The 144,179-nt window shown below is 45.5% G+C and overlaps 1 protein-coding gene across 1 annotated transcript; it reads right to left on the reverse strand.

Annotated features, from left to right (window-relative positions):
• Positions 1-1,590: 1,590 nt before the first annotated feature.
• On the reverse strand, positions 1,591-117,103 carry LOC147639792 (uncharacterized). The gene is made up of 10 exons (XM_086774061.1): positions 117,074-117,103; positions 105,396-106,403; positions 104,835-105,038; positions 104,350-104,600; positions 71,240-71,605; positions 55,196-55,297; positions 29,026-29,187; positions 20,093-20,155; positions 19,786-19,959; positions 1,591-1,929 (listed from the first exon to the last, which is right to left on the reverse strand). Exons 2-10 carry the CDS (start codon positions 106,384-106,386, stop codon positions 1,876-1,878), a joined length of 2,367 nt encoding a protein of 788 aa, XP_086630187.1. The 5' UTR covers positions 106,387-106,403; positions 117,074-117,103; the 3' UTR covers positions 1,591-1,875.
• Positions 117,104-144,179: the final 27,076 nt, after the last annotated feature.

Raw genomic sequence — 144,179 nt, forward strand, 5'->3', positions numbered from 1 at the left:
CTCCAAAGTATTGGTGGCTAATAAGGTATTGCTTGCCTCGGCTTGGTTTATTTCCTCCTGTTGGTGCTTCTATCGTGCATACATTGGTCGGTTTGTGGAGGTTGATCCACACTTTTCTTTGGTCAGGTTTGGATGGCACCACAGACACACATGCCAAGGTAACTTGGCTTACAGTTATTCAGTCCAAACGAGAGGGGGGGCCGAATATGATCAAGAATACATATCCCCTTCCCAGAGCGGATGATTTGATTGATAGGTTGCAAGGAGCTTCCTATTTTTTGAAGATTGACCTTTGTACTAGTTATCTCCAGATACAGATACAGATAGCTGACAAAGATGTCTCCAATGAACACACTTGGGCTTGAGGAGATTTCTTCACTCTACTACTTCTCATGCAAGTATTCTACATGTGAAGAAGTATCTACAATGGTATGAGAGATTATAATGCAATAACACTCATTTTTCTTGATGCATGTTGCTCTTTAAGAAAGTGATAAGTCTCCACTGTGGATATCACAAGATATAGTGGATGATTTGAAGCTTCCTGAGCACTAGATAATTTTCACCATGGACCACTTGATAGCACAAGATACACTAGATGAGTTGAAGCTTCTTGAGAACTACATAAATTTCATCATGGACCACTTGGTGCCTTTGGCCATCAACTTTTCCCATACCATCAAAAGTTTTTATTATCAAGAATACAAGAAACACTCTGTGACTTTATTTTCCCTTTGACAACCTACGAGCTACTAAGTGCTATAGATTATGGAGTCCTACAAGGCTACCTTATCAAATGATATGGCTAGTGTTATAAAATATGGCCAATACATCTTTTTTTTGCAAATGCTTTGGTCATAAGGTGTGAAGATTTACCAGTTACTGGGCAATCTATATAATCAGTTATGGAGTTCATATAAATGAGACTTAGCACCCAGGAGATCTATAACCAATCGTGCAGTTTACTTGTCGCCTTGATACAATATTTGACATCCCACTAGTTGAAGCTGCTGTTCTTCTCTTGTAAGATCTTAGGATATTGGGACTAAAAACACACACCAAACATGCACATCCTTGCACCCAAACATGGATTGCATTTCAAAATGGAACTATTTCAGAAGCATCAATACTAAAGCATTAGTACGACAATTATGCTTTTGATACTCTAAAGAAATGTTTATTTTTTGTACTGGTATACTCATCTACACCAGAATTCACTTAAAAAAGTTATTTATGAGATTTTGCAGTTATTACAATAAAATGCATCAGCAACAACCAGATTTCAAGAGGTCGGTGCATTCTATAAAGAGTGACTCGTTTAAAGAGAGAGGATCTTATGTTCAATATCATCCTTTCTTGGTAATCTTTAGGCGTAAGTTTGAATCGGTGATGAACATAGTTGCTTCTTTTTCAATTGCCTTACATTAGAGACCTCCATTCACACTCAAGAGGCCTTAATAGTCTGGATGTGCTCATGATGCATGAGAAGGCCGTCATAAGTGTGGATAGATATGGAGTCGCTTGCCTTTTGTAATGCCACAACATTTTTAAGCATCGTGCTCAAAACTCACTTGCATTTAAAGGACATGGTTACCATGAAACTAGATCTTAGCCACATCAAAACATCACATCACTGTTGTTTGGGAGACAGTTTTCCAATTCTTAGTGTCATTGAACCATGTGCCTTGCTTTCATGATGTAAACAAGTAGGTCAGCATTTGATAGTTTCCTTTGTCGATGTCACCCTCTCTTCTTATGTTCTTGATGGTTTGTGACCTGGTGATAAGATGACAAGCCTGTTTGATAGCTACATATAATCCATCTTGCAAGAGGAAAATAAATTACCGCATGAAAGGCCATAAATTGGGGTCCATGCTATGCTCTTGTCCAATGCATCGTCGTAGAGACTCGGCTCCAGCTGCTTCCATTCTGATAGAAAACACCCCCCAAAAAAAGTGTTTAGTATTACTTAACAAGCTTTTATGAATGCACAAGAAGTATAATTACTCATGTTTGCAGTACAAACTGACGTGCCCAAACTGGGGAATTGAGAATCTAGCAGCCAAAGACTTCATAATAAAATGTGATTCCCTTGCATTGTGGAGAGTAAAGTTGTGGAAACTTGATGCAGAAGTGATTGGAGTCATTAGGCTGTTGTTTTGACACGCTCCTTTTTTTCTAAAGTTTCCTCTAGCTTATCTTGGTGTTTTCCTCTAGCTTACCTATGTGGTTTATTCATGCTGTGCATGGTGTGTTCATTCCTTGTGCCTTGGCTCAAGCAGTGTAATTGGTCGTCACCATTGGCTTCTGTAGGTCTAATCCCCTCTTTTTGGAATAAGATGAATAAGACCCTCCGTGAAGAAAGAATGCAATTTCCTGTGTTCCACATATCCTGGAAATCCACGGTGGTTTCTTCCCCAAAGTCATCCCGAAAAGCCAAGAAAAAGAAGGGCAATAAAACATCTTCTCTCCTGGATACTTACCACAGGGTAGTGAAAGGAGTTCCTGTCTCACCTCATCAGCCAAAAACAAAGCATCAAGGGATATCCTCATCTCTTACGTGATTAGTTGTGGTATGGTGGCCCACACCTTCTGCTGTGCTCTATCTTTCGAAAGAGAATAAGGCTCAGCTGAGAGTAGCTCGCATTAAAAGGATGCAATCTCTCACAGGAGAATGAGGCTCAGTAGACAGCAGCTGACGTTAAAAGGATGCAATCTATCCTAACATAGTAGGATCTGCGTGAATAGTACCATGAGAACTTTCTTTGCTAAGAGATGGACCATGAGTAGCAAAGAAGTCTTTAATTACATTTTCCACCCCTCTGGATGCAAAATGATTACTGAGCATGGTATCGAAACTCTACATTCTGCTCCATGGCGTGCTGCAACTCAGTCCTAACAGTGCAAAGAGTATCTGCAATCCAAAGGGCATCAGGATGCTTTTCATCCAAGGCTAACAACTTGTGCCTCATAGCCCTCTCATGATCAATAATCTCATGTCTTCTTTGTAAGGCCAGCTTGTGGTAAAAACCATTGTTCATCTGCAATGCATGTGTAACACCTTGTGGGCCATCAGAGAAGTCCCGTGAGCTCCAGCTGGCAGGGAATTTTATCATCCGATTACACACACGGGGTGAGAGCCATGTTGCTCGAGATTTCTAATACTCAAAACCACTGGGCAGTGGTCAGACGTCGTAGTCTTGCTGCAATGCATATACATCCTTCACTATCGAGAACCCAATCCTCAACATAGAAGCGGTCTAGGTGGACATAGGTACATCCTACATCACTTTGTCTGTTAGACCAATTGCAGAGGAGGGAGAAGAGCTTCCTGTGAATGTCGTCCTCAATCCAACAGTCCCTGCCGTGTATAGAGAGCATGAATCTCTCCCACACAGCTCTCCTGGGGTGCACCACCCCTTCATGCCCTCTTTTATCTATTGGCTGCTTCACCATATTAAAATCTCCCCCAATGATCTCTCCCATGCGGCTCTCTCCCAGGGTGCACCACCCCTTCATGTCCTCTTTTAACTATTGTTTGCTCGACCATATTAAAATCTCCCCCGATGATCCAATTATCTGCATGCGGAAGCCATTCTGTGAGAAGCTTCGAGAAGAAAGTCCTCTCCCCTCTACGATTGGGGGCAAAAATATTGAGGATACCAGCATGTATAGTCAGGCATCACAACACCATGACCAGTAATGCAAGGCAAGATGGACTGGGAAACTAAAATACATACACCACCTTCAACCTACAGCCCCAAACCAGAAAGTGTGACCAGATAGAAGCTTGCCACATTGATCGCATTGGCTGTCATCTAATTTGAGCTCCTGCATGAGTAGAATGTCAATGGGTCCTTCTTTAACTGTAGGGTGGAGTTGGTCCCTCACAACCTGTCTCCAGCAGCGAGGAAAGATACTATATATTCCATGTGACAATCTTCATGGGTGAAGAGTGTGAAAGGTGTAACCACCAGACCTTGTGGTCACCATTGATGCATCACCTCTCAAGGAGGTGGAATACCTCGCATAAGTAGCCTGCTGTAGGGGGATGGCAAGAATAGTAAAGTCCTCCGGATAAAAATCCTGTGTGTCAGACCATGGGTGTCCTCTCCCTCCCATTTGTGGGAGAAATCCTCTGCTAGGGAAGGAGGCAATATGCTTTGACCTGCAGGAGTATGTATCAGGATCAACGAGAGGCATAACAGTTGGGATGCTCCATGTATAGGGCATGGCCCACCTGTGAGGAGTCTACATCAGGGTCGGCAAGAGAAGCATAAGGGTTGGGATGCTCCTTGTCTCAGACAGGGGGATGCCTGCCATCCCTAACCATCACCCAATGTTGGGCTGGGTGCTGGAGCAGCCGGGGGCGGGGCAGAAGATGACAGCATCTTCTCAGCACCTCCTTCCTGTCTCCTAGCGCCCCTCCTGTTTCTAGGGCAGTCCCTAGCAATATGGCCAGCACTGGTCTGGTTTCTTGGCAATTCTCCATCCACTGTTTGCCAACAATCCAGTCTTTGGAACATGATGTTGTCATCTTAAATGGATGGATCAGAAACAAGGACTATAACTCCGTCCGCATTGGCAATGACCGTTGCTGAGGTAGATGAGGATAGTCCTAGGAAGGCAGGGACCTCCAGAACCTGCCAAAAGCAGCACATATGGACCTCAACAAATTGCAATAGGTCTACAGGATGCCTGGAAACCTCAGTGAGATGGGGGTGAGTCGTTGGTCCTCTACCACACATGATCAAAATCTATACAATATTTGAAGGGGACGATTTTCCTTTGACCAAGGTGAAGAGGGCTGCAAGCTAGTGCCTAGGATGTGGCTTTTGAATAATCAAAGTCTACTTGGAAGAAGCCTCTACCAGTAAATGAGTATCCTAGAAATGCTCAGTGGGGGAGAGCTTCCAATAGCTGAATAATCCTACACCTGCAAGTGGGCAGGATGAGAGCCATAAATCTGGTCGATAAGGGTTTTGTTGCGTTTCTTGTTCAATATCACATTCGCGGACTGTCACAAACTTCCTCACAGCTTTTGTTTTCTACTGTTCATGTGTGGCATATGGAGCCTAATATGACATACATGTATGGCTGGTGGAGCCTGACATGGTGTGTCTATATGGCATATGGAGCCTGACATGACAGTACATGTGTGGCTCATGGAGCCTGACATGCTAGTACGTGTGTGGCTTGTGGGGCTTGACATGGTGTACATGTATGGCTCATGGAGCCTGACATGATGTGATTCTCTGGGACTAGCTCTCGTGGAGATCTTATGTATTTATGTTCTGGGAAGGTTCCGGAAGGATCATGAGCCTTGGACATTTTAATTGATACAACTGAGCAGATGGGTGTTTCTTCCAGTCTAGCTGCACTCATGTGTGTGCATGACTTTGATTTTATATTTGGATGACTTGTTTTGTTTGCCTGGACAATGCCTGAGATTACTGCCTGTGTTGTCCTAGGCTGGTGACGCCTAGGCACCCTGTGGACATGTATGTGCACACTTGTTTGGGACTGGAAGGTGGTCTACATGTATTTTGCAGGTGGTAAGTGTTCCCAAAAACCCAATTTACAGCTTTATGATTTCACATACTAATAACTTTGGGTGCAGGTCCACACTCACTTATAAGTGAGCGGACAAATTATAAGTAATTCACACTGGGCAGCAAGACCAATGCATGAGAGGAGCTGGTCGACTGGTTCTATAGCTTCCTACAGCCATCTACCACTACCGACCACGATTGAATTCAACCAGGGGTGTGGCCAAGGCTGGTCGACTTCATCTGGTGACTATTTTTTATGCTGGCCAATTGTTTACAGCGCTAAGAAGCTACTGGTCAGGGCATCCGAAGGCAGGGAAGTGCTGGCCGATTTGTGGGAGAGACATCCTCTACTGATCAGAGACCATCTGGCTTGTGAACTACTGCTGGTCAACTTCCCTTGTGGCTTCTGAGAGCTGGTTGATTTGCTCTATGAGCTAGATAGGAGGAAGATGAAGATGCAAGGCTGTCCCGGGCTGATGTGGGAGTGCTATGGGCTGTCCATGGTTTTCCTACATGTGCTTAATGCTAGGAATGCTCTCTAATACTGAAGATTGACATCAAAATTCAGCGTATGTTTTGTTTTGTTTTCATATTGTACTGGAAGAAATAGGCGCTAGCCATCCCTGGGCACCCGCAAAGTTGTATTTGGAAGCAGACTCCCTTTTGGTAATCTAACCATAAACGGGGGGGCTTAGCCCATCTTTTGGCCCCCTAGTGTGGTGTACTGTGCAGAGCTGACATCTTTCTTTTATCCGGCATGCTTATGTGTTTATTTAGTTTTCATGATTGATAAGATTTTTGTGTTACAGCTGCCCTTCCGTTACATTGGTATCAGAGCTTGGCTTTCTACAAAGCTTGTGCCTTATATGATGCTAGATATGGCTATAAGGAGTCATTATCTGTTAGAGAAGGTTGGGATTCTGAGGTAGCCCTCATCTTATTGTCGCACCTCAAAAGAGGTTACTTTTGGTTTAAGTGGCAGTGAGTGTGTGGAAAGACTTCGTGGCCCTCCTGTCTGTGTAGGGGCACTGTTGCACCCTTGCAATCTATTCAGTATCATACTTGGGAAGCAAGTAGAGAGCGATTCCGGGGCACATAAATTCTTTTCTTTCTGAAAATCTGGCAGATACATTATGGCCAGCCAGTCAAATCATTCTGTGGAGGACTCTATCACCCATATTCACCGCATGTGGGAAGAGGATAGAGACAAGGAACATGTTGCGGCTTTGGTAGATAACGATCCACTGTTGTCTGCTAGGGCTGAGGATCAATAGGATCTTGATGCTTTGATGAATGAGCTTGAAGAGCTCTATGCTTTCCAAAGGGACCCGAATGTACAGAGGGTTACTGAATCAAAGTCTCACGTTAAGGCTTATGTGGTCACTTTTGAGGCAATTGTCCAACAGATGCGAATTGACAAACCTTGAGAGTTGGTTGTTGCTTATCTGAGAAGCTGTGGCGATGTTGTTTCCAATGATGAGGACAAGTGGGTATTCACACGGCAACCTCGCAAGTTATCCCATGAAGGGAATTCTAATGACGTTGTGAGAGGGCATGTAGCCCGAACCAATGATGTGAGAGGGCATGCAGCCCGAGCAAGTGATGTAAGTGGGCATGCAGCCCGGACAGATGTTATGAGAGAGCATGTAGCCCATGCAGCTGACGTGAGAGGGCATGCAGCCCGAGGAGATGATGTACATCGACATACAGCTCGAGCAGATGATGAGGGGTTTTCAGCCCACATGAGAGATGTAGAAGATCTTCATACACTTTCGGTGATATCTCCACCTAGTTATATTCTTGCTCCCAGAGTTCCATCCAGAGTGGAGGGTGTTGCACATGAAATCAGCCCTAAACCTAGGCACCGTCGCCATCGTAGACATGACGGAGAGGATGATGTTCTAGAGCGTTGGGATGCTCGTCACAGTAAGACCAAAGAGTTGAAGTCAGGGGACAAGGACATCAAATTCAAGAGCTATAATGGAAAGCTAGATACCACCAAGGCACTTGCTTTTATAAGGCAATTCGAAATAGCCTTTTGCACTGAGGACTTCACCGAGAAATCTATACTCAGGCATGTGGATATGCATCTTAAAGAGATTGCAAGTGATTGGTGGATGGCAAAGCTCTTGGATAAGACAGCTGCTCGTACATGGAGTGCGTTCAAAAAGTAATTCTATGATCAATTCCTTCCTCCTCACTTCGAAAAGGATGTACGAAAGGAATGATATTGGCTAACATAGGATGAAGGTGTGTCCGTTTCCTGTTATGTCTCAAAGTTTTGGCGGATTCTTCTCAAGGTCACACCTTTCATGATGATTAGTGAGGACGAGAAGAAAAGAAAGTTTGGGTCGGGGCTGCAAAGAATCATTCAGAAGAGCCTTGCAGTGTATTCCCACAACACTTTACAGGAGCTCATATATTCAACTCCTATTTTTATATCAAAAAGGGATAAAGCTGTTTGATCCTTTAGCTTGCCCCAGGCTTTGCATAAAATTCTACTCTTTGGCTAATGTGCAGTATTACCCTGTACATCGGGTATAACATTCACACTCGGTTTTGCATCCTGCACATTATTCTTTTTGGGATTCTGGGAGCATTGAGATTTCATGTGATCCTTGCTCCCACATAAGAAACACTTTCCCTCTCTCATGCAATAAAAAATGCGCTGTCGTCTGGACAGCTTAGGATCATCCTTTTTACCCCTCGGCTTCTTTTCCAAGCCCCCTTTTGCATCCTTGGACTCATTGGGCATAAACTTAGGTGGTTGTCCACCCTTTTTTTGCTCATTTCCACCTCTGAATTTTCCCTTATATGAGCTGAATTCTTGTCTTTTTGATGCTCCCTTGCCATGTAGTGCCTCTACAAATAACTTTATATCCATTCAGATGGCTGCTGCTCTTGGGCTAAAGCCCGAGGAATTGAGCATGGACTTTCATGCAGATGCTACCTTTGAGGGCAAGGAAGTCAAGGTCACTCCCATTATCGGAAAGCTTCGCATACAGATTCAGGGATATTTGGATCAGGAAGACTTCCTCGTAGCACCACTTATGGGATGTGATGTGGTACTTGGGATGCCATGGCATTATCGTTTGGATCCCAAGATTTTACACAAAGAGAAGGAAGTTATGTTTACTCATAGGGGTAGGGAAGTTTGTATTGATGCGGGTACTACAAGGAGTACCATACCCGTTGTAAGCCACATTTCTATTTCCAAGGCAATAAAGAAATCAACTTGTTCTTACTTGGTCTTTGTACGTGATAATGTTTACCATGATGCTGTAAATCCCGTAGATCAAGATAAGATTAATTTCTTAAGTGATCATGCTGATTGGTTTACTGACTCCCTACCTGGACAATTACCCCCAGAGAGGCCAGAGGATCATTGTATTGACATAATCCCTGGCAGCTCTCCTCCTAACCGACCTCCTTATAGGGTGAGTGCTACCCAATAAGAAGAAATTATGACTCAAGTGAATGATTTGCTTGAAAAGGGAATGACAAGACCAAGTTCTTCGCCTTATTCCTCTCCCTCTTTTCTCCCACCTCCTCCTCCTTTGCCTTGCCTTGCCCTCCCTCTTTCTCTTCCGCCTAGCCTCCATTGGGTGCTCACTGTGATAGTGGTAGAAGCTCAAGGGCGGATGATGAGGTCATTTCCCCGCCTTGTGATACATCCACCCCCGCTGCCTCTATCGGTGCCACCTCCGTCGGTGCCGCCTCCGCCTCCTCAAAGAGACAAAGGCTTGAGTCTCCCATGAGGCAAGCCACTCTAGCCCAAGCCACCGGGGGGTTCTCTTCTTCTTTATCACATCTCCGAGAACGGCAACGGCTAGCGGATATAGAGATTGCACGCACCATTATTGAGTGCAATCTCTCATTCCATGTGCTCAAGGTAGATCAATGGAAGTAAATGGTGAAAGCCACTGCAAATGTGGGCCCATGCGAAGGATGGGCCGGCATCTCCTATCATGACATGCGCACGAAGAGGCTTGTGGGTGAGAGGGAGAGAATCGATAGATCTCTCAATCCAGTGCAGACGGCATGGTCCAAGTATGGGTGTAGCAACTTTCAAATTGCACTCAAGTCTTTAAAGTTTAGGCTTTAGTATATGTGATATGATCATATGTGGCTATATCATGACTCAAGTCTCATACCGCATACACTCATTGCATCCATTCATGTGCATTGTGACATGTAGGTCGGATCAGAGAACATGGTGCAAGTCATCACCGACAACACTTCACATTGCCGTCGGATGGGGAAGTTGCTCGAGGAGGACTATCCCTCCATAGTATGGACGCCTTGTGCCTCCCATTGCATTGACTTGCTCATGGAGGATATGGGCAAGTTAGTGTGGATGAAGAAAGTAATGACCGAAGCTATCTCTATTGTCACCTTCACCACAAAGGTGAAGGTGCTTGCCATGTGTGTGAGAGAGAGAGAGCCTGCGACTCTGCTCGCCTGCTCGCCTGCGACTCTACTCGCCTGCGACTTACTTGTCTGTGAGCCTGCAATTTCGTCACTCCCTCCTCCCACTGTGTGTGTGTGTGTGTGTGTGTGTGTGTGTGTGTCACCGAGACTGTCCTGCCTCATGCCCCCTGTTGCGCAATTCAGCCTTTCTCTGCCCTGATTTTTCCTCAACTCTGTAGTGACCTTTCGCAGTCTTTTCTGCCGCCTTCCTGCACCTTTTCTGCTGTACTGTTCTATTCCACTTTCCTTCTTGCCTTCGTAACCTCACAGCCTCCTTCTGTCAATATCGGCCCTTTCCTTTTTACAGCCCTTCTGACCTTTCCCTTTCCGTGGTTCCATCAATGGCTTCAGCTTTAGATGTTTGTACATATGCCCGAAAAGAAAGATCTGCAGATGCTAAGCGCCGCCTATCAGAGCCGGCTTTACAAGATGATGCATTTACGTTGGAAGCTCAGTATGTGTTTGATACCCTTAAGGATGACTTTCAGCAGTCACGACAGGAATGGGGCAAACCGATTCCAGAGGTCACCTACAAATTGAAGTTGCCGTCCCTGGTGAACCCCCTCAGAAAGTTCAAACTGCGGTAATAATATTCTTTCCAGGAAGAATCCCCGCGGCCAGCGATGTCGCGCAGTGGATTAAGTCCATCCTTGGAGGATGCTTTGTAGAGGGAGTGTATTTTGCTTCCAGAGGCTTTTATGAGGTGCATTTATCAGATGCTTCATGCAAGCAGAGGCTTCTTGAGTTCTCTCCCCTGTTTTATGGGAGGCAAATGGTACATGCTATGCCCTGGTCCCCAAACAAGGACTATCAAAGTCTTATACGGCATCACTGCCCTGTATGGGTTGAGGTTGCTAACTTCCCGGACTATATGCGTGAAGAGTTGCCTGGCCTGGCTGCTTCCTTGGGACAGGTCATTTGTCCTCCACGCCCCATGGGAAACCGTAACAGGTTCTGCATTCTCTGGGACACTGACATACCTACCCCTCCTATTGCAGTGGAAGTTGAGGGAGTGCAATTGGGCAAAAAGTATTTTGAATTGAAGTGGGGTGTTTTTGCAGGTGCTTGTTTTGCCTGTCACAAGTTTGGGCATCTAGCCTCTGAATGCCCAATGGTTCTGCATCAGCCCCCCCCCAAATGCCTTGCCACCCCAGACACAGGAAAAGAATGAGAATTTGCAAGTCAAGACAGCAAATACAAATGGAGCAAAGAATGCAAAATCAGTCAATCAGGTGCACGCACTTGCAGGAAAAGGAAAAGATAAAGGGAAAGAGAAGATGAAGGAAACTGTGGGGAATGATCAGGACGGTTTTAAACAACCCAAGAAGGTGGTTGTATTGAAGCAACACCCCCTTCAATCTCGTCAATGGGATGCTTCTTCTCCCTCACCAGGACAAACTTCTACTTCAGCCTCTGCTCCTGTCCTTCAAAATTGGGTGGGCGTACTGAAGAAGGGCATCCCCATATGTGATTCAGAAGAAGAGGAAAATGCTGTCTTTCATGGGTAATGAAGGCATGCAGCCTATGCAGGCAGAGGCCTAGCCTCTCTGATGTCTGGTTCTTATCCTCAAACTCTACTGTACATACCTTTTCATGCTTCAAACACTTAAGTGCTTTACATACAATGTACAGAGCCTCTGCAATGTCTCAAAGTGGAGGCTTTTCTGGATTTATGTACATAAAATGCAGCCAGATATCGTTTGTTTGCAAGAGCATAATCAACACTCCATGGCTGGACATCATGGTTTTTTGCGCAGTTATGATATATATTATCTGGTACTGCTACCTATTCAGGTGTATGCATACTGGTTAGACATGAGTTAGAGCCTCAGTTGGCCTTCAATGACAGTAGTGGCAGATGGATAGTCATACAATGCAATGTCAATGGTGATATTTTTGAGTTTGCATCAGAGACCTCTGCCATGAGGGCTTCTTTGAGGGATTCTTTATGCAGATATCCATGGAGATCCAATGCATTCATCTGTGGGGATTTTAATAATTCCCCTCTGCCTAGAGATAATACCACTTCACGATCTCATATGCTATCATTGGAAAGGCAGAAATGGGATGACATGCTTCTTTCTGTGCAGGCTGAAGATTTATGGGTACTTCTCCAAGGGTCAGTCCCTGGATATACTTTTCATCATAATGCACTTACTACGTATTGGGCAAGACTTGACAGATGGTATTTGTTTTATCCACAACAATTTGCAGATTTTAGCCCTCATCTCCTTATAGATTTCTCATTGGGCTTGTCAGATCATGCTCCATTGTGGATGAATTTGCAGCTTGGCATGCCTCTGGATGATTTGCCATTTCTCTCCAGTAGATTATTGGATGTTAATCAGGCTTATTTCCAACATCACAACTTTCAGCAAATGATTAGATTTGCCATTCATCCTTTTTTGCCAGTTCATGCCCAGGAGGACATGAATTATGCTTGGGACAGCTTCGTCTCTCGTATGCAGAATGTCATTAGGGAGTATGGCAAATGGTATATGACAGAATGGAGGAATGAGGTTAAATGGGCAAAAAGGACAGCACAACACTTGACTGAATTTTCTCAGTCAAGGCCACTCTCTGATTCAGAAAAGGATTCCCTTTCACATGCACAATTTAAACTTACTGTTAATAATCAGAGGAAATTGCACAAATGGTAGATTAGGGCAAGAATGAAGCCCCTCATGGATAAGGGTTGCTCTTCAAAATCCTTTTTCCAGGGCTTGCATGCTACTCGAAATAAAAATTCATGTCTAAGGGTTAGGAAACTGGATGGCTCTTGGACTCACTCTTTCTCTGATCTCCAAGACGAATGCCACAATAATTTCCAAAAATTGTTTTCTGCTCCTGATTCTCCATCAAATCAAGTGACTGATGCCAGGACTGAATTTCTTCAATATGTTTCTGGAATAGTTGAAATGGATGATGCTCTTACCTTGGAGAGGCCTTACTGACATGGAACTTGATAATGCATTGTTCCACCTCAGCAAATACAAGTCCCCTGGTTGGGATGGCCTTACGGTGGAATTTTATATTTCTTTTTGGGATGATTTGAAAGAGGTCCTTTTGCGAATGATCAATGTGGCCTGGCAAGAAAATCAGTTGCCGCACTCTTGGAAGCATGGCATAGTCAAGCTTGTCCCCAAAAAACATCTGTGTGATCATATATCAGATTGGAGGCCTATTACTTTGATGCCTGTACTTTACAAACTTATTGCCAAAATGATTGTACATAGGCTTCATAGGATACTGCATGCAGGACTTCATCCTCATCAGTATGGGTTTATGCCGCGAAGACAAATCCATGACAATATATCCAATGCCTTGACTGCAATTGAATATGCTAAGTATTCGCATCAAGATGTGCTTATATTGCAGGTGGATATTGCTAAGGCATTTGACAATGTTCAATGGGATTTCATCTCTCAGATCATGACAAAGTTGGGCTTTGGTCCCAAGATGGCAAATGCTGTTTACTGGCTTTATTCTGGCTCTACTGCTCAGTGCATTCTTGGGGGCCATCTGTCTCGGTCATGGATATTGGGTCGATCAGTTAGACAGGGCTGCCCTCTTAGTGCTCTCTTCTATGCCATTGCGACCCATCCTCTTTTGATGTATCTTGATCATCTTACAAACACAGGACACATGACTGGTCTTAAAATCCCAGGGGCTACATCTTTTTTGGCACAAGCATATGCTGATGATTCCTTCTTCATGCCACAGAATTCTCCTCAGGAACTTCGCATGCTTATGGCCATTCTTTCTTTATATGGGTTCGTAGCGGGATTGCATGTCAATTTTGACAAATCTAAATTACTCCCCCTGAAACAATGTGACTGGCATTCTATTCTTTGGCCGGGTCAGGTGGTGCATTCCAGAGATATTGTCAGGCATTTGGGATATCCCATAGGATGGCATATCACCAGAAAGCAGCAGTTAAAATGGATTTTCCAAAGACTTCAACATAAACTGGAATACTGGAAGATTTCTACTTGGCCTCTTCATGTCAGGCTCAGAATAGTACAATCCATTGTGATGTCCTATGTCCAGTTCTATTTGCCCTTGCTGCAATGGTCCTCCAGAGATATTTCAGCTTTTATGTCTCAAGCTATGGAGATATTATGGAAGACAAAAACTGCTGTAAAAACATTGAGACTGATGAAGATGGAAATGGTGTGCTCCCCAAGGATGCATGGTGGACTTAATGTCCTCAATATAAGATATCATGTACTTGCAAGGAAGGCTACAATGTTGCATACTTTCTTCCGTCAACAGCAGCCATGGACTTGTATGTTAGCATCCATGTGTGTCAACATGAGGACTTATGCTTATGGTCATTGGATTACGGATCATTGGGAGGTTGTTATTGGGAGATTTGTAGGGAGGATACCTGGTTGTCCTTTCTCTACTGCCCTCATACTTGACTCGAAACAAGTTCTCTCTAAGGTCAAATGGGCTCCTGATAATTGCTTGGGGACAAACTCGATGAGGAAAGAAAGTATTCATTGGAGTGCCATCTTTGACACTCCACTTGCTTTACAGGAACCCGTTCGGGCATACAATCTTATGAAATTGGGAATTAGGTACATACATGATGTGGTAGATGATCGGGGATATGTCTTATCCTTTCCTCGGGCCACTGCTTCCTATGCATTGGAAATGCATCATAGGTCGATATGGAAGAAAATTGCTGATTTATTGCATCCCTTTTTACCTATTCCACCTGTGGCTGACACAGACAGGCTTATGGATTGGCAATTGCAGCCATCTACTACATGCATTCATCCTATTCCCCTTCTTGCCTTAACCTCCATCAAAGCCTACAGGCTTCTTCAGCCTCCCCCATGGATTCACCAACATGCTAATTCTTTGTGGCATATAAGGAAGCCCCTCTCATGGTGGCGGAAGAATCTCCGGATGTTGTGGAAGTGTAAAATGCCATTGAAACAAAGACTTTTTCTTTGGAGATGTTTGACAGGCACATTGTCAGTGGGGGTCACACTTGCTAAACGTCACATTGCACCTTCCACATGTCTAAGATGTCAGGCTCCCTCAGAGACTGTTCTTCATCTGCTTTGGCACTGCCCTTGTTCCAGGATCCTCCTCAGGAGAATTTCAGATTTTCTTCGGCTCCGTTTCCCGAGTCACAGATTTGGGAAACATTTCTGGCTTTTTGGCAGATTTATGCGGTCTTGTCCCAATACTCACTATTTCTCTCTTGGGTGAGATATTGGGCTCTTTGGACAATTTGGAGTGAGCATAATTTGGCATACTTGGATCGGCAGAATCACCAGTCATATGAATCCTTCCGAGCCTCATTACGGCAATCCTTATATGATGCCTGCCATGAGGGTGATATGGATGCTTCTTGCTTAGAGCTTTTCTCTTTATGTTTCTGACGTTTGGGATACTCTCCATTTCGGAGACTTCCCATCTTGTAAATTTATGAGCATATAAATATACTGCACTGGATATTACCAAAAAAAAAAAAAAAGAAGGTGCTTGCCATGTTCCGCGAACATAGCAAGTTGGAATTGAAGAAGCCTTCATCTACATGCTTCGTCTACATGTGGCTCCTCTTGGAGCACCTCCACGATGTGAAATCCTCCCTTCGCCAAACAGTGGTCTCCACAATGTGGAATGAGTGGGATGAGCGAGAATCGGCGGAGGCCAAAGCCATGCAACGGCTTTACCTAAAGGAGGAGTTTTGGCAGTCGGTCCGCACTATTGTCATTACGCTCATGCCCTTCTATAGGGTATTGCGGGTGACCGACATGGAGGGAGCCACCATGGGCCTTCTTGTTCACTTCATGAGAGAGGCCATAGTAGAGTTGCGCGCTGCTCCTTCCATCAACGAGGAGAAGCGCGATGGTATGTTGGCCATTGTGGAGAAGAGATGGAAGTGGATGCGAAGACCTATCCATGGTCTTACCACTTTATTGCATCCGGCTTACAAATCGCCCGCCCTCTTCACCAACGTTTAGCTACTTGAGGCCCGAGATGCTTACTTGCCCAAAGCATTTCCGGAGGATCGCCATGGGAAGTTCCTTGAGGAGCTCAGAAGCTACAATGACCAAAGGGGAGGAGCCGCGTTTGCATCTACTACATGTTGGAAGAGGGAATCCCTTGTGAAGCCCCTCTTTTGGTGGGAGACATTTGGGTATGCGCTCTCAAGCCTCCAAAAGGTGGCTTTGAGAATCCTAGCTCAGGATTGCTCTTTGGGTGAATGTGTGAGAGAAACTGGACTTCCTACTCACTTGTACACACGAAGTTATGCAATCGCTTGAGCACGCAACAGTTAGAGCAGCTAGTGTATTGCCGCGCTAACTTGCGCATGGTGCGGGCAATGCAAAAGATGGAATCGGCGAGACAAGTATAAGTTACAACTTATAAATTATAAGTTATAAGCATTCAAATTTCAAACTTCAATGTTTATTGAAATTTGAAACTAAATTCTAATACATTTCTTGTCACTTGATCATTGTACAATGTAGGTGAATGTGGATGCATTCAAGCTCATAGGGGGCACTCTTAAGAGTGTAAACAAAGTGCAAGATGAGAAGGAGGAGAGGATCTATACAGAGATCTATCGAGATCTCGAGTCGTTTGATCGACGACCTACTTGCACTCGTCGTGGGCGTGGAGGTAGTGGCAAAGGAGTGTAAGTAGGAAGCCGTGGATGCACGGTTCGTGGTGCTTCCAAGGGACATAGTGCATACCTATGTGCGGCGTGGTTCGGGTAGCTCCACAATCGCTCTTGCAGGTGAGGATGCTCCCTTTGGCTTCTCACATGAGCTTAGAGAGCCCGAGTTCGATGATGAGGGCAACCTTCTTAGCAATGGCGACTTCGGCGAGGCCACTGATGTGTCCTCTTCTCATCATGAGGATGATTTCAGCGAGAGCTCTGATAGTGATGCCTTTGTCTAGTCTCTCCTTGGGCCTTGGCTCTAGCCTCTCTTTTTGTACTCGCGCCTAGCACGCATGATCACATCGCACCTCTATGCTTTATGTACTTTTGTTTGTCACTTCAAACTTGTTTTTTATGATATTTTGGTTTGAAACAACTTCTCTTGACTCTACCCTTCCAAATTGAAAATGTCTATGTTTGTAGGTGTTCTTTAATAAAAAACCGTATTTTATCGTACGGTATCCCAAAATTTCATATCGTACCAAAAATTACCGTACGGTATCGTATTTTCGTACCGTGATAACTATGGATTATGCTTTGAAGATCAAGGGCATTGTGGAATCCCTTGCATGTATTGGTGTTTCTGTTGATGATGATGATAAGGTGGAAGTATGTCTACATGGTCTCGATCCACAATTCAAGGCATTCAAGACGTCTATTTAGACTCGGAAAAACATCCCCAACTTTACAGATTCAGTGTCAATGCTAATCATTGAAGAGAAGAATTTGGGTGAAGATCAACAGTCTTCACAAAACAAAAACAGTTCAGAGCAACAGGCCTTCTACGCAAGTTCAAGACAATCTCTAGCAATGTGGTCCTATCAACAACAAATCCAACATTGGTGAGGTTTGCCTGCAATCTCCATCCTCTGACGGAAATGAGAGTCGTCAAGCCTCTAAAGCATGATACCGAGATGGCCAAGTTTTGCCCGAAGATTGATTGAGTTTTTTCCATTACTTTAGGTAAGTAAACAAGAGTGGAAAAGAGATTAGTACCCGATTTAGACAGGGTTGCATCGTTAGTGCTTGATTGTGGTGCTAATGGTCCTTTGTCCGACTCTGCCGAGCCTTGCGTGTCTCTCCTCTTATCATTAGATTCTTTAGTGGGTTCTGACGAGACTGAAGGCGTATCATGAAGACCTGGCCCTCTATCAGTTGGGGGTGTTTTGTTTGAAGCAGAAGGCATATCATTAGATTCTTTAGTGGGTTCTGACGAGACTGAAGGCATATCATGAAGACCTGGCCCTCTATCAGTTGGGGGTGTTTTGTTTGAAGCAAAAGGCATATCGAACAGGTCCTTCTGGCCAAGTTTAAGGTTCTAACGCTTCTAAAAACGAACCCAAGGGTGGCTTATCTTTAGGAACCGTTTCTGATGGGGTTGCACCTTTTGAGCTCCTAGTGTTTGACGGTTCTGACGAATCAGGGGATCTTTGTTCATTAGGATTCAGGATCCAGCCGGAGAATACAATTAGTTTTTTCGCCGGTCCAATTTTCAGAGATAAACCCTTAAACACACAGTTTTATCGTCAGTAATCGATGCATCAGGACAAGCACAAAAACCCGTGGTACATCATTAGAAGTGGTGGTGACAGCCACAGAAGCCGAGGCGGGAGAGCCTGAAAGGGCCGGTACCTGGTGTACCGATAGGGCAATGACACCAATCAAAAAAGACTTTAGTCTCCTGCCCAAAGGCGGTACAATTGTGGCCGCAAACAGCCTGAATGCCACTGGTAGCCTGCGGGGATTTGAATTCGGGACCTCCCCCTTCCCCAGTCACAAACCCACACCACACCCATTGGCTGATCCACTTTTTTCTATGGCTTTGTAAGGATGAAAATAGATGTTTAGAAGCCAAAATGATGTTAAGCCTGCCTTTTTGTCAACCCCTTGGTGGCCTCAGTTTTGTAAAGCCCAATGCAATATTCATAGTCAAGCCCAAGTTTCTTCTGTGTGTGGTCTCCAACCCCAAGTTTCTGAGCCCCAAAAGTGCACTCTGAGAAGGGGTGGCCATAGGTTTCACAGATTCATGTGCATCTTCATAGACATGAAGCCAAGGTAACCAGCTTAGAGGTTAGTTCTTTGTGACTTGTCTCCTTCATGATAGGAAGAAAAACAAGCTTGAGGACTTGCAAATTCTGCCTCATTCAAAGGAATGGCTCCAACAGCCCATTTTTTGGAATCAGCCAGTTTGGCATCCCTCAGGCTGGCGGCTGGCCCCATGGCACACCACTATCTCATCTCCCTTGTGGTGACTAAGGCTCTTCACCAGCCTCTTCCTTTCGAGCTTTGTTGTTCTAATCTCAGTTGTAGGCATAGCAGCAGCAGCAGCACATAGCCAGGCTTCCAGGGGCCATTGGGGCATATCCTTCCCATTAGTAAATCATATCTAGAGAGTGGCATGAGAGATTTTCTCCCTCCCTCTAACTCTATGAGTTGCTGTCTTCTTCCCTCGTGAGATCCCCTCTTTGATAAGTTGCCTAAGGAAGGTGGTGGCGGGTGAGGAGGTGAAGAGGCAAGTAGCAGTGAGTTCGAAGGCACTCAAGCCCATTTACAAAAAGCCCACTAGGGTAAGCTCAAAGTACTTCTAGAAATAAAACTAAGTACACTAACTCTATTACTTAAACGAGTCCTTTCTCAAAGTCCCGGCCTTCTTCTCCTTCTCCTCACTCTCATTTTGGCACAGCTGTAGTTGTGTATGCCCGACACCTTCAATTTGTTGAAGAGCATATGAAATGCCCTGCAGCACCAATTCCTTCTTTGAAAAATCCTCATCTGCAAAACATCAATCTACCATGGGAATCACAAAATGAAGTGCAAGCCAGTTCTACCAATCCTCTTTGCCATTCAATATATCAGCTAATTGGCTAGCTAAGGAGCAGGAAAATATGTGAGAAGGCAGCTCAGGGGCCAGGATTTTTGTAACCTTTAATGCTGAAGAATATATGTTATTTGATGTGCCCAAATTATAGCATAAACTGAATGTGAATGCTAGTTTATGATGCAAACATCATATGCTATGCCATTTGAAGGTCATCAGGCTCACGCCTTACATGAATGTGCTCTGAGAGAATGCACCTGGAATTTCGTATCTTTTGATAAAGGATTGTTAGAGCTTTGGGCATCTTGTTCATATTCTGAAGAAATACTTTGCAATTTGTCGTCTGCGGTAATTCTGGGTAAGTTGATTTTTTTCCTGATATCTCCATTGGCATCCCACTCTGCCTGCAAGAACCTCTCATACCTTTTCACCTGGTGAGTCCATAAGCCAGGTTAAGTTTTCTTTCCAGCACTCTGCCTTTTTCAACAAATGCAGTAAAAGTATCTAAAGAACATCATTTTACATCTTGTACTGCACTAAGAATTCACGTAAAAACTAGCCTACCTCTTCTTGCAATGAATAGATCTGCTCCATAAGATCGGCAATTGTTCTCCGAAGCCTGTTAATCTATAATAAAACAATTTGCACAATGAACAAACAGTGCTGGAGCTGCAGATTCACAGAATCGTACCACCCTCTGGAAGACTATAAGCATGAAGCAAAAACCTTAAACCTTGTTCAAATGAGCTAAGTACACCTCCAAAAGGTAGCCAATGAGTCACATCTCTTTAGAATGGAGACTAGACATGATTGCGCCTCAATGATGAGGCATTGCTCACATATAAGCTGATTAAATGGTACTATTTCTGTGTGCCAGACTGCAGAGAACTCTCTGTAGGGACTGATAATCCAGAGTTTAGAGAGCCTCATTTTGGGAGCTCTTGGGCTCATGAGCAGCGCCCATGTGGTGGTTATCATAGGGAAACATCAGCACAAGAATCTCCAGATTTGATCTCAAATCAGAGAAGAATTTGGCTATCAGCAGCACGTCACCTTCTCAGTTTTTGGTGAGTAAAGAGGGAGCCATTTTTGGCATTCGTCCTCTAGTGCAAAGTCAACTTTTATGGTTGGAGATGACATTGGTCTCATAAATCCGAGATTCTTGGTGTTTTTCTTTGTGAAAATTGAATTACTCATTGTAATTTTTGTGCCTTCATTGATAAAAGAAAAAACACTTGGTGTGTGGGGGAGTGCTTGTGAGAAATCATCACTTTGTGTGAACCTCCAATGTAAAGGTTCTAAAACTACGAAGGACCTTCCCTACATCTTGAGTAGATTCTATGTGGTCATGTACTCCTTTGTGAGCATCATGCTTCCATGTATGAGATGGAGGCAACAAGAATCTTTGGTGGAATCCTCTTCAATCCTTGGTGGATCTTCTTTGGAAATTTTTGGTTTATGTGATCATGTACTTTGTATAGCCAGTGTGGCAACAATATTCCTTGGTCGTTTCCTTGATATGTGGATAACTCATGTGATATCTTTGTGGCCATATACACTATGTTTCAATCTCCCTTTGTGATCCATGGTATGCAAACCATGCGTGAGATGGGTGTGTATACTTTGTCTTGGTAACTTCTACATGACATGAGTGGCAGTATGTCATGTGGCTGTGTCCTTCATCAACTTGGTGAAGGATGATCTCCCTACCGAAGGCATTCTTGGAGAGTGCTGACTTCAACTACAATATAGATCTTGTACTTTGTGTCATTTATAGCCTTTGTGGCATTACACCTTTGTGAAGGTACTCCATGATGTAACCTTCTTTGTGATATAGCCAATGGGCAACCTTTTTTACATTGTGTGTCTTGTGTTCTTGATCTACACACCCTACGTGGTATGTATGTACATCAAGAGAAGGTGTCAGAATCTACATATATTAGCTGTAGTGTATGGTCACATAAATCCTTGGTGGTGGATTACACTTAGATATAGGCTAAGGTAAAAGGTCCAGTTAACCTTGGTTCATAGGTGGTGACCATGGTTGGTCAACCCTAGCATTTATGGCACCTCCCTTAGGTGGAAGAGGTAGAGGGAACATGGGAAAGTGGCCCTTGGCATGTGATCTAGATTCTAGGTGCCTACTTAATATGGGCCTATATAAAGAGGGTCTCAATCCCTTTGTAAATTGTGAGAGCTCTATCTTGATGTAATCTCTCTTTGTGAGTAATATACTTAGTGGTCTTTTGTGGAAACTTTAGCTCTTACATTTGTGCTCTTGGTTATGCTAATCATGTTGCTAATTACTTCATGTGTGTTGTTCTAGCTTGGTTAGTAGTCTAATGATTTGGTAAAGAACTCTTTGTGATAGTCACTCTGTGTGAGCTTGTGATTCATGACTAACCTTGATTGAATCATCATTTGTTGATTAGCTTAGTCATAGTCATTTCATTCTTGTATTTCATTTGACAATTGGCATTGTGAGAGCAGCTCAGCTCTTGACCCTTGGTGTACTCATTGTCTCCCTGGAGAACCTCGCTCTCCATGCCATGATCCCCCAACTAGAATGGCTTAGTGCGTAGCCCCGCAGTCCTTTGTTTGTTGCCCAGATGCCTGGTGCTTAGCTCACCGGCCATGGCACCTCGCAACGGACTTATCCTCACCAACATCAACAACCCTCTCTCCTCCCCCCCCCCCCCCCCCCCCAAAAAAAAAAAAAAAAAAAAAAGCATTTCACCCTCATGAAACAGATGAAATACAAAACATTTCAATAAACCTATGAAACCTCGAAAAAAAACGTGTTTCACCCAAATTTTTGTTTTCCTTGCTTGTTTTGATCGCTTTTTGCTCATGCGTATTTTCCACTTCTTCGTGACCTCCATTTGCAGCCTGTGAGCACCCCTTGCTTCCCCTTGGACCTTGGACCTTGGACTTCCTTCTCCTCCTTGCCTATTCTTCTCCTTCCGATCTCTTCTCTTCTCCTTCTCCTTCTCCTCCTTCTTCCTTTCTCCTTCCCATCTCTCCAAAATCTTCAACATCTTCGGGTTTTCCTATTTAATTTTTTCCCTAATTTCCAAAATGCCTTGTCCAGAAGTTTAAAGTTTGGACTTTGCATAGAGAATCTGGGGTTAAGTTTATGGTTTAAAGATTCAATTTTTGTTTTTTCAAGAAATAAACTTCTATTAAGTATGAAAGAATCATTACAAAATCGCGACTAGATGCTGGAAATCCTCATCACAGTGTAAGGGATCACAGTGTAAGGTAATCGCAGCGAGTCAGGGTCATGGTTATGCCAAGAAAGTCTAGTGGGAGTTGAGAGAACAAGATCCCATGATCCCACTCCCTCATGAAGAGTGTGCTTTGCTTGACTGATCTGCAGGGTGGTCCAAGTGGCCATAAGGGTATGAATAATATCTCCCCAAATGGTACAAATGCACTGAGTGTCATAAATCTCAGCGCTTGCAATCGCCTCATGCATCTCGCCCTCCATATCTGCTAGGCAGTGATGCTGGCAATAATCCCCTAAGTAGACTGCTTGGAGCCAGTCCAGCAATTCGGCATCTTCTGTGTATGATGCCTCCACGCACTCCTTGATTCATTCCTCCTTCCAGCTTCAGTTCACGTGGACCATTAGCCTCAGGGATCCACAATCTGTCCGATAACCAGTCATGCAGCACACCCACATGGCGCAGCCATGGGTGGCCAATTAATAGGGAGTATGCTCCTTGAACCTCTCAAAGGCCGATGACCACAAAGTCAAGAACAAATTGAGCACCATCCATCTTCACTGGTACTTCCTCTACGAGGCATAGGGGAGTGACCTCACGTCGATCAGCCATCTGTACACACAAGTTGGCAGGCTAGGTAAGCTGAAGGCCAATGGCATGCAGGGTGAACTGAGGCATCCAGTTGGTGCCAAACCCGCCATCTATGATTGCACCACAAAGTAATGTGCCATTGATGTGGATGGCCAGGTGGGGGTTCCAGTAGTCGGTGAGAGTGGCAGTGGATGGACCTATCCCCATGCAGGTGGCAATGTCTCATGGCTCCAATTGCCCACCACTAAGAGGAGATGGTGAATTCTGTCCTTCCCATTGAGTGAGGAGTGCTGCAAGTTGGTGGCAGACTTCAGTGCTCAAGTGAAGTAGATCACTAAGAGGAGCTGGTGGACTCTGTCCTTCCCATTGAGTGAGGAGTGCTGCGAGTTGGTGGCGGACCTTGGAACTCAAGTGAAGTAGATCACGAAGGGGCACATCCAGCCAGCAGCCTTGAACAAGGGAGTGGATTGAGGGTGTTGATGGCTCTGGTGCCAACAGTGAGCTGGATGCAGATGGTGAGCTAGGATGTATACCAGTCCCCTGTGGTGGTATAGTCAGAAGATTCTTGTATGCTTATAGGAATGCATGGTCCAAAATATTGTGGGAAGGAGGAGATGCATGTGGCTATCCTTCAGTGGACGTTCATCCTAGAGCATTCTTTTGGGCACGGGTGATCACTGTGCATGTAGGGGGGTTGATCACCAGCAGGCGATGAGAGGGAGACTCCTTAGGAAGGAGGGGAGGGGAGGTGATTGGATGTGGTGACAAGGGGTGCGCTCCTTCTCCCACTGAGACAAGACGTGCCGTTGGAAAAGTGAAGGCACTGGATGGAGAAGCAGAGGTGCTGGCCCTCTGTGTGGGGCAGTCATGGGAATAGTGATCCTTGGAGCCTGGGTAGTAGCAACAAGGTGGGGATCCTGCAGGCAGGGCGCATTTGCTTTGTAGTGACCATACTCACTACAGTGGACGTTGCTCCTAGAGCATTCTTTTGGGCACGGGTGATCACTGTGCATGTAGGGGGGTCGATCACCAGCGGGCGATGAGAGGGAGACTCCTTAGGAAGGAGGGGAGGGGAGGTGATTGGGACTGGATGTGGTGACAAGGGGTGCGCTCCTTCTCCCACTGAGACAAGACGTGCCGTTGCAAAAGTGAAGGCACTGGATGGAGAAGCAGAGGTGCTGGCCCTCTGTGTGGGGCAGTCATGGGAATAGTGATCCTTGGAGCCTGGGTAGTAGCAACAAGGTGGGGATCCTTCAGGCAGGGCGCATTTGCTTTGTAGTGACCATACTCACGAGTCACCACATCTATAACAGAGAAGTGGCTGTGTGCGGGGTGGAGGCAGACGAGGTGGGCGAGCCATGGGAGTTGCCCGCTAGGATGGCAACTGGAGGATTGGGGATGAGAGGTGGAAGAGTTCATGGTGAGCGAGGGCCTTGTTGGGTGTAAGTGGGTGCCACGATTGATAGCAGGAGTGTAAGGGCATTCCAAGTGACTGGCAGCTGTGGTGGTTGGTGGGAACAACTGCTGTTGGTGTAACTGGCGGAACCCTTCAGGTAATAGCAGTCTTTATCCTCATGACCACCCTTCTCACAGAAGAAGAAATATCTCCTTCTAGGACTGTAGCCACCAAGGGTGCCACACTGGACAGACCACCGTAACAGCATCACACCGCCACACTGGGTGAGCCTGGAGGTACCATCCCGGAGCCCACAACGGACACAAAGAGAAGTGCACGCACCAGCATTGAAGGCACCGACTGAAACTGCCACTTCGAGGGCATCTACCAAAGATAGGAAATGCCACCTACTCCAACTCCACCACGTCTTGCGGCTTGCCAGACTGCTTATATGGTCCCTTGACTCATCGTGAAGGACATCCTGCACGCTTCATCCTTCATACTACATTCTGGCCTTAGCCTTGGGTGCTGTAGTCACTTGTCATCACCTTCAGCTGTGTGCCGTCCTCTTCTGTGACCTCTGTTGAGTGTGCACAATACAGTGACGGACATGTAACAGTGTTTTGGGATAGTGCAAGTGTTGTCCAGCTTCTTGTTCCACTTTCAATCTTGTCACTTGTGTTGTGTTACTGTCTACTGGTACGTGTACGTGTGCTGTGTGCTACGCTGTAATCACCGTACTGGCTCCTACCCCCTTCACTCCCTAGCCCCCGTACAATACATCTCTATGTCTTCTTCCATTACTATCTCCTAATCCGAGAGATCCCCACTACTCCACTGCCCTTCATTTCCACCCACTACACAGAGACATTCCACTGTTTGTGCACAGGCCACCCATTTACCTTCCATCATCTCCTATATGAATCCGTCCGCCTCTGTTGTCGCCGATTTCGGACCCAACTTAATAAGACTAAAATCGCCTCCTTTACTTGGCCCTTTATACGCTTCCTCACAGGCTCACCTATCTTCTACAGCAACCTCCTATCCCAGTTACCTCTCCACCACCTCGCTAACCTCACCAGTCCACTCCATTGACATTCCGCATCTGACCTCGGGTGCAACAGGATCTCCCCGCCTCCTCACGTCAACGCACTGCTTCTGCAGTTTCCGTGGCCATTCCGCCTACCCCCAATGTCAGTGGCGCCGCGTCATCCCGCCGCGCACAAAGAAAAAGCACGCTTATTATCCCACAATACTACAGATTGACTATTACTGGAGCTAGGTAAGGAGTTTCGGTTTTGGGTCGAAAGCGTCATTTTCCAAAATATCTCGAGTAATGGGTGCATAAACAATCTAACTACTAGGCTGCCCGGCCGGCATCTGTCTTCCCAGCATTTCGTCCGCTGAGTGCAAAGCGTCGGCAAAGCTACCTTTTCATTTCGACAGTATCTTCCCTCTCCACCTCACCATCTTCCTCGACATGAGCAGCATTTGCTCTCTCCACCTCGCCACCTTCCTTGACAGCAGCGGTATTTCTCCTTTTCACCTCACCATCATCCACAGCAACCTCTCCAGTTCTTTCCCTCTATCGGTAGCTCGCGGGACATCCTCACTATCCTCCTCTGACACTCCTGCCATGGTGACCACTGCTATCCCTACAGCAGTCACCCCTACCATCGCCTCTCAAGGACCATCCTTGCCTGCACCTATTCTCGGTTCGCCACACGAGGTGTTTTGCTGCGTTGATCGAGAGGACGACACCGATCGCATATCGAGCTTCCAGCCTCCCCATTTTCCTACAGTGTTTCAGACATCTCGGTGGGTGATCTTCCTTGCCTACGGTTCCCCCGACCCTCCAAAGCAGTTATCTTCGCCTCATCCCCGCCAAACTCATTGCATAGTTCAGGGTATGGACAACCTCGCAGCTGATCTCCGTATCTACTCCACCTACCTCACTGACTACATCTTTGTGCTCTCCAGTGATTGCACTTGCCAAGATGAGGACATCATCCGAGGTCTTCAAACTCAGGTGTCCACATTGGAGCAGCGCCTGCAGCAAGGAGCAAAGTTAGAGCTCACCAACCTCCATTCCTTGGACCTTGACTTCTCACAGCACCGAGGAGGTGGTGGCATTACGTGATCTCGTGGAGCAGTAGACTTGAGAGCTTGTCTCTCTCTACATCGGACTACATCGGGCAACACTTAGAACCTCCCACTATCCTGAGGAACAATTTTTATTTTATGCTATCATTGTATATACCATCTTTCTATGATGTCATTACTTTAATTTTGCACCATTTTTTATAATGTAAACAACACATAATGCATCTTTTTATGTGTCTCCCTATATGTAATACTCTTCACTGCAAAAAATTTCCTATCTTCCTCATCGAGGACGGTGAGCACTCTAGTGGTGGGCGACCTGTAGCCACCAAGGGTGCCCACACTAGACGGACCATCGTAACAGTATCACACCGTTACCACCAGTGGGTCAACCTAGAGGTACCATCTTGGAGCAGAGGCGCACCACAACGGACACACAGAGTGGTGCACACACTGGCATTGAAGGCATCGGCTGACACTCCAACGGGCATCTCCCAGAGAGAGGATATTCCACCAAAGGCTGCCACTTCGAGGGCATCTACCAAAGACTCCACCAACTCCACCACATCTTGTCGGACTGCTTATATGGTTGCTCGACTCATCGTGAAGGACATCCTGCATGCTTCATCCTTCATTCTATATTCTAGCCTTAGCCTTGGGTGTTGTAGTCACTTGTCATCACCTTGAGCTGTGTGTTGCCCTCTTCACTCTGACCACTCCTTAGGGTGCACGGTACAGTGAAGGACATGTAACAGTGTTTTGGGATAGTAAGTGTTGTTCAGCTTCTTGTTCCTCTTGCAATCTTGTCACTTGTGTTGTGTTACTGCCTCTGGCACGCATGCGTGTGCGTGTGCTGTGTGCTGCGCTGTGAGAATTGAGAACTCCCGACATACTGTCGAGAGAAGAGCCACCACTTAATGTGCTGAGCAACCAACCCTACTACACAGACAATCCTGTGTGGAGTGTGACCGAAAGCTTGACAAATGGCACATCAAATTGTTCTTTTGGCTTCCTGTTGAGCCTTGAGCTCACTATTTCCTTCCAGAACAGGGCAAGAGTACCCTCTTCTTGCTGAGCCTTTTGGAGCTTAAGAGCTTCTAGCTCACACTTTTCTTCATTGTGGGCCTTCTGGAGCTTGACAGCTTCCTGCATTGTCCGTTTCATTTGGGCAGATATCATTAACAACCTCTGGGTGTGATGGAGTGCCTTAGTCCAGATGCAGCAATGCCATACAGCCTCCTTGCACCCTTGGAGCCCAGACCCCTTCACCCACCCAGGTGGGTTGGCTTTGGTAATGGAAGCCCCCAATGTGGCTTTTCCCTCCCCCTTCCCCAATGTACCTCCCTCTGAGAGCAGCCAGCCAAAGGGGGACCCTTCCCCCCTCTTTGTTTCTTCGGGTATTTTTTTCACCTCACATGATGGTGCTTTGTAGCTTGTTTCCTCCCTGATGACTGTGGTTATAGTAGAAGAGGCTGGCTCTCTATCCCATCTACACCACTCTATCCCATCTAGACCATAGCATACAACTGCTAGCCCCAAGGGTCACCCCATCTCATAGAAAGATCAACCCCAAGTCCTCAAAGCAAGTCCTGACAGGGTTTTCAAGCCTCCATGAAGAGTAATGCCCATCTCACCTATCAAGCTATTCCACATAGCAGGATGCCTACCTATCCAGAGTGCTTGGAGAGACTGCCACACACTATTCAAGCCCACATTATGCACTAATGATAGAAGCAAGGAAGGAATCCTAACATATATCACAAGTGGGTTCCTGCTCCCCACATTTGCACATTGTGCAGGTGAATCCTAACATATATCACAAGTGGGTTCACGCTCCCCACATTTGGACGTTGTGCACGTTGTGCGGATGGGTTTCCTTTGGAAGAAAGCCAGGCACAACAAATTTGAAAAACATGCTGTGCAATTGCATTTACCAACAAACTTTCGAAAAGCATCAAATCTGTGAAATACAGGAGATGATTCTCTGCAGTCACTAACAAAGGCTCCTACAAGCCAATATGGCTAAGCCAATCATGCTTCTTTTTCAATGCTACATCATATATATTTAGAATTCTTGTTTCATAAAAGTTAATATACTACACAAAAGGGCACGCCTATGTACGCAAATTAAAAAGAACATTTTTTCCTTTTAAATAAAAGATCTTAAGAATTGTTCTCACAGTTAAATTCTGTAGCGAGTCCTTCTTAAGATGATCTGTAGTAAGACTTGCAATTTTTATTCTCAGCTCCTCCATCTCATTGCGTTCCTTTTTACTTGGAAGCTGTGCTAATAGCTTTGCTTGCTTCTCTAGTTTTGCCCTCTCCCTCCTTAAGCGTTGAGTCTAATATCATAAAAAACAAATACATCATAATTTGGCAGTGTCAAGATGTACCACATAAATATTTACTTCATCTAACAGTGAGGTGTTGCATGTGGTCGGTTTGAGACTTGAGTACCTACCTGGATCATCAAGTATTTACCCAACATTAAAAATAAGGACTATATTAAGTATGATAATAATACGATATCTATAATTGTCCCAAAAAGCAAAGTCATCTGAAATTAACAAGTATCCGTCGTCCTGTAGTACAATCATAGTTCGAATAGTGATCATGTAGCCACCAACACTGCCCGTTGTGTGCAGTGTCCCAGTCTAGTCCAGTTGGATCATCCTGGATGCAAGCTGGAAAATCCAGTGGCTGCAACAACAGATCTCCAAAGAATCTCCAAGAGCCGCACCAACGATACGTGGGAGGTGCATGCACCAGTAGGCACCACACTGTCACACCGATTGACATCTTCCAACATAGGAGATACTCACCGACAGAATCCTTGAGTACAGTGTGACGCTCTAGAATGTTAAAAGACACATCAATGGAGCCGGTCATTCCGTTGTGTGTTGTCCATCTCATTGTGACCACTGCTGACGTGTGCATGGTGCACTAAGGGGCACGTGACAGCTTCTTAGATTTAATACAAGTGATGTTTACAGTATTCTTGTGCATTGCTCTATGCTTACATTCAAGTCTATTTTAAGTGTTACATTTTGTCACAAGTGTCAAAACTGTTAGAAATATGTGATCTAGCATCCATTCTTACTATGTTTTCTTAGTGATACCTCAGAGTGGTTTGTTCTAAGGTTAGAAGGTTCAAATTACTAGAGTAATTGGGTGTAGGTCTAGTAGTTATCTTCCTTTGATTAGGGCATCACCTTTTAGGTGAGCCAGGTGAAAAATCATAGGGAGGTGGAGAGAATCAAGGGCTCTAGGTGCCTCCCTCTCATGAGCCTATAAATTCAGAGGCTACTACTCACATTAGAGAGCTAGAGATAGCTAAGTGGAGAGTATAGTGCCCATACTTTGTGTACTTGCTTAGTGATCAATATACTAAGTGATCCTTTGTGGAAATACTATCTTTGATCTCTTCATTGGTATTTGTCTATGTGATGCATTTGTGGTGACCTTGAGTATACTCCATTGCTTATTGGTTACACTTGATTAACATCTAAGTGGTGGCATGTGTTGCTTTAACGGTGTGAGATTGTTTATGTGATGGTCTTGTGCATTACTTGATTCATTCAATAGCTAAGCTCACACCATGTCTTTTAACATGGTATCAGAGCTCCTTTCCATGGGAGTGTAATCTTTCATAAGTTGATAGATACATCTTTGTGATTGTGGGTAGCATTCTCTATTACCATTGAGTGGTATTCCTTGTGAGTGACTCTTTGTTGCATTTGTTGCTGATTCATCACTTCATTGAGTGGCACATTGGAGTGAAAAAGATGGCAACCATGGTGGGGAAAATGTTTGACAAAACCGACAAATTCGATGGCTCCAAGTACCACACTTGGTGCATCAAAATGCTTTAAGAAAGACATGTGGGGAGTGGTAAATGGAACTGAGAAAAGACCAACTCGAGATCCAGATCTTATCTCTAAGTGGACCACTTTAGACTCAAAGGCATTGTCTCTCATCATTTGTGGGCTTGGTGATAGCAAGATTCATCAAGTCAGTTCTGCAAAGACTCAAATGAAGCATGGCTTGAGCTCAGTTGCAAGATTCTTCTTAAGGAAGAAGCTTTATAGGATGGAAAAAGATGATAAAACCAATATTGTTGCTCATGTAAATGACATCCGTTGTATAGTTGATCAACTTAGTGGTACAAGAGTGACTATTGATGAGGAGGCCATCTATGTGTTGCTTTCCAGCATGCCTCCTTGCTATGAGTAGTGTGTCTCCGTTATAGCCAATCATACATTAACCTTAGTGACTTCTGCTCTCATTCTAGAAGAAACTCGCAGACTTCCAAAGCTTCAGCTCCAGTGGAGCATGCCTACTCAGCTACAGTCAAGGAAAACAAGACCAAGGCTCCTTGAACATGCTACTATTGCAAAAAGAAGGGCCACATCATCAAGGATTGCTACAAGAGGAAGAAGAGTCAAGAAGAGAAATAGAAGGGCAAAGCCAAGCAACCAGACAAGGAAGAGGAAAACTTCTCCAACTCATTGTTCTAGCAGTTAGTATGACATCTTATAGCCCATGGGACAAATTTGTTCTCTTAGTGAATTTTTTTTATTTTTATTTTTTATATCTTTTGTGCTCGTGTGCGTGTGTGCTTTCGTTCCGCAAAGGTAACCATCATACACATCACTATCCAAAGATGTCTCTCATCGGTTGATGGCGGATATCCTCAATGTCCTCCATGGTGAGTACTCTAACTGGACGTCTCCCATGCCGTGCTAGTATGGTCCTGATCCTCTGTTGTAGTCTCCGCCGGTGTTGAGATGGGCCTCTCATCTTGTGGCGCCTCGACCGCCCGAGCTCTATAGCCCGATCAATCAGTGTACCTCTGGTGCGGCTGTACTCTGGGGCTCGCTGCAATGCCTGCTGGCCTGACTGCTCAATCTCTGGTCGAAAGAAGTCTGTAATCTGCCTCTGTAGGTGTCTCTCCCTCTCTGATCCCCTCCCTCTTAGGAGACCCTCTCTATGTCTACGCAGCTCCAGCAAGTACAATCCGAGGCATCTCTGATCCTGGTATCTCATGACTCTAGAAAGTGATCCAAAGCCCTCTCTGAACAAGCAGTGAAAACGGCCTCGTATCTCATAATATACTGGACAGTGACATATGTAATGTAACTCTGTCTCTGGCTCCATCTGGCACAGCTGACAAATCCTGGCCTCAGCTGGTACTCCTCTGAATCTGCCAGTCTCAATCTCTAGCTGGTGTGAGGATGTGCGCATCTGACCAATAGCACACCGTACCCCATGAGAAAGATGAGTATCCATGTAGCTGGGTCTAATCACAAACCCATCCTCCGTGAGCTGGAGTAGATGATCTCTATAGAAAGCCATCTTCGTACCAAGCTCGTGTGTCGGCTGTATCCATGTCCTCCTAGTGTCCAGCTCAGTCAAGTCCTGCCTGATAAGTCTGGTAATCTCTGCCCGTGTGAGAGAGAGGGAGGTGTTGGAAATAAGTGCACACTAGGTGTACTATTTCTCTAGTCTAGTTTCACTTAAGTCTTTGTGTCTTGAGTCTAGTGCCATGTGGCACCTCTACATTTATCCCATAAGTCAGTCTACTCAATCTTGTACTTCTCACCTATATATTGTAGGTGTCACATCAATGAAAGTATCAATCTTGTGTCTTGTCTACACTCATCTCAAGGTAACTCTTTGTATTTCATTTGTTCTTGTTTTATTTCTAGTTTTGCTCTTGCTTTCATATTTCCTACTTGGTATCAGAGCTGTATTGCCTGCCATAGCTTCTCCCTAGCTGCGCTCAGCCTGTAGGACCAGCCTACTCACACTCTGCACAGGCTGCGCCGACCTGAATCTGCTGTCCACCCTGCGCCGGCTCCACTCATCTCAAGGCTGCGCCGACCTGATTTCAGTAGCTGCTGCATACTTCTCTTGTTTTCGTGAAGCTGCTACTGCTCTCTCACTTGGAGCTGCTGCTGCCTGCCATACTGTTGCAGCCCTTCTTTGGCTGCCTTCTTCATCAACTCAAGGGTGCGTATCATCTCAAGGAAGCTGCAGATCGACTGTCCTCCTAAACGAGCTATTTTTGCTGCATTCAGTTCTGCCATTGCTTCCTCTTGAAGAGTCTACAAGGTAACTGTGCATTGTCTCCATCAGTTTGCTGGTTAGTCCTTTTTTATCTGCAAACTGCTAGTTCCTCATGCTTCGATGGGCTGTCAAATGCTATGGCCTTGACAAGTGGTGAGAGAGCCGGCAATTTCTGCAATCTTGTAAGGGAATAGACACTGCCCTTGCATTTTAGCAAGGGGTAAGACCTTCCCACATGGCCTCTTCTACTCATTCTCTCATGTCTATCGACAAATTCAATGTGTCCAACTTTCATACTTGGCAAATCAAAATCAAGTGCCATCTTATGAAAGAAAGTCTTTGGGACGTTGTTCATCCTGCTGCTCCCGAAGATTCCGACATTGAGCAAGTTATCACTTATGCTCCCACTGCCAAGAATGACAAAGCCTATGCTATCATCTTGCTCGGTCTTGGAGATGATTACATTCATCACATCTCCGACATACAGTCTGCTTCTCGAGCATGGATCACTTTGGATACCCTTTTTGGACCCCGCTCTAAAAATTCTAAGATTGCACTTATGATCTCATTCTTTGATCTATATATGCAGGAGGGAGCTACTATAGCCTCTCATGTCAATTATTTCCGCAGTCTTATGGTTCAGCTTGCATCGGTGAAGTCCCCCATCTCCGAAGATATTGCTATTGCTGTGCTTCTCAAAAGCTTACCTGACACCTATGCTACTCTTGTCACTACCTTCAAGTATCACAATAATCCTACTCTTGAAGGTATCATCAATGCTCTCCAAGAAGAGGAAAGAACAAAACAACAAAAGGTAACTGACACTGCATTTTTAGCAAAGAAAGGAGGATCTAAGGTAAGAAAGCCTTGCACCCATTGTGGAAAAACTAATCATTTGGAGAAGGACTGCTTCAAGGCTCATCCATGCACCATTTGTGGCCGTGATAATCACCGGGAGAAGGACTGCTACTCTAAAACCTCTACATCAGCCCCTGTATCTACCTCAGCCCATGTTGCTACAGCATCTACATCAGCAGATCTTGCTGTTCATTCCTCACATGATGAGGAATGGGCTTTCTGATTACTTCACCTTTCTTGTCTACCACTTTGACCACCGATGATGTAGGTCAAGGGGTTCTAGTGTCTTACTCATTATGTTTTTCCCTACCCAAGAGGCAGAGATTGCCCTTGAGGAGGGGATGTCTTCAAGGTCCATCTGTTTGTCTACAGTCAGTCTTCTGTCTATCTAGTCTTGTCTGTCTGTCTATCTGCTGTCTGTCTATCTGTCTGACTGTGTCTTGTTTTAAGATCCATCTTGTCCCTATCCTTGTGGACCCATATGAGGATATCACTTGAGGAGGGGTGTCTCAGGATCTTTTGTCTCTCATGTCTTGTCTCTCAATCTATCAGTCTTTATATCTGTCTTCTAGTATTGTCTATCTTGTCTTCTAGCTTGTCTCTCAATCCTTGTCTAGTCTCTCTGTCTTGGTCTTATCTTTTGTCATGTCATAGTCTTGTCTTTGTGTCTTCCTCCTAGTGTCCACTTAAGGAGGGTGTTGGAAATAAGTGCACACTAGGTGTACTATTTCTCTAGTCTAGTTTCACTTAAGTCTTTGTGTCTTGAGTCTAGTGCCATGTGGCACCTCTACATTTATCCCATAAGTCAGTCTACTCAATCTTGTACTTCTCACCTATATATTGTAGGTGTCACATCAATGAAAGTATCAATCTTGTGTCTTGTCTACACTCATCTCAAGGTAACTCTTTGTATTTCATTTGTTCTTGTTTTATTTCTAGTTTTGCTCTTGCTTTCATATTTCCTACAGGAGGGTGCATCCAGAGAGTACTGAAATGGAGGTAGCCTGTCCATACTAAAGCCATGCAGTTGGAACCAAGCTGTCATCTGTGCATACCAACATGATCCGTCTCCCTGTGATGCCAACTATCGTGAAGACTCCAGGGCTAAGCGAGCATATCTGTCTCTAGGGAGAGCCCAAGTGCTATGTATAAAGGAGACTGATCGAGTGAGTGCCTATACTACCAATGGGGGGGCAGCCATCTCCGCACGGATAATATCATGTGGTACGGAGGCCTTGGCCCTAATCATCCGGGAAATCATAGTAACCAAGGACCTCTCCATACGTCTCCATCCATCAGTGCTACCAGCTCGGCTGTGGTGATCCACTGAGGGTCCCCATATCTCCACTCTATACAACAGAGAGAGAAACTGTACACCGTATGGGGTCCCGAATTACCCACTGAAGGCCCCCCTATCCCATTATCGGAATAGTATTTCCTTTATTATTTTGAAGAGACTTACTTTGGACTAACGATAAGGCAAACACAAGATCTCAAGGACCAAGAGTCGGGTTGAACTATACACAGCTGTAGAAGCACGAATGATGACCAATCTCGAGCCTACGTACTCTTCCCAATGGAATGAGGGAAGGCTGCAAATCTGAGGCTGAGGTAGGGGCTGATTGGGACTGTTTCTAGGCTGTGAATGAATGCTGAGTTTTACCTTCACTAAAGTGCTGTAGCAAAACGATGAAGATATGTATGCCGAAAATTGCTCCTATGCAGAAAACGCAAGGTAATCTGAAGGCTGAATGGTGTATGCTGATACATTTAGGTTGATGAAGGCTGAATGCTCATGCGTTGATGCTCCTAGGGGCTGATGGATGAATCGCTGATGGCTGAGGTGCTGAATGCTTCAATCACTTATGCTCCTTGTGCTGAAGGCTCCAATCGTTGAAGGCTTCATTGCTGAAATATGATATGAATGATGGAATGATGCAATGCTGAACTATTTATATGCACTTTTGATGCTGGTCGGCTGGCTACAGAGCTGGCCGACTGCATCATGTCATGTCTAAATGAATAAATATGGTAAAAATGCCAATTAAATGCTATAAAATATCGCAAAAATACTGGAATAATACTGAATAATATTTTGATGTTTTTTGCCATGGTCTATGTGGTCTTATGTGCCTATGGGATGGATGCTATGCAAAATGCAACCATGAGCTGATGCAAACCCTAAGGCTTCTAGTGACTCTACATGCATGAATGAATCTCTTCAAGCGGGTTAAGGGCCTTGACTGACTGACTGACTCGCTATGGGTGAGGAATGACCTACGTAACTCGTGCCTGTTATCCTAGACTGAGGATTGCAATGGAGTCCCGGCCATAGTCACAGGGAATGGGCATTTTTAGACTCGGGAATATTGGGGATGGCAACATCTTCCCGTTCCCATTGCCGTTCCATGTCACTCTATAGTCACAGGGAATGGCCATTTTCAATCTTTTCCGTCCCCGTTCCCCGTCCCCATTTCGCGTCCCATGTGACTATGGTTACGGCATACGACAAATATCATCCTAAAGGATACTAATACTGTACAATGTTGCACTGATGATGATAAGCCATCTTGTCACCATGCACTATAGTGCAGAGTGTATGGGACATTCCCTCCTGCTTAGCTTGGCAACAGGTTCATGGCTTCCAAGTAGTCCGCCAAGAACTGGGGGTACTCTTGAAAGAACTCCTCGTCTAGCCAAACTTCGTAGGTACCTCAATCTCGGAACTTCGTATAGAACTGACGTATTCGTCGACCGGAACCATGCTTCCAATGATGAAGAAGGATCTACTCAGGCTCAATGACTTCTACTTCGTCTACCACGTCTGGCTGCTATTCATCTGAAACATCAAACACTTCTGGTCCAACATATGGTTTTAACCAAGAAACATGGAAAAACATCATGCATTGTCCAACTGTTAGGCAACTTTAACTTCATGGAGACCTCACTAATCTTTTTAACTATTGGAAAACTACGGAAAGAAAGCTTGGAACAACGTTTGCCCACTTGTTTCAATCTCTGTTTCATGATGTGCAGATAGACTCTATCTTCTTCCTTGAAGTGGATATCTCGTCTAGACTTATTTGCCTATCTGTGAACTGTATAATGGTCAGGCACAGAAGTGAGGGCCAAACTACCAAACTTTGCGGAATCAACATACTGATCTTCTATGCTATCCAAGTCCTTCCCCGTGATTTCGAGAATGGTAGACTCCTCCACTACTTGGATGCTGGCCTTTCAACTAAGAGCATCTGCAACTGGGTTATGCTTACCAGGGATGTACTCCATCATTCCTCCAAATTGTTGGAAGAGTTGACTCCATCTGGCTTGCCGATCACTCCACTGGGCACTTGGCATAGTTTGAAGCCACTTAAGTGCTTGGTGGTCTGTTTTGACTGTGAAAACCTGTCCATAAAGGAAAGGCTTCCAATGTTTGAGCGCTGTGATCACAACGAAAAGCTCTTTGTCATCATAAACCGAATAATTCTTTTCAGCGACATCTAACTTTCGACTGTAGTAGGCTACCATGGGTCTATTGTCCTGTTAGAGAACTCCACCTATAGCTACATTCGTGGCATCGGTAATGCCTCACAAGGTTTATCCCAAGATGCTAACGTCAAAATCTGGCGCTTCTGAGGCAGCTTTCTAGAGTGCACGAAATGTATCAAGCGCCTTGTCTATGACTGAGACTTTTTGTCTACGAGTCTTCACCCCCTTGAGCAAGTCGTTGAGATGTACTGCAGGGTTAGAAAACTGGTGAACATGGGTGTTGTAGGCTTGACAAAGACCTATGAAAGAACGGATCTCTTGGGCGGTCGGAGGGATGCCCCAATCCAGGATCTTTTTAACTTTAACTTCATGGAGGCATCACTAATCTTTTTAACTATTGGAAAAGGTCCAAAACTACGGAAAGAAAGCTTGGAACAACGTTTGCCCACTTGTTTCAATCTCTGTTTCATGATGTGCAGATGGACTCTATCCCCTTGAAGTGGATATCTCGTCTAGACTTATTTGCCTGTCTGTGAACTGAATAATGGCCAGGCTCAGAAGTCAGGTCCAAACTGGGTTGAGTACCAAACTCTGCGGAATCAACATACTGATCTTCTATGCTATCCAAGATCTTCCTCGTGATTTCGAGAATGGTAGATTCCTACCCTTCCTGGATACTGGCCTTTCGACTAAGAGCATCTGCAACTAGGTTATGCTTACTAGGGATGTACTCGATCATTCCTCCAAATTTAACTTAATGGAGATATCACTAATCTTTTTAACTATTGGAAAAGGTCCAAAACTACGGAAAGAAAGCTTGGAACAACGTTTGCCCACTTGTTTCAATCTCTGTTTCATGATGTGCAGATAGACTCTATCCCCTTCCTTGAAGTGGATATCTCGTCTAGACTTATTTGCCTATGTGTGAAATGAATAATGGCCAGGCTCAGAAGTGAGGTCCAAACTGGGTTGTGTACCAAACTCTGCGAATCAACATATTGATCTTCTATGCTATCCAAGATCTTCCCCATGATTTCGAGAATGGTAGACTCCTGCACTGCCTGGATACTGGCCTTTCGAGCATCTGCAACTGGGTTATGCTTACCAGGGATGTACTCGATCATTCCTCCAAATTGTTGGAAGAGCTAACTCCATCTGGCTTGCCGATCACTCCACTAGGCACTTGGCATGGTTTGAAGCCACTTAAGTGCTTGGTGGTCTGTCTTGACTGTGAAAACCTGTCCATAAAGGAAAGGCTTCCAATGTTTAAGCGCTGTGATCACACCCAAAAGCTCTTTGTCATAAATTGAATAATTCTTTTCAGCGACATCCAACTTTCGACTGTAGTAGGCCACGGGTCTATTGTCCTACTGGAGAACAGCACCTATGGCTACATTGCTAGGATCGGTAATGACCTCATAAGGTTCATCCCAAGATGCTAACTTCAAAATACGCACTTCTGAGGCAGCTTTCTGGAGTACACGGAATGCATCAAGCGCCTTGCTTGTGACTGAGACTTTTTGTCTACGAGTCTTCACCTCCTTCAGCAAGTTGGTCAGAGGTGCTGCAAGGTTGTGAACATGGGTGTTGTAGGCTTGACAAAGATCTACGAAAGAACAGATCTCTTGGGCGGTCTGAGGGATGTCGCAATACAGGATCTCTTGAACCTTTGAGGGGTCCAATCGAATCCCAATGAAACCGATGATATTGCCCAAGTATTGAACCTCTTTAACGCCGAAGATAGACTTTTTGGCGTTTATATAGAGCCCATTATCTCGCAAAAGTTGCAAGACTTTCTCCACATCTTTCTCATGCTGCTCCACAATGGCTGAGAATACAAGTATGTCATCAAGAAAGATGAAGACACACTTACCAATGAGAAATGCAAAAATCCTAGACATCATTTTATTGAAGGTTGCGGGTGCATTGGTAAGCCCAAAAGGCATGACTACCAACTCGTAGTGACCACGCTCTGTCCGGAAAGCTGTTTTTGGAATGTCAGCTTCGAAAATGCGAACCTGATGGTAACCACTCTTGAGGTCGATCTTAGTGAAAAAGTTTGCACCGTCTAAACGCTCCAAAATGTACTCAATCCTTGGCATAGGAAAATTATTCTTAATGGTGAGTTTATTCAATGCCCTGTAGTCTACACAAAGGCGTGCAGACTTGTCCTTCTTTTGGACAAATAGGATGGGTGCAACAAATGGTGAGGAAGAAGGCCGAACAAATCCAGCTCGGAGGAGCTCAGTAACTGTCTTTCTAGCTGGCCCTCTAAAGTCTTGGAAAGACGATAGGGGAACCTGCTAGGAGGTTCTGATCCAGGGACCAAATCGATATGATGGTCCTCAGGACGTGATGGAGGGAGACTGGGCGGAAGATCGTCCCTAAGCACAATGTCCTAATGTCTAGACAGGAGGTCTACTAACTGTGGGATTGAAGATGAGATAGGTGCTATTGATGAGGTATAGGCTGTCTGAGCACGAACATAAAGTAGTGCCCCTTCCGCTCCCTTGCGGATAGCTTATCGGGCCTGGAGGTGCGAAATCAATGGGATGCCAAGAATGCTTCTATCCCCACAAGAATCATGCGGGCTCTGGAAAACCTTTACAGATAGTAAAAGTGTCTTACCCCCAATCGGCAATAGGCTCATATTGACGAAACCACTAGATTCCTATGATCATGTCACATCCCAGAAGAAGTGAGACAATGAAATCTCGTCGGAATGAGGCCTTTTGAACTTCAAAGGTAAACTGCTGTGCCTTTTGAGATATGTGGGTGCAGAGACCATGTGTGAACCCATCCACATCCAAATGATATGGCACTAATGTGCAGCTCATCTTGTTAGCCAACTAGAGAGAGATGGCGTCCTCAGAACTACCCATGTCAAATAGGACTACAAACTGTCGGCCATGTGTGAACCCATCCACATCCAAATGATATGGCACTAATGTGCAGCTCATCTTGTTAGCCAACTAGAGAGAGATAAACTGTCGGCCCTTGGCAAGGCCATAAGCTCGGATGAGGCTTTTCTGTGCAGCATCGCTCTCACCCTCCTGCTTAGCATCAAAAACCACGGATGGCAAAGGATGCATAGAAGGTAAAAGCTGAATTACATTTGTGGTAGTAGGTGGGGCTTGAGGAGTAGGAGATGTTGTGGTGGCAACTATGGCAAAAGGTGCTTTGGAGGCTTGCTCCGCTTGCCATTTGTGGTAATCCTTCTTACCATGCCCGATGGTATGACAGAAAAAACATCTTTTCTGTGACTAGTATTTCTGTTGCTCCTTTGGAGGAAGATAATCTCCAGTAATGCCTGCTTTAGCCTTTTCCTCAGGGGTTTTCTTACTCTTCGATTCCTTATCCTTCTTACCCCCTGAACTAGAGCTATTACTGCCATGTCTAGAAAACTGAAGCACTGTTGACCCGTTCTGTTTGAGTCCATAGAACTCATCTTCCAGGTTGGTCATATACTAGGGAGGGAGAAATCTGGTCTTTAGGTCATGAACAAATGTATCCTAGCTAAAAGCTGTGACACCTATGGTCTGGTCTGTACGAAGACTAGACCACTGCTTCCACCAAGTGACTGCCTCTCCCGTAAGGTGAGGAGCCACTATGTGGACTCTATCTTGAGGATTTGTAATCCTAGCTAATGGAAAATGAGTAGTAAATTGATGAATGAACTGATTAACTGCTAAATGATCACACTTACCATCATACTTACTGAAATTTGGTTGAGTTCGAATGACGGTAGTTGATATCGCGGGCTATTGGCTGGTGGGACCTAAGGCTGGGGAAACTGAAGAGGTGTGCTAATATCTAAGATGCATGGCCTCCTTTTCGCTTTGGTGATCGAGTAACATACGTTCTCGATTGAGCTCTCGTTGGTGCTCCCGAGCGGCGAGTTCAGCCTAACGCCAGTCTTCTTCGATCCTGCGTTGGTCTTCCTCATAGTCCCATCTATATGCTTTTTCTTGTTGCTTTCTTGCTTCAACTTCAGCTTTTTCTTCTCTCCGTCGGGGATTTCGAGGAGGAGAGGGTCGTACTAATGTTGCCTCCAAGTGTTGGAGACGCTGCATAAGAAGCTAGTTCACAGCTCTGAGGAGAGCTATGGTGTCTGCGGTAGTCGGAAGAGCAAGGTCTCCTTCGGGGGAGACATCTTCCGGCTGATGTGTACTCTCCTCTATAGACATGATGCTGAAGACAGTGGTCGTGCCGGAACGCAATCTGACCATCCAAGGATGCCCTCACGCTAGGATGCGGTGTGTGTGGACAAGCTAAATCTGATACCAATGTAACATGCAGCGGAAGTATTCATAATTAAGGATCTTGTCACAAAAGTCTCACACCGCCTTCTGTATCTTGAGTTTCGCGAGTTTAGCAATCCACTTATATGACTTCAAACTTTAAGAGATTTGAGAGAGATAGAGATAGAAACTGTACACCATATGAGGTCCCGAATTACCCACTAAAGGGCCTCCTATCCCGTTACCGGAATAGTATTTGCTTTATTACTTTGAAGAGACTAACTTTGGACTGACGATAAGCCAAACACAAGATCTCGGAGGACCAAGAGTCGGCGGGCTGAACTGTACATGGCTGTAGAAGCACCAATGACGACCAATCTCAAGCCTATGCACTCTTCCCAATGGAATGAGGGAAGGCTGCAAAACTGAGGCTAAGGTAGGGGCTGATTGGGACTGTTTCTAGACTCTGAATTAATGCTGAAATGAATATGAATGCTGAGTTTTACCTTCACCAAAGTGAAGTAGCAAAACGATGAAGATATGTATGCTGAAAACTACTCCTATGCAAAAAACACAAGGTAATCTGAAGGTTGAATGCTGTATGCTGATGCATTTAGGTTAATGAAGGCTGAATGCTCATGCGTTGATGCTCCTAGGTGCTGATGGATGAAACGTTGATGGCTGAAGTGCTGAATGCTTCAATCGTTTATGCTCCTTGTGCTGAGGGCTCCAATCGTCTAAGGCTTGATTGTTGAATTAGGATATGAATGATGGAATGATGCAATGTTGAACTATGCTGGTCGGCTGGCTACAGAGCTGGCCAACTACATCATGTCTTGTCTAAATGAATAAATATGGTAGAAATGCCAATTAAATGCTATAAAATATGGCAAAAATACTAGAATAACATTGAATAATATTCCAGGAGGACGGGGGCCGAGTTTTGAGCTGACCAGATCAGTCCGTCGGGGGTGTCCTCTCGCCCCTTTCCTTTTTCTCTTCTTTGCGGAGGCTATGAGTATGTATTTGACGGCAGAGGAGGTTGGTTTGAGAGGACTTCAGCTCCCAGTCCGGGGGGAGGACCTGCTTGATGCTGAGTTTGCAGACGACACGGGCTTATTTTTGCATGGCCAAGAGGCCAATCTTATTCGGGCTGAGCAGTCGCTCCAGGTTTTTAGTGCAGCTTCGGGAGCATTGATCAATTGGCGCAAGACAGGGGCCTTTTGGATCAGTAGTGCTCCCACTCCGGCATGGAGCCCGGACCCCGGTTTTAGATGGATTCCTCCAGGCACAGCAGTGCGGTATTTGGGATGCCAGATTGGCCTAGATTTGCCACCTGAGCAGCAGATTGCCCCGCTTCTTCTGAGCATTCGGAAGAAGCTATTGTATTGGAGTACAGCTCGACTATCCTTGGCTGGGAGGGTGGTGGTGGCAAATCAGGTGCTGTTAGCGACCATGTGGTACATTACGTCTTGCTGGATTTTCTCGAGCTCTTGCATCAGCCAGGTACAGAGGCTGATCAGGAACTTTCTGTGGTCTGGGCGGGACGGTCAGCCAGCTCGGGCAAAGGTTGCATGGGCAGTTATTACACTTCCGCTGGCTCAGGGAGGTTTGGGCATTATAGATCCAGCCAATCAGAGTAGAGCCTTATTGGGGAAGCTTATTGTTCGGGGGCTGCTTCCAGGCGCTGAGCCTTGGAAAGAGCTCCTCTTGCAGCGGCTGCAGGCTCGGGCGCCCCCAGCAGGGGGTACTTGGGCACCAGAGATTCGCTGGATCTTCATAGAGATGAGGAGGACAGGCCTCAGTAGAGGATGGGAGGACAGATTTGCTTTGAGTATCCTGAGAGCTTGGGAGCTGCTGAGACCGGGGCTCTCTCAGCGACCTCCTTCTTGTGTTGAGGAGCGGGCCAGACAGCCGCTCATCTGGAGCCCAGCGGTTCGCACGAAGCAGGGTCATATGCTGGGTTCTCGGCCTCGTCTAGCCTGGGGACCCTTAGCAGCAGGCCCAGCTCGTAGTTTTGGAGACTGGCAGGCTTTCTGCAGTCTACCAGAGGAGATCCAGGTGGAGAGGCTGAGTCACTTCAGAGGGGGGTTGATTATGAGGGATGATATTCAGGAGGCACTCACAGAGGAGTGGTTCACGCCTCTCAAGCCAGTGGCCCCACGGTGGATGGGAGCCTTTACACAGTTGGAGATCCTGATTGCTGTCAGAGCTTGCACTGAGGATGGCAGATGCCTCTACTATGAGATTCAGGATGAGGGCAGACTCCAGAGAGTGGAGGTGGAGTCGCCTTTGGTTGCAGAGTGCACCTTTCAGAGGATTCGGGTAGTGGCCGCCGCTTCTCGGAAGTGGCATATTGATCCCGACACTGCTGATGTGCTCCCGGATTGGCGCATATGGGCATATGCAGCGCGCCCCTTGGCCCGGCTACAGTGGGACCCCGGGGAGTACGAGTGGCATGATCCTTATGCATCCCTTGAGGCCACAGAGATCACCTTTTTCCAGTATACTGTTCAGCTGGGGCGGCATATTTTGACGGCGAGGAGGATGGTTTCTCCAGCGGGCGGCAGCGGGGCATTGGCGACTACAGGGACTCTCACAGGAGTTCCTGGAGGATTTCTGGGCTCGGCTCTGGGCTGGTCGACAGGCCCGCAGGATCTCGACTTTTCAGTGGCTGGTCGCCCCACAGGGGCTCAGCAGTTGGCACTTGGCTTGTTTACAGCGGTCTTCCGGCGGCCTGCGTCCGATGCGGCCACCCTATGGAGACACAGAGACATTGCCTTTGGGATTGCCCTCAGGCACAGCAGATTTGGCTGCGGATGCTGCGTATTCTGGCCCCCCTCTCTCCAGAGGGTATGTTTACGTGGGGTGCCGCTGCTTGGTCGACTTCGTCAGGGCCTGCTATGGGCTATGAGATGGAGCAGGGCAGTCAGGCCATCAGATTTATTAGGGGCCAGCCTCGCCTGGTTCCGGCACCGGATTTCTCGTCCGCCAGCTGGACACAGGAGAGGGATTTACGATGGGAGCTCCTCAGCAGCCTCACCATCTGGTTCACCTGGAGGGCCCGGTGCTTTACGGCCTTTGAGGGGAGATTGGAGCCACCAGCAGAGACTGTACAGGGGATTTGGCAGGAGTTGATCCACACCCTGCGAGGACAGTACGACCGCATCCGGGGAGACTCGGATGAGGCGATCTTACGGCGCCAGGCCTTTCACACCACTTGGCGCTGTGGCCCTTTCTACACCTTACACACGGGATCCCCCCGTTGGCACTACAGGCCACCTGTTTGGCTCTTCCTCCCCCCTATTGTATGATTTAGCCGCTCAGTTCTTTGTACTGATGCTTGTATTTTGCAGCACCTAGGGAGAGTCTCCCGGGCTGCCATGCTGTATTCGCTGCTCTGTCTCTCTTAGGAGCAGGAGAGATCTTTTGTAGCCCTACGGGCGTTTTTATATAACTAATGAAAGGATCTTTTCTCGGGAAAAAAAAAACATTGAATAATATTCTGATGCTTCTGCCATGGTCTATGTGATCTTATGTGCCTATAGGATGGATGCTATACAAAATGCAACCATGAGCTGATGCAAACCCTAAGGCTTCTACTGACTCTACATGCATGAATGAATCTCTTCAAGTGGGTTAAGGGACTTGACTAACTGACTGACTCGCTATGGCTGAGGAATGACCTACATAGCTCGTGCTAGACTTATCATTGATTGAGGATTACAATGGGATCATGGCGTACGACAAATATCATCCTAAAATGTACTAATACTGTACAATGTTGCACTGATGATGATGAGCCATCTTGTCACTATGCACTACAGTGCAGTGCATGTGACATCTTAGTGATACCTTAGAGTGGTTTGTTCTATGATTAGACGGCTCAAATTACTAGAGTAATTGGGTGTAGGTCAAGTAGTTATCTTCCTTTGACGCATACTGAGGTATGTGAGGTCTACTTTGCATTATGGACTATTTTATGAAACTGGGACAGAGATATGTGTACATGGGTACACAGATGCTGATTGGGCTGGTAGTATCTCAGATAGAAGATCTACTAGTGGCTTCATGTTTTCTTTGGGGAGTACTGCATGACTTGGAGTAGCAAGAAGCAGCCTACGGTTGCTCTATCCAGTACAGAGGCCGAGTACAGAGGTGCTGCTATGGCAGCATGTGAGGAACTTGGTTGAGAAAGCTACTTGGCAGATTTGGGTCTATCAATGGACGCTCCATTGCTTATTGGTTACACTTGATTAACATCTAAGTGGTGGCATGTGTTACTTTAATGGTGTGAGATTGTTTATGTGATGATCTTGTGCATTACTTGATTCATTCAATAGCTAAGCTCACACCATGTCTTTTAACATCAACTCCTCCCAAGCATACTGTCCAAAGAAGAACCACCATTTTAATGCGCCGGGCTACTATAGATACACTCAAATTTGGCAACAAGTGGAACTCTCGAAACTTGGAAGTCCTAATAGCTTACCTTATGTTCTATTATCCTCGTGTCCTCTTGTTTTTGTGTCCTCTGTATGCCCCAATACATGCTCAGTGCTAGCCTGATCAGCCCAATCAAGAGTCCCCTCTCAATAGCTGAAAGAGGACGACCTAGGGATCCCCTTCCACCCTTTCCCATGGCTTCCAATCTTGGTAATACCAACTTTTTTAACAATGTTGAAGGCCCAGCCAACCCTCCTAGCCGAGATTCCCTTTCTACAGTGTTGGACTGGGTAAATGTCAAGCTTCCCACTTGCAAAGGATCCACAGTGGAGCTGGGCAGTTTAGTGGCACGTCTTTCTAGTCGAGTAGCAACTCTTGAAGGCATACTGCCATCGAGTGAACCCATGACACGGACTAGTGTCACAAACCCTACTGTGCCGCACGCTAAGGTCTGAAGACATACTGCCATAGAATGAACCTGCGACACAGACTAGTGTCACAAACCCTAGTGTGCGGGGGAGGGGAGACGCCAAGGTCTCCTACAAGAGAGGGATTATTGGAGTCTTCACAACTTAAATCAATCCATACTCTCTCATACTTGCTCCTTGGTGGTTCTTTTTCATGGCAGAGCCCATACATGGTCTACTTTCTGCTTTCTAGCCCTGGATTGACCCACAAGTCTTCCATGGCACCATGATGCTCCTCAGCGGTTGAGATCACCTTACATATTGGGGTGATTCAATTCTATTCCGGCTTATAGCCATGATTGTTATATGCTTTTTTCATACTTAATAGAAGTCTCTTTCCTAGGGAAAAAAAATTTGCTACTCTCTCATGGATTTCTACATGATGGCAAGGGTTTTGTGCAATTCTGTCACCCACAAATCTTCCAAAAGCTGAAACCCTAATTCTACTAATCTAGAAACCATAATTTTGTAAAAACCTAATTAATTTGAACCCCTATTTTTTCAAAAACCCGAATTTTTTTATTTTTTATTTTTCAGAAAGAGACTTCTATTAAGTGTGAGAAAAACATACAACAATCACAGCTATAATCCGGAAGAGAATAGAATCACCCCAATATGTAAGGTGATTTCAACCACTAAGGAGCATCATGATGCCATGTAAGACCTGTGGTACTAGAGGAAAAGAAGATGCCATGGTCCCATTCCCACATAAACACACGCTTCGCCTGCGCAGAATGCGAGCCCAAGTAGCCATAAGAGTGTGGATGATATCACCCCATATAGTACTAATGCACTGAGACCCAAAAATCTGGACACCCTCAATAGCCTCTGTGCATCTAGCTCTCTAGATATGCCATGCTATAATACTGGCAATAATCTCCCAACTGGTGTCAATCCTCTGTCTAGGGGGTGTATAATCAGAGTGAGGAACATCCTGCAATAGACCATGCTGGGCAATAACTCTACGAATGAAAAAAACAGAATCTGTACCATTGCCCTCATAAAAAAGTTGCGGACCGGACTGGGAGAGCCAAGCAACTGCCCCCCAAGTCACATGCATGGCTCGGCCACTCAATTTTCCCATAAGTTGGGCTACAGGACCCCAAATCTGCTGTGCAATGCTGCACCCCCATAGACAATGTTGTACGGACTCAGAATCTGCCGCACATCTAGGACAGGAAGGTGCTACACCGAAAACTGATCTCCACTGATTGGTGGGGAGACCACCATGTAAGAATAACCAAAAGAAATGAGAGATCTAGCTCCTTCTCTATGAGTGCCAAAGTCTATGCGAATATCTGTGCTAGGGATCCTATGCATCTGTTGAGTGAGGAGAAGCCTGGCATTCCGAACAGTGAAACTGAAAAAAGGAAGGCTTTTCAAAGGATCGAAGACATCAATCCTCTCCTGGATCCCATTATTGAAGATATCTGATAGGACTGCCACCATATAGCCACAAACACCAAGAGCCATGAGTCACTATCTGAGGAGAAGGGTCAATGAACCTGTGCTTCCCCGAGCGACCAACAATCCTCACTGGACTAAGCCTAGTGTTTGGTATGATCTCCTCCATACTACATCTCCTCAATCTCCCACCAAGCATGATAGAATACATGAGGAAATCTGAATCCTCCTGGCCTGGCAGAGCAATGACCTGCAGAGGTATGCCTATCCTCGAAAAAACTCCCAGCCAACTCGGATGATAGTCTCCATGAAAGGTCCCAAAAAGCCACTCATGCGGAATAGTTGCATCAATCTGATCAATACGAATGCGAGAGCCCCTAAGATGCTGAGTGGATGCAACTCTCCGATCCTCCGGAAGACTCTTACAGGTCTTCCAAGCAAGAACTGTGTATGCGCATCTCTCCCAACCTGACCATTGCATATAACAAGATGCACCAAGTGGCCGACCAGCCTCATCCCTAATGAGCTCGTTCCACATAATAGGTTGTCGGTCAGCCTCGTCCAAAGACCTAGGAAGCCTTTGTCGCAAAAAATATCTCATGCTTCTCCATGCTCAGACAATGGCTGCAATAAGAGGGGAAGATGGTGCCCTAATATCAGCCTCTGTGAACAAAAAATGTGTGTTGGGCATCCAGTCTCTCCCGACCCTGGCCCAGTGTCTCCCGACCCTGGGTGTACATCTGGAAATCTGAGACAAGAAAAAATCCTTCCAAGGCTCAGTGCCTGGTAGGAAACCTCTGACCACAAGTTTACAAAACAACACCCTGCATTGAACATCCGGATCGATAATATTCAAGCCCCCCTCTTTTTTTGGGCTGAATAATTGTGAGCCAAGCTACCCTAGCACGAGTGTCTGAGGTACCATCCAAACCCGACCAAAGAAAATTTCGGATCAATCTCCGCAATCGGCCAATGCACGCACGAGAGAAGCACCAACAAGAGGCAATAAACCAAGCTGAGGCAAGCAAAACCTGATTAGCCACCAAAGCTCTGGAGGCTAAATCTAATCTCCTGGAGCTCCAATGGAGGAGCTTCTTCCGGATACTCATAAGTACCGGAGCAAACTGCTGTGTAGGAGAAATATCAATCCCAACCTCCGCAAAGCTTGCTACTTCCACCCCCCACAGGAGTGAATCACAGCCCGCTGCTGAGGCACTATGATATATAATAAAGGGGCTAATGGGCAGCCCTGTTGTACTGAGCGAGAAATTTGAAACCGCTCTCCTTTATCACCGCAAGCAAGAACTCTACTGTGGGCACATCACGATACATGCATGAAACTCCCTTGATCCATCTCTGAGAGAAGCCCATATGACTAAGAGTACCCTCAAGAAAGTCCCAATCCACTCTATCATAGGCCTTCTCTCAAAATCCAAGAGTAGAATGGCTAAGGGCTGATTGCTCGCTTTAGCCCATTCGACAGCCTCCCAAAATGAGAAAATGTTATCAAAGATGCTCCTGCCGTGTAAGAATCCATTCTGGGTATCATGAATAACATCCTCCAAAATTGGCTGCAATCTGATGCTCACTGCCTTAGCAAGAATCTTACAGGCAATCCCAAGTAAGGTGATAGGTCTCCACTGGCCAATCAATGTCTTATCCACGCTCTTAGGAATAAGATAAATAAGCCCCTCAGTGAGAGAAGAAGGCATAGAACCTGTGTCCCACATCTCCTGCAAAGCCGATGTTATCTCAGCCCCAATCTCATCCCAAAAAGTAGTGAAAAAAACAGAGGAGAGGCCATCCTCCCCTGGACACTTACCATGAGGTAAGGCATGAAGAGCATGACTGAACTCCTGCATAGAAAAAGGGGCATCCAGAGCGGCACACATCTCCTCGGTGATCAAATGTGGCAATGCATTCCAAACCTTCCTCTGAGCCCTATGTCTCAGATCAGAATGCGGCTCAGCACTAAGAAGCTGGCAATAGAAATCGGTGGCAATCTGTCTAACCATGAGAGGATCTGAGTGAAGAGTGCCATGTGAATCCTGCAACTGCCTAACACTATCTCTGGCATGAGATGGGCCGTGAGAAGCAAAGAAATGTTTGTTACATCTGCCACCCATGTGTGTCCAAAAGGATTCGTGGGCATGGAAACGAAACTCCGCACCCTGCTCAAGAGAGTGATGAAGTTCTGCTCTAATAGTATATAAAGAATCTGCAACCCATTGAGCATGAGGATGTTTCTCGTGCTCTTTCTGCAAGGCAGCCAATCTACGTCTAATAGCCCTTTCTAAGTCCAAGGCCTCTTGCCTCTTAGACAGGGCACATGTGTGATAAAAGTCACTAATATCACAGAGAGCAGAGGCCAGGCTTTGAGAGGCCTGTACGAAGTCATGAGATCTCCAAATATCAAGCATACAACGCGATAGTTCTGCATCTAAAAACAAATGATCAGGGATGCGTACATGGGGTGCTGATCCATGGCAATTCGGATCTCTAATACATAAAACCACTGGGCAATGATCCGATTTGGAGGTGCCTGTAGCAATCAAAGTATGTCCACCTTTGTCAAGCACCCAATCATCCACATAAAATCTGTCTAACCGTGCATAGATACATCCTACATCTCTTCTCCTGTTAGACCATGAATAAAGAAAAGTGGATGGACTCCTCAAAATGTCATCTTCATGCCAACAATCTCTACCATGAATGGAGAGTATAAACCTCTCCCAAGACGCTCTTTCAAGAGGATGCACCAGGCCCTCATGTCCACCTCTTTTAACCGTTGGCATCTCAACCATGTTAAAATCCCCACCAATAATCCAATGGTCAGCAAGAGGCATCAATGTAGTGAGAGATTTCCAAAAGGCAATCCTCTCACCTCTATGGTTAGGAGCATAGAGATTGAGAATACCAATGCGTGTAGTACCCTGCATAAGAAGGATCCACTGCGCTCTCACAGGCAAAATGACACCATGTCCAATGATGCAAGGCAAGATCAAAGCTGAAACAGAGATACAAACACCACCCTTGGTACCAACAGCCGGTGACCAAAAGGTGTGTCCCGAGAGAAGCTTGCTTGATCTCCCACACTTACTAGCATCCAGTTTATGCTCTTGCAAGAGCAATATATCCATAGGTCCACCTGTGACTGCACAATGAAGCTGGGTTTTTACAATTTGTTTCCGTCGATGTGGAAAAAAACCCCCAAGACCCTGAATGTTCCAAGAGACAATCCTCATAAAGACTCGGAGTAGGAACGACCAGATCTCGTGGTCCACAAAGGACCCCCTTTAGAGGCGGAAGTACGTCTCGCATAGGCAAGGGAGGGAAAATCTGACGATGTAAACCTTACCTCTCTCTCCCACTCCGGGGAAAAGCCAGGGCTAGTCCTCAGAACTAGAGAGGTACCATGACAATGCGAATGTGCAACATCATCCTCAAGGGTGCAATCATCCTGTAACTGTAATGCAGCATCCTCCTGTGAGGGATCCAGATCATGTGCCTGCAAGGCCTCATCCTCCAAAAAAGGATCAACATCAGCTGCATAGGGATTAGGGTGCTCCACAGGGAGTGTGGGTGAAGGGGCAGGTACGGGGGTCCGAGGGTTCCTGCCATCCCTAACCACAACCCAACGCTGTGTGGTCTGCTGTGTCAAAGGAGCAGCTGGAGTCTCGGCATCTGCAAAAGGCCTCTGATGGGCAGGACCACGCCGCCTCCTAGCATGGCCCCTCGATCTAGGACAATCTCTAGCAATGTGACCCTGTCTCGACGACAAATCCGACACTGGTCAGGTCTGCCTGCAATCTCCATCCTCTGGCAGAAATGAGATCCGTCAAGTCTCCGAAGCATAACATGATCATCAGTAATCGATGGAACAGGAACAAGCACAAGGACCCGAGGTACACCATCAAGAGTGGTGGTAACGGCCGCAGAAGCTGAGGCGGGAGAGCTCGGGAGGATTGGTACCTCTAGAACCTGGCCAAAGGATGCCCCTATGGAAGCTAAAAGCTTCCAATAGGACCGAGGAAGAGCAGGGAACCGTAGTTAGACCGGGGTAAGGCGCTGATCCTCCACCACTGGATCAAAGCCCACCTGGTACTGAAAGAAGAAAATCTTCCTAGGACCAAGAGGAAAGGGACTGCTAGCCAAAGCCTGAGAAGTAGCTTCTGAAGAATGAAAGTCTACCTGGAAGAAGCCTCGACCAAGTAAACGAGTATCCTGAAAGTGCACAATCAGCTCCGAAGGGAGAGCTGCTAGAAGCCATTCATGGGCCTGTGAGAACGAGAAGGGTGGGAACCATAAACTCTCGCAACAATTGTAGTCTGGACCTCAAGGTCAATGTCGTGCTGAAGAGAGGTGAGCTCGTCTTGTGAAAAATTGATGATTCTCCCGGCCAGTGGGGGTGATGAGTGATTGGCTGCGGCAGAAAAAGCCATAAAACCAATCAAGAAAAGTGGGCGGCCAACTTGAATCCAGGTAAAATAGCTGCTGGGAAAACAGGAGCAGAGGAAGGGGGGCAAAGGCGGGGAGCAGCTGGGGAAGCAAGGGCAAAGGGGCAGGCAGGGGCAGCAGAGAGGTAGGCGGGGACTGAAGAAGGCAGGGGGCGGGCAGCAAAGGGGGAGGCAGGGTAGCAAAAGGGGGGCTGGCGGGGGCAGCAAAAGGGGGCAGGCGAGGGCAGGCGAAGGCACGTGGTGGGCAGTAGAGGGGCTAGCGGGGGTAGCTGAAGGGCAAGCGGGGACTGAAAAGCTAGCGAAGGGCAGAAGTTGGGCAGGAGAAGGGGGGTGCGAAGGCAGCAGATGGGCAGGCGAAGGCAGCAGAGGCAGGCGGGAGCAGCAAAGAAACACGCGGAGGCAACAGAGGGCAGGCGGGGCAGCAGCGCAGGTTCACGTCACTTCAGCACGTCGTTGGAGTTTTTTCGATCACCTTGTTTTTCGAGCCAAAAAAACCCTAATTTTTTGAAACCGTAATTTCAACTAAGAGTGCATGGACTCTTATCATCATTACTTCGACAGGTGTTTGCAAATGGCAACCGATTCTCGGGTACGAATTTCTTACATCCTCTAAACCTACTCAACATCTGCGTTCTTGGCCGATTAAGTCTCCTTTGGACAGCCAAGACTTGTGGGCTTGCCCACGGCTGTCAAGGTTGGGAGGTGAGTCAGGCCTGCACCCCCTTCACGTTTGTTTGGTTTGTTTGCAGGTTTGAAGTCTTGTATCAGGAGCGATCTACGAGGAGATCCTATGGGGATTTGACACCAGCACCTTAGAAGAAGCCACAAAAGTATTGAGCAGATTGAGCAGCGAATTACTTGCACCTTTCATGACAGATCTTGCCCTTGCTCAGGTGGTTGCTACTCTGAAAAGTCCAAATAGGGACATCTTTAGGCCAAGATGAAGATAACTGTGTTGAGAGGATGAGTACCCTATTCATACATCTACTATGGATCCTGTCAGGATTGTAGGCCAATTGAGGAGGCTGCATTATTGATCCAAAGCATGAGTCTGTGATCTGTGACTCCTGAAGTCTATGGATTTATTCCGTTGTTTGATCAGGCATCTTCATTGGGATGGGGGAGAGTGGGAGTGGATTGATGCTGAAAATCTTATGAAGAGTTTACTCTCTTTGAGTACACAGTCAAGAATGCTAGGATCTCCTTGCTTTTGTCTAATCAGAAGATTCCTACACTCAGGATTCATCGGGAAAGCTATGGCATCACAGCACTATCCAAAAAAAAATTTGACGTAGACTTCGGTACTCTATAGGAGGAAACAGATCTCCGCTTTCTTCTCGTTATTTTTGCATGTTGAGATTCTGGTTGATTAGAGGAGAGCAATTCTTAGTGCAGAACCATCTTTCCTTAGATGCCCCATGCTACTGAGTCAGTTCAGCATTAACTTTTGAGGTGCAGAGACTCTCAGTTGATCTGGCAATCAGTGGCTGTATTATTAGCCTCTATAGCTTGGTTAGCCTACTCTAGTCTGAGCAAGGGATTTTGACCTTGCTTTCATGGCTTATAAAGGATCAGTACCTAGATGCCCTTCTAACTGGAAATCTGTATTATCTAGAGGTAAAGTGAACTCTTAATGCTGCCAGATTATTGCCAGTGTTATAGCTTGGCAGATTTGGAGGGCTAGATGCATAGAGGCTATGGATAGCACTGACACCTTTTACACTCAGTTGAATTGCATCATTTGGGCTGATATTATACACACTCTCATGGCCTCTTGGGCTCCTAACCAAGAAACCTCCAAGTCTGTGCAAGTAAAGCATAATGCCTTTGTGAGAGAGTGGGATCACGGAATCTTCTTTTCCAATTTTTAATGGAGGTTTCTTCTTTGGCCAAAAAAAGTATGAAAAGATTTTGGCAGGTATGAAATGTAAGAAACATTTCTGAAACACGTTTCATACGAGCAGTTTCAGAAACACCTTGGGACTTTGAGTTCACCAGTGCATCATGGGCTATCAGCAAAAAAAAAAAGTGTAACCCTTTAGCTGCTGCAAGAAATCCAGAACCTACTCCAAAAAAACGCCGCTTGTTGCAAGGCTCTAGTAACATGGTGATTCTTCATTTGGGTCTTCCTTTGAAAACACAAGTATATCTCTTTGCAGCAGGGCTGGTTGCCTGGCACACTACGTGGTGGCTCTTCTTTGGACAGTATGCCCGGAGTCCTCGATGCTCACAGCACAACACAGAAGACACTATGGAGCGTAACACGACACAAGAAGAGACAAGACTGCAGAAGAAACGAGAACACTTGCACTACTCAGAGAACACTGATACATGTCCTTCACTGTACAGCACACACTCAGCAAAGGTCACAGTGAAGAGGACAACACAGCTCAAGCTGATGCCAAAACACAAGTTACAAGTGGTAGGAAGGATGAGCATGAAGGATGTCCTTCAGGATGATGGTGAGGGATGCAGGATAAGGATGTCCTCCAAGATGGGATAGAAAAGGATGTCCTCCAGGATGGTCAAGGGGCCATATATGCCTAAGGCCCAGTCGGTGGCATCTCCTATCTTTGGTGGATGCCTTGAGGTGACAGCGTAGCCTTTGGTAGAATCTCCTATCTCTAGGAGATGCCGTCGGAGTGTCAATCGGTGCCTTTGGAGCCTTCACTGCTATGTCCACCTCTTTGTGTCAGTTGTGGCGGTGTGTCTCCGCTTCAGATGATCCCAATGCTTGGTGCCTCCGTTGACTCACTGTGATGGTGTGACACTGTGCGGTGGACAGTCCGTGTGGGCACCCTTGGTGGCTACACTCTCGACCACTAAATGGAACATGCATGGCTTAAGATACACTGCCTTTCAAAAAAAACACCTTCATTTGAAAATTTTGAAAAAAATACCATTGAGATTATTGTTTACCTCATCTTCCTTGAATGCGTTAAATATACTCATTTCAGACACTTTTTTCTGCTCCCATAATGCTCTTTCTTTTGAGAAGTTGTCAGTCTTTTGTTCATTCTCCTGAAATACAATCTGCAGGTTAGTTTACATGCAAAGGAAACAAATAATCATGTCACAACCTCAGCTTGCAAAAGAGCTTATCACAATAAATGCAACCCCTAAACTACTTCAAAGATTGTACGAAGAAAATAAACCATGAAATACTGTTCAAAAATTTCAAGCAGCAAGATATACTAGCTTGTTGTTCTCCATACATGCCTGTGCCAGCTTCTTTTTGCACCCATCACTGCATAAACTCTAGACCCTTCCATTAAGTATGAGTACTGGAAGCCAGAGCAAAACAAAACCTCATCCAAAATGTAGGTTGGTCTCAACCAATATGGGACACAAAGGTGCCAAGAGAGTCCTGTGGGGGTGAATTTCAAACCAAACAGGTGGAAATCTCAAACCAGTCCAGTACCTTGTGCTGCCAACAAGGTCCCATATGAGTGGGAGTTAAAAAGATGCCATAATCCCACTCTCATAAATTGGCCGTGCTTTCTCTCTGCAGCCCTCGTACAATCCCTGGATTCTGGCCCAAGTGGCCATGAGGGTGTGGATACTATCACTCCAAATCTTGCAAATGCACAGTGACTCATATACCAAATTGCCTCAATGCATCTAGCCTTCAAAATGTGCCAGGCAGAATTCACTCTCGATGTAGTAGGTCTCAAGGTGATGCGACTAGCCAGCTTCTATGTTTGGATGGCCGACCAATGGGAGGTGACCCCCATCGGCCTAGTAAAAGGTGTCACTGTAGGGATTTCATTCCACCTAGACTTTGTGGTGATCCGGCTTCCTTAAGTCAGAGGGGCCTACTCGGTCGACCATTCAAAGTACAGGTGTAATGCACGACTGGGGCTCTAACCGATTGTGGATTCCTCGAGAGCATGGCCCCCAGGAGCTAAAACTGAAGGAAGGCTTGGATCAAGGAATCCGTGGTGCCACAATAGCTCCCACATCTTCTGCAACCCCTTCTCCTCCGACATCCTGGCTCAACCCTGACAAAGGTATTATCTGCCACAGTGATGAGTCTGAACTCCTGGACTGGCTTGAGGCAACGAAAAGCCTCACATCCTACATGGTGGAAGTCAGTGCGGAGAGCCCCCAAGAAGGAGGGTCAAACAAGCCCACCCAAGTCCCAAACTTGGGAGGACCCATCTCAAATCAAGCCAAGCATCGCTGCAAGAAGAAGCAATTTCCTCTGGCCTCCACACCTCTACCCAACTCCCCATTGTCGAAGGTTCCACCACCCTCCCAACCCTCACTTCCTCGCCGCCATCAGTGCTCCTCCTGGCACCCTTCCCTTGTCCAGTCTCCTTCCCTGATAAGCAAGCCTAGTTACCCTTATGCTCCGCACCATCTATTCCACCATCATCCTATTTCATCTCGTTCATTCTCAATGTTACCTCCTCTTCTCCCCACACCACAAGGGCTACACATGAATCTCCTTCCCCTTCTGCACACGCCATCACAGACACCCTTGATCCTTGCCACACACACTTATCCATCTCTTGGCTATCTTCCCCACCATCTTACACCCTCTAGCACCATTGGCCACTTTGGTAGGCAAGTGTCACCTCCTATCTCTAACGACCATGCCTATAACCCTTGTCCCACTCTAGTCCCACAAGGCCACCACAAGCCGACAACTCCTGTAAACCCACCATGTGGGAGTCTTTTCTTTTACTCCAAGCCACCATTCAGCACCCGATCACCAGCTCTACAAGTCGGGCATGTCAATGTGTCTGGAACCGGCAACAATATCAACTCCCACAGAAACCCACCGCAAGCCCCACCCACCTTGGCAGGCAAGTTTCCCTCTTAGCCTCTTTTTTTAAAAACGAGAAACAGAAAAAAAAAAGGGGGGAAAAAAAAATCCCCAACTATTCCCCCAACCATGCTTTGGTTCATCCACCAAATCCTCCCCTCTAGTTCATCTGCCTTTGTTCATCTGCTATACCCGGTTCATCCATCAACCCCCCTCTTGGTTCATCCGCCGACTCAACCCTTGGTTCGTCTACCTACACCTCCCCCTTGGAACGTCCGTCTGCACCCTCCCCCCCCTAGTTCATCCGCTATCCCCCAGTTCATCATCCAACCCCCCTCCTGGTTCATCCGCCACTCAACCCTGGGTTCGTCCGTCTACACCCTTCTCTTGGATCGTCCACCTGCACCCTCACCATTGGTTTGTCTGCCTACATCCCCCTTTGTCTGCTACACCAAACCCCTCTTGGACTCTGGTTCGTCCGCTGCACCTGACCCCCTCTTTGACCGTCCGTCAGATCCCCCCCTTTCTCCACTCGTCCGCCCTACCCCCCTCTCACTCACTTGACGACTCGCATTAGGCTATGGTTGCATTGTCTTGCTCTACCAACAAAGAGGAAGTGTCAGACTCAACAAGCCGCTGCATCTTGTGGCGGGGATTGCAGCACCCACTATCCTCCATGGGCTACCCTTTAATATTGGGACCACGGCTGCTATCTTTGCCAGACTCGGGCTGCCCTTGCCTACTACGTGTGCCATCCAGGCAGGGCCACTCATCACCCTTCCTCACCACACTCTTTGCAGGTACACAAGAACTCTACTCGAATTTTGGTTGCAGTCGGCGCTCATCTAACCCTATCTTGACAGCTTGGTCTCCATGGATATCCAGGAGATTCCCACTCATGAGCCCTCACCGCCGGCACTACTCTATGCAATGATTCGAGCCATGAATTGCAATGGCTTGGGTGTGCCCTGCTCTTTTCAACACACCATCTCCTGCCTCCCCGTCGGCACCTACCAATCCTCAATATAATCCTGCTTATCCAATTGGCCCATGGTGCACAACATGTTGTACAGCCACTACTTGAAGCCCATGTTGGCTAGCCGACATCCCCTTCCCTCTCTTTCTCTTGGTCTTAGGCTGAAGAGAAACCTTCGCTTGCTCGATTTTAGCAAATCGTGGTAGCTCCGCAGCTAGTGTGTCAGGAGCCCGGCACAGTAACTGGTGTGCCTCCTGCCTCTTCACCTGGACTTTCAGGGCAGACACCGTTTAGGTGGTGGGGCCAACTATGTAGCGGAGAAGATCACCCGTATCATGGTGATGTTTTTGGTGCTTTTCTGGCTCAATGGCAGGTAGATCAAGAGCGCCTATGGATGGGTTACTTTGCACAATCACAAGGTTAGCAATGCACTGCTATGCATGGATGGCCTCTATGATCCAAGCCCGATTAAAGAGAAGCTCGAGAAAACAGAGGAAGAGTCTTCTTCTACTAGAGTGCCCAACGCAACAAGGGTGTTGGCTGAGGAGAAGACAAGGGAGAAGTCCCTGGGCAACCTTTGTCCTAACGAGTCCAGTCGGAATGGCCCTAATTTTCTGAATAGACTGTTTGTTGGTAATGGCTCACGCAGAGGATATGGGCAGGTGCAGCCTGTCATCTATGGTCAAGGGCATGTGCCTGTTGGAATGGCCATGGTGCTAATGATGCTTCTAGATGGAAGAATTGGCTATGTCTTGCAACAACTAGGTGGAGATAGATTGCCAGCTCCTTATAGAGGTGGTAGAAGTGGTAGTCATGGGCAAAAATCCCAATGGCAGAGTGATGGCAGTGGTGGTGGCCGCTCTCACTGTTATCACCCTTACTAGGAAACAAGCTTTTGGTGTTTTAAGTGCCAACTACTTGGATTTGAAGCGCAGCGCCTGTGAGAAAGCTTTCTAGAAGCAAGAGCCAATTATCTTGAAATTTTTGTTCGTTTTATAATGGCTAAAAAAGCAATTGGTGAAGGACAGCCATTGATTTGATACAATGCTTCTGTAGACAAGTACCATGGGTTGGTAAAGGACGGCCATTGATTTGATACAATGCTTCTGTAGACAAGCACATGGTGCCCTGCTACAAGATGCACATATATGCAAAGTATGCACCACTGGTGACATGGAGGACGAGGAGCACTATTTGTTCAAGTGCAAAGTATGCACCACTGATGGCACGGAGGACAAGGAGCACTATTTGTTCAGGTGCCTACCCTACTATGAGATCTGCGGGAGATTTCATTCTCTTCCTTGATGGATTTGGTTCCCCTCTCATGGGTCATGCATGCAGTATGAGGACCAAAGATTGTTTAGGCATAAATTTATTGGAGCTTCGTTGCCACACAGAGGTATTGCTGAGGTGTCACTCAGAGAGGCAAAGCTAGCAAGGCACCTTCCAAACCTTCATCACAAATTTTATTGGGTCACAACCATTGACTATAGTGGCCTGAGACACGATCAGCAACATGACCAGCCTAGTCCATGATGGCCTACACACACGCGCAATCATCTCGCTCCACGTACACAAAATGTCAATAGTGAGTGTGCATGATCCCTTCTGAGAAACAGACACCCAGACCTCATAGGCGTTGCCCCTCCAACTGGTAGCTACAGATCCAGGATATCCTGCAACAATATGGCGAGCTCTCATCACATAGGGGAGATGCTATGGCTGCATTGTGCTTTATTCTGGAGGATAGTAGTATTGTATGACCACATATCATCGCCATGTAGCATTTCTTTTTTTTTCCCTGACTAGCCTTAACTCGTAGTTACCATTTTTTACCACCCGTAGACGCATTTCATCCGCCCATAGGCGATGCCGCCGAGGAAGCACCTACTGGGGTTTTGAACCCAGGACCTCCTGCTCCTAGGTAAACGCCTTCACCACTTGGGCTATCACCTCATTGGCCATCATGTAGCATTTCATGGATACTTTAGCTTTTCTTTTACATGGTTGAATATTCATCATCAATACATTGTACTACCCTTTTGGTCTCATAGACCCTCTCGGTTTTTTGAAGACATTAACATGTCTTTCTTTCGTTCTTTCTATCTATTTATCTATCTATCTTACACGCATGGTTAAGATGTGATTGACTTAAGTGAGAGGGGAGATGAAAAGAAAGAGAGAGATTGCATCCAAGTGGGTCCCAATCCACGCACTTGAGGGCCCCCACCAAGCGGTGTATTCTCGCGTTATTACTAGATTATAACTGAGTACAAAGAAATATTGCCACAATGACAACTTGGAGAGTCTAGATCTATGTCGAATTGTGTTGGTTGACTCCTACGCTGACTATCGGTAATTGTGCACACAGGCTGCTTGTCTATGCTGGGGGGATGCCTGCTTAAGCTTAAAAGACCTTAACTCTAATTTCTCTCAGATCTGGGCAGCTTTTGGCTCTTGATCCTTGTTGTTGAAGCGTGAATGTTAAAGCTCTCTTCTACACCCCCCAACTCCCCCCCCCCCCCCCCCCCCCCAACCAACCAAGAAAAAATACTTCATTAGTTTAAAGAAAATGTCCATGTAATGCACATTACAACCCTCCGTAGATGAAACAAAGTACATTTGATCCTCCATAACCAAAAAACACTGCCGGGGGGAGGGGAGCTCTCTATTTGGCTGGCCGCTCTTGGAAGGAGGCTACAATGAGGAACAGGGAGGAAAAAAGCCACACTGGGGTCTCCCCGAGTGCAGAAGGGGTGTGCACAAGAAGGTTACATGGCGCCATTGCATCCTGATCTAAGATGTTTGTGAGGTGTTCCTGTCGCCCACAAAGGTTGTGGATAGTTTTCTAGGACTAGCCCTTCTCATTGGCCGCCTATGAGCTGTCCCAATCAATGAGCACATTCAAGGTACCACCTCTTCACCCTTTCAATTTTTTATCCTTTGACATTCATCTGCTCATAGTCCCTCAACCAGTATCACCCCTAGAGGTGAAAATCAAAATATATGAGCAAGCCATAACAAACTTTGACGCCCTTCTACTAGCTGCTGTGAGAAATCAGTTCACAACGTATAAAGCATAGAGCATGCGCATGATGGGATCACTCCAAAGACCTGTCTCCACTGGTTCACTAGAAACTCTCCATGAATAGAAAGCCAAAAGAAGAGTAAAAAATTTATGTTTGTTAGGATTTCCAAAATCTCCTTTTAAAACACCTATATTCTGCGTCACCTAGAATCTCTCCCAATGAGGCATTCTAGAGGGTCCAAATCTAAAACCTCCTGGCATTTCGGACTGTATATTGAAAGAAAGGCATGCAGGTGAAAAAATTACCTGTTGACATAGCATTCTTCTTATAACCAAAGTCTTCGAATTTAGATCATTTATTCTCTGGAAGTGGGTCAATCAGCCAACACTTCCAACTAGGCAAGAATCTTGGCCTCCTCAATTTGTGCATCATGGATAAAATCGTCGACCTAGCACCTAAACATCCTGCCTCCAAACTGAACTAAAGAAAACCAAAGTGTCTCTTCTTTCCTCCCCAACGATACTGATCACCTGAAGAGGAACCCCTGTACAAAAAAAGACCCCTAACCATCCAACTGATTCAATGGGTCTAATATATCCTAGGTATCACTCCCATGGAATAGTTGTGTCAATATGTACAGTCCTGCCCTAGACCACCGGAAAATTTTTGAAATACTTCCATGATCCACCTCAAGATGTACCACTCTGTCACATGCACTCTGCAATGTAGTGCATGGTGACAAGATGGCTCATCATCATCAATGCAACATTGTACAGTATTAGTACCCTATAGGATGATATTTGTCGTACGTCGTGACCCCATTGTAATCCTCAGTCCCAGGATAAGTCAAGCACGAGCTACGTAGGTCATTCCTCAGCCATAGCGAGTGAGTCAGTCAATCAAGTCCCCTACCCCACTTGAAGAGATTCATTCATGCATGTAGAGTCAGTACAAGCCTTAGGGTTTGCATCAGCTCATGGTTGCATTTTGCATATCATCCATCCCATAGTCACATAAGACCACATAGACCATGGAAGAAGCATCAGAATATTATTCAGTATTATTCCAGTATTTTTCCCATATTTTATAGCATTTAACTGGCAGTTTTACCATATTTATTCAATTAGACAAGACATGATGCAGTCGGCCAGCTCTGTAGCTAGCCAACCAGCATCAAAAGTGCATATAAATAGTTCAGCATTGCATCATTCCATTATTCATATCATAATTCAGCAATCAAGCCTTTGACGATTGGAGCCTTTAGCACAAGGAGCATAAGCAATTGAAGCATTCAGCACCTCAGCCATCAGCGTTTCATCCATCAGCACCTAGGAGCATCAACGCATGAGCATTCAGCCTTCATCAACCTAAACGCATCAGCATACAGCATTCAGCCTTCAGATTACCTTGCGTTTTCTGCATAGGAGCAGTTTTCAGCATACATATGGCTTATCGTCAGTCCAAAGTCAGTCTCTTCAAAGTAATAAAGCAAATACTATTCCGGTAACCGGATAGAGTGCCCTTCAGTGGGTAATTCGGGACCCCACACGGTGTACAGTTTCACTCTATCTCTCTCTCAAATCTCTTAAAGTTTGCAGTCATAAAAGTAGATTGCTAAACTCGCAAAACTCAGGATACAGAAGGCGGTGTGAGACTTATGTGACAGGATCCTTAATTACAAATACTTCCGGTGCATGTTACATTGGTATCAGATTCAACTTGTCCACACACACCGCATCCTAGCGTGAGAGCATCCTTGGATGGTCAGATTGTGTTTTGGCACGACCACCGACTTCAGCATCATGTCTATAGAGGAGAGTACACATCAGCCGGAAGACATCTCCCCCGAAGGGGACCTTGCTCTTCCGAACACCACAGACACCATAGCTCTCCTCAAAGCTCAGAACCATTTATGGAGCGTCTCCAACTCTTGGAGGCAACAGCAGCACGACCTCCTCCTCCTCCAGCAACCCCCGACTACATCTCCCTCCTCTTCCAGATGGAACAACAAAGAAGAGAAGACGAGGTTCGACGGAGACAAGCAAAAGCTGAAGCTGAAGCAAGAAAGCAACAAGAAAAAGCAGATAGACGGGACTATGAGGAAGCCCAACGCAGGATCGAAGAAGACCGGGTCAGGCTGAACTCGCCACTCGGGAGCACCAACGAGAGCTCGATCGAGAACGTATGTTACTAGAGAACCAAAGGAAAAAGGAGGCCATGCATCTTCGATATCAACACCTCTCTTCAATTTCCCCAGCCTTAGGTGCCCCCCAGCCAGCAGCCCGCCACATCGACTACCGTCATTCAAACTCAACCAAATTTCAGTAAGTATGATGGTAAGTGTGATTATTTAGCAGTTAATCAGTTCATTCATCAATTTACTGCTCATTTTCCATTAGCTAGGATTACAGATCCTCAGGATAGAGTCCACGTAGCGACTTCCCACCTTACAAGTGAGGCAGTCACTTGGTGGCAGCATTGGTCTGGTTTTCATACAGACCAGACCACATGTGTCACAACTTTTAGCTGGGATACATTTGTTCATGACCTAAAGACCAGATTTCTCCCTCCTCAGTATATGACCAGCCTGGCAGATGAGGTCTATGGACTCAAACAGAACGGGTCACCAGTACTTCAGTTTTCCGGAAAGGTTATAACTTTAGCACAACAGTTAGGGTTATCTGAGCAGGCCAAGATGAATTAATTCATTCGTGGATTAGATCTAGTAACTTTGAACCCAATACCTATGACCGGGCTTTGACTCTGGATCAAAATGAAGAAATGAAGATGAACAGAGGCAAGCCTAAGCAATCGTCACAGTCTAGTACCAAACCCCAGCAGCAGCAGCAATCTGTTGCGCAGCCAGGGAAAGGTAATGCATCTTCTAAACATGCTAAGAAGGATGACAGTAATAGCTCTAGTTCAGGGGGTAAGACGGATAAGGAATCCAAGCCTAAGGAAACCCCTGAGGAAAACGCTAAAGCAGGCATTACTACAGGTTATCTTCTTCCATAGGAGCAACGGAAATACCAATCAGAAAACATATGTTTTTTCTATCATACCATCGGCCCTGGTAAGAAGGAGTGCCACAAATGGCAAGCGGAGCAAGCCTCCAAAGCACCTAATGCCACAGTTGCCATAGCATCTCCTGCAAATCCAACCCCGCCTACTACCACAAATGCAATTCAGCTTTTACCTTCTATGCACCCTATGCCATCCGTGGTATTTGATTCTAATAAGCAGGAGGGTGAGAGTGATAGTGCACAGAGAAGCCTCATCCGAAGTTATGGCTCTGCCAAGGGCCAAGAGTTTGTAGTCCTATTTGACATGGGCAGTTCTTTTTTTTTTTTTCAGAAAGAGACTTCTATTAAGTATGAGAAAAACATATAACAATCTCAGCTATAAGCCGGAAGAGAATAGAATCACCCCAATATGTAAGGTGATTTCAACCCCACTGAGGAACATCATGATGCCATGTAAGACCCGTGGTACTAGAGGAAAAGAAGATGCCATGGTCCCATTCTCGCATAAATTCACACGCTTCGCCTGCGTAGAACGAGAGGGCCCCTGAATGCGAGCCCAAGTAGCCATAAGAGTGTGGATGATATCACCCCATATAGTACTAATGCACTGAGACCCAAAAATCTGGACACCCTCAATAGCCTCCGTGCATCTAGCTCTCCAGATCTGCCATGCTGTAATACTGGCAATAATCTCCCAATTGGTGTCAATCCTCTGTCTAGGGGGTGTATAATCAGAGTGAGGAACATCCTGCAATAAACCATGCTGGGCAATACCTCTACGAATGAAAAAAACAGAATCTGCCCTCATAAAAAAGTTGCGGACCGGACTGGGAGAGCCAAGCAACTGCCCCCCAAGTCACATGCATGGCTCAGCCACTCAATTTGCCCATAAGTTGGGCTACAGGACCCCAAATCTGCTGTGCAATGCTGCACCCCATAGACAATGTTGTACGAACTCAGAATCTGCCGCACATCTAGGACAGGAAGGTGCTACACCGAAAACTGATCTCCACTGATTGGTGGGGAGACCACCATGTAAGGATAACCAAAAGAAATGAGAGATCTGGCTCCTTCTGTATGAGTGGCAAAGTCTATGCCAATATCTGCGTTGTATCACTGGAGAAATATCATAGCTCTCCCAATGAGGCTTGAGAGTAGGGATCCTATGCATTTGTCGAGTGAGGAGAAGCTTGGCATTCCGAACAGTGAAACTGAAAAAAGGAAGGCTTTTCAAAGGATCGAAGGCATCAATCCACTCCCACTCTCCTGGATCCCACTGAACGTATCTGATAGGACTGCCACCATATAGCCACAAACACCAATAGCCATGAGTCACTATCTGAGGAGAAGGGTCAATGAACCAGTGCTTCCCCGAGCGACCAACAATCCTCACTGGACTAAGCCTAGTATTTGGTATAATCTCCTCCATACTACATCTCCTCAATCTCCCACCAGGCATGATAGAATAAATGAGGAAATCTATATCCTCCTGGCCTGGCAGAGCATTGACGTGCAGAGGTATGCCTATCCTCGAAAAAACTCCCAGCCAACTCGGATGATAGTCTCCGTGAAAGGTCTCATGCGGAATAGCTGCATCAATCTGATCAATACGAATGCGAGAGCCCCTAAGATGCTGAGTGGATGTAACTCTCCGATCCTCCGGAAGACTCTTAAAGGTCTTCCAAGCAAGAACTGTGTATGCGCATCTCTCCCATCCTGACCATTGCATATAACGAGATGCACCAAGTGGCCGACCAGCCTCATCTCTAATGAACTCGTTCCACATAATAGGTTGTCAGTCAACCTCGTCCAAATACCTAGGAAGCCTTTGTCGCAAAAAATATCTCATGCTTCTCCATGCTCTACAATGGCTGCAATAAGAGGGGAGGATGGTGCCCTAATATCAACCTCTGTGAACAAAAAACGTGTGTTGGGCATCCAGTCTCTCCCGACCCTGGGTGTACATCTGGAAATCTGAGACAAGAAAAAATCCTTCCAAGGCTCAGTGCCTGGTAGGAAACCTCTGACCACAAGTTTGCAAAGCAACGCCCTGCACTGAACATCCAGATCGATAATATTCAAGCCCCCCTCTCTTTTGGGCTGAATAACTGTGAGCCAAGCTACCCTGGCACGAGTGCCTGAGGTGCCATCCAAGCCCGACATGGGCAGTTCTGAGGATGCCATCTCTCCCCAGTTGGCTAACAAGATGAGCTGCACATTAGCGCCATAACATTTGGATGTGGACGGGTTCACACCTGGTCTCGGCACCCACATATCTCAAAAGGCACAGCAGTTTGCCTTTGAAGTTCAAAAAGCCTCGTTCCAATGAGATTTCATTGTCTCGCCTCTTCTGGGGTGTGACATGATCTTAGGAATCCAGTGGTTTTGTCAATATGAGCCTATTCCAGATTGGAGAAAGGACCCTTTTACTATCTGTAAAAGTTTTCTTGAGCCCATCATGATTCGTGGGGATAGAAGCATTCTTGGCATTCCATTGATTTCGCACCTCCAGGCCCGACGAGCTATCTGCAAAAGGGAGCGAAAGGGGCACTACTTTATGTTCGTGCTCAGACAGCCTATACCTCATCGGTAGCACCTATCTCATCTAAAGTCCCACAGTTAGCAGACCTCCTGTCTAGACATCAGGACATTATGCTTAGGGACGATCTTCCGCCCAGTCCCCTCCATCACGTCTTGAGGATCATCATATCGATCTAGTCCCTGGATCAGAACCTCCTAGCAGGTTCCCCTATCGTCTTTCCAAGACTTTAGAGGGCGAGCTAGAAAGACAGTTATCTGAGCTCCTCCGAGCCGGATTCGTTCGGCCTTCTTCATCACCATTTGCTGCACCCATCCTATTTGTCCAAAAAAAGGACAAGTCTGCATACCTTGTGTAGACTACAGGGCATTGAATAAACTCACCATTAAGAATAAGTTTCCTATGCCAAGGATTGAGTACATTTTGGAGCGTTTAGACAGTGCAAAATTTTTCACTAAGATCGACCTCAAGAGTGGTTACCATCAGGTCCGCATTTGTGAAGCTGACATTCCAAAAACAGCTTTCTGGACAGAGCGTGGTCAGTACGAGTTCGTAGTCATGCCTTTTGGGCTTACCAATGCACCCGCAACCTTCAATAAAATGATGTCCATGATTTTCGCAGTCCTCGTTTGGTAAGTGTGTCTTCATCTTTCTTGATGACATACTTGTATTCTCAGCTACTGCAGAGAAGCAAGAGAAAGATGTGGAGAAAGTCTTGCGACTTTTGCGAGATAATGGGCTCTACATAAACGCCAAAAATTCTATCTTCGGCGTTAAAGAGGTTCAATACTTGGGCTATATCATCGGTTCTGATGGATTCCATTGGACCCCTCAAAGGTTCAAGAAATCTTGGATCGGGACATCCCTGAGACTGCCGGCCCAAGAGATCCGTTCTTTCATAGGTCTTTGTCAAGCCTACAACACCCATGTTCACCAGTTTTCCAACCTTGCAACACCTCTCACAGACTTGCTCAAGGGGGTGAAGACTCGTAGACAAAAAGTCTCAGTCATAGGCAAGGCGCTTGATACATACCGTGCACTCCAAAAAGTTGCCTCAGAAGCGTCTGTTTTGACATTAGCATCTTGGAATGAACCTTTTGAGGTCATTACCAATGCCAACAATGTAGCCATAGGTGCAGTTCTCCAACAGGACAATAGATCCGTGGCCTACTACAGTCGAAAGTTGGATGTCGCCGAAAATAATTATTTGGTTTATGACAAAGAGCTTTTGGTTGTGATCACAACACTCAAACATTGGAAGCCTTTCCTTTATGGACAGGTTTTCACACTCAAAACAGACCACCAAGCACTAACGTAGCTTCAAACCATGCCAAGTGCCCAATGGAGTGATCGGCAAGCCAGATGGAGTGAACTCTTCCAACAATTTGGAGAAATGATCGAGTACATCCCTGGTAAGCATAACCCAGTTTACAGATGCTGTTAGTCAAAAGGCCAGCATCCAGGCAGTGCAGGAGTCTACCATTCTTGAAATCACGGGGAAGAACCTGGATAGCGTAGAAGATCAGTATGTCGATTCCGCAAAGTTTGGTACTCAACCCAGTTTGGCCCTCACTTCTGAAACTGGCCATTACTCAGTTCACAAATAGGCAAATAAGTCTAGACGAGATATCCACTTCAAGGAAGGGGATAGGGTCTCTCTGCACATCATGAAACAAAGATTGAAACAAGTGGGTAAACGTTGTTCTAAGCTGTCTTTCCGTAGTTTTGGACCTTTTCCAATAGTTAAAAACATTAGTGATGTCTCCATGAAGTTAAAGTTGCCTATTAATTGGACAATGCATAATGTTTTCCATGTTTCTTGGCTAAAACCATATGTTGGACCAGAAGTCTTTGATGTTTCAGATGAACAGCAGCCGGACGTAGTAGACGAAGCAGAAGTCATTGAGCCTGAGTAGATCCTTCTTCATCGTTCGAAGCATGGTTCCAATTGACAAATACGTCAGTTCTATACGGAGTTCCGAGATCGAGATAGCCACACAGCTGTTTGGCTAGAAGAGGAGTTCTTTCAAGAGTACCTCCAGTTGTTGGCGGACTACTTGGAAGCCATGAACATGTCACCAAGCTAAGCAGGAAGGAATGTCACATGCACTCTGTACTGTAGTGCATGGTGACAAGATGGCTCATCATCATCACTGCAACATTGTACAGTATTAGTACACTTTAGGATGATATTTGTCAGACGCCGTAACCCCATTGTAATCCTCAGTCTAGGATAAGTCATGCACGAGCTACGTAGGTCATTCCTTAGCCATACGGAGTCACTCAATCAGTCAAGTCCCTTAACCCACTTGAAGAGATTCATTCATGCATGTAGAGTCAGTAGAAACCTTAGGGTTTGCATCAGCTCATGGTTGCATTTTGCATATCATCCATCCCATAGGCACATAAGACCACATAGACCATGGCAGAAGCATCAGAATATTAATCAATATTATTCCAGTATTTTCTCATATTTTATAGCATTTAACTAGCATTTTTACCATATTTATTCATTTAGACAAGACATGATGTAGTCGGCCAGCTTTGTCGCCAGCCGAACAGCATCAAAAGTGCATATAAATAGTTCAGCATTACATCATTCCATCATTCATATCATAATTCAGCAATCAAGCCTTCAACGATCAGCACAAGGAGCATAAGCGATTGAAGCATTCAGCACCTCAGCCATCAGCGTTTCATCCATCAGCACCTAGGAGCATCAACGCATGAGCATTTTGCCTTCATCAACCTAAATGTATCAGCATACAGCATTCAGCCTTCAGATTACCTTGCGTTTTCTGCATGGGAGCAGTTTTCAGCATACATATCTTCATCGTTTTGCTACAGCACTTTGGTGAAGGTAAGACACAGCATTCATTCACAGCCTAGAAACAGTCCCAATCAGCCCCTACCTTAGCCTCAGATTTGCAGCCTTCCCTCATTCCATTGGGAAGAGTGCATAGGCTCAAGATTGGTCATCATTGGTGCTTCTACAGCCATGTACAATTTAACCCGACTCTTGGTCCCCCGAGATCTTGTGTTTTGCATATCGTCAGTCCAAAGTCAGTCTCTTCAAAGTAATAAAGCAAATACTATTCCGGTAAGGGGATAGGGGGCCCTTCAGTGGGTAATTCGGGACCCCATACGGTGTACAGTTTCTATCTCTCTCTCTCTTTCAAATCTCTTAAAGTTTGAGGTTATAAAAGTGGATTGCTAAACTCACGAAACTCAAGATACAAAAGGCGGTGTGAGACTTATGTGACAGGATCCTTAATTACGAATACTTCCGCTGTATGTTACATGCTCTCTCACCTAGACCAATGCATATATTCTAAAGCTCTAAGACATGTGCCAGCATCTTCTCTTGTTGCCTCGTTCCACATAATGGGCTATCTATCAATCTTAGCTCTTGTGCTTTTGCCTCAAGGAGCCTCTCAAACTATGCCACACTATAATGATGGCAGACATAAGACATGAAGAAGGAAAACTAATATCAGGTGAAATGAAAATTATCTACTACCATGCCTCCTTTCTCCGCTACAACGCGAAACTTGAAAGAAAAAATTCCTTCCATCACTCAATCCTCCTAAAAAGCCTCGGAATACAATGTCTGGATAAATAATGTTTAGGCCCCCCTCATCAGTCGAAAGAATCCACATCTCCCAAGCAACTCTAGCTCTAGTATCTGCAGTGCATCAAGACCAGACGAAAGGAAAGTCCTGACCAATCTCCTAATCTGTACTCGGCATCATTGGAATAACACCAACAAGACAACAAACCAGACAGCGGCCAGTAACATCTGGTTCACTACTACCACCCTGGATGCTAAATCCAACCTCAAAGAGCTGAGAAAAATATGCTTCTTATAGATGCTTTCTAGAACTGGTGAAAACTGCTGAGAGAAGGAAATATCAGTACCCACCTAACAACCCAAGTTCTAACCCCTCTGGACCCTATCTGAACCCCAACCTGGGAAAGGTTTGTTACTGACCAAAATATCAAAAGAATTATACCAAGCAATAAGGGCCCTCGCTCCATGGCAAAAGCATCCAAGGCCAACCAGAAGGAAGTGAGAGTTTGTATGGAGGCATCCAAGAAAACTGTTGTATGATCCACAATCTCACTGTCCTTATCGATCAAGAGGCTCAAACCTGAAATTCCTGCCTATTAGCTCAAAAATATACTCGTAGTCTCAACAACAACCAGATACAGTAAATGTGCAAGGGGGCATCCCTAGCAGACTGATCCAGAAATCTAACATCTGAGCTAAGCGATATAGGGAAGAGACAACCTTGATCCATGAATCTGAGAAGCCAAAATGAGATGATCGCAAACTCCATTGAGGCTGTGAAACTTTATGAATGAAGCAAACTTTGCCTTCTTTTCTCAAAAAACTTAAAATTTTCAAGAATAAGCACACTTCCATGCACACCATTTAGCAATTCTTTTATCAACGACAATAAGCACACAGGCGTTCAGACAATATAAGGCAAATAGTGGTCACAGCAAATGGTTTTTCAATCCAAAAAAGGAGACCTACAAACATGCATTTTGAATGTCATTTTAAACGTAACTTTTCTAGTCTTCTATTTTCCTTAATTAGCTTGAATTGTACAAGCATGCACCTTGACGAGCTTTTCTAGCCTTCCATTTTCCTTCTTTAGCTTAAGAACCTCTTGCTCTAAGGCTTTGACATCCATTTCCACCACCATGATTACATTAGGTTCTTTTGCTCCTTTTTCCATCATGTCAAATTCTTGCCTGTTTTTCAATTCATTGCCATCAACTCTATTTAATGTAAGGGCTAGATTTGATCTGGCACTTTCTTCGGATTCAGATGAAGCTGAAGATGTTGTGGCTTTCCTAGCAATTGGAACGTCATCTTTTCCTTTTCCATAAGGATGATCACTTGACAAGTTTGAGCCATCTTTGATATCAAGAGAAGCAAGACTCGTCAATGCTTCATCACATTGTCGTTGAGGAGCCAATCCCTAGAAATGACAGTTGCATGCAACAAATTTAAGAAGTCTCAACATTTTAATGATCCTAATGTACAAAAATACTTTTTAAAAAGTTGGACATCCTAATATGCAATAACCCCCACAATATGTCTACATGCTCCACCTCCATTATATAATTGATTGAAATGCAAAAGGAAGGAAAGTTGAAGCTAAAAATGTTTGTACACCCCCCATACACAAAACCACCACCACAACATGAGCACCCCCCATTGTTTCCTCTTGTACTGGGATTTGGTGGTCCATCCTCAATAGTAATTGTGCCCTTACCACCAAAAACTCGTGCGCCTTTCCATAAGGCAAGGTCGAGCGCGTTCTTTATAATGACCTCACTAGAGAATGTTGATTCTTCCTTCACAGCACCCCACTTGGCAGAAGAGTCGGCTTACTAGGGATCTTGAAAGATCTTGGGGGCCAGATGTACACATGCTATTGAGGGCCACACATATCATGTAGAGACTTTTCCTCCATCTAGTCTGTCTAACCCTAGTTAGTTGGCTAACACATTGGTGAGGATCAAGTGGATCGAGACCAATAAACTAATGTTTTGGGCAAGGATCAGAGGATCGAAGCTTAGAAATGAAGCAAAGTACTTGAAAACAAGGGGTCTGAAGGATAGCAATATACATGGCAGCATGAGGATACACACATCACTTGCAAGCTTCAAGTGTGAACTCTTGTCTAAGGCAAGCTGTTGCAGGAAGGCCGGGTTTGTGGGTTAAGGCAAGCTGGCACGGAGAACCAAACAGTGTGTATGCACGGGGCAACTAATGACTAATGACCGGGACTAAAGATCATGTGGATGAGCAGGTTCTCACATGAGTGCCCAAGTTATTAGTATATATAGGAGGGGTAAATCATTCTCCTTAAACCATGCTAGTATTTTCTTATTTTGGTTTTTCTTTGCTGTCTTGAGGTCATCTTCTTCGCAATGTACATGAAGAGAGGCAAGGGTAAAGGTTCAGCTGAGGGTGCATGGCATTTGGTATCAGAGCAAAGGGGTTTAAGGTGACCACAAGCTTCTCTTCAAAAGGACACATTATCTTGGTAATTATGAGAGCTTCTGCCTGCCATTCGTTCTAAATGTGGAGAGGAAGAGCTCTTCCCAAGAGTTTTTCAAAAGCCAGTTTCTGAGAGTGTTTCGGTATACGTTTTGGCATGAGCTTTTGCATGCATCCTTACATAGCAACACAGCCCCTACACAAAACAATCAGATTCATTCACTGCATGTGGCTTACATTTATTGTCATGTGCATCACAGATGCCATGGACATTCTCTGGGCTAGATCCAGAAGAGGTAAACAGATAAAGACCATGAACCAGTAGAAGATAGGTAGAACCAGAATGTAGGAGCTTCAGGTGTAGCATCTGAGGTGGACATGGAGCAGGACTTGGAGCAAAGCATGGATCAGAGGGCTGTCGGCTGCAGGATAGTGGATACTGGCTGCCAGAAGAGCTGTCGGCTGACGTCAGCAGAGGGTGGGCAGCAGGCGCATCAAGGACAAGGACCAGCAGTAGTCGGGCAGGGCTGAAAGGCTTATATGGACATGGAACTGGCCGACCAGCAGTCGGCCAGCATAAAGTGTCCAAAGACCCATATAAATAGGGCCACATGCTCAAGGTTTGATTCATTCAATCCCACTAGGGGTTTGGATCCTTAGAGGTCCCATAGGGGACAGATTTTAGGGTTAACCACCTTTTTATGAAGGCAACCCATGGCTGCAGATATGTACCCTTTTTGTACCATAGATTATACTGAATTTCCAGCACTTCTCACTCTCTCTCTCTACTCTCTCTCTACTTGCGTTTTTGCATCAGATGGTGCGTTTTTGCATCAGAAGGTTTCCAAGAGTGTTTAGGGCTGAAAGAAGACTACCCAGAGCTTCCACATGTTACATTGGTATCAGAGCATCAGGCTCAACAAAGCTAAACACTGTTTTGTGCATGAAAGAAATGCAGAGTAAAGTGAATAGAAATTTTACTTGTAAGATGTAGAGATTGATGTTGTTGTAGCTCATAGAAAAGATATGGTGTGGTGAGTGTATGATGATGCTTTCACGTGTATCTGCACGCCCATCTGTAATAGATCTAACAATACTACTCCCGAATTTGATGAAGGCAAGAGCATAAACTGGATGCTAGTTAGTGTGGGAGATCAGGCAAGCTTCTCTCGGGACACACCTTCTTGGTCACCGGCTGTTGGTACCAAGGGTGGTGTTTGTATCTCTGTTTCAGCTTTGATCTTGCCTTGCATCATTGGACATGGTGTCATTTTGCCTGCAAGAGCGCAGTGGATCCTTCTTATCCAGGGTACTACACGCATTGGTATTCTCAATCTCTATGCTCCTAACCATAGAGGTGAGAGGATTGCCTTTTGGAAATCTCTCACTACATTGATGCCTCTTGCCGACCATTGGATTATTGGTGGGGATTTTAACATGGTTGAGATGCCAACGGATAAAAGAGGTGGACATGAGGGCTTGGGAGAGGTTTATACTCTCCATTCATGGTAGAGATTGTTGGCATGAGGATGACATTTTGAGGAGTCCATCCACTCTTCTTTATTCATGGTCTAACAGGAGAAGAGATGCAGGATGTATATATGCATCGTTAGACAGATTTTATGTGGATGATTGTGTGCTTGACAGAGGTGGGCATACTTTCATTGCTACAAGCACCTCTAAATCTAATCATTGCCCAATGGTTTTATGTATTAGAGATCCGAATTGCCATGGATCACCACCCCATGTACGCATCCCTGATCATTTGTTTTCAGATGCAGAACTATCGCTTCGTATGCTTGATATTTGGAGATCTCATGACTTCGTACAGGCCTCTGAAAGCCTGGCCTCTACTCTCTATGATATTAGTGACTTTTATCACACATGTGCCCTATCTAAGAGGCAAGAGGCCTTGGACTTAGAAAGGGCTATTAGACGTTGATTGGTTGCCTTGCAGAAAGAGCACGAGAAACATCCTCATGCTCAATGGGTTGCAGATTCTTTATGTACTATTAGAGCAGAACTTCGTCACTCTCTTGAGCAGCGCGCGGAGTATCGTTTCCATGCCCACGAATCCTTTTGGACACACATGGGTGGCAGATGTAACAAACATTTCTTTGCTTCTCACGGCCCATCCCATGCCAGAGATAAGTGTCAAGCAGTTGCAGGATTCACATGGCACTCTTCACTCAGATCCTCTCATGGTTAGACAAATTGCCACCGATTTCTATTGCCAGCTTCTTAGTGCTAAGCCGCATTCTGATCTGAGACACAGGGCACAGAGGAAGGTTTGGAATGCATTGCCACATTTGATCACCGAGGAGATGTGTGCCGCTCTGGATGCCCCTTTTTCTATGCAGGAGTTCAGTCATGCTCTTCATGCCTTACCTCATGGTAAGTGTCCAGGGGAGGATGGCCTCTCCCCTATTTTTTTCACTACTTTTTGGGATGAGATTGGGGCTGAGATAACATCGGCTTTGCAGGAGATGTGGGACACAGGTTCTATGCCTTCTTCTCTCACTGAGGGGCTTATTTATCTTATTCCTAAGAGCGGGGATAAGACATTGATTGGCCAGTGGAGACCTATCACCTTACTTGGGACTGCCTATAAGATTCTTGCTAAGGCAGTGAGCTTCAGACTGCAGCCAATTTTGTAGGATGTTATTCATGATACCTAGAATGGATTCTTACACGGCAGGAGCATCTTTGATAACATTTTCTCGTTTTGGGAGGCCGTCGAATGGGCTAAAGCGAGCAATCAGCCCTTAGCCATTCTGCTCTTGGATTTTGAGAAGGCCTATGATAGAGTGGATTGGGACTTTCTTGAGGGTACTCTTAGTCATATGGGCTTCTCTCAAAGATGGATCAAGGGAGTTTCATGCATGTATCGTGATGCCCACAGTAGAGTTCTTGCTTGCGGTGATAGAGGACAGCGGTTTCAGATTTCTCGCTCAGTACGATAGGGCTGCCCATTAGCCCCTTTATTATATATCATAGTTGAAGAGGCCATGAGCATCTTTCTCCACTCCACTGCTGGTATTTCAGGAATGAGGTTGCCTCTTCGCAGTCATGAGGAGTTGGTTGACTCTGAGTTAACTGATGACACAGCCCTGTTTTTGTAGGCTTCACATATATGCTTATGTTCCTTCCGGGTAGCACTAGAGGAGTTCTGTTTGGCAGCAGGGGCACTCATTAATTGGCACAAATCTGTTGGTTTTTGGGTTAGTGATTCACCGAGAGTTGATTGGGTCGCAAAGCTTGGTTTTACTTGGATCAGCAGAGGATGTCTTGCTAGATATTGGGATGCCAAGTTGGGATTGATATTTCTCCTGCACAGCAATTTTCTCCGGTACTTATGAGTATCCGGAAGAAGCTCCTCCATTGGAGCTCCAGGAGATCAGATTTAGCCTCCAGAGCTTTGGTGGGGCTAATCAGGTTTTGCTTGCCTCAGCTTGGTTTATTGCCTCTTGTTGGTGCTTTTCTCGTGCGTGCATTGGCCAATTGCGGAGATTGATCCGAAATTTTCTCTGGTCCGGCTTGGATGGTACCTCAGACACTCGTGCTAGGGTAGCTTGGCTCACAATTATTCAGCCCAAAACAGAGGGGGGCTTGAATATTATCGATCCGGATGTTCAATGCAGGGCGTTGCTTTGCAAACTTGTGGTCAGAGGTTTCCTACCAGGCACTGAGCCTTGGAAGGATTTTTTCTTGTCTCAGATTTCCAGATGTACACCTAGGGTCGGGAGAGACTGGATGCCCAACACACGTTTTTTGTTCACAGAGACTGATATTAGGGCACCATCTTCCCCTCTTATTGCAGCCATTGTCAAAGCATGGGGAAGCATGACATATTTTTTGCGACAAAGGCTTCCTAGGTCTTTGGACGAGACTGACCGACAACTTGCGCATACACAGTTCTTGTTTGAAAGACCTTTAAGAGTCTTCCGGAGGATCGGAGAGTTGCATCCACTCAGCATCTTAGAGGCTCTCGCATTCGTATTGATCAGATTGATGCAGCTATTCCGCATGAGTGGCTTTCTGGGACCTTTCACGGAGACTATCATCCAAGTTGGCTGGGAGTTTTTTAGGATAGGCATACCTCTGCACGTCATTGCTCTGCTAGGCCAAGAGGATACAGATTTCCTCATGTATTCTATCATACCTGGTGGAAGATAGAGAAGATGTAGTATGGAGGAGATCATACCAAACACTAGGCTTAGTCCAATGAGGATATGTTGGTCGCTCGGGGAAGCACTAGTTCATTGACCCTTCTCCTCAGATAGTGACTCATGGCTCTTGGTGTTTGTGGCTATATGGTGGCAGTCCTATCAGATATCTTCAATGAGATCTAGGAGAGTGGGAGTGGATTGATGCCTTCGATCCTTTGAAAAGCCTTCCTTTTTTCAGTTTCACTGTTCGGAATGCCAGGCTTCTCCTCACTCGACAGATGTATAGGATCCCTACTCTCAGGCCTCATTGGGAGAGCTATGATATTTCTCCAGTGATACAGCACAAATATTGGCATAGACATTGGCACTCATACAAAAGGAGCCAGATCTCTCATTTCTTTTCGTTATTCTTACATGGTGGTCTCCCCACCAATCAGTGGAGATCAGTTTTCGGTGTAGCACCTTCCTGTCCTAGATGTGCTGCAGATTCTGAGTCCGTACAACATTGTCTATGGGGGTGCAACATTGCACAGCAGATTTGGGGTCCTGTAGCCCAACGTATGGGCAAATTGAGTGGCCGAGCCATGCATGTGACTTGGGGGGCAGTTGCTTGGCTCTCCCAGTTCGGTCCGCAACTTTTTGATGAGGGCAATGGTACAGATTCTGTTTTTTTCATTCATAGAGGTATTGCCCAGCATGGTCTATTGCAGGATGTTCCTCACTCTCATTATACACCCCCTGGACAGAGGATTGACACCAGTTGGGAGATTATTGCCAGTATTACAGCATGGTAGATCTGGAGAGCTAGATGCACGGAGGCTATTGAGGGTGTCCAGATTTTTGGGTCTCAGTGCATTAGTACTATATGGGGTGATATCATCCACACTCTTATGGCTACTTGGGCTCGCATTCAGGGGCCCTCTCGTTCTGCGCAAGCGAAGCGTGTGATATTTATGTGGGAATGGGACCATGGCATCTTCTTTTCCTCTAGTACCACAGGTCAGTGGTTGAAATCACCTTACATATTGGGGTGATTCTATTCTCTTCCGGCTTATAGCTGTGATTGTTGTATGTTTTTCTCATACTTAATAGAAGTCTCTTTCTGAAAAAAAAAAAAACATGAAACATGAGAGGAATCCTTGATCCATGAGATAACCATGAGTTCCATAAGTTCAATGCATCCCAAATAAAGGGAGCCAAAAACATAATCTATCCCAATGAAGGGAGCCATAAACAAAATTTCCCTTAAACCATCTCACAAACAACAACACACTATTCTCCAAACATACAAGGGTTAGCGAATATCAAAAGCACTTCATAATAAGTAGCAAAAGCACCAACTTTGCAAACTCAAAGTATACATAGCTTTTCTTTTCCAGGTTTGATTTTGTGACGTGAGGGTTATGAACCCACCATGCCAGCCAAAAGATATTTCCCTATATCGATTGCCTTTGAGCTTCATAATAAGATCCATATAGAAGAGAATACATGCAATAAAGCCAATTCCACGATTCCAAAATAGATTCAAAAAATCCATAAAATCAGATTGTCTTTTGCACATGCCTTGATGCATGATTGCTCCCATAAGTGGATAGGTCGGGTGTATTTAACTACATAATAGCTAGTGTTTATACCCCAACAGGATCGTCTTCACACAAGAGTGTGAAAAAGCCAATGCTCTGATACCAATGTAACTTCCGAAGAGCCCGGGGGTTTCGCAAAACACTTGACCATTAAGTAATTAAACACTAAAATTGGCCACAGCCTTAAGTCTATGCCACTTAATTCACAAAACTGTAAAAAAAGAGATGTGTAGAGCTGACACCGCATAGAGACCGGAATGGGTCGACCCTCCCACCCTCTCCCCCTCTTGGAATATTTTATTACCCAGGGAGAAAATATCATGTACAAGCTTTGAGGGCCTTACTCTCCCCACGGGAGATGCCAGATTATCCATATACAAATGCCATAACACAGCCCCAACATGAGGCAACCAAAAAATTCAGCCAGTATACAGGCTGTAGAAATGCTCAGCCAGCAATAAAATCCATATATCTCTGTGTGGGTACTGATTCTTCCCCGAAAGCCACGGGTCTTCAAGCTATAGAGTTGGTACAGTAGGTACACCTTTCCATTTAGTCGATACAGCAATAACATGGGCTAGTACAACAAGTACAAAATCTAAAACAGCAGGTACAACCCTCCATTCAGCCCCAGTATAACAAGTACATGAGCTGATACAAAAGATACAGCTCTCCATTCAGCCAGTACAGCCCTCCATTCAGTTGGTAAATCACTTAATGCAACTAGCATAGTGCACATAAATCAACCGATACACCTTGGTATAGCCATCAAGAGGCTATAGAAATAGAGAAACCTTCTGTTGAGGGGAGTGGAGTGTAGGAACTATCCATAAAGTGTTGTAGACAAGAATGTAAGCAACCATCATAGGAGAGGCTAGTCTGTAGCAAGAGAGCCTCTCTAAATGAAGAGAGAGGGCTCCAATTAATAGATTTGGGACTCTCATGAGTTAAAAAATGAAAAGTGGGTTTTCTAATAACACACATTGTGTCAAAGAAGTTAACCATTGGAAAATTAGGGTTCGATCCCAATCCTTACACGTGCGTGAACAGGAGGTGACCTTGCGCTGCTTTGTCCTGCCCCTCTTCTGCCCCCGCCTGCCCACTGCTGCCTCCGCCTACCCCACTACTACCCTCGCCTGTCCATCTGCAGCCCCCCGCCTGCCCCTCTGCTACCCTCGCCTGCCCCTCTACAGCCCTCGCCTGCCCCTCTACTCCCCCCACCTGCCCCTCTGCAGCCCCCCGCCTGCCCCTCTGCTGATTTCGCCTGCCTTTCTTCAACCCCCATCAGCCCTTCTTCTGCCCCCGCCTCCCCATCTGTTGCCCCCGTCTGCCCTCTGCTGCCCCGCCTACCCTTCTACAGTCCCCGCCTGCCCCTCTATTGCCCCCGCCTTCTCCACTGCCTTTGCTACCCCAGCTGCTCTCACCCTTCAAGTCCCGCATTTGCCCCCCTTCTTCTGCACCCGCCTCTTTTTCAACAACAATTTTACCTGGATTCAAGTCGGCCGCCCACTTTTCTTGATTGGCTTTATGGCTTCTTCTGCCACAACCAATCTTTCGTCACCCCCACTAGCCAGGAGAATCATCAAATTTTCACAAGACGAGTCGCCTCTCTTCAGCATGACATTGACCTTGAGGTCCAGACCACCCTAGTTTGCGAGAGTTTATGGTTCCCACCCCTCTCGTTCAACAGGCCCGTGAATGGCTTCTAGGCAACTCTCCCTTCGGAGCGGATTGTGCACTTCCAAGATACTCGTTTGCTTGGTCGAGGCTTCTTTCAGGTGGACTTTCATTCTTCAAAAGCTACTTCTCAGGTTTTGGCTGGCAACCCCTTCCCTCTTGGTCCTAGGAAGATTTTCTTCTTTCAGTACCATGTGGGATTTGATCCAGTGGTGGCGGAGGATCAACGCCTTAAACTGGTCTCACTACGGTTCCCTGCTCTTCCTCGGTCCTATTGGAAGATTTTAGCTTCCATAGGGGCATCCTTTCGCCACGTTCTAAAGGTACCAGTCCTTCCGAGCTCTCTCGCCTCAGCTTCCACGGCCATTACCACCACTCTTGATGGTGTACCCCGGGTCCTTCTGCTTGTTCCTGATCCATAGATTACTAATGATCATGTTATGCTTCAGAGACCTGACGGATCTCATTTCCGCCAGAGGATGGACATTGCAGGTAGACCTGACTAGTCGGATTTGTCGTCGACGACAGGGTCACATTGCTAGAGATTGTCCCAGATTGACGGGCCATGCTAGGAGGTGGCATGGTCCTACCCATCACAGGCCTTCTACAGTTGCCGAGACTGCAGTTGCTCCTTTGCCACAGCAGACCACACAGCGTTGGGTTGTGGTTAGGGATGGCAGGCACCCTCAGACCCCCGTACTTGCCCCTTCACCCACACCCCTTGTGGAGCACCCTAACCCCTATGCAGCTCTTGCCTCACAGGATGTTGATCCTTCTTTGGAGGATGAGGCTTTGCAAGCACATGATCTGGATCCTTCAGAGGAGGACGCTGCATTACAGTTATAGGATGATGTTGTGCATTCGCATTGTCATGGTACCTCTCCAGTTCTGAGGACTAGCCGTGGCTTTTCCCCGGAGTGGGAGAGAGAGGTAAGGTTTACATCATCAAAACCCTCCCTTACCTATGCGAGACGTACTTCCGCCTCTAAAGGGGGTCCTTCGTCCTCGACCACGAGATCTGGTCCTTCCTACTCTGAGTCCTTATGAGGATTGTCTCTTGGAACATTCAGGGCCTTGGGGGTTTTTTCCGCATCAGCAGAAACAAATTGTAGAAACCCAGCTTCATTGTGCAATCACAAGTGGACCTATGGATGTATTGCTCTTGCAAGAGCATAAACTGGATGCTAGCCAGCATGGGAGATCAGGCAAGCTTCTCTCGAGGGACACCTTTTGGTCACCAACTGTTGGTACCAAGGGTGGTGTCTGTATCTCTGTGTGTCGCTCTGGATGCCCCTTTTTCTATGTAGATGTTCAGTCATAATCTTCATGCCTTACCTCATGGTAAGTGTCCAGGGGAGGATGGCCTCTCCCCTGTTTTTTTCATTACTTTTTGGGATAAGATTGGGGCTGAGATCACATCGGCTCTGCAGGAGATGTGGGACACAGGTTCTATGCCTTCCTCTCTCACTGAGGGGCTTATTTATCTTTTTCCTAAGAGCGGGGATAAGACATTGATTGGCCAGTGGAGACCTATCACCTTACTTGGAACTGCCTATAAGATTCTTGCTAAGGCAGTGAGCATCAAATTGTAGCCAATTTTGCAGGATGTCATTCATGATACTCAAAATGGATTCTTACACGGCAGGAGCATCTTTGATAACATTTTCTCGTTTTGGGAGGCCGTGGAATGGGCTAAAGTGAGCAATCAGCCCTTAGCCATTCTGCTCGCTTGCGGTGATAGAGAAGAGCGGTTTCACATTTCTCGCTCAGTACAAGAGGGCTGCCCTTTAGCCACATTATTATATATCATAGTTGCAAAGGCCTTTTCGTATTTCAGGATTGAGGTTGCCTCTTCGTAGTGAAGAGGAATTGGTTGACTCTGAGTTAGCTGATGACACAGCCATGTTCTTGGAGACTTCACATATATGCTTATGTTCCTTCCGGGTAGCACTAGATCGGTTTTCCGTGTAGCACCTTCCTGTCCTAGGTGTGCAGCAGATTCTGAGACTGTACAATATTGTTTATGGGGATGCGAACTGCACAGCAAATTTGGGGTTATGTAGCCCAACTTATGGGCAAATTGAGCGGTCGAGCCGTGCATGTGACTTGGGGTGAAGTTGCTTGGCTCTCCCAGTCCGGTCCGCAGCTTTTTTATGAGAGAGTGGTACAGATTCTACTATTTTCATTCGTAGAGGTATTGCCCAACCTGATTATTGCAGGATGTTCCTCAGTTTGATTATACACCCCCTAGACAGAGGATTGTTGCCAGTATTACAGCATGGCAGATCTGGAGAGCTAAATGCACGGAGGCTATTGAGGGTGTCCAAATTTTTGGGTCTTAGTGCATTAGTACTATATGGGGTGATATCATCCATACTCTTATGGCTACTTGGACTCGCATTCAGGGGCCCTCTCGTTTTGCGCAGGCAAATCGCGTGATATTTATGCGGGAGTGGGACCATGGCATCTTCTTTTCCTCTAGTACCACAGGTCTTACATGGCATCATGATGCTCCTCAATGGTTGAAATCACCTTACATATTGGGATGATCCTATTCTTTTCCGGCTTATAGCTGTGATTGTTGTATGTTATTCTCATACTTAATAGAAGTCTCTTTCTGAAAAAAGAAAAATGAAAAGTGAAGGCTATAATGAAAGTGGAGACCTGAGTTGACAAGTGTAAGGCCACTTGTCTCACTTTGATCCAGTCTCTTGCCACATGTCCCAATTTAAGAGATGGTTTCCTCCATAAACTTGATCTCTAAAAATATCTCAATTCGTAGACATTCTGTCAAAGGTGCTTCAACAAGTCCCCCGTTTGCCTAGCTTACGGACGAAACGATGCAAAGGGAACTTCCATTCGAGGTTGTCCAAAAATAGAAACCCTCCTAGATTTTAGGAGTGTGATCCATTGTATTCCACAATAATCCCCCATTCACAAAGCGTGTACTTTTCAAATATTTAGACATCGTGGAGTCCACCAGACCCCTTTCATAGTGGGAAATGTCCAAGCTGGTGACATGTGACCAGTGCTAGGAATGCACAGTGCAGTGAGGGGCATGTCACAACTTCTCGGAAGTAATACAAGTAATGTCTACAATATTCTTGTCATTGTGCTATGATTACATTCAAGTCTGTTTAAGGTGTTACATTGTGTCGTGAGTGTCGAGGACTCCAGAAATTCTGTCCAAAGCAGAACCACCATTCGACACAAGCTACTCTCCTGCATTTCCTTTGTGTCCCTGTCTTGAATCTCCTCCATACACTTCATGTATCCACAAGTCAGCAAAAGGCTGGCTGCCCTTCACTGCACAAGCCTACCTTCTGTGCGCTAGCATAGATACGCTGCTTTTCCACAGCACTGTTTCCTCTCTGCCCAAGTCTCAAACGTAGGCAGGCTGCTCCCTGTTCTTCCTCTTATAGTGCCTCTTTTGCATTGATCACCCCACGTCCGGTGAAGGCTAGATAATCCACTTTTCTTCTTCCCTGCACTTCACAAGTCTCCCTCAGGTCCTTGTGCTCATCTGACTGTGTACACCCTCCAGTTTGGACTCCCCTTTTCTCTGGCTCTCTCATGAGGACACCAACTGGATTATCCGGTAAGATCTTCTTAGCCTCTACACCCTACAAATAGATAACACATGTTCCATGCCATGTGGATTGTGATTTGTGAGATACTGGTTTCATCCCACTGCCTCAGAATGGAGACAGGAGAGTGCAGCATGTCTTCAGAGCTGGGGAGCTCATATGGAGACCCAGGGAGGAGAAGATCTACTGATTATGCCACACAGAGGTTGAGACATTACATATGTCGCTGCCCAGTATACTATGAGGTCCACAAGAAGGTTTTCTGTTTGTTCCAAGAGGGATTTAGCTCTCTCTCGAGGATCATTGACTTCGTGGATTAGTGTTGCCTACGGCTCTTCCTGCTCGAGCTCCATAGACACAGGGACACTTTCTTGACAGGGCTTCAGCTACAGCCACCCTGACCCCTCCCTCACCAGCCAACCATCACCAGCTTCTTCCGGACCCACGGGGAGGACACCCATACAGTGGATCCCATGGACCGCCTCAGAGGAGTTACCTTGGACCGGGCCTCCACATTTCGGCGTGCATGACACCCTCAGCCCCTTGGACATTGGCCACGATCCCCTCATCAGCTCCAAATCCTGGACATGCTCCATTGCCATCGAGCTACCTTTCCATGTGACGTAGCTGAGGGAGACCTCTTGGCCATACTCATTAGCCCCATGCTTGATATTTTGGAGAGTGGTATACCATCTAATGGGGGCTGATGCTCATGTCATGTTTCATGTTCTTGGTATACCATGATGAGATTTCCATGGACAATTTTGTATCACTCCAGTGAGATAGTTTTGTTATGTTTCTATTTTATTTTCGATTCCATGATGAGATATGGCATGGACATTATTGTATCACTTGCTCATTGGGTCTTTCGTGGACGTGTAATATATCTGCCTTCCTTTCTTTTTTCAGCCCTATATGAGAACCTTTGGTTGTGTGAGGCCGAAAAGAGGGGCTGAGACTCCATGAATCCAGGCCTTAAGGAATTCCATCGATGACATCCTGTCCACAAGGAAGGCACAATCCACTTTGTCAAAGGCCTTCTTGAAGTTGTGCAGTAACTGAAGGGGTGGGAGGCAATGAACTAAGTGCAAAATCAGGCATACCATACTCCAAGCTGGCCCTCGAGTGGTAGGTGTCTCAAAGACTCGAGGGCAAGCCTCGAGTACATGCGGGGATTCATGTGACTAATGTGATGGAGGTATGTGACTATCTGCTGAAAGAGTTGCATCCACTACCATCAGGGCTGCAGCAAACTCTGCCTGGATAATCTAGTGTTGGAGTGATGCTTTGTTGTAGGTCATACGGGAGAGCATCAAGGCTAGTGTCACGAGGGTGTCAAAAAGCCAACCCTTTGTCCTGGTTTCCTGGAAATGTGCCTTGAAGCACTATGCCTTCCCAATCAAAGTTATGAGAAATTCCTTGACTCCGAGTTTGGGGATGGTACAGCAGCTTACCAAGCAGGCACTCAAGGTAACCTAATGAGATTTACAACCGTCATAGAGGCATTTGATAGGCTTTAGTGCTCAAATTTGTGGCTCTAACACCAACTTGGGGAGCACGGCTTTTATGGATCCCCACTCCAACTAGATATCTTTGCTGCCATGTGGGAATTGGCGTATCTCCTGAACATGTTACGTATTGTAGTGGTTAACCAGGTCCTCCTCATAACGGTGTATGTACTCTTCTTGCAAACACTTGCAGAAACTCATGTACTAGTGTACAGTTGACAATCCTTGACAGGACCACTGAGAGTGATTAGCAATGTATTTTTTGCAACCATGCGGTACTCCCTACATTTTGGTCTCTGTCCCAATCCTCCACTGATCATGAATGGAGGCTGAATCGGAACTTATTTTGGTCTGAAGAAAATGCTTACTGCAACACTCATACCAGTCTCCTGAAATACTATCGTCTAGAGGCCTCAGTATCATTCACCTGGAGATTCAAAGAAGAAACCTACTCGCAAGCTCATGCACCAGGAGGGGAGCCATGGAAGGATATCCTAGGCCCTTGCATTGCAGGTAGTACTCCTAAACATGGAGAATCATCGCTGCCAGCAGTCGAGTAGATTTTCACATCAGCCAAACTTCGCCAACTGGCTTTTCCACCAGATTTTCAGGAGCCTAGGATAGGCTCAAACAGCTCTCCTACACAGCCCTCCCAGCACTGTGGAAGAGCATTAACAGCAGCCTTTGATCTGGAACAATTTGGTACATCTACCCTCTGGGTGTGTGATCTTACATCTGCTGGGTGCTTAAACTGCAGACCCGCTTAGTCTTTTAGGTCCTAGATCTTCTTCTCCCAGCTCCCCACTGAGCATCATCTGCCCACAAAGGTGGGTGAGATGTCAGTCACCATCAACTCTGCCATCACAGCCCAACAGCAATTTTGGGTCATCGGTTTCCATGGCCACCATAGTTGCATGAAACAGAAACGGCAACGGACGGCCTCTGGGAAACGGCAACGGCTCAAAACTAGGAAACAAAAACAGCTAGGAAACGGTGGATGTATGATACATGATATAAAAATAATAACTAGGGAAAAGTTTTTTTTTTTTTTTCCAAAAAGGAGACTTCTATTAAGTATGAAAAGATTTTACAAAATGGAAATTTCACACCAAGCAAGGTGGAGATCTCAACCAATCAGGAGCCTTGTGCTGCCAATAGGGTCCCGAATGAGAGGATGTGAAAAAGATACCAATGTCCCACTCTCTCATAAACTGGCCGCGCTTTCTCTCCGCAGTCCTCAAAGATCCCTGGATTCTGGCCCAGGTAGCCTGCCAACAACTCTGACTGGACGAATCTGGGGGCCCTCAATAAGGTCCTGCACATCACATCTCCCCAGCTGCCATCCATCCTGTACAGAAAAAAAGACCGGTACATCATCCTCCCTAGGCAAGGGGAGACCCATAACCTGAAGAGGAACACCTGTCCCAGAAAAAACCCCAAACCAACAATGATGACGGCCTTCCAAGAAAGATCCAGTAATCCAGTGGTTGGGAATGGCTGCATCAACCTGTGCAATTCTCCGGCTAGAGCCTCTCAAATGCTGTGTGAAATTCAATCTCTCTACCTCGGTGAGGCTCTGAAGCCTCTTCCAAGCTAGCACTGTGGGGCATAGGGTCTCCCAGCCAGCCCAAAGAATATGCATAGCTGCCCCAAGAGACCTACCATGCACATCTAAGATTCATTCCATAGAATCGGCTGCCGGTTAACTTCCTCCGCTGAACGTGGGGGGATGTGTACCAAAAAACTCCCGAGGCAGTCCCAGGCCCGTAGGAGTGACCTAACCAAGGGGGATGAAGGCGAGCGGTGAACTGCATCCGAAAAAATAAAGCGTGAGCTGAGAGTCCAGTCACCTCCGCGAACAGGGACACACTTCGTGATCTGCTGCATGAGAAAGTCCTTCCACGGCTCAGTGCCTGGAAGAAAGCCCCTAACAACAAGCTTACAAAGCAAAGCCTTACATTGCACCTCTAGCCCAAGCAACTCTAGCCCTGGTGTGTGCATTTCCATCAAGCCCTGACCAAAGAAAGTTCCGAATAAGGTGACGAAGCTGGCAAATGCAGCCCTTATGAAAAATCCAGCACGAAGCGATAAACCAGGCCGTGGCTAGCAAAACTTGGTTAACCACCAAAGCTCTAGAGGCCAAGTCGAGCTTCCTCCTACTCCAGTGATGAAGTTTGCTTTTAATCAAGCTGTTGTGCAGGGGAGATGTCAACGCCCACCTGACAACCAAGGTATTTGGTAGAGCATCCTCTCTCAATCCAAGTAAAACCAACATCTGTACCCCAATCTGCAAGAGGAGAATCACTGATCCAAAAACCAACTGACTTATGCCAATTGATAGTAGCTCCTGCTGCCAAACAAAAGGCCTCCAAGGTTGTCCAGAAAGCACATAAACAAGCATGTGAAGCCTCAAGGAACAACGCCATATCATCTACTAATTCATAGTCCAAAAACTCTTCCTCCGTGCATAAAGGCAGCCTGAGACCCACAACCCCAGGGGCAGTCCGAAGAAACCTGGTCATAGCCTCAGCTACAATGAGGTACAGTAAAGGGGCAAGGGGACAGCCCTGCCTCACTAAACGCGAAATCTGAAAACGCTCACCATGCCCCCCATAGGCTAAAACAGTGCTATGAGCCTCCCTCTATAGGCAGGACACTCCTCTGATCCAGTTTTGGAAAAACCCCATGTGTGCCATAGTGCCCTCCAAAAAATCCCAATCCACTCTGTCATAAGCTTTTTCAAAATCAAGCAAAGGAATGGCAAGAGGCTGCTGACTAGACTTTGCCCACTCGACAACTTCCCAGAAAGAAAAGATGTTATCAAATATACTCCTTCCTTGGAGGAACCCATTCTAGGTATCATGGATAGTCCTTTGGAGAATCGGCTGCAACCTTATACTCAAGGCTTTAGCAGAGATTTTATATGCAGATCCAAGGAGGGTGATGGGCCTCCATTGCTTGATGTCAATCTTGTCCCCACCCTTGGGGATAAGGTGAATCAGCCCCTCCGTGAGGTATGGAGGCATCATACCCGACAACCACATTTCCTGAAGGGCAACAGTGATAGCATCTCCAATATGATCCCAAAGAAGAATAAAGAAGGCGGGAGAAAGACCATCATCCCCTGGAACTGGAAAGAGCATGCAGTGTGTGAAGGAATTCATCCTTCGAGAAAGGGGCATCCAAGGAAGAACACATAGCATCTGTAATGAGCCTAGGCATGCACTCCCAAACTTTCTGCCGTGCCACATCTCTCTGAGGAGAGGGCACCTCTGCAGTCAACAAAGACTGATAAAAATCTGAAGCAATACCCCTCACCTTATCAGGCTCAATCTTAACCTCACCCTATGAATCCTGCAAGTACCTCACAGAATCCCTGCTATGGGAAGGCCTGTGCGCTGAAAAAAACTCTTTGTTGCATCTACCACCCATCTGAGTCCAAAAAGCCTTGTTCACATGAAAGGCGAACTAAGCCCTCCTGTCCATGGCCAAGTGCAGCTCTGCTCCTAACTGTGGTCAAGAGGTCTGTAATCCAAGACGCATGTGGATGCTTTTCATGTTCCCTCTAAAGTGCAGCAATCCTAGCCTAATAGCTCTCTCGTTGTCCAGAGCCTCCTTCTTCTTGGACAAGGCAATGCTATGATAATGATGGCTGGTCCTCTCAAGAGCTAGCGCAATATTATGACGAGGATCAAGACCGTCACAAGATCTCCATATCTCTTTGATCTCAAGGGAGATGTCAGCATCTAGATAAAGAGAGTCAGGGATACGGACACGACGAGAGGCCGAGCGAGCCCCAGCTCCCTGAGACACAAAACGACGGGGAAATGATCGGATTTGGTGGTGCCAAGCATAATAGCAATGGTGCCTCCTCTGTCCAAGGACCAATCATCCACATAAAACCTGTCCAGACGTGCAAAGATGCTCTCATCCCTGCTCCTGTGGTTATGCCAAGAGAAAGATAAGGAATTCGGCATTCTCTGGAAGTCATCCTCAGTCCAGCAATCCCTGCCAAAAAAGGAAAGCGTGTACCTCTCCCATGAGGTTCGCTCCAAAGGGTGTAAACCCCCTTCGCGTCCACCCTTCTTGTGGGAAGGTTGCTCAACCATATTAAAATCTCCTCCCACTATCCAATGATCAACCTAGGGAATGACATTTGTAATGGTGTCCCAAAAGGCCACCCTTTCACCTGTCACGTTAGGTGCATAGATATTCAAGATTCCCAATTTCTGACCCTCATGCATGATCAAGATTTACTGTGCTCTAGCAGGGATGATAACACCGTGCCCAATAACATGAGGCATAACAAATGCTGCCGCTGAAATACAAACACCCCCTCTAGTCCCAATTGCCGAGGACCAGAAGGTGTGGCCAAAAAGCATCTTACCAGTTTTGCCACACTGAGATCTATCCAATTTGTGTTCGTGCAACAAAAGTACATCCATAGACCCTCCTGTAACAGCACGGTGAAGCTGGTCCTTCAGAAGGCGCTTCCTACCATGAGTGGGAAGCCCTCCAAGGCCCTGAACATTCCATGAGACGATTCTCATGGAAGAGAAGAGGGTTTGACCCCCGATCTAAGAAGACGATGGGCAGCTTGAGGACGCCTCTCATAATGCTGGAGGACGGGAAAATCCACGGGGCAAAGTCCACTGACATGCCCTTGTCCGAGGCCCTGCACAGTACCTGCATATGTACAAGAAACCTGTTCGCCCTGCAGGGCATCAAGGGCAATGGCATCATGCTGAAAATCATGCAATACATGATCCCCACTGCACTGAACATCCTGCATATCACCCCCTCCAAGTAGAGAGGACTCAACAAAATCATCCTGATTTGAGATATCATCTCTCTGCAAAGATGCATCAGCTAACACATCCCTCTGACCAGAAACATCATCTATCTGTACATGATCCGAGGAGGCCTTCCCGTCAATCGCACCAAGGGGACGGGCGTGAGAGATAGCTCGCCACACCTGGCGGACTGAAGGACGGGGAGGAACCAAGGGAGGTGGCGCCTGAGAAGCACGCTTACGAGGCCTCCTGCGAACTCGAGCCCGACAGCAATCTCAAGCAAAGTGACCCTGTTGGTGACAAACCCGGCACTGATCGGGTTTACCTGCAATCTCCATACGTTGCTTCAAAGGGCCACAAGGGCCCGGAAGCAAAACATAGTCCTCAAAGAGCTCTGATGTCGGCAAGGCGTGGAGGGGGGGCACTTGAAGAACCAGCCCAAAGGCAGACCCGATGGCCTCTAACATAGGCCAATATGCGCGAGGAAGACCTGGGAATCTGATAGTAATCGGGAAACGGTTCCGGTCTTCCTCAACAGGGTCAAAATAGCTGGAGTAGGGAAGGAAGAATATCTTCCTTGGGCCCAATGGCAAAGGGCTGCCCTTCAAAACCTCTGAGGCTGCGTCCTCAGAATCAAAATCCACTTTGAAGAAACCTCTTTCAAGATCCCTGACATCTCAAAAGTGTGGAGCGAGGTCGGAGGGCAGAGCCGCCAGGACCCAATCCCGAGCCTGGAGAAGGGACGGGTGAGATCCAAAGATTTTGGCAATGAGGGTCGTTTTGGAGTCTCTCTATTTCGCGTAGAGGACCGCGAGCTCGGCTTTGGAAAAAACAATGGTTCGCCCAGTCGAGGGAGAATGATTGCCATGATGCTAATCGAAGAAAAAGGCCAACTTGAACCCGGATGAGGAGCAATCCGAACCAAGGGGAAGAGGCAGGCAAGGAAGCGGAGGAAAGGAAGAGAGGGTGGAAAAGGGCAAAAAAGAGAAAAAAAAATAAAAGGAAGAAAAAAGAAGAAAAAGAAAAAGAAAAGAGAGAGAAATGAAATGAAATGTTATATTAACGTCTTCAAAAGGCCAAAGTGACCTATGAGACCAAAGTTACAACCATGTGACATCTGATACACTGTCTGGAAAAGAAAAGAAAGAACTGAAGGTAAGTATCTAGCCCCACAATACATCAGTAGGCGGCATCCGGAAGCAGCAACTAGGGAGAGTGGGAAGCTAATGCTACTAGTCAAAATGGGGTACATGAGTACATGGATACATGAATACATGAATATGGGGGAGTACAAAAGTGACAGTGAGTACAACAGTATATGGCTGGAGTCGTAATCATCCTAGGAGCTCTAGCATGGGTCTCTGCCGGATGGCCTGGATATCTGCCATAGTGAGATGCCTGGTTGGACGAGCCCGATGCCTCGCAATGATGCTCTGAATCCTCCGGTGTAGGCACCGTCTCCGATGTGAGGATCCGCAAACCCTCAGGCGTCTAGATCTGCTCAACTGGATAGCTCTCTCAACTAGAGTCCCACGGGGTGCCCACTGCTAGGCTGTCGGCTGTGTGTCCTCCCGGGTAGTCCCTCTAAAGAAGTCAGTAATCTGTCTCTGTGTGGACTCCCTGCTAGTCGGGCGTCTGCTCCTGATAATGGACTCTCTGAGCCTGCGGATCTACAGGAGATAAAAACCCAAGCATCGCTGATCACAATAGTCCATGACTCTAGCCAGTGGTCCAAATCCCTCTCTGAAAAGGCAATGGTAGCGCCCTCGAATCTCATAATATGCTGTGCAGCGACAGATGTAGTGCCCCTCCGTCTCTGGCCGTCTCTAGCTCTATCCAACAAATCTGACAAATCCTGTCCCCTGGAGGTATGTCTCTAAATCTGCCTCTCTCTATCTCTAACTGATGTGAAGAGGTGCGGATCTGCCCAATGGCGCACCTCAATCCATGAGACAGATGGGTATCCATGTAGCTCGGTCTAAGTATAAAGCCATCCTCAGTGGTGCGGAGAAGATGGTCTCTATAGAAAGCCATCCTCGTCCCCAACTCCTGTGAGGGCTCTAGCCATGTCCTCCTAGTGTCCAACTGAATGAGGTCCTGTCTGATGACTCTACTAATCTCAGAATGTGTCAAGGTGAGAGAGGGTGCCTCCAGAGAGTATTGGAAGGGTGGAAGTCTGTCTAAACTGAACCCGTGGAGCTCAAACCAGGATGCTATCTGCGCATACAAACATGAAGTGTCTCCCTCCATGGCTAGCTGATGAGAGGACTCTAAAGCAAGTCGTGCATACCGATGTCAGGGAAGCTCCCAGGTGCTATGAATGAAGGACACTGATCTGGCAAGAGCCTCAACTACGATCGGTGGTACTCCCATCTCGGCTCTAATAATCTGATGGGGTACCGAGGCCTTAGCCCGAATCATCCTGGAGATCATGGACACAAGTGGTCTCTCCATCGATCTCCATCCATCGTATGTGCATCCTGATCGACTGTGACGATGTAGGCTAGGCCCCGAGATCTGTACTCCATATAGCATAATAGCCGATGTGACCAACGTGTCAAAAAGCCACAGCTTAGTGCGTGGCTCCTAAAACTGTACCTGTGAGCACATCCTCTCTAGACCTCCTAGTGCTGCATGTGAACACCACTCCAAGATATGTGTATGAGTCAACATACTCCACTGTCTCCTGCCCATATGTGAAAATAGGCGCTGATCTCCAAACCCACTGAGCTGTAGTGTTAAACACCATAACCTTGGTCTTACCAAGGTTAACTGAGAGCCCACTGTCCTGTGCATAAGCATGTAAAGTATCCAAGTGCCTCTGCATACCCTCTGGTGAGTCTGCTATAAGCACAATATCATCAGCATATAAGAGCAGAGGTATCCAAGTGCCAGCCAACTAGGTTCCTCTGTCCCCTCGTGTCCCAATATAATCAGAGATCTCATCAATGTATAGTCCAAATAGAGTCGGAGAGAGCGGGCAGCCCTGTTTCACCCCTATAGTGGAGTGTATTGGCTGGGAGAGACCCTCTGAAGTCCGCACCCGCCCAACTACTGTCTCATAAAGTGCCATAATACCCCAAATGAGCTCACATGGAACCCCCAAGTCTTGCAGCCTGCGCATCAGTCTAGCTCTGGGTACTGTGTCAAAAGGCCTTGCGGAAATCCACAAAGCCACAGTAGATCCTCCTCCCATGTGCTCTGCCCTCCTCAATGATAGCCCTGAGGGTAAAGATATGATCCAAAGTAGAGAATCTCCTCCTGAAACCGGCCTGTCCCTGAGCTCGGACCCCTTGTCTCTCTGCCCATCTGCTCAACTCCTGCTCAAGAATAGAGGCATATAGCTTGGCCAGCGAGTGACCAATCATAATGGTGCGGTAGTTAGTCGGCAGGCTCGGATCTCCAGACTTGAGTACCGGCACAATCGTGGAAGTACTCCAAGTCCCAGGAAACCCCTCACACATGGCTCTATTAAACATGAGAGCTAGCAAGTCTACAATCATATCTCTAGCATGTATGAAATGCTCGGCTACAATGCCCTCATGATCCTCTCCAGATACATGGGGCGAGTATGCAATCTGTTGATGGCCCTCCTCACCATCTCTGCTGTGAAGAAGGTAGAAGTGGGTGGACAAGGCTCTGGAGGGTTCGGTAGTGGTGGCTGCTCTGGTACTGTGTAGAGGGAAAAGCTGTATACTCGCCCCATGTATCTGGAGAGGTAATGGCCGGAGGCGGGGGGGTGCTCTCTAAGAAATCTCCATTCCTTTCCAGAATCCTGACTCAAAAACAACTGATAGATGTCTCTCTCCAGCCGAGCTAAGAATGCTCTCTTCTTCTGCCGAATGAGGGATCGGAAGATGATGCGTGACTGTCTATATGTAGTAACACCTGTGGCCACCTCTCTCTGTAGCCGGGCTCTGAGCTCCCTACAGTCATCATCATACCAACTATTCTAGGGCATGCTCCCAGGACGTGGTCGTACTATGGGCTGCGTGTGTGGGAAGGCCGTCGCTGCAGCTGTATGTAAAGCCTCTGTCAGGATCTATGTGAGCTCTGCTAATGGCCTCTGTGGATCCTCTGCACTCAACAAGTTGTAGATCTCTGCAGTGTATACTCCATCAGTCTCTCTACAGAAGGTATATCTCGGGTGATAGGAGGACTGCCCAACCTGGCGGGTACTGTAGTAGAAATCCACCGTAAAGGAGAGAAGTGCATGATCCACCGTAACTCCGATGGGCCTGGGGCCAATCACGAAATCTTGGATACTCGGGATGAAGGTTGGTGAGGCTAAAACTGCTGGCCCCATGTCTGTGTGGAAAGCAAGTAAAGCCACTGGCAAGTGGATACCTCTCTAAGCCATTTAAAATGGCCAGCCCATGTGCAGTCCCCATCTCCAAGAGGTATCTCCCATACTCAGTACACTCCACCTCATCTTGTGATCTCTGGGTCAAACACATCTCCTCCACATCTCTCTCTCTCAACATCTCCTCCGAACTGTCAAAGAAGGAGGTCTGGTACTGAGCCGTTCGAGCATTAAAGTCCCCAAGTATGATAACATCTCCCTCCCTGGAGAACTCCCATATGTCCTCATCTAGAATCATATATGGAGATTGCCCCTTGGGCGCTGCATAATGAGATGTGCTGGGTGGAAAGTAACATATAGCAATGTATAGGGGTCTACCCTCACTTTGAAGCACATGTACCTCGCGCTCTCATCACGGCGCATAACATGGATGAGTGGCTGAAGCTCCTCTCTAAAAAGAACTGCAACTCCTCCAGATCCGCGACCACCATGCTTCGAACGGGCCTCCTGTCTACAAGTCGTCTCCCATCTGTATCCCGCCACTCTCGGTAATGTGCTTCCTGGGGCCTGATGTGTCTCCGAGTAGAAGATGATGTCCCTATCTCTAAAGTTGTCCTCAAAGGCCCCCACATCCAGTTTCAATGCTCCGTTGCAGTTCCATACTGCAAGTCTCAGACTGGTCCCATAGGTCTCGCACCGTCAGGCGGTGCGTCTCTCTAGTATCACCACTCTGCCTCTTCTGTAAAATGCTAGCTTCCCTTTTTCTCTGGCTGCCCTAATCTCCGGCATGCACTCCCTCATATGTGCTAGCTGTGCCAAGGTAAGGTCATCTCCTAAAAAGATGCCCGTTTTCTTAAGGGCGGAGCGCTTGGCCAAGAAATGCCAAGAAATCCTTCTTGGCCTCCAAGGTGGGACAGAGTAAAATGAGAGCTCTCTCCTTCGAGCTCTCTCCTCCATTATTGTCTTTCTTGCCCACTCTCCAAGCCCCCGTGTGTGTAGGCCTCGAAATGCCCATGCGTGTGTATAAATCTTTGGCTTCCTCCTCTACATTGTCACCGTCCTTAAGACCCATGATCCGCACATGAAGTTCCCTTGTCTTTCTTCTTTGTTCCTCCTCAATGGTTAGGTTCATAATCTTCGAGGTAGATGTGCTTTCGGCCTCCTTGTTCTTACCTTTCTTGACCACTTCTATCCATTTCTCCGTTTCATCTACTTGCTTTTGCGTCTTCGTGAGCACCTCCACTCACAAGGAGGTCTCCCGGGCCTTCTTTTCTTCTCCCTCTTGAAGTGTTCTCACTTGGGCCTTGATGGTGTTCAGCTCCTCCATCATGACGGGCTGAATTTCACCTTCCTCAAGCTTATGTTGAGCACGTGCTTCTTCTATCTCCTTCTTGAGATTTGCGATCTCTGCATCTTGGGCTGCTATCCGCGCTTCAAGCTTCTTGACTTTGTCAAGAAGGCTCCGGTTGACCATATTAATTGCATTGTCCGTCTCTTTCTTGTGTTGTTGGATGGCTGCCTTGATCAGGTCTTCAATGTCGATCCTCTCCATCTTGTCTTGGGCTGAAAAAGGCTGGTTTTGGGTTAAAAATTAATTAACCCTTGGCCAAAGGAAGAGCTTTGTGCGTGTCTGTAGCGCTTCCCAGAGAGAGAGAGAGGCCAGAGGGGGCTGTTGCGAAGAGAGAGAGAGATAGGCAACAGGCGGGAGAAGGAAGCAGGCGGGAGAGGGAGAGAGAGAAAGAAAGAAAGAAAGAAAGATATATTAACGTCTGCAAAAGGCCAAAATTGGCCTATGAGACAAACAAGTAGTACAATGATGTTCCTCCAGTCATCAAGAGGAAAATGTGGAGTGAGAATAAAATGTACAAGTATGACAACACGACCATAGGGGACTCAATGGTGGTGTACAAACGAGAGGGTGTGGATGGAGTACTAGGGCTACTAATGCATCTCTATATGCTGAAGGGGTGATACAAGTATGATATGTTATCTACTCCTAACTCCATCCAGTCCCATAGTCTGGGTACAATATGTCATACATCCGATCTGAGGATGCCGTAAATGTTTGGAACAGGCGTCCTGGATCAGAGCGAAAGTGTGCCAACTGCTCGTCGACCTCCTGCTGGTGTCGAGACCGGATGGCCGCAACCTCTCTGTGGTGTAGCCGCGATGTCTGGTAGCCGGCTAGTCTGGGTCGTCGCCTAGCTCGAATCTCCTCCGCTCGCTGAGATGTCACTCCCAATGTATGTGGCTGGGCTACTGGTGCCAATCTCTGGAAGAAGTCAGTCAACTGCGACTGTCTTCCTCCGCTATGATGTGCAGGTGTCTGAAGTAAGATCTCCCTGTGTCTCTGTAGTGCTAGTAGTAGTCTGCCTAGCTGTCTCTGGTCCGATCTCTCCCAGATCTGTCTAAGTGATGTGGTCCCTCTAAAAACCTCAGGATAGCATGCCCTGATCTCCTGCAAAGCACCACATTGGCAAACAAAATGCTCCTCTCTCTCTACCCCCATCTGGCATAATCTGCAAATGCGCTCTGCTCGAGGGATGTGTGCTGCTCTCCCAGTCTTCTCGATCTCTAGTTGGTGAGAGCGAGAGAGAGAGAGAGAGAGAGAGAGAGAGAGAGAGAGAGAGAGAGAGAGTGAGAGAGAGAGTGGCGGGAGGGGGCTACGAGGAGAGAGAGAGATGGCCGAGTCCTTTTGGGGCGAGCAGAAGCGAAGAGCATGTGGGGGTGGAGTGAGAGAAGCGAAGCGAAGAGAGAGAAGCAGGCGAACAGAGAGAAGCAAAGAGAGAGGGGGAGTTGGCGGAGGGTGGAGTCGACCAGCTGGGGGGCGCACAGCAATCGTGCAGCAGTCGCACCGTGGGCAGCGAGCAGGAAGGGAGCGGCAGCTAAATGGGAGGCGGAAGGGTCAGGCAAAGCGAAGGAGGGGGGGTCAGCGAGGAGGGAGGCGGTGAAGGAGGGAAAGGCGGGAGGCAGCCGGGAAGGAAGCGAAGCGAAGGAGAGAGAAGCGAACAGAGAGAAGCGGGCGAAGAGAGAGAGAGAGAGAGAGAGAGAAAGAAAGAAAGAAAGAAAGAAAGATTTTATTAACGTCTTCCAAAAGACCGAACTCGGCCTATGAGACAAATTGGTGTACCTGTATGGGGTATCCTCTGTCATCCCAACAAAATGAAAAAGTACTGAACTAAAAAGCTGAATCTGGGTGTGCAATAAGTACAATGAGTGGGGGAGGGGATGAAGCTCTACTACTAGGAGAATGCAAAGCTATATGCATGGAGTATACAATCATGATATGCAACCTAGCTAGCTCCATCCTTACTGGGGGTATAAAATGGTATACATCAATGAAGGGGGTGTCCACAGCTCCCTGAAGAACATGCCTGGGTGTGCTCTGAAGCGAGCCAGTCTCTCCGCACCCTCTCTGTGAAACTGAGCTCTGATCTCTGTCATCTCTCTCTGGTATAGGCATGGTGTCCGAAAGCCAGGTGTCCTCTGTCTCCTGCGGGCTCTGAGTGTCTCTGCTCTCTAGAGCATAGTGACAGGGGGACGGCGGGACGCCCACGTGGGACGTGGGAACGCCGTCCCGATTAACTGCAGGCGCGGGACGGAGGCGGGACGGCCCAGGGGACGGGACGGAGGGGACGTGGCAAGGGGACGGGCGTCCCCGTCGGAGGGGACGGCGGGATGTTGTCAGCCGGGGACGGGGGACGCCTGCAACGGCGCAACGGCTACAGAAATCTAGCCTTTTTTTTTCGGGCAACGGCTACTAGCCGTTGGCGGCTGGCCGTTTGAGGCTGGCCGTTTGAGAGTTTGAGAGAGAGAGAGCTGCCATATGCTATATAATGGGCTTATGCTACTCCTCTTCTACTCATTGCTCAAGCCTTCCATGAATGATGATGTACCTCTCACCATCTCCCTCTCCTACTCAAGCTTTCCTCTCCACTATCTCCCTCTCCTACTCCACCACCTTCCTCTCCACCCTCTCCTACTAGACTACTTCAATCTTCCCTCTACCTCTTCTCCTACTCTACCCTCTAAGCTCTCTCCACCCTCTTCTACTAGACTACTTCAATCTTCCCTCTACCTCTTCTCCCACTCTACCCTCTAAGCTCTCTCCACCCTCTTCTACTAGACTACTACTAAGTTACTAACTATTCATGGCATCCTCTTCTCGTGCGGGCGGTAGGAGTAGAACGGATGGGTGGTCATGGTGGGATGAGGTCAACTTCGAGCCTCCTACTCATGCGGGGGGTGCACGTCCATGGACATGTAAGCTTTGCCCATATAAGCGTGTGGGTGGGGCCAATAGGGTGAGGGCCCATTTGTTGCATGAGCCCGGTCATGAGGTGAAATTTTGTGAGCGGGTCACACCGGAGATAAGAAAGGAGCTTCTTGCAAAGCTTGCCGCCCATCAAGCTTTGAATGCAAGCCAAAGGGTGCGTGGAGTGGATCCCAACACTTATGTCACTCCAACCCAAACATCAGGTTCTACATCGGGTGGTGGTGCATCTTCATCTACCCCTCTACCACGTCCTCCTCGTGGCACTACTCGTGGCTTCACACAAGCTGCCTTCTCAATGCCGCAACCTAGTCCACCCTCTCTCTCTCGTCGGCAAAGTACTCTTGAGGGGAGTTGGGATCCCAAAAAGAAGGAGGAGGTTGATGCCGCGGTGACCCGCTTCTTTTTTCATGACCACATTGCTTTTCGTGTGGCACGGTACGTATTTCACTCACATGATTTCATCATCATGTCTCACGAGTCACGATTCACGGGTCACCATTTTGCCATTCTAATTACTTACCCTCTTTTTTTTTGAAATGATAAATAGGTCCGACTACTTCAAAATGATGGTGAAGAAGATTGGCGAGTACGGTCCTCACTACACACCTCCATCCTCCGAAACCTTGCGGACCACTATGCTTCACAAGGAGAAACGCCTTGTTGAGCAAGCGGCGGCAAACACAAAGAGACAATGGGCTCTCAATGGAGTCTCTTTGATTGCAGACGGATGGAGTGACACGCGGAAAAGGTCTATCCATGGCCTTGTGGCATACTCACGGGGGGGGATGTACTTTGTCTCCTCACATGATGCTTCAGGGACGGGAAAGAGTGCGGATGTACTTGCTGCTAAGTGGAGTAGTGCTGTCGAGATTATCGGCCCCGAATGTGTGATCGGTTTCGTCACGGATGGTGAGGCGACAAATAGGGCAGCGGGAGCTATTCTTGAGAGTATGTATCCTCAAATCACCGTCTCTTTTTGCATGGAACATTGTCTCAATAATCTTTTGAAAGATATTGGGAAATTGTCATGGATTGAATTGGTGATTGATGATGCATGTGCAATTGTGACCTTCATCAACAATCACACATACCTTCTGGAGTCTGGAGAGAAATTCCCTGCCGTGAAGGGGCTGGGAGTGGGATGGATCTCTGAAAAAATGTAGTAATCTGTCTCTGTCGTCCCCCCTCTAGAGCTGTCTGAGCCTGTAATGATGTCTCTCTGTGGCGCTGTATGTCTAGAATGAATCTCCCCAGTATGCGCTGGTCTGCTGCCTCAAAGATCTGGCGTAGGGAATGTGGCTCTCTGAATAAAATGGGATATCTCTCTCTGATGGCTGTATATGCTCTGCATCTGCATACATAATGCTCCTCACTCTCCACCTCCTCTCTGCACAATCTGCATACCCTCTCCTCTCGGGGGATCTGTGCTGCTCTGCCCGTCTCAATCTCCAATCGGTGTGATGAAACTCAAAGATGACCAATAGCCACTCGGGAGCCGTGTGGAAAAAAGCCCTCCATGTATCTAGGCCTCTCTATAAATCCATCATCAGTGATACTCATGAAGTGATCTCTGTAGTATAGCATCTCCAGTGGAAGAGGCTGTGTAGGCGATATCCATGTCTCTCGTGTATAGAGCTGCCATAGGTCCTGTCTCAATACTCTGTTCCTCTCACTATGAGAGAGACGGATATGTGGTGCATCCCTGTCATACTGGAATGGTGGTAGATGATCCATGTCTAGGCCATGCTGTGAGAACCAATGTGTGACCTGTGCATACCATGATCCTCTGTCTCCTGCCCCTTAGCCAGCTGTCTAGATGCCTCAAAAGCTTTGTATGACAATCTCTCCTGTGGCATCTCTCTGAATATGTCTAGCAGGCATATAGTCTGAAATATGGCCTCTACTATCATAGGAGGCGCAGCAAACTCTGCTCGGATAATGTCATGAGGTACTGATGGTTTGCTGCGTATCATGCGTGCCATCATGAGGGCCTGTGGTCTCTCTATCTGTGTCCACCAATGGGTAGCAAGGCCTGGCACCCATACCGCTGCTCCATACATCAATGCCGGTGTGACTAATGTGTCAAATAGCCACCCGTTCGTCCGGGGCTCCTGAAAATGCGCCTGGTGGCACTATCTCTCTAGCATAGCCAATGCTCCATATCCCCGTGTCAATCTAGCTCTGGCTGCTGAACCCATGGTGAAGTGTGTGGCTGCTGCAGAGAAGGTAACCCCTAGGTACACGTATGATGTCACCACCTCCACCTGGCGTCCTGCGAGAGTGAATGTCAGCTGACTCCTGCCCTATCTCGATGTATAAAAGACCATAACCTTGGTTTTCCCAAGGTTCACAGTAAGACCCCTCTGTGTGCAGAATCATCAAGTGCATGTAGATGCTGCTGTAGACCACCGCTGTAGACCACCTGGAGACCCAGACACTAATACAATATCATCGGCATAAAGCATAATATGTACTGAGGTACCTGCTAAATCAACTCCATCTCCGCCTCCCCGTGTAATGAAGTCAGCCACCTCATCAACGTATAACCCAAATAGCGTGGGGGAAAGTGGGCATCCTTGCTTCACACCAATGGTGCTAGCAATAGTCTCGGACATACCTCCTGGACATCCTTGCTTCACACCAATGGTGCTAGCAATAGTCTCGGACATACCTCCTGGACATCTGACTCGCCCAAAAACCTGGTCATATAATGCATAAATGCCCCATGTCATATCTGCTGGTATGCCAAGAGACTGCAGGCGCTGAAAGAGCCTCTCTCGTGGTACTGTGTCAAATGCCTTGCGGAAATCCCCAAAGCAGCAATAGAGCTTTCTCTTCCTCACTCTGGCCTGATCAATCATACATCTCAAAGTGAATACATGGTCAGTGGTAGAGAAAGCTCTCCTGAAGCCTGCGTGCCGTGATGAGCGTAAACCTGCTTGCTCAGCATATAAGCTAAGCTCTTGCTCCAACACTGCACCATAGAGTTTGGCCAGCACGTGGCCAACCATAACCGTCCTGTAGTTGCTCGGATCGAGCATATCCCCTATTTTGTGAATCGAGAGAGATCGAGAGAGAGAGAGAGAGAGAGAGAGAGAGAAATGAAAAAATGAAATGAAATGTTATATTAACGTCTTCAAAAGGCCATAATGACCTATGAGACCAAAAAGTTACATCATGGTGGATCTGATACAATGTTTGGATAAAAAACCAGAAAATGAAAAATAAAGATGATACTACTGGCACCTAGAGAGAGAGAGAGAGAGAGAGAGAGAGAGAGAGAGAGAGAGAGAGAACAAATGATAGCACCGAAGGGAGCGGCGGCTACACGGGAGGCGGAAGGGTCAGGCGAAGCGAAGGAGGGGGGGTCAGCGAGGAGGGAGGCGGTGAAGGAGGGGAAGGCGGGAGGCAGCCAGGAAGGAGGCGAAGCGAAGCGAAGGCGGGAGGCAGCCGGGAAGGAGGCAAAGCGAAGGGGGGAGAGAGAGAGAGAGAGAGAGAGAGAGAGAGAGAGAGAGAGAGAGAGAGAGAGAGAGAGAAAAGAAAAAAGAAAAAGAAAAGAAAAGAAAAGAAAAAAGAAGAAAAGAAGAAACAAGAAAAAGAAAAGAAAAAAAAACAAGAAAAAGAAGAAGAAAAGAAAAGAAGAAAGAAGAAAAGAAGAAAGAAAAAGAAAAATGAAAAGAAAAAGAAGAAAAAAGAAAAAAGAAAAAAACCAAGCGAAGAAGGGCGGGGGAAGGGCAGCGCAGCAAAGGCTGCGCAGAATGGAGGAGGCGGAGGAAGGAGGGGAGGTGGCAGGTGAGGAAGGGCTAGGGAAGGGCAGCGCAGCAAGTCTGCGCAGAAAGGAGGCGGCGGAGGAAGGAGGGGAGGCGGAGAGAGGAGGGGAGGCGAACAAGGAGAGCAAGAGGGGATGGGGCGCAGACAGGAGACAGCAGCGGGAGGAAGAGGGGCGGGCAGAAGCAGGGGTGAACAACGGGAGAGGAAGGAGGGGGGGCAGAGGAAGGAAGGGGGGCGACACAGACGACAGAGGCGGAGGGTCAGGGAGCTCGCAGGTCTTCAGCACGCCCTAGGGAAAAGTTTGAGTACACCATCATAAATAAATATTGAGAAAAATTTGTAGAAAAACACTAAGCAACCACTAGATGAGACAAATCAGTAGGTGATTTTTTATTGGAGATTAGGAAACGGAGAAACGGAGAAACGGAAACGGCGACTCTCGGGAAACGGTGTTTCCGCATTTCCGGGCTAGGAAACGGCAGTTTCCTGTTGCTATGATGGCCACACTTAGGAGACTAATCCCATCCCTCCTTAGGAAGCTGAGGACCCTCCTTGGCATTTATGGATTTGAGGTAACTGCCCCCATGCCCATCTGCACTAGGACGCAGGGGAGTGGCACCTTGCGTGATCCCGTAACAAGGCGTAACGAGGATCTTGCGCCTCTTCAGGACCAACACAACGAGCACTTCATCCCTTGGGGCACTTGTGGCTTTGGTGATGGAGGCACACCCAATCCCCCATCTACAAAGAGGATGATACAGGATTGGCACTCCACCTATCCTAACGGGATATGGATGTCCTGTGGCAAGGTGCTTGTGTAAGGTGCCCAAAACACACTGGGCTGCTTCTATACCATGCGACTCACCCAGAGATGATCAGCACTCTCACAGCTTTGTAGATCTAGAAAGGTTTCAGCCACAAATGACAGACAACAGAGGGTTCTGCCACTCCTCACACGGTCTATCTACTCTCATCTGAACTAACCTCATTGACACCCTCCATGGCCCATGAGAACACCTTCACAGCAGCTTGTGGGCAATGCAAGAACCAAGTGCAGCTTTTCTGGATGGTATAGGATTGGCACTCCACCTATCCTATCAGGAGATGGATGTCATGGTGCCAAGCCAGGTGCTTGCAAGGTGCCAAGACACTCTGGGCTGCTTCAATACCCCAGAGATTGAAGCATATTTTCCAGGTCAGATAGGGAGAAGGTTATGTTAGCTAATCGTCCCATTAGGCGTGCACATGGAGGTATGACGGTTTTGTTGCCAACACCAATGATAATGGTGTAGCACTTACCGGTTTGACTGTTTTGTTGAGGACCTTAAGATGCGGTTCCTGTCTATCATCACCACGAAACGTTTCAGCCCCAAAATGTTTCACCTTGAAACATAGAGTTTCACCCCGAGACAAACACGGACCGAAACGCCTATATATATATATATAATCAAGAGATATAAGTACTTGGAAAAAAAAAACCCCAAAAAAATAGCCATTTCAAATGCACATTTCAAGCAAGCGTTTCAGTGAAACTTCGAAACGTTTCAAGCATTTCAGACGTTTCACATTTCAGGGCTGCTGAAATGTGTTTCAAGGTGACCAAAAATCCTGTCCCACAGTATCTTGAGTGGCTCCAGAATGAGTTTCAGAGTTTGCATCACAACTTGCAACCCATGCTCCAGTTTGCCAACAAGGTCACACAGCTGGCCTTACAGTTACAAAATCGGACACTGTGAAGTGTGGTGCTTTCCTTCTTGTGAGAGCAGCCAGCCATGGAGAGTCCTCCTTTCTTTTTGAGTTTCTTACCTCATTAGAGGGATCATATCTGTATCCTTTCCAAAACCCTAGAGATCCTTAACACCACTGGCATCCCCCGCACATTTGAAACCCTAAATATGTTCTTAACAGAAGTACATGTATTCAACATATAGTTTAACTAATGCCCTTTTTCACGGCATAAACTAAATTGTATAACTACGATTTATTGGTAGAGGAATCATTTAATTGAGCATACTGAAGGATGAAAAGAGACTTGAGTGCTGTAGCCACCTCTGAATTGTTGGTGGACCAAGAACTTGTATCATCAAAAAGGCTTGTCTCCTTTTTTTTTTCAAGCATTCGGCCTCTTTCTTCCATATTATCTATTTTGTACGAATGGTTTATGTTGTCTGCAGACTTAAGTAAATCATTTTGATTAAGTAATGACTCATGTATGTATTCTTCATATGGATCCTCATGCAAGCCTTCTTTTCCTTGTGTTTTGAATTCTTTCCTGACTCTTTTGTTTAGATTGCCATAGTCTGCCACATAACAGGAGTTAAATCTTTTACTTGGTTGGTTAATGATTAAGATGAGATTTAAAATGATTAGCAAGGTCTTATTCATCTGTGGAAGTAATTGCACTGACTAAGGCCATTTGATGTATCTACACAAACATGCTCCGTCATTCCAATAAAAATCAATTGAGGATGAAAATGCACAAAGATAAACACACGCGCATGTGCACGCATGCATGTGCACAGACATACACAGACCTTCAATTTCAAATGCTGCCAGCACATCAGAATTTTGATATAAATAGTCCTCCTCTTGTGGGGATAATGTGCTCACATCCCTCTTGTAGCTTTCATAGTTGTTCCAGAGCATGCTAGGTTTGTTGTTTGCAAAGGCATTCTTACCATCAAAAGCAGTAAGATCATGAAGTTGCTGGCCTGGTGGTGGGCAATTTTCATACCTCCCTGTAACCACACAAGATAGTACATTTTGACCGTCTAAACACTTCATACATACACACATACATATCATAAAGATCATACATGATGCACACATACAACGTTTATGCATTCCTACATAACTACATGAATACTAACATGCAGCCATGCACATATACATACATACTATATACATACACACACACACACACACATATATATAATATATTCATTCATTTACTTATTGATAAGCTCGTAAGCAAACCTCGCATGCTCACAAAATGAAAAGAAATTGAACTTGGACATTATTTAGAAGCAAAAGAAACATGAATTTAACTTTATATCCAACTCTGGTTTGAAGGGAGCTACCAACGGGCCACTCACTTTCATGTACACTTGCGTACTTGGAAGTTGGGTTCCACTGCTCATCAACTTTACTCTCTTCGAAGTCATTTTTCTCTTTCCAAAGGATTTTGGGAACATTTTTTGACCAGACGTCCGTTTTTTCTTTCACATTTTGTAGACCACCTTCTCCATGACTAGGTAACACTTTAGTGTGAAGAAATGGTCTACCTTTGGCTTTAGCATGCAGACAAGTCTCATCGGCTAACTTATCATTACGGTTCAAGTTGCCCCCATTTGAAGAAATCAACCTTCTTGTGTGGCTGGGATTGGTAGCTTTTATACTGCATTGCACTGGGGGCCCTTGTTCATGAGAGTCCTTTGGTTCCAGTAATGAATCAAACTCATAAATGCTACTACTCTGAGATGTAGATCTGCTCTCTACATCATGAAGCAACAACTTCCAAAACTGTGCATCTCCATGGTGATCTCCATGGTCATCTGCATGGTCATCCGCATGGTCTTCACCATCTGATGAGTCATTTGAATACATGAGATGATCATTTTGTGGTGACACAACCACCGATCGATTAAGGTGGCCTTCCAATGCTTCATAGTTATGGCCATCATCCACATCATTTGTATCACCTGCTGCAAGAGCTTTGATAATCTCTTTGCCATGATAAGGGCTTTTCTCTTCAGCCCATAGAGGATTACCATAGATCAAAAGATTACTATCTTTGTCAAGGCTATCAACATCATCATAGCAGCCATGAGATGATTCAGCACCTCTGCCCTTTATATGAATTTGCACACTTTGAGTGCTTCCATAGATTAGAGTGTTGCCATTTTTATCAAGATTTTGAAGGTTATTGCACCTGTGAGATTTGGCACCTTTAATATCCTTGGGAGAGGTTTGAGGCCTTTGAGAGTTGCTCTTCTCTGCAAACTCATTGATTTTGGCTGAAAGAAACCTCTGTGCTTGATCAGGATCAGAATGTGGCTCGCGTTTGCTGTATGCATGCTGAACCATTGCTTGCTGTGCCTGGCCTGGATAGAACAGAAAAAACCTCACCTGATTACTGAGGCTTGCATACTGTGCTTCCACCTATGGAAGAATCGTTAATAGAAATAAAACATGCAAGGAAAACCAGAAAAATACATTTCAATAGGCATGAATTATTAACCAAAAGACAAGTAAGACTGTGTTGCAATCCGCAAGTTTATGGCAAGACTTTTGAGAAAAACTATACTCAAAGCTAGCCTCATACAAGTCTTAGATGCCCTCTGATTGGCAGGTGTCCTATATAGAAAGGAGAAGCTGGCCATGGATAAAACTAAATGCGTTGTAACTGGCAAGGATTCTCACCTGCTTAGTAGAGATTAGGCAAGGCTAGTTTTAATCATACATTTTAAAATGCGATATGTGTTTACAAAGAAATTTAGGGTTTGCCTTCACAAGTATATTCCATCCAAATGGTATCGAGAATGTTTGCAAATAAACACTTCTTCTCCATTCTTGGCCCAACTCAACACGCAATTTGGAGGCATATTTCACATTTGGTTTCACATGAGATGCAGTTGGTTCTGGATGCTCAGTTTTTGGTAGAGGAACTAGAGAGGACTAAACACAGTGCACACCTTTCACAAAAGGAGAGGCTCAGGATAATGGCTGATCCCCTTGAGGCTTTCTTTCTTTATGGTCCTCATTCAAGACTGATATTACAAGGGCCTTCCAGGAATTTCAGGATTTAAGTTCGATGCCGGCAGATACCCTTTCTAATGGTCTTATCCACCTTATCCCTAAACATGAAGATAAGGCCCAGATTGGAGATCGACCACTCATTTGGGCATGGCATATAAGATCATGGCTAAGGCCATAAGTCTAAAACTTCAGCTGTTTTTTGAAGACTTGATCCAAGATTATTATACTGCCTTTAAGCAAGGCAGAAGCTCTTTTTATAGTGTTTTTCTTTCTAAGAGGCAGCAAAATGGACCAAGGAGAGTGAGCAGCCCATTTTCCTGCTTGATTTTTGAAAAAGTATATTAAAGATTGGATAGAACTCCTTGGAAGGCACCCTCCAGCAATTTTGATTTTCAGATGCTTGGATTACGGGAGTGTCCTCTCTCTACACCACAACTTACAGTAAACTCTTCATTATAAGAACAAAAAAAGAGAACATTACGTGTCTAGATTGTGCGCCAAGGTTATGTAGGAACCACCCATTAGAGGGACACAATATATCTAGATATTTTATGTGGTTTGAAAGCTACAAAGATGGATCCCACACCTCTTTTGGGGTTCTTCATGGCCGGTTTACCCGACTCAAACCGTTTACAGGTTAAAAACAACAAATGCAAACCTTTGGACGAGGCCATTCATTCCGCTCGTATTTATGATAATACAATGGTCTCTTCCAAGTCTAAACCCGTTACCGAGCAGGGGAACAAGCACAAAAAGAAGTTCTCCGCACCAATGGCTAGCGCGACTGAAGAAAAGTCTTCAGACCAACCTTCGAAGAATTCAACTTCGACACCAGCGAAAAAGACTAGATAGATCTGCATTGCATTCTTGTATACCCTACGCATATAGGTTGCATACTGAGCCTCTAGCAGTAGTGCTCCATCCATCACACCCCCCCACTAGCTCGGTACTTTCATACTTTATTTCATGTTCATTTTGTCCTTTTTTTTCTGGACATCAAGAAGACATTGACAGTTGTACATTTATTTGTCTCATAGGTCGGGTTCGGCCTCTAGTAGACGTTAATACAGCTTTCTTTCTTCTTTCTTTCTTTGTGTGAGCTTCCTGTTTCTGCAGCTAATCCTAATTTGCAGGAAACGCTGTGTATGTGAGTGTGTGAGTTCCAACATTTCTTATCAGAGCCTTGCTGCACCTGCTCACCTGCTGCTCCTTCCGATGGTGGCTCTCCGCCGACAGTCCTGTCGAGCGCTCTCTCCCCGTCCGCGACTGCTCCAATGAACGCCTACCTCCTGTGCGCCAGGCTCAGCCCATTTCCGCCTCCACATGTGGCGGCGCTAGTGCCAAGTGCTCCACCTCCGCCCGGCCAACCGGCGGTGCTGTCACCACAGCAGGCGGCCACCAGCGGAGCTCAGCCACACTTGTGGCTGAGCTAGTGCCAAGTGCTCCACCTCCACCCGGCCAACCGGCGGTGCTATCACCACAGCAGGCAGCCACCAGCGGAGCTCAGCCACACTTGTGGCTTACATAGCATCCGCCGGATTTATGTGTTTTTTTGGGCTCCATACGTCCGGCAGCCATTTCGTCACACCAATGCCGATAGCCACTACAGCTCGCCGTCACCGACTGTTCCCCTACAGCTCACCGTCGTCGTTGCCATCTCCTACCCGAATGCTCCTTGCCAGTGTCACCGTCTCCAGCCAACCAAACGTCGCCGTTCTGCCTCCACGTGTACATGCCCATGCCCACGATGCCTCGTGGTGGTGACAGTGTGCGTCCATGTGTACATGCCCGCCTCCTATATACCGGCTTGCTTTTTTGCCCCCTTTTGTGCAGGTAAAGAATTTTGCTTTTACAAATATCAAACAGCAGATATTTGCAGGTACACAAATTTGGGGGTTTGGCAAAATTCCCCTTTGCATGGAAAATTGAAGGCTACGTCAAGAACCACCATCTGTGGATTTCGCATAATTGCCAAAACTGAACATTTTGCTTTGCTTGGAATTTACGGGTTTTTCAAATTGAGGTCAAAATCAATAAAGCCTCTTTTAGTTGCAAAAATTTGGGGTTTTTGTGAAAATTGGACAATTAACGCAATTGCAGTGTATAAAAATTGGGGATTTTCAGTTTCGAGCATGTAACAGGGGATTACAACAGTGATTTGTCACATATGTATACACATTGAGTGTACTTGGACAATTTGGTGCAGGTTTATACTTACTTGAGATTGCAGGCAAAAGTTTTCACAAGACATTTGGTTGCCTGGGAGTGCACATTGGTACTTGGTTTGCTTGCAGGTGTATTTTGTCTACATGGCTCAAAATGCTACAGATGTATTTGGTGTACTCACCCAGGAGGTCAAGTTGGATGGATCAAACTACTCCCTATGGAGTTTTATGATCAATAACTTGCTGGTAGCCAAAGGGCTTTGGTGCATCGTGTGTGGTGACAACACACGCCCACTTACCTTACAACTAGTGTCATGTGCATCATAGATGCCATGGACATTCTCAGGGCTAGATCCAGAAGAGGCAGCCAGATAAAGAGCAGAACCAGATAGAGCCAGGGATTGGAGCACAAGATACAGAAGTGGCCAGTTTGGATATGGAGAAGAACCAAGGTGCAGTCGGCTGAGTATAGGAGCTGTCGGCTGTACCAGAAAGCATGTCGGCTGACGTCAGCAATGCCAGGAAGGTGTGGCAGCAACAGGCGCATCAAGGACAAAAAGCACATCCAGTCGGGCTGCATAAAAAGGGGTTTTATGAACTTATTACTGGCCGACCAGCAGTCGGCCAGTTTCCCATGTACTCCAAGGGACTATAAATAGCCCCCTTGCTCAAGGTCTTAGTCATTCTCTCCCACTAGGGGATTGGATCCTTAGAGGTCCCATAGGGGACAGATTTTAGGGTTAACCACCTTTTTATGAGGGCAGCCAAGGGCTGCAAAGATATGTACCTTTTTGTACCATAGTATATACTGAATTTCCAGCACTTCTCACTCTCTCTCTCTACTCTCTCTCTACCTGCGTTTTTGCATCAGATGGTGCGTTTTTGCATCAGAAGGTTTCCAAGAGTGTTTAGGGCTGAAAGAAGACTACCCAGAGCTTCCGCGTGTTACATTGGTATCAGAGCATCAGGCTCAGCAAAGCTAAACACTGATTCAGTCCCAGATGATGGTGTACAGGTCCAAGGTACAGGAAAGTACACGGATTCGAAGCCCAAGGCGGGAACACAGATCGGGAAGAACTCCCAGGAGGTTTGTTGGTGGTGTTCCACAGTGCCAGATGGGGATGGCAGTTCTGTGAGCCAGATAGGTTCTAAGGGAACGGTCCCAAGGGAGGTTGATCCTCCAAGGGTGATGTGAGAGTGCCAGACTCAGTTCCAGGAATGAAGACCAAGACGGTGTTCAGAGTCAGGGCAGGAACGGATTTTGGACTTGATGGAACCAGATGCATAGATCTTCGTCAGAGACAGAGGGGTTTGGAGAACAGGCCGGATGTTCAGAGAAAAAGGGTTGCCAGGGATGGATGATGACAGAGGGACTCCGGGAAAAGGATTGGGATGATGACAATCATCCAAGAGCAGGTTGGAATCCCGTCATCAAGTTTAGCAGAGGGGGATGTCATGTGCATCATAGATGCCATGGACATTCTCAGGGCTAGATCCAGAAGAGGCAGCCAGATAAAGAGTAGAACCGAGATGAAGGAGTACAGAGCACTTGTGGCAGTGTAGACTGGCATGGAGAACAAGCTGAAGATCAGAAGTGTGTCGGCTGCAGGACATTGGTGCTGGCTGCATAGAAAGGACTGTCGGCTGCTCATGGAGGTGGTCGGCTGAACCAGCATCAGGCGCATCAAGATCAAGGCATCAGGCGCATCAAGATCAAGGAGGACCACCCAGTCAGCTGAATTAATAAGCATTTAATGCATTTAATACTGGCCGACCAGCAGTCGGCCAGTCTACCCTTTGTCCAAGGGACCTATAAAAAGGCCCAAGTACTCATTGTTTTAGGCATTCAAACCCACTAGGGATTGGGATCACTAGAGGTCCCATAGGGGACAGGTTTTGGTGTTTTACCACCTTTTCAAGAAGGCAGCCAAGGGCTGCAAGATATGTACCTTTTTGTACCATAGTATATACTGAATTTCCAGCACTTCTCACTCTCTCTCTCTACTCTCTCTCTACCTGCGTTTTTGCATCAGATGGTGCGTTTTTGCATCAGAAGGTTTTCCAAGAGTGTTTAGGGCTGAAAGAAGACTCCCCAGAGCTTCCGCGTGTTACATTGGTATCAGAGCATCAGGCTCAGCAAAGCTAAACACTGATTCAGTCCCAGATGATGGTGTACAGGTCCAAGGTACAGGAAAGTACACGGATTCGAAGCCCAAGGCGGGAACACAGATCGGGAAGAACTCCCAGGAGGTTTGTTGGTGGTGTTCCACAGTGCCAGATGGGGATGGCAGTTCCGTGAGCCAGATAGGTTCTAAGGGACCGGTCCCAAGGGAGGTTGATCCTCCAAGGGTGATGTGAGAGTGCCAGACTCAGTTCCAGGAACGAAGACCAAGACGGTGTTCAGAGTCAGGGCAGGAATGGATTGTGGACTAGAGGAAGACCAGATGCATAGATCTTCATCAGAGACAGAGTGGTTTGGAGAAACAGACCGGATTTTCAGAGAAAAAGGTTTGCCAGGGATGGAAGATGACAGAGGGACTTCGGGACAGGATTGGGATGATGACAGTCATCCAAGAGCAGGTTGGATTCTCGTCATCAAGTTTAGCAGAGGGGGATGTCATGTGCATCATAGATGCCATGGACATTCTCAGGGCTAGATCCAGAAGAGGCAGCCAGATAAAGAGCAAAACCAGATAGAGCCAGGGATTGGAGCACAAGATACAGAAGTGGCCAGTTTGGATATGGAGAAGAACCAGGGTACAGTCGGCTAAGTATAGGAGCTGTCGGCTGTACCAGAAAGCATGTCGGCTGACGTCAGCAATGCCAGGAAGGTGTGGCAGCAGCAGGCGCATCAAGGACAAAAAGCACATCCAGTCCGACTGCATAAAAAGGGGTTTTATGAACTTATTACTGGCCGACCAGCAGTCGGCCAGTTTCCCATGTACTCCAAGGGACTATAAATAGCCCCCTTGCTCAAGGTCTTAGTCATTCTCTCCCACTAGGGGATTGGATCCTTAGAGGTCCCATAGGGGACAGATTTTAGGGTTAACCACCTTTTTATGAAGGCAGCCAAGGGCTGCAAAGATATGTACCTTTTTGTACCATAGTATATACTGAATTTCCAGCACTTCTCACTCTCTCTCTCTACTCTCTCTCTACCTGCGTTTTTGCATCAGATGGTGCGTTTTTGCATCAGAAGGTTTCCAAGAGTGTTTAGGGCTGAAAGAAGACTACCCAGAGCTTCCGCGTGTTACAACTAGCAACGCCTCAAAAGGAAGGTGCTCAAAGAGCTCCTAAAGCACAACCTTCTCCCACACAAGAGCAGAAGAGATGGGACTCCACGGATACACAGGCCATGTCCTTGATAGCCCTGAAAAGGTCTATTATTCCACACGTTCGGTCCTACACGACATCGAAGCTTGCATGGGACACTTTGGAAGCAATGTATCAGGTACACAACGAGGCAAGAGTTGCCTACTTGAAGAGGCAATTGGATCTTCTTTCTATGGATGAGGGTGACTCCATGTCAGCTCATCTCACCAAAGTGAAAGATTTACAGGAACAATTGCTCAACAATGATGAGGTTATCCTAGACAGACAACTAGTCACCAACACTCTTAATTCTTTTACCACCCTCCTATGTGGGCTTTCACACCTCTCAACCTCTCTATAAGAGGAGGTGCTAATTCCATCACTTTTGAAGAGCTAGTGAGTTTACTCTTGCAAGAAGAGCAAACAAGAGGAATCCTATCTAGCAACCGTGGTGGAGACAAAGCATTTACAACCAAGGATAAGGGTAAAGCAAAGAGCTTTAAGCATGGGGGACACCAGTCTAGTAAGGTTGGTCATGGACAGCCCTCTTCTGGTGACAAGCCTAAAAAGAAGGGCAAATGTCACTATTGCCATAAGCCTGGCCACTACATCAATGAATGTGGAAAACGGATTGAGAGAAGAAGAAAGATGCAGGTAATGCAATAGCAGACTCTTCTGATAACAAAGCAGAGCAATCGGCTAATGAAATTCAGGAAGAGCACACTTTTTTGGTCACATGCACTAGTGACACACCAAGTGCTTCAGGAAATGATATGTCTTGCATTGCATCCAACAGATAGGATGTATCATGGTATTTTGATAGTGGTGCTTCGAGCCACATCACTTCATGCAAAGATGTATTTCAGCACTTGGTTTATACTTCTAATGGCCACACTGTCTCATGTGCAGATCATACCACTTATCCAGTAAAGGGAATTGACAATGTCATACTTGTTGCAGCCAATGGTGCAAATATATGTATGACAAAAGTCTTGTATGTTCCAAGGATAAACAAAAATCTGCTCTCCGTCTCAGCCATAAACGACCAAGGTTTAAAGGTTGAATTTGAAGATGGGAAGTGTTTGGCAAAAGACCCATCAAAGGGTTATGCAATAGCCACTTCCGGAACACGATACAAAGGCTTGTATACGCTGGACAGCTATGATAAGCATACTTATGATGCACATACAGTGGCTGCCCACACTCCTGCTATGCATGATGCAAAGCTTTGGCATGCTCATTTTGGACATGTAAATTTTTGGAGTTTGATGCTTTTGCAGAAGCATCATATGGTTGATAATATGCCGCCTCTTGAGTCTCCCACAAGACATGTATGTGAGGGGTGTATTTTGAGAAAGATGCATCGAAAACATTCCCCAAGGATGGAGCTATTAGAGCTGAAAATAAACTACAGCTCATATACAGTGATGCACGATGTGGTCCAATGAGAACACCATCCATATGGGGGAATCTTTATTTTGTCACATTCATTGATGACTACTCCAAGTTTGCTTGGGTTTACCCCTTGAAAGCAAAAGCAGAGGTGTTTACATGCTTTCGACACTTTGTAGCAATGGCTAAAAATATGTGTGGATGTAAAGTCCAAACACTCCGCTCGGATAGAGGTGGAGAATACATGCCAAATGCATTCAAGGATTATACGCTTCAAAAGGGCATCAAACACCAATGTAATGTGCCTTATACACCACAGCAGAATGGTGTAGATGAGAAAACGAGAAAGCCTGCAGAGATCTTGTAAACCGGAACGGGAAGGAGTCATGTGCCTGGAAGAAGCACCGCTATCTAGAATCCACTCCTGAGTATCCGTTGCGGAGAGTCCTCCAATCTCCTCCCTGCCCCTGAAGAAAATGAAATATCGGTGTCCACCACCTCCAAGTGCACAAACCCCAGAGTTTTCATGATTGCTGCCGAGGAATCTTCACCCTTCTCGGTCTTCTGCTTGGGACACTGCCTCCAATAGTGGCCTTTCTCGCCACAATAATTACAGGTCCTCTCTGCCTTTAGTTTCTCGCGGTCAGTAACGGACTTCTTTTCAGAAGACTTCTCCGACGAAGCCTTCCCTTTGCCTGTGTTACGGCCTTTCGATCGTTGGCCAGTTAAGGCCTCCGAACCTCCACACCGGAGGAGGGTTCGTGAATCGTTCCTCCTGGTCCAAGACCATGGGCACAAGCTCCTCCCACGTGATGGTGCTGAGCCTGCCACCACTGGTAATCAAAGACGAGTAAAATGCTGAGTACTGAGAGGGCAAGTGTGACAGCAACGTTATGGCCATGTCCTCTGACGATATCTCCTTCCCAGCCTGAAGAACTTCCTGTTGAAGAGCCTGCAGCTTGTTAATATGCTCTCGCATCATCAACGACTTTGCAGGGCTCATAACCCGCATCTGTACTTGCAAGGAAATCCTCTTCATGGGCGATACCCTGTTGTAAAGAGAGGCCAAATGTTGCCATATACCTCTGGCCAGTGTCATATGCTTTACATGATTGATTACCTGCAGTGTGCAGTTGAGAAAGATAAACGAACGGACCCTGGCGTTGACACGATCCCACATCTGTGTCTAAGCCTCCCGGTCCTTTCGAATCGATGGTAACTCCCCTTCCTCTACTTCCGGCCGTGGAACCCCAACAATGACGAAATCAGCGAGGTCGTAAGACTCCAGAACAGATTCTATCATAACCTTCCATATGTCGTAGTTGTTTCCGTCCAACTGACGGTCCACCAGGAGGAACGTGGGGAGTGTCGGGATCTTCACATGCCTCTCGGCCATCTCAAAAGGATCTGCCATTGCGGGGATGTACACTGAAAAAGGGTGGGTGGGTGGGAAAAAAGAAGAACTAACACCTACAAGTGGCTGTCCAGCAAATCAGCCCGCCGTCCTCTTGCTTCTCCTCTTCCCGAACAGTCCCGTACAGTCCACCAATCAGCAACACAACAGTCCCCCTCTTGCTCACACAAATCCCAAGAACTATCTAGAGCCTAGGCTCTGATACCTTGTCAGAATACGCAACGTGTGATGACCAGATCTGGGAACACAAGAGCAAAACGCAGTGCAAAAAATCACAGCACAAGAGAGAGAGAGAGATAGAGGCGTGTAACTCTGCTCTATATACACAAGAAGATCTCGGGAATGATACAAAATGGAATGGGAGCCATGGGGCCATTTTATATGGCCCCAAATACCCAATCGGCCTGTGCTAAAGGCAGCCGACTGGCCTTGAACCTCCACGACCAGCAAATACACTCAGTCGGCCAGCTGTCCTGAGTCGGCCTGAACAGATATGAGGTCGGGTTCTTGAAGGTACAGTCGGCCAGCACAAAGGCCCTCCTGCCAACACAAGGAAGCCACCCAAGCCATAGAAAAAATAGGGAAAAAATGGGGAGAAAATACGGAGAGGGGGGAAAAATGAGAAAACACCTAATAAGGGCGGGCACACCCACAACAGAGACCCTAGTGTATAAAAATAGACAGGAGATGACTTCTAACAGAGGAAGCTCAATTGAAGTTGAGCACTCCCTAGGGGTGCCTGAGGCAATGGTGGAGATGAGGTACCACATGAAGCCATTTTATGGGAGTTTTGTAAAACATTTGCATAGAGAGTAACTCACAATAAGAAAAAAGCCATCAGAGAAAGATTGTAATCATCTACCACCTACCAGAGCATCAATGGATCACAACCACCTAGGCCACACAAGTACGGCCCCACACTTCACCATGAAGAGGTTGGCTCTTCACCTCGAATATCAATGGATCTTATAAAGGAGACAAGTACCCGATTCAACTACATCTCATATATCTTGCTGTAAATGGCACGGCAACACCCCTCCTCCTGCTGAGTCCATGCACACACCACTTGGACCTCACTCATTCTCTCGATCAACTCCATGGCTATGCAAAAACAGAGGTCGAGTTTCTTTGTGCATCATGATCCTTAGGCCTTTCCTTTCTAATCAATAGCTTAATCTCGTTAAAGATAATTCGCCAACTCCTCCCACTGCATCAAGAGGTTTTCACATCGCTATGAATGTTTCAAAATCAGATCAACTGTTAGAAATGGTCCCTAGGCTGGTCTTTACAAAAAGAAAAGGGTCAAATTAATCCATCCAATGCCATTGCATCTGAAAGAACATAGGAGATGTTTCTCCCCCATTACAGAAATCGATGCATTGCAAAAGAGTTGGCAGACTATATGAAATGATCGTCCATATAAATCTTTACAATAACGAAGGAAACGTTTTCTTTACAGAAATCAATGCCTTTTAGGTCTTTCAATAAGTCAGGCACAAAAAGAATGAAAAAATAGCAAAACAGGGAAAAACGTGATAGACAAAGAAAACAGCCGATCGATTCTTTGTCGACAAGATCGAAGCTAGAAAGCTTCACAGAAAAAGGCGAGAAATCAAGAAAAAATCAGAGAGTAGGATGCACGAACCCTAGCTCGAAACAGGAGATCACCGTTCGAAAAAAAAACACACACACACACACACACACACACAGACACACACACAAAAATGCTTACCGAAACCAAGATTTGAGATTGAATTGGAGCGTGTTTGCGATGGATGTTCTCGCTGTATCGAGCAAAACAACGTAAAGTGAACGCCTGTGTAGAGAGTGTCTGTTTTGTGTGGGCACATTCCAAGATCACAATGGCGCCCGACACTTGACTAATTTGACGTAAGGTGGCTGAATTTTTTGGACCCGTCAAAAAATGAAATTGTGTTTATTCAATGGCTAAAATCATTAAAAAGCACGGATTATTCTTGGGGGAGTCCGGTAAGCTTTTAAAAACAGCATAGTTAAAAATTAGCACAATCTTTCAAAGAAGCTTCAACAAATATAGAGGAGTTTTCTTTTCTCTTTCTTTCTCATTGGTCCAATAATGATAAGATTTTTGTGATGTATACATAGAGATCTTAGGTTCTATGCAACGAACTTGTAAATTCTATGCAAATAACTCATCTTTGTAAACTCAAAGAACTGGTATCCTATGCATACAACTCTATCTTTGTAAACTCAAAGAACTCATTCTCAAAAGCAACTTTTGGTATTCGGCCCAAATTTTGAAGGTGTTCCCTTGTTCTAATGGTGGTTTTCTACTCATAATTATATTTTGAATGTAAGATGCCACCAAATGACCTATGATCATGAGTTAACACGCAGCAAGAAGCACGCAATTATATTTTGAATCTAAGACGCTACTAAATGACCTATGACTCTAATCCAAATTTTGAAGTTGTTCCCTTGTTCTAATGGTGGTTTTCTACTCATAACTATATTTTTAATCTAAGATGCCACCAAATGACCTATGATCCTAAGTTAACACTCAATAGGAAGCACACATAGTGCAAACATGAGTCCCACTTTCTACATGAGCCCATTATAGAAGTTTCGTCACCACAAAACCTAGTTTCAATTCCTCTTCGTTCAAACGAGGAACACGAAAGGGTGAAGAACCAATGACTAGGACTACCTCAAACCCAAGGAAACCACAAAAGAAATAACAATATGTGTCCTCAAGCCTGCTACATCTTATTTTCTCTTAATGATGGTGGCAATCAAGAGAGTAAGTGAGAGAGAGTTTTTTTCATTTGTTTGAGAAGAGAGATTCACAATTTCTTTTGTGAGGAGAGAGATAGGAGCCTCTCAAGATCTATGTGATCAATCATATCATTGTATGATGAGAACCTTCTACAAATCTAAGTGAGAGAGGGAGCATCTCTATGCAAGTAAGAGCAAGAGGGAAAGAGTGATTGTGTGTAAATATTATCTTTTGTGCAAGAACTTGTGTGAGATGGGAGTAAGAAGACTAAGGTTATCCTCAATATCAAGCTATGAGTTATCTAGCTCAATTTTAGTTCTTCCACTATAGGCCACGTAGGACAAGTGCCATTGGAAACCACACAGCCTAGCCCCATGGGTGAGAAATTCCAAACCCTAAAACATAGGGATTTATACAGCCACTCCCTAACATTCCCCCCTCATGTGGACATGCTTAGGATAACATTTGAAATAGGCAAAACCTAGAGGCTCAAAATTGGGCAAAACAAAGCCACATCTCAAGATTTGACATTAGGAAAAAAGGGAGCTCATTTTGGGGCCTTTTACGGTTTGGAAAAATAAGCTCTCAACCAATCAACAGAGGGCCAACATAACGTTGGAAATTCACAAAAATAAGAGAAAATAGATAAAAGAAACAATACTTTATGTAGGTACAAGCGTGCTACATTAATGTGGAGATTGGTTTTTTATTCTCACAAGATCTTTGGACATGAAGATAGAATCTAGTTTGACATTTTCTCTGACAAGGGCCTTCCCGCTTCCACCTTCCTTTGAACTTTGAAATGTTGTGCTGCCTTTCCTTCGAAAGGTCTACCATTCTACACCACTGCCTCATTGTGCAGCAGCCTCTTCTTTTCCAAAACTGCTCCCTTGATCCTGTTTGGCTTAGAGTAAGATGTTTCTTTTCAACTGTCTGTCTGCCCACTTTCTCTTTCTTGAAACTTCACTTTGTTATCTTGTTTACATTACTTTGCTGTTGTTACAGATTCACAAGGTCTCCATGGTGAATAAAAACTATGGCCGTTCTTGTGGAAGACACTCTGTGGATGATAATGCTATGAAGGCAGAATTATACCACACATCCTTACCCCATCAACCTGCTTCTTCTATTTCTTCGGTAGAGAATTCAAATACAGTCAAAATGGAAGGAACTTGGGAAAGGTTTAGTGTTTCGAAAGGAGCATGGGTGCTCATGCAACCTAGCAAAAGAAAGAGACCCCAGACAAAAAACATTTTCTTGGCGTCATGGAAGGGAAGAGTACGAGATTTTAAAATCACCAGAGGGAAGATATCGGTGAAATAAGTTTTGATTAAGCATGTGTACATGCATAAAGAACTTGTCTTGCGAGACTATCCAAATGATCTTCCGCAACACAAGCCTGATTGTATATTTTTCTATTGTGGTTTTGTTCTTTATGAGGTGTATGGATTTTTAAGATGAAGCTTTCTTTCTTTGCTTATTGACATTCTTGTGTTATTTTATTTCAGATTTATACCCTTCATCGTATGAGACATGGCAAAACATCGATTGTATTCTGGGATTTATAGATGTTTTCCATGGATCGATAGGATAACAACAATACCAAGGTCGATGTGCAACAACGCTAGCTCAATCGGGTATATTTTTTACTGATCATTTTTATCAGTTGTTGCTGGACAATGCTAACACACATGGTGTGTTAAGAAAACAAGACCATCTGACTTATCCTAGTCTCATTAAGCACTGCTATTAGTTTACTTTACCCTATTGATTCATATTGCTTTTTTGCAGGTGCTCAAAAGAAGAGAGAGTTCAATAAAATGCAAAGACATTGAAAATTTAAAAATTGAGATAACACAGACTCCATAAACAAAGGTATTAATTCAATAAAGTAAAATTTTGTACAAAAGTGTTTAATTGTATATGTAGAACATATTCTTGACAACCATTTTCTATTGTACTACAGCCTGATCCAGAGGCTGCTGTACATGGTCCAAGCTCTCCGTATTATCTTTTTTTGGAGAATCTGTTTTCTGCTGCTCCATCCTGTCCTGTACAATCTCTTGGTGCTGCTCCATTGTCTCCTCTACTGCCCCTGGAGAATCTATTTGCTGCTGCTGCTCCATCTTCTCCTCAATAACATCAGCAGCAGCAGCAGCAGAGCAGGTCCTTGTTCCTGTGGCTTCTCCTCATCAGCACTAGGTCCTTGTTCCTGTGGCACCACATCAGCATCATCTGTGTCATCAAGGTGTATGACACCTTCTCGGACTTTAGAGCTCTCACCCAACTCGACAGTAGCTGGTACAATAGGTTTGGGGGAGGTACTTCACAAACTTCCAAATTGTATCAGCTCTAAAACTATATACATAGTTCGAGCTGAAGCTATCTTCTCTCATCTGCAATGGCATATGACGATTTAGAACACTTTGTACCAATATCAATTATTTTGAAGCTAAATGAAAATTATTTTTTCTTACAAGGTCTGGCTGTCCTATCTCAAAATAGCTTGAAAGTATATATTTGGCACTGATCAGCACTCTCCAGCCGCCGCAGCTACTTGAATCATCTTGTTGTGGTGTCTGTAAAGTTGGAAAGATAGCATGAAATAGACATCAGTAGAGGGAACGACTTTCTACCTCTAAATTTATTGACTCTATTGAATCCAAAAGATTGACATTAGGAGGACAGTGATCCAATGCATCTAGAAACCTTCTAATACAACTGCAATACATATAATTCAGTTAGTGTGCATTAAATCAAAATAATGAAGTTTAAAGTTAAAAATAGCACACACACCACTTACAATTTCAGCTCTCTGTGTGTGTTTTTAAGAGAGTTGAATATAAAGCATTGCTTCTGCTGGATGTCAATAGAAGCAAAGCTCTAGTGGTCACTGTGTAAGGAAAAAAGCATTAAGAAATCAAAGGCTATAAGAGTTCTCAATCTTAAAGAAGAATCCCAAAAGAAGCAGTCACCCACATGCCTGTTATGGTATGGAAGTAGCAAAACATTGATAACATCAAAATTACAGTGTCTGAACCAATTGGAAATATCCATGGGAGTTTCCTTTGCATCTCTCAACCTGGAGGAAATGGCAGGATCAATAATATGAACTGTATGCTGTACAGCGTGGTTAAGCCAGCTTCTCATCATGCTGCATTGGACCAAACAATAATTGGGGTAGGGTGTAAAGGAGGTACAAGAAGGATTGTTTTGCAAACAAATGTAAAATAAAAGACACTTACTAGAGCATTGCAAGAATGATAGTATCTGAGCAATACTCATTCTTATGAGCCAATGCTGCCAAGCATGGTTTTGTCAAGTCAAAATTATTCACTGAAGTTTCATCCTCAATATGGACAACTATGTTAGGGCCCAGCTCCTGTAACCTTCTCTATATTTGCAGCTCCCTCTGTACAGTCTCCACATCTATAACAGATTTGGATTCTTTTATTTGCTGCTTCAGTGACTCCTCATAAGCAGCTTTCCCTCTGGTGTTCTTTGAGTGGGTTACTTCAACAACCTTAACCTCATCTACCTTCAACTTTCTTGTAGGTGGAATTAATAATATGTCTCTCATCTTGATGTCCTGCCATTCCACAGGATGGACCAGCTTGTCATACCTCCATCTCACTTTGGACAAAGTGTTGAAGTCTTTGGCCATCAGAGTTACCCTGTGAGCATGGGCTGCTACCAGCATTGCATCTTCAAAATATTTCTCCAAGTAATTCTCTGCCATTTCTTGTAAGGAAAGAATGGCAGTCTTGTTCCACTTGCAACTAAGGTGCCAACTATCACAGATGTCTTTCACTAGTCTGTGAAAAGGTGCCTTGGGGATTGCAAAGCCTATAGCTTTCTGTTGCTTCCTGATCTCCTTTAGCACACCTGCACCATGTTTCAATCTCTTGGCCTTTTGCTGGAGCAGGCTCATTGGCTTCCCCTTCCTGCCATGTGCAACTCTTCCCTTTGGGGGCACACTAAATTCCTTGATACCTGCCCCAGCTGCTGCTACTGCAAGCCCTAGCCCCTTGCCAGCACTCCTTGCAGTTGACTTGGTTCTTGCCATCACTTTGACAAGCTGCATTGGAAAGAGATCACAGCTATGGAGAACATGGAATGATACAAAAAGGCAATGACAGGGGTGGATGAAGCAACATTTATAAATTTGCAACAAAACGCGATTTCAACAGTTTGAAATTCCTAACAACTCACTCTCACGTTTTCCTGCAAATACTTGAAGTAACATGCTGGTACATTCCTACAGTGATTTCTCTGTCTTTACAACTAAATACAATACATTAGGAAAAAAGGGAGCTCATTTTGGGACATTTTAGAAGAGAGAAAATAGGCTCTCAACCAATCAAGAGTGGGCCAACGTTACATTGAAAACTCAACAAAAGAAGATAAAAATAAGAAAAATAAATAGTACTGTATGTTCGTAGAAGCGTGTCACATTAATAAGGTGATCCAATTTGAATCTTTAAAAAAATTATTTTTTGTGCAAAATGGTGATTCTGACATCGCAGACACGTCCAAAACGACCCAAAATCCCAAAAACGGCACTGGAAACGCTGGAATCGGACATGCGGAGGCCCGAAAACGGCCAAAAAAGGCCCCAAAAGTGAGATTTGCAACAAAACGCGATTTCGACTGTTTGAAATTCCTAAACCCTTCTCCTCGCGTTTTCCTGCAAATTCATGAGACAGCCTGCTGGAACATGCCTTCAGTCATTTTAACCAGCCCAATTCAAAAGTCTTCCTGTTTGTGGTATTTATCCTAATATCTAAGCTACAAAAAGGCCCCAAAAGTGAGATTTGCAACAAAACGCGATTTCGGGTATTTGAAATTCCTAAACCCTTCTCCTCGCGTTTTCCTGCAAATTCATGAGACAGCCTGCTGGAACATGCCTTCAGTCATTTTAACCAGCCCAATTCAAAAGTCTTCCTGCTTGTGATATTTATCCTAATATCTAAGCTACATCACAATCCAAAAGTATGTGTGTTATACTATTAAACAAGAAGATAAGGATATAGAGAGTCTTACTGACCTGGAAGCTATCTGTGGGTGTACTGTGCTGTTGATGTGAGTACCCTGTGCTGGGGATGAACCTGTGCTACTGGTCAAGATGCTGATGGTGCAGAGTAGGGAGGTAGGGAGGTAAGAGAGCTGAGAGGGGAGGGCCAAGACAGGAGAAATTAAACAGGAGGGAAAAGATTAGTGCAAAATATAAACAAGGCAGCTACTAAATACCACACGTGTGGAATGGAGTCGTTTTTTCACACGTGTGGATGGGACCCAAATCTCTTGGAGTTTGAAACTTGGCACATGTGAATGGGACACTTTTTGCCTTGGAACTTGTGCCAATCATGATTTCATAATCAGTTCCATAACCACTCTTTCCTCCCCGTCTTTCATCCTTGCCAGCACCCTCCCATTATCCTTTTCCTTTCCTACCCAACACACTCCATCCAGACTGCAACCTGCCTGAAGACTACTACCACTGCCAGATCTCCAGGTTACCTAGGCTGCAGCTCAAGTTTGGGAGAGAGCAAAAGATTCACCAGTGCAACTCCAACAGCATGGAAAAGGAAAAGAAAGGTCAGAGTTCTATATTTTTTTCAATGTTTTTTGATATATATTTCTTCCATCCATAGAATTCTTGATGTCCAGATATCTGGGCAATTCCCATCCACCACATCCCATATCCCAAATTTCCACATCCTAGTTTTATATTTGCAACAAAATGCGATTTTGGCTGTTTGAAATTCCTAAAGCCTTCTCCTCGCATTTTTCTGTAAATTCATGAGGCAGCCTGCAGGAACATGCCTTCAGTCATTTCAACCAGCCCAATTCAAAAGTCTACCTGCTTGTGGTATTTATCCTAATATCTAAGCTACATCACATCCCAAAAGTATGTGTGTTATACTATTAAACAAGAAGATAAGGAAATAGAGAGTCTTACTGACCTGGAAGCTATCTATTTGATTGGAGATGGATATCAATAGAACCTAGAAGTTTGCAACAAAATGCGAGGAGAGTGCTTAACATTTTCCAAATAGCCCTATATCGCGTTTTCTTGCAAATTCCTATATTTCTTTTGGTTTTCATTTCTTCCTTATTGTTTTGCTTTCTTTGGCCCTGGGGAATTCTTCCTTGATGATGAGAAAAGTTTTTACTTTGGAACAGTTGATTCTCAGGTCCCTCCTTTCAAGAGGAAGTTGGACTTTTCTGCTGCTATACTTAGACCACAGCAATCACCAGGTGAGTCATGTGTGCTCATGAAGGGAGTTGTTTGGTGATATCCTATACATTCCCTGATTGCATATGTCAGCATATAGAATTCATGATATATAAATTTTGGTTCAGGCAAAAGGAAGAGACTAGAGCAGAAAGCTGAGTCTTCCCTCTCAAAACAAAAGGAATCAAAAGAGCACAAATCTCCAGATTTTCTCCTATTTGACTTTCTTCACAAATGCAAGGCTCAGAGGAACTTCCACATATACCACAGTATTTTCAACAGGGAGTTCACTATGAGCTCTGTAGTACTGGAGCATCACAGAGATTTTCTTTCAGACCATTGGGATACCTTCAAACAACTGACAGAGGTAGGAAGAATTGTGGAAGGTGAAAAGGTTTTTGTGCATATAAATCATATTGTCTCCATTGAGAGGCTGAGGTACCATGTGAATAGAAGATTTGACAGCCTGCCTGAGGAATATAAATTCAACTGTAACTTGCACACCAAAAAGTGTAGAGTGCTTGAGGAAACCATGGCATTCCTTATGTACATTGTCTTCAAACAGTACTCTCTAGAAGAGCAAGGGCAGGAGGCTGAAGAAGAAGACACATCTGAAGCAGAGGAAAAAGAGGATGTTTCTGTGGCAACAGAAATGGCAGAGGAGGAAGAAGATATCACTCTCCAGGATGAGGGGCTGCAAGTGGCTGCTCTTGACCTTGTTAAACTGAGGACTAAAACTCTTAGGGCAGCACAGCCAGTTGAAGATTTTGATGTTCAGAGCAGCAACTATGCAGTGCCCATGCTTCCAGGTGTCTTGATTGGTGGTAAAGATTATGTCTTCCTCCATGATATAGAGTGTATGTTCAATTTGAGGGAGGACTATGCCATTTTCCTTATTGCCCAGGCTTCAAGGCTTAACAAGGAGGTTGGCATAGAGGAGAAGGTATGATCTTGTTACTTCAAATCAAATACTTTATCTTGTGTTTAAATGTTTTGTAGTTGTGTATTGTCTCACTCCAATCTTTTGATATGTGGCAGCTACAAATTGAGGATGACACATTCCTCCAGAGAACAAGTGGAAGCAGGCCGGCTGGGTTTGGCAAAATGTCAAGCCTAGCTCATTATATTCATGATCTAGGCAGTGCTAAGATCTTGATTTACCATAGGCAGTTGAGCAACAATGGAGAAGCCATTGTTTACTTCTTTAAATGTTTGTCTAGGGTTTTAGGTGGACATGATCTTTCATGGCAAAAGGAAAAGATCATTTTGATAGAGAGGTTGTCTGCCATAGATATATTTGGGGATTATGTGAATAAGCAGGCCTCTAGGGCCTCTTACTTTTTGTCTTACACTTCTTATGCATTAGCATGTGGTGTTAAGGAGCCCAAATGTCTAGAGGGCTATGGAAAACACAAGCTCATAAGGTTTCGAGAGCCACCCATGATTGCATCAAGCGACACAATCCAAGAAGAAGAACACGTGGAGATAGCTGAAGACAAGGATACCCCTCCCAGATAAGCAACAGAGGCAAGCATTGATAAACAGACAGTCGACATCAAGCCAACAAGGAAGAAAAAGAGTCCAATCAAGATCCAAAAGAGAGTTCTGATTGGCAGGCCCTGGGAGTAATAGGATTTAGTCATCAAATATAGCACAAATATTATGTTGAAGTTGAACTGATTTGTACAAAGTCTTTGATCCTCTACCTTTCCCTTTTGCATTTGTCCCATCACCGTACGACACTTCAGTACTCTTCCCACACTCAGTAGCTTCTAAAAGCGTTTGACACTCAGTACACACTCAGTACCTTATTGGTAAGGATCAATAGTGTGTCTAGCATAATTAAGTAGTATTGATTGAATTTTTTGTGTGTAGCTCATGGATGTATTGATGCTTGTTAATATAGATCACATGTTTCACAAAAGAAATACTTTTGATGGAGTCTCAAAACATATAGGCATAACACCAAGAGTCACTTGTTCCACAAAATAAAAATCTATTGATTGAGTTTGAAAACATGTGGACATAACACCAATAAGTTACAAACTGCTATTCATGTTTACTTGTCCATTTATGGTTTCTAAAGATCTTCGAATCCCTCCATTGTCTCTCTGCTGCCATTGAATTGTCCAAAGTTTGTCTTCGTCTTTGCTTTTGGGCTAGAATAAAAGCAAGCTTGACTTTGGAGCTAGCAACTTTTCTTTTAGCATGCAGCCTCTGTAGTATGCCTCAGTAAAACCATTGGAAGACTTCCTTCAGACTATTTGCCTTGACTCCCTCCGTAGTGTTGTGTGTGTCTGAAAAATGCATTACGTGCCATGTAGTGAGACTTCTCCATGCCTTGGGTAGACCAAATTGCTGGGCGTCCATACTTTTTGACAAAATAGGGAAGGTGGTTATAGATGATATGTTGTTTTCACAGAGACATAAGAATGCATAGTAAGTTATAAAAAAAAGAGGATCACACTTAAGTAAAAGAAGAAGACAGAACTTTACCATGTAGTGAGTTATATTGCAGGCTGTCCACACGTCTTTCATTGACTTCCCAAAATGTTTAATTGCCTCTTCAAAGTTCTTGTAATCACTTTTTGTCCATGTTACATTGTCACAGAACATGAAGAGTTGATCAAGAGACCTCCACACCTCTGCTTCACATTTCGTGCTTCCCCATCTGCCTCATGATCTTTCACGGCATTATGGACTTGCTTCCACAATCCATAATTAATCCTTGAAACTGTTCTACCTTGCCTTACTTGCTTACTACTGTGTTTGGGTCGAGACAAGAATCTTCTTGCCTTAACACCACTAATAGAGAGCTTGATTGGTACCTCCTTGCCATTGGTAGACTTTTTAAAATCCTTTGTGATATGAACATCACCTCCATGCATACCTATATCGGATAACACTTTTTCCAATGCTTGAAGAGCATCCTTTCTATTTTTTTCGGGACGGAGTTTCCCAAGCAAATCCAATATACAAAAATACCAATTTCTCAATAATTCGACATAGACCATGCAATGTGCATATGTGAACATTACATAGTGGAATGTCAAGAATGGCCTTGAAGTCAGGGTCAACTTTATCTCTATTAGGTGCTCTCTTCCACCATTTGGAATCCATTACTTGAGCTGATTCTTTGCAGTAAAGACAAGGAGACTTTGAGTTGCCTCCTTTACTAACGTTATACATGCACTTAAGTGTTTTAAGATCCCCCGCCATGTGCCACTCTACTTGAAAATCACCTTTTTTTGCAACATGGAGATTCTCTCCTTGCACTTTTCTTTTATTTATTCTTGGTATTTCCATGTGGTGAAACACCCAATCTAGTGTTTCATGGTCTTCTGTCTTTACCTGTGATTATAGAAAACAAAAGTCTTACTATAAAAGATTTGAAAACAATGACTAAAATCAAGTACGAAACAAAAAATGATCATACCTGGAACAAGCCTAACCACCATATGTGTTTCTCCGACTGCACACTAAAATACTTCGAACTCGCTTCAGTCATTAATGATGTATTAAGTGCTCCATTCATCAATGTAATAGTAATCCTTTCCATTTTCTTTTCCTTTACAACCTCACACTCATCCAGTTTGATAACAAATTTCAAAATGCCTTTGCACTCCTCAAATGTTATTCCATAAAACTCGACCATTCTTCTTTGAAGTTGTTGTAGTTCTACAAATATATTGTTCCAAGGGTCATACACAGTGGTTCCTTTACCACCATGAAATATTTCTTCAATATGCTTGTCAATCTCATAGTCTTTTTGTAACATGAATCGTGGAAGTGTGGCGATATCCATGTAAATATTTTGAAAAAGTGCAATCATCAAGTTCAGTGATGGATTCTTTATGAGAGACGTGCGCACGTCGTCAAAAGAGATGCGGAATCTTTGGGAAACAAAAAAAAAACTAAGGAGATATTTAATGCAAAATCGTGTTAGTTAGACAAAAGATTATCTTATTCCTTTCTAAACTGAAAGTTCTGTAGTCCTTACTGACAGTTCTGAGCCACGTTTTCGTATTTTACTATTTTTGAGATCTTTTAGGAGAGAAATAAATCAAAAAATAGTGAATTTCTTACAGGGCCCCAAAATGAGCTCCCTTTTTCCCTAATGTGGAAGTGGGATCCCATTCATTACCTGGAGAAGTTCGATCAAGTTTCCAAGGCCATGGGAAGGATTGATGATCCCACCAAGATCTATTCACTCGAACTTTGCCTTGAAGGCAAAGTAGGCAAATGGTTTAAGTCTCTAAAAGAAACTTGAAAAGGTCAAGTATGAGGTCTTTAGGCACATCTTCACACCTTCATCGTGGGTTCTCATCAAGTGGAGCCATAAGGAGCCCTATTGCACATATCTATAACCTTAAGCAAGAGAAAGGAAGAGGAAGGAGAGATAATGCGGGACTAAATAACTAGAACCACGTATCTATGTATGCTCATTGATCGCTTTTGATCAATCTCAAGAGCAAGAGGCTTCATGACCATCTCTACAAGTCTAGATACTACATCTTTTGTAAGTGTTGCCACATGAGGCAATAGACCTTGTAGACAATCTATAAGATAAGGATGTAGAAGTCATCATCCACCCAAACCAAGAATATAGGGGACATATCATCCAAAGCCTCTGTGACTAAGGGTGCCCAACCATCACCAACAAGAGTCCTAGTCAAGGATATGAGCATGGACGAGTTGGAAAAATTTGCTCAATTAATTGGGCCAACAAAGGTAAAGCTAGCCCCAAAAGACCTACCTTAAGGCTAGCCCCAGCCAATTCCTAAAGTAGGACACCAAAAGCGAAACCTTAGGGCTAGCCCTAGCTAATTCCTAAAGCAAGGCATCACTGACACTTGTTTCCATAAAGAGATATGGTTTAGTGTGCAATTTTTTCACTAAAATCATACAAGTGTATTGTTAAGATCTAGATAGTGACATCTCATTACCAGTGCCATGAGAACCATGATGAGTTGATTGTTTGTACCAACAAGGAAACCCAACAAGGAGGACTTCGACATGCTCCCCATGCCAAGGCAACCATTAGACTCTTTGACACCACAATAGATACTCCCCGCACGAAGTCAACCATTAGCACCAACCCCACCAGACACTCCTCAATCGGCACAAGATCTAGTACCAATAACTATATCAAGAGGTATGTATAGACCCCCATAATTGCTATATCCACACCTCAGATATTACCACCTTAACTAGCTCCTCCAAGCAAACGCAATAGTACTCGATGGCTCTACTTGCAGAGAGACAAAAGCTTAGGGACAAGAGAGCTATGAGTCATATGAATAGCAAGACCCATATGGGCAACAATAGTACGATCCCTATCGGTATCTTGAACAACAATAGTATGATCCCTATCAATATCTTGAACAACAATAGTATGATCCCTATCGGTATCTTGAATGACAGGCTCTAGCCACAACATGGGCCCCCTTGCCTCTTTAATATGTTGGGAAATTTCTTATGCTTGCCTCCCATGTGTCCTCCATCACACTCAACCCTTTCAGTTTTTTTGCACAATTTACATGCTCACCCCTCCCCCCCTCCCCCCCCCACCTTTCATCAAACCCGCCTCCTCCCTTGGCCACAAACATACTCTCCACATCCTCTCTGTTTTGTTTGGGCAAGTTTCCATTATCGCTTCCTCTCCTGCTCGCCCCCCAACCACTTCTTTGATACTTACACTCATCCCCTCCCCATACCTTATGTTATACTCACCTACTTTACTTTTTTGACCAATTTACATACTCATCTCCTCCCTTAATCATCATGCATACTCTTCAATTCTATTTCTTCAATATCACCTCCCTCTCCTATTCGCCCCTTTCTCCTACGCATGCCTCCCCTGCCTCCTATGTGCCTCCCTCTCCTACTTGCCTTCCTCATCCTAATCTTCCTCATTTCCCCTACTTGCCTCCCCCATCCTACTCTTCACCTTCCATATCACCCCCCACATCTGCATGCCCTTTAATCCCCTTCTTAGCCCCTCCCATCTCCTCTTTACCTCCCTTGCAAATCACCTACTCACCTCCTTCCCCTCACTCGCCTCCTTCCACCCGTCCAAATCTGTATGGTGTCTTTGTAGTACTAGCCAGCCGCACAACAAAAACAACCAAAAAATAGAGTGATGATTGTACAGGTCCTTGAAGGCTTACAAGAAGGACTAGTCTATTCTTGTGCACGAAAGTGGAAGATTGGTATCATTGGGCTCATCCTCTATATGGGTTAGTTCTTGTGGCACAACCCTCGTTTGTGTGCATAGCTGACCACTATGGCTGATGGTGGATCCACATGAATGGTTGGTGTGGGTATGATGGACACACCAAGGGTGGGGAAGGAAGTGTAGCAGAGAAAGTGGACGATGGACTAAAACCAAAAGTGGGTAGCTGGAACTAATTTGAATGTAAAGTTGGTTGAAGTGAATGCACATTGTTTGGGCAAATCTCGGGTGTAACAATCCTTGGTTTTTAAGGTAGTGCCTACTCCGAGTGGTGCACCTTCAAGAAGGGGGAACCGGCTTTGGTAGTGGCACACTCCCACATCTATAGCAGTCCCTACTCTGGGTGGTGCACCTTTAGGAAGGGGGAACCAACTTTGGTAGTGGCCATAGTCCCCACATTTGAGCAGAGGATGGGTGGGGGCGGGCAAGTTGGATAGTTCTCATGGGGGGTGCTTCCATACTGGCCATTTTATGGGTGGGGGAAGGTGCGAGTCAACAGATGGGTCATGGGGGTGCTTCCATAGTGGCTAGTGTGGGGGGGTTGGGAATGAGTGGTGGAAGGTAGGTCACCTATGAGCACGCTGAGGTGTGGCAGCATGGAAGGTTGGCAGAATAGTAAGAGAAGCAGGCAATATAATGGGCGGTAGGGGTTGCTGAGGTGGGGTGTGGGGCTTGTTCTTTATGAAGTTGAAGGAATCCCTTCACATAGTAACAATCTTTATCTTCATGGACCCGTTTTCACACAATGAGAAGTACCTTCTCTTTGTCCATTCATGGACCGTGTGTCCCAAAGACTCACACATGGCACACCACAACCCCTTCTTGGCTTCTTGTTGGATCTTTAGTTCCTCAATCTCGTTCCTAAGTTAGGGCAGAGTGCTTTCCTTATTTTGAATTTTTTAACTCAATTTGAGTGCCTCTAGCTCCCACTTCACTTGAGCCACTGGGTCATCTGAGTTGTGTTACCATTAGAGGTATAGAGCCCATATCATGCTCAAACATGAGACGTGCATTTTCTAGGAAGCTAGCTCCTCGAATTCCAAAACAAGGTGGCTAGTGGCAGCCATCGACTCTCCCAAATATTTTGGTAGGTGGTCATCATAGGCAAGGTCTATGTCACTAATTAATGCACCATGACCTCACCAAGATGTCGATAGGTAGGCCACTAGCACTATGGTTCATGTCATGAGTTTTGACACACTCTCCCCTGGTAGCAGTTGCACCTTCCTTAGCTCATGGGAGAAGGTGGTCCTCATAGTTACTAGGTTGGAACGTGCAGAGGAAGGTCTTCCTCAAAATGGCCCAATCCATAAAGTGGGCGGTAGGGAACTGGCTAAACCATTTGTCTACAAAGCCTTCTAGAGTGGACGGAAAAGGTAACAAAAAGGCATCCTCCTCCTTAAGACCTTGGCTCTTGCACATAGAAATTAACCACCGGATATGGTCCTGTACATCTTCAATGGTGGATCCTTTGAAAGTGGGAAGCTTTTGACATTTACCTAGCCCAACACTATGGAAAGGGGTTTTGGGCAATGAGGGCTGACCTCTAGCATTTTTACCAAGGTGGAAATACCAAGGTTGGCCAATCATAGGGAAGGGGGTGGAAGGGGACCCTTGGGAGGTACAAGATTGAACCTCTTCCAGTTACTATAGCAGCATATTGACAAGGGGCTCTTGGCTGGGCTGAATAGATTAGCATAGGAGCCTATATTGGACATACAAAGAGAACATTGAGACATAACGTAAGCTAACAAGACTCCAAGGTTCAAGTCTCCCATCGAGCATGCAAATTTTTAGTGTACATGTTGTAGGGTTGGTTGCCCCCAAGACGCTAATTAGAGGTTCTTCTCTAGACAATATGTCTAGAGTCCTCAATACTTACAACACAATGTATAGAAGAACAGATTAAGACAAATAATAATATGAGCATAGCACAAATAATGCCAAGAATATTGTAATATTACATGCATTACTCCCAAGAAACTATTACATGACCTTCACTATACCGTGCACACGTAGCAATAGTCACACTGAGTAGCACGACACACAAGATGGTCTTTGGTAGATTCAGTGCAGTGTACCCAGTGTGTGCACCTTTCATTTATCTATTGGTGGTGTGCTTTTTTTTGGATGGTCCATTGAATGCTCCAGGATGGTCTTGTGAAACAGTCCACCGAATGGTCTGGGATGATCCAATGGAACAATCCAAGCCTGGGGGGATGATCTAGTATAGTTAAAGAATGCCATGTACGTTTTATTAGTTGTTGGCCATGTACGTTTTATTAGTTGTTGGTGAATTTTACAGGTGCGTTGTAACGGTTTGCGGGTTTTCTGTGAACACTGGGCTGTGGGGCTTCATGACACATAGCGTGTCAGGGCCTCCCAAAAAAATTAATAATTATTATTTTCCATTTTTTGGGGAAAAAATAAAGTAGCCTGCCTTTTATATATATATATATAAGGGGGATGAGGATTGTTTTTTGAAGGAGGGGTGTTCTGAAAAAAAATGGGGGGGTCCAAAAAGTGTGTGCATGCAATTGTGTATGTGTGTGGAGAGGGGGTGTGTTTGTGCAAGCTTTTTAGGACAATGCACATGCGTGTACGTTGTGTGTATGTGTGCAGTGTGTGTGTGTGTGTGTGTGTGTGTGTGTGTGTGTGTGTGTGTGTGCGTGTGTGTGTGTGTGTGGATAGGGGGTGGTGTCAATGTAGACTTTTTGGGAGTGTGCACGATGCATATGTGTGTGTGCATGTGCATGCAAGTGTAATGAAGGATCGTGAGTGTGTGCACGTGTGTGTATGGAGAGGGGGTGGTGTACGTAAAGGAGTTTGCATATGTGAGGTGTGTACGCATGTGCATGTGTAGTGTGTACACGCGCATGTGAGTATAATATGGGATTGTGCATATACACACGTGTGTGTGTGTGTGTGTATGTATGGAGAGGGGGTGGTGTGCACATACGGGTGGATGTGGAAAGGAGGTGCATGTGCATGTAAATATGGACAGGGAGTGCACATGATGGGTGCCTGCATGAGTGTAAGTGTGAGTATATTTATACGTGTGTGTGCACGTAGAATTGGCGTGCTTGCCAATGCTTGCTTCAATCGATCATATGCTTCCTGACAATCCTTAGTCCACTCAAAGACAATGAGGAGCTTGTACAAGGGTCTAGCTATTTTAGCATAAAAATTTATGAAGCGATGATAATACCCCACATGGCCCATAAATCTTTGCACACCCTTGTAGTTAGTAGGTGGTGGTAGCTCCAATATCAGCTTGACCTTGCTTTCGTTCGTGGATATACCATTCTTTGAGACAATGTGTCCCAATATCACTCCATGCTTGACCCAAAACTGACACTTCAAGGGGTTCAGGGATGTACGATATAATCGACATCGCTCAAACACTTTCCTCAAGAGCAGGCCAAATGGTTTGCCCATTGAGAGTGTGCACATAGATCGTCAATGAATACCTCCAACCACTTTTGTAAGTAGTCCTTGAAGGCTGTGCACATCAACTGTTGAAAGGTTACTGGGGCGTTTGTGAGGTTGAATGGCATAACCTTGTATGCAAATGTCCCCCACATGAAAGCTGTCTTGTGCTGGTCCTCTAGTGCTATGGACACCTGATTGTAACCAGAGAATCCATCCAAGAAGCTATAAGCTTCTCTTCTAGAAGCCACTCTTTCCAAAACATGTTCTGTATAAGGTAGCGGTGGATAATGGTCTTTCCTAGTGGCTGCGTTGACCTTTTTAAAATCAACACATACCCTAAGTTTTCCATTCTTTTTTGGCACTATCACGATTGGTGACAACCAATCCGTATGTTCGATTTCATAGATGAAATCCGCAGCAATGTGCTTGTCAAAACCAATCCGTATGTTCGATTTCATAGATGAAATCCGCAGCAATGTGCTTGTCAATTTTCTCCTTTACAATTGCCGCATACTTAGGATTCATTTGGTATGGTTTCTGCCTGGTTGGTCTCGACCCTTCCATGATTGGAATCGTATGCTGTACTACCTCAGGTGGTACCCCTTTCATCTCTTTGTAATTCCAGGCAAAACAATCCTCAAATTCCTTAAGGAGGGCAATGAGCTCATCTTCTTCAGTTGAAGTCAAGTCCTTAATTAGCAATGTATACGGGTCGAGCTTCTTCCCCTGGTCCCACAATATCCACTTCCTTGACTTCTGTCGAGCCACTGTATGATGTGGACATCCCATCCTCTTTCAGTCGGACCACTTTTTGTTTGCCAATAGTATAGGTTTTGAAGTGGTCAGGTACTAAGAGCAAGTCTGGTTTGTCCTCATTTTCACTTTTGGTTTTAGCCATGATCTTTCTATCCTCACGTTCTGCCTTTGCCAGGGCTTTATTATGTTTTCAGTGCCCAACTTTTGTAAGCTTGGGTGTTTTTGGCTCTTGAAGGAGGATTTTCTCTTTGTGCCTTCCCTCCAATGATACCTTACTCAACTCCTCGCCCCAATTCTTTGAGAACTCATCGTGTACCTTAGTGGCCTCAAGGTACCTCAGCCCCCACTGGGCATCCGTGGGTTTTCTTCATACGGCATTTCGTCGGGCTATATACCGTTTCTATTTTAACTACCGTTTGAGGCGTTGAGCACTGGTATAACTTTGTGCTATGCTTTGTGCTATGGTACCTTTTGTATTTGATGTCTCCTCTTCCGATTCCTCATCAATGGTCTGCCAATTAACCATGCAGATAGAGGTCGTGGTGGGGATGGTTCCAGATTTCACATATTGGGTCCCCTTGGGTTGCATCACATTAATGGTGGCCAACACATGCATTCTTCCTACCACACACATCTTATCCATTCATTTTCCACACAATACACTACCATAATGCAAGGGAAATAATGAATCCTATGCAATGGGAGCTGAAACTCCAAGAGGATGGAAGAAACAAAGGTGTTTCCTTGGCAATAGCGCCAAAAATGTTATGGATTACCACACCTCCAAGAGGGAACTCTACACATGGTCGTAGGCGTCTCGTTCAACAGATGGCAATGGCTCTATCTAGGGTGACTCCTCTGGAGGGTGGTCTACCAGGTAGGCCTGTAGATGGGGGAGTAGAGGCTGGTGGGTTTACAGTGCTAGCTCTCAAAAAATCTGTGAGGGCTCTCTGTCTAGGCAGCTCTAGTCCCACTACTCTCTTGTCCCTCAATAGGCTCTCTCTGTGGCATCTAAGCTCAAGTATGAAGAGCCCTAAGCACCTTTGGTCCTCAAAGTCCATGATCCGACGACGTAAAGGTCCAAAGCCTTCATGGAATAGGTAGTGGTACCTCCCATGGATCTCATAGTAGACAGTACAACGACATATATAGTGTTCCTCCGACTCTACCTCCTCATGGCAAAGCTAGCATATGCGGTCCTCTACTGATATATCCTCATATCGACCTGTCTCTATCCTTAGTCGGTGGTACCTCCCTTGGATCTCATAGTAGACAGTACAATGACATATATAGTGTTCCTCCAACTCTACCTCCTAATGGCAAAGCTGGCATATGCAGTCCTCTACTGATATATCCTCATATCAACCTGTCTCTATCCTCAGTCGGTGTGAAGAGGTGAAAATCTATCCAATAGCACTTCGACCATATGAGAGGTGTGTGTCCATGTAAGCATGGCGTATAATAAACCCATCCAAAGAGAGGTGTAGAAAATGACTATGGTAGTGTGCCATTTTCGTGCCCAACGACTACAGGGGCTTGACCCATGTCCTCTCTGTATCTAGTCTCACAATGTCCATCCTGATCACCCGATTCAGCTGCTCTGGACAACTGAGATCTAAGAACGGGCAGTCCAGGCTGTAAGCAAAAGGTGGGAGTGCATCAATACTCATGCCATGCAAGGCCAACCATGTGCACATTTGGGCATACCAACACTGAGAGAGAAAATTATAGGTTTTGAGGCCGTGCAAGTGTACTTGAAAACCTTCTTACCCAATTTCTATGGTCAGATTTGTGCTTGGGAGGCTCTTATCACTTTGGCTAATGAAATGCCCTCCTTGTAGTCTAAAATGATGGGTAAAAAGCCAACAAAGCATATGCTAAAAACATAGCTTTAAGCTTTGGGAAAGTGATTAGCACAAGAAAATGTCCAAAATTGCACACACAAACTAAGCTATGCCATGATCTTGATCTTCTTCAGCCTCTCCATCACTAAAAGGAGACATGTTTGCACAAGATAGAGAAGAATGCAAGAAACAAGAAAGTGGAAGAGAGGGAAAAAAAGAAAGATAGGACTCCCTTTTCATAAGAAAGGAGTCGTGCACTTCTCCAACCACCCAAACCACCTTTTATTCAAATTTAAAAAGAGTACAACTTTTACTCCTCCTAAGGTTTCCATTTGAGGCTTCATTTTCCTAGTTGGCTAAGGTTTTTAAGCTCCCAAATAAATGAACAAATTTAAATGTGCATTGGATTTGTGGACCCGCTAAATAGACAATCATTTACAAAGTGATACAAAAGATATTGCAATAAAATTTTACAAAGGCATAAATGCCCAAAAAAAATATGGATAAAATAAATTATTTTGCCAATGTAGAACACTTTGTTGATACTATTTTGGTACCAAAAATAGAGGTTATCATTGCCATAGAGGCTTGGCGGTGCTAGGGGATTGTGTACATGGCTCTCTTGGGGGATTGGCATCAAGGGTGGGTCTTTTTTTACTCGAATTGACAAGATAGGGCCACTCGCCATGGACTTGGTGAAGCGTCCATGGCCTCTTCCATTCATTTTTTATGGTGGCATTGGCATGTGAGTCAAGGTAGAAACCATTGCTCTTCACTCTTAAACTTTGGAGGTGGCATCGGAGGCATGACTTTGGGTCTCCACTCCATCCTGACATTTGATGGGGGGGTGTTTGTAGCGGCCCAGGGCATGGGTTTCTTTGACCTTGAAACTCAATGTAGGGGTTCCCTTCGTAGAAGCATTGAGCTTAGAATAGCTTTATTGGGATCCATAAAAGCATGCCATGCCATCACTTAACTCTCTTTGGCTTAGGGTGTAATAGTGTAGATAGCAAAAAGGGTTTCTCTCATAGAAGCCTTGATACCTTCATGGGGATCTAACGAAGCTTGAGTTAAGGGTATAACAACTTGTTTAGTCTCCCCCTTGGCAAGTTTGTGCTTATACCAAATGATGGATGCTAGGTCTTTGCTTTGGCATCATATTTGTCTTGGCTAGCCAGGGTACTCTGGGATATTCTTAGTGACCTCCCCATAGTTTCATTATGGTTAACATTTGGGGGGAGGTCTTTGGCTCTATCAACAACAAGGTTTTGGATGTTGATCATGGTTGAAGGGGGTGGCTTTATCGATGCGTTAAGATGAGAGGAGTGTTGTGAGTCTTAGGGCTTACATGAGTGACAATGTGTGATTGGGGATGAAGCAGATTGTGATGTTGAAAGGTCTACTGTGTCCTCATTGACAAAGGCTATAGTAACCATTCCCTAAGAGATAGATTGTTGAGTGTCACGATTCTTCTTTGCTAGAGGCTAACTATGCAATCAGTGGCCCGTGAGATCCATTCTCTTTTAAGGATGATGCACTCTTTCGTTGTGGAGCCCATGGTTACGTAAAGCTTACAAGATGCAAGTTTAGATCCAATGACAAACTCCGCTTCAAAACATCTACACGACAAGATGATGAATAGTTATGGACTGTGAATTGAGAATTGTTTACCATAGTAACGGTAGCTATGGATGGTGTGAGAAATGGGTCCACGTCTCCCAATATAAAACATTGTGATTAGCCCCAATGTCAACCAAGGTTAGCCACACACCCAAGTGGTCTTCGTGGGGGAACTCTAGCTCAAGTGAGTAGGTTCCACCGTTGATTCAGTTCTTCCAGCAGTCACATCCTGAAGGTTGGCTACATGTATAGAGATCCGTACACTTGGTGGGCAGCCTCGTATGCGCTTTGTTTTTCATTATCTGCCTCTCATTTCTCCTTATATGAATTTAACAGAGCATGTCCTAAGTGAGATGTTCATAGTAGCGTTTTAGCTTGCTACCAATTAAAGTAACCTTCCATCTCAATGATAAAAAACAGAAGAAGGAGCGAGCACACACAAGAGAAGCAAACCCTAATCCATATCCATCAATCATAAAGAAGGAGAGAAGCCATAGTCATCATCTCTCTCACACACACAAAAGAGAACACAACATAGTGTTATGTCCACACTACAAAGTAAACCTAATGTAATGTCCACACCACACATGACCAGCTGGACGCGGTCATAAACACACCACATGATATCCATCTACCATATTGTCACTCTGTCAGCACCCATGTGCTATCCTCCAGCTGTATACGAGCTTGACATTTCAACACTCCCCCTCAAGCTCGACATGTCCATCTCTAGGACTCCCATCTAGTACGGAAATACTCGAACTTATCCTTACCAAGTGCTTTGGTAAAGATATCTACAACCTGCTCATCTGTCTGTACATATGTCAAATCAACATGCCCATCTAGCACTTTCTCTTTGATGAAATGATAGTGGACCTCAATATGTTTGGTCCTGGCATGATAAACTGGGTTGCTAGCAAGCTGAATACTACTCATGTTGTCACAATGAATGACAACTCTCATATCACTCTGTAACCTGACATCATCTAGCAACTTCTTCAACCACATAGCCTCACATGCAGCTATGGCTGCTCCACGATACTCGGCCTCTGTGGTAGATAAAGCAACTGTAGGTTGCTTTTTACTGCTCCAACTCACAGCTCCACTACCAAGGCTGAAAACATAGCCACTGGTAGACCTCCTGTCATATGCACTACCGGCCCAATCTGCATCTGTATATCCATAGACATGCATGTCTTTTCTTGCCTCATAGAAAAGACCATAATGCACGGTAGTTTTGACGTATCTCAGAATACGTCTCACAGCATCCAAGTGAGGTTTACGAGGACTCTGCATAAACTGACTTACCAAACCAACTGCATAGCTGAGATCTGGCCTCGTAATGGTCATGTAGATAACGCTACCAACCATTTTTCTGTACATGGTGATATCATCAAGCTCATCACCCAAATCAGCCCTAAGCTTCATGTTTTGCTCTAATGGTGTCAACATTGGTTTGCATGCTGTCATACCATACTTTGCCAGCATGTCAAGTGCATATTGCCTTTGCACCAGCCATATACACTTACTTGTTCTTATCACCTCAATGCCAAGAAAGAACCTTAAATCACCAAGGTCTTTCATATCAAACTGTTTGCATAAAGAGGCCTTAACCTCATCAATGCCTTTCCCACAATCACCTGTGATAATCAAATCATCAACATAAATGACTATCATCACGATACCATCATGTGTCTTCTTCACATAAAGTGAAGAGTCTGCATTTCCAACCACAAATCCAATACTGACAAGATATCTGCTGATCTTGTCACTCCAAGCACGAGGTGCTTGCTTCAAACCATATATTGCTTTCTTTAACCTGCAAACAAAAGTAGGATATTCTGGATGTACATATCCTTCTGGCTGTTCCATGTACACCTCTTCTTGTAGTTCACCATTCAAGAAAGCATTTTTTACATCCATTTGATGTAAAGCCCAACCTTTTTGTGCTACTAGTGCAATGATAGACCTCACAGTAGCCATCTTAGCCACTGGGCTGAAAGTTTCATCATAATCAAGACCATAAGTTTGTGCATATCCTTTAGTGACCAGCCTTGCTTTATGTCTCTCTAGGCTGCCATCTGACTTGCACTTTACCTTATACACCCATTTGTGACCAATTGCATTCTTTCCTTGCGGTAACTCAGCCAATTCCCATGTATCATTTTTGTCCAAAGCATCCATCTCTTCATCCATGGCTTTCTCCCATACATGCTCTCCAATAGCCTCTGTATAGCATGTAGGTTCCACATGCTTCACCATAGATGTCATGTATGCATAGTGCATAGCAAAATCTCGATATGTCAATCTGTCAACTGGATATCTAACTCTCTGGGATCTCCGCAATGCATGCGGGTCACTCTGTACACCTGTAACACTAGCATGTGGGGGCACATATCTGTCCTGCCTAGCACCAGGTGTGCGTAAAACAGGTATGCCAAGCTCCTCATCCAAACTCTTTGAACTAGATGACTCATAACTTGTGATTCCAATTCCTTCGACCTTCTTCTTTCCTTTATCCATAGCACTACTCCCAGTGCTCACACTCTCATGCCTCAAACGTCCTGACCATGGATGTACACTGCTACTCTCAGCTTCTGCTGCTGGCCCAGACATAGTAGTAGAACTAGAACTTGCTTGTGGCAAGTTCACAGGCACATCTGCCTCAAGTGACTCAATAACTCCCTCATCTTTTGCTTTGTACCAACTAGCAAGCTCATCAAACACCACATCTCGTGAGATGACCACTTGTCTAGTTTGAGGGTTATAACATTTGTATGCCTTTCGATCCTGTGCATATCCAACAAATACACATTTCTCTGCCTTAGGATCCAACTTCTTTCTTCTTTCGTCAGGCACGTGTACATACGCTATGCATCCAAAGACTTTGAGATGTCCAATGTCTGGCCTGAACCTGTAAGCCGCATCTCTGGCGTGCTTCCATGAATGGTTGCTGTAGGTGTTTTGTTCAGTATATACACTGCAGTAGCACATGCTTCTGCCCAATAGTAATCTGGCATGTTCTTTTCATTGAGCATTGCCCTTGCCACTTCACATATGACTTTATTCTTTCTCTCAGCCACACCATTCTGCTGAGGTGTATACCTGCAAGTCAACTGTCTTCTTATTCCATGCTTCCTCAAGAAATGCTCAAAAGCTTTTGAGGTGTATTCACCACCTCCATCTGTTCTCAAACATTTAATCCAACAGCCATATTGCTTTTCTGCAAGAGGTTTGAAATCCATGAACTTTTCCAACACTTTACTCTTCTCTCTTAGAAAGTATATCCATGTCATCCTGCTGAAATCATCTATGAATGTCACATAGTATAAACTGCCTTTGATAGATGGGTTTTGTGCAGGGCCCCATACATCACTGTGTACTATCTCAAGTGGCCTGTTACTCATATTTCCTTCTCTAGGAAACCTCAACCTTGCCTACTTTCCAAACTGACAGGCTTCACAAATATGCATATGTCCATCATATTTGAATCTAGGCAATCCACTGACAATGCCTCTTGTTTGCATGTTCTTTAATCTCTGTATATTGACATGTCCAATCCTCTTGTGCCACATATCAATGTCTTGCACAATCCCATTGCTTTTAGAAAACATGGCTGAGCTCAATTCTGGTATGCCTGCATCTAGTTTGAATAACCTTCCTTCCTTTTTGCCTTTGGCAATCAATCTGCAGCCATGCTTAAAGTCTTCCACAAAACAGCCATTCTCATTGAATCTTACTTGTAGTCCCTACTCAACCATTTGGCCTACTGATGCCAAATTCTTTGTAATGGATGGTACATATAGCACTTCTGACATATTCTTCACATTTCCATCATGCATCCTCAAAGGCACACTGCCAACATGTGTTATAAGATGCTGAGTATCATCTCCTGTGACCACATAACCATTTGTACCCAATGGTTGCATCTTCTCAAACCATTCACCATGACATGTCATGTGGTTTGAGGCACCCGAATCCATATACCATGACTCATCTCTAGCATTCTGAGAATTCGTTGTCCCCATAATGTGCTTCATTGCAAAAAGATGATTTGAACTCCCATCATTGTTACTAGTAGATGCATAATTTCCATGTTGTGGTAATATGTGTTTTGCATACACATTTACCTCCAAACACTCTCCAATGCATGTATCTCAACCATCCAAGGCATTACACTTCAAAAAGGTTTAGTTGAAATTTTCTGGTTTTTTCTCGCCAGAGAACCAGTAAAAAACCAGTCAAAGAATGATCGTAATCTTTGCTTTCTTAGTTGCTATAAGGCAACCAATCTCTCTGTGGGAGAGTTTCCCTCAAGATCATGTCTTGCTGCAATTCGAAGAACCAAGTGTTCCATTGGCAATATCAATCCCAAATGCAAGCTAAAAAAGTGTGTTATTCGTAGCCACCTTGTTGTTGGCAGTGCAATAAAGCTCATAGTGCAAAGTGCAACTTGTGCTTCCAATCACTTCTTGTGATGCCTCTATCATCTTGGTGATAATGGTGCATAATGTCAACGTCTTATTTTTACTCTCGAATTAGCCATTCTCTTGTTGGTAGTAAGGTGTCGACTTTCTATGCACCACAAGGAATTCTTTGAGGAAGAACTCTATCACTTTGTTAATGTACCTTTTTCTAATGGGCAATTGAAACGAGTAATCTTATTCTCATAAAGGAACTTGGCAATCTTGCATGAGTTTTCTGTGTAGAGCCTTAGCCCACTTCGTGAAAGTAATCAATGGTGAAAGTAATCAATGGCAACTGATGAAGTGCGTTTGGGTTCCCTTAGGCCACTTCGTGAAAGTAATCAATGGCGACTATGATGAAGCATGGTTGGGTTCCCTTAGCGGCTAGGCTAATAATGGGATCCACCACAAAGTCTAAGCCCCATTTCTCAAACGGTTGTTCCAAAATTATAGGGGTTAGGGAGTTAGAGACATACACACAATACTTTTCTTAGAACATGATGAATTTATCACAACATTTGACAAATTCAAATGCATCTCCAAAAAGTGTAGGCCACTATAGTTCAGTATGGAGAACTTTGGGAGGGGTAAGTGTCCACCTATGCTAGATGGGCTTGCTCAAGAATGGCAACAAAGTCATCTTCCTAAACGTATTTCTAATGCCGTCTTGTCCCTTCTTATACAACATTCCCAATATCAATTAATAGAGGGTTGCCTTCTTGATGAGGTGTCTGGTTCTATCCTTCTTGATGGGATAGTCAATTGGGAATCCATTGGCCAAGAAGTGGGTGATGTCTTCACTCCATTCCAGAATATGGTCAATGTGGAATAATGGAGCATTGGGAAGTTCATCTTCCACACCTAGAGGGGGTTCTCCATTTGGAATTCTAGAAAGGTGACTACCATGGACATGCACTGACCCCTTTCACACAATGATGGTGAAATCAAATGAGAACCCATGGTGTAAGGCTTATTCACCAAATAAAGTAGTGCTTAATGGCGTTGATAAAGTAATAAACATTATAGCAAGGAAATAATGTCTATACTTCATTACAGCATAAACCACGAGCAAACCCCTCTCTCTCTACTTTATAGTTCGGAGATTATGTCTATACTTCTTTACAGCATAAACCGTGGCTAACCCCTCTCCTCTATAGTAGTATAATTAAATTTAGTGTCATTAAATTGACGACTAGCAAAGGTCACAATAAAGCCCATGTTATGCTCCTCATATGTGCTAATATGCATTGAATAGTGAATGGTGAAGCATCGATATGCACCTAAAAATTTAGATCACAATTGGGGGATCTTAAGATGATTACACTCTAATATGCATTGAATAGTGAATGGTGAAGCATCGATATGCACCTAAAAATTTAGATCACAATTGGGGGATCTCAAGATGATTACACTCTAATACCTTCTTCACTTTTTGGTATTCCCATTGGGATTTGTTAATAATCATCAATTTATACAAGGGTCTAGCATATAT

This window comes from Cibotium barometz, chromosome 3, assembly GCF_041138505.1.
Source record: "Cibotium barometz isolate CiBa-2024 chromosome 3, ASM4113850v1, whole genome shotgun sequence".
In the NCBI taxonomy this organism is placed as follows: domain Eukaryota; kingdom Viridiplantae; phylum Streptophyta; class Polypodiopsida; order Cyatheales; family Cibotiaceae; genus Cibotium; species Cibotium barometz.

What these genes read in the sequence shown, in the direction of transcription:
- LOC147639792 (XM_086774061.1), bottom strand. Translation starts at nt 106,386, where the DNA reads ATGGTTCAGCATGCATACAGCAAACGCGAGCCACATTCTGATCCTGAT. An exon ending in GGCAGCATTTGAAATTGAAG is followed by an intron (nt 104,601 to 104,834) that starts GTCTGTGTATGT and finishes GTTATGTGGCAG; the next exon opens with ACTATGGCAATCTAAACAAA. An exon ending in GGCTAGAAAAGCTCGTCAAG is followed by an intron (nt 55,298 to 71,239) that starts GTGCATGCTTGT and finishes ATTGTATTTCAG; the next exon opens with GAGAATGAACAAAAGACTGA.